Raw genomic sequence first — 144179 nt, 5'->3', positions numbered from 1 at the left:
AATCTTATGAAAATGAATGTTTGAAAACTACCCTAGGGGGCAGCTAGGTGGCACAGTGGATAGAGCACTGGCCCTGGATTCAGGAGGACCTGAGTTCAAATCCAGCCTCAGACACTTAACACTTACTAGCTGTGTGACCCTGGGCAAGTCACTTAACCCCAATTGCCTCACCAAAGAAAAGAAAAGAAAGAAAGAAAACTATGCTGGAGGAAAAGGTTTTTCTTGGATAGAGGGATGGCCAAAAAGCATCTCATAAGGTGCTATATATGTAGTGCCAAGGGTAGAATATCAGGCTACTTAAAATGAGTTTCAGTGCACTATTTTCCAATCATGCTCTTAAGCTCTTACTCATATGTTCCACCTGGCCTGAACTTTGTGGGTGGTAGGGTATATGGAATTTTGGAGTAACTCCCAAGAAAGAGCAAATTTGGGATAAAATAGAATCAGTAAAATGTATGCTTTTGTCAGAATCAGTGTGTGCTGGTGGGCCAAAGGGAGAGACTATTTCTTTAAGGAGGGTTTTGGCAACAAAGGCAGCTGTGGCTCAGGAACACGGAAAAGCTTCTACCCACCCAGTGAGTTGATCAACTATAACAAGACAAAACTTATAACATCCTGCCTTAGGCATTGAAATATAATCAATTTGTAGATGCCCAAAAGGTGTATATGCTAAAGGACACCCTCCATAAGCTTTAGCCCGAAAAGCATGTTGATTATAAGTCTGACAAACTGAACAAGAGGCACAAATCATATAGGCCACATTAGTAACTCCAGGGGCAATCCAAACCCTTTTTACTGAGTCCACAATTCCTTGTCTGACAAAATGGCCTTTTCTGTGAATAGTTAGGCATACCTGATGTTAGAAGCTCTGGGGGAGAAGTGGCTTCCCCTCTGGAGTCACCCAGACCCCATTGACTTCTTTAGCCTTGTATTTCTTTTTCCACTTCTCTACTTCAGACTTATCATAAGTAAGAGAAATGGAAATATCATCATCAGAAGAAAGATTAAATACATATTCAGGGGCTTCCAAACAGCAAGCTTAGCAGCAGTATCAGCTCATTCGTTCCCTTTTGAAACAGGGTCACTTTTTCCAGTACAAGCAGGACAATGAACAATAGTTAAGGCAGATGGGAATTTTAAAGCAGATAGGAGATCTTTAATAAATTCTCCATTAGCAATGGCTTTGCCAGCAAAGATTAAAAATCCCCTTTGCATCCACAGCATACCAACAGCATGGCACACACTAAATGCATATCTAGAATCAGTATAGATAGTAGCACTGTTTCCTCTGGCTAGAGAACAGGCTTGTGTGAGATCCACAAGTTCAGAAGCCTATGCACTAAGATGTGAAGGCAGAGAAGCTGCCCAGATAATATCATAATCAGAAACTACAGCATCCCCTGTATAACGGGTACCCTTACACATAAAAGATGAACTATCAGTATTGAAAATAAAATTAGGTTTCTCTAAGGGTGTGTCAAAAAGATCATCACAAAGTTTCTCAGTTATGTCAACTAGGGAGGTTGCTGGGTTAAGGACTGTACAACACTTTAAAGTGATTCTTTCATTTCCTAGTAGGGTTGCTTCATATCTAGTGATCCATTGATATTAAAAAGTCTGTGTCCTCTGATGTAGTAAAAGAGTCTCAACTTCATGAGGGCACTGCATGATTAGAGGGTTACCTAAGACCATATCAGAGATTTTTTTCTACCAAAAGAGCTGTAGCCACCACTGCCCAAAGGCAAGGTGGCACCACAGTAGCTACCAAATCAAGTTGGGTGGAATAATAAGCTATTGGGTGCTGGACAGGTCCTAATTTTTGAGTCAGGACCCCAGAAGCCACTCCCTTCTGTTCATGTACAAAAAGAGTAAAAGACTTACTGTAGTCTGGGAGTCCTAGTGCAGGTGCTGATAACAAGGCCCATTTAAATTCTGTTATAGCTGAAAGATGCTGGGAATCCAGCTTTAAGGGTACTGGGACAGATTTGGTTAGAGCTGTAAGAGGCTTAGTAATTTCACCAAAAGAGGGTATCCATTGTCTGCAATATTCAGATGCTTCCAGAATAGCCCTTAGCTGCTTCTTAGTAGAGGGAGCAAAAAGTTGTTGAATAGTCTGGACACACTTAGGAGAGATGGATCGAGTGGCAGCAGCCAAAACAAAAACCAAATATTCCACCTGAGGTAGACACCATTGTACTTTAGACTTAGAGACCTTATGGCCTTGTTTGTGCAGCTCTAATAACAGGTGTCAGCTGTCTTCCTGGCAAATCTCAGTATTAGGTGCAGCCAGGAGTAAGTCATCTACATATTGTACTAAGGTAGAAGCTTTAAAGGTAATGGAGGTTAAATCCTCATGCAAAATTTGAGAGAATAGTGTGGGACTGTCAACAAACCCCTGTGGGAGTCTGGTCCAAGTTCACTGTCTATTCTTCCAGGTAAAGGCAAACAAATATTGGGAGTCCTGATGTACTGGTATTGAAAAGAAAGCAGAGCAGAGATCTACCACTGTGAAGCATGTTGCTTCACATGGGATTGAGGAAATAATAATAGCAGGGTTTGGTAATATCAGATTCTAGGTATAACATAGGAATTAATTGCTCACAGATCTTGTACAAAATGGTAAACAGGCTTGCCATCTGGCCCACACTTGGGTTTTTTAGCTGTCAAAATAGGGCTATTGCATGAGGAATAAGGGCATCGGACAATTATACCTTGGCTTGTCAAATCCTCAATTATAGGAGAAATTCCCTCAATGGGTTCTCTAGATAAGGAATGGAATGGATGGTGCTAGGCCACCTTTGGTCTTAATGGTAACAGGCACAGAAGATTTAAGGAGACCTATGTCAGTAGAGGAGGAAGCCCATAGGGACTCAGGAATATCAGAAAGGATTTCAAATTCTCCCCTGTTTTTTGAGTGTCTGAGATCAAAATTGGCAGTAAGTGGACAGTATCCTCTGGCACTTCCAGGGAAATGCCACCAACTGGAGAACAAGATATGGTTGCTCTAAGTTTACTTTTTTTAATTTACTTTTTAATTTTTGTGAGGTAATTGGGGTTAAGTGACTTGCCCAGGGTCACACAGCTAGTAAGTGTCAAGTGTCTGAGGCTGGATTGGAACTCAAGTACTCGTGACTCCAGGACTGGTACTCTATCTACTGCACCACCTAGCTGCCCCCTGCTCTAAGTTTACAAAGGAGGTCATGACCTAATAGGTTTGCAGGAGAGTCAGACATAAGTAGAAATGAATGTTCTACTGTTAATGGGCCCAGATTCACTATGTGAGGGGTTAATTCTGCAATGGATTAGGCTTTTTCTGAAATGCCCACTACATTTATAGATCCAATAGGTGTACATTCAGGGTCAGGTTGGCTCACTAGGACTGATCTTGAGGCTCCTGTATCTAATAAACAATTATAATAAGTATCTCCAACCCTAAGGGTTACATGGGGTTCATTACTTTAGGGAGGGAAATGGACTGTCACAAGAAGCTTCAGGATCTGGAAAGGTAAAGTTTTCAGATTCCACTGTCCTTCCACAACCCCCGCCCCATACACCATGAATCCTCTATATCTCTCTGACCTGTACCCCTTTGAGAGAGCCTATAACTGCTTTCATTCTGCTCACCTATATCTCTCTGAAAGGGTCTGTTTTGCCTCCGTCTGTCTGTACCCCCCTGAAAAGATCTATCTCTATTTTGGTTCTGCCTCTCTGTTTCCTCTGAGAGAAATTGTATCTGTCTTGGTTCTGTTCTCTTTTCATAATCCTACAAAATCATATAAAGTGTTCTTGTTTATGGCAGTCATGGCAAAATTTAGGGGGCTGATAGTGATACTGGGGTTGGTAGTGATTCTAGGGTTGATAGTAATTCTCAATTGCCCAGCTTCACTGCCTCATTATTTCCTGTACTGGAGCTAAAATTCCTTGTCTGTTCCTTTCCTCCCTCTCATTTCCTTCATAAATATATGTTGCTATTTCTTTAAGTCTGTCGGGACTCAAACTACTCCAGCCTGGACACTGCCTTTCAAAATATTTCCAAATTTCTGGTAAAGACTGGTGTATAAAATGAGAACAGATAACATTGGCATCTCTAGCATCTAAGGCGTCTACTCTAGCATATTGCCTGGCATGCTTACACAACCTGTCGTAGAATCTATTAGGTCTCTCATTAGGTCCCTGAACTGTATCTATAAATTTTTGCCAGTTATCAGTCTTTCTAGGACAGGATGCCATTGCCTTCAACAATGTTTCCCTTGGATCCTTCAACATATCAAAATGCCCAGGGATATTGGGGTCCCAGTCAGGGTCTTGCACAGGCCCCCCAATATCAACTTTTCCCATGGCTTCCAAGGAATTTGCTGCAGCTATTATATCAGCAATTATATATTATAATATATAATATATGATATATTATCCCCTGGGGATAATATTGTTTCCATGAGATCATTAACATCATTCCAAGTGGGCTGATATCCTTTGAAAATTGCCCTAGACTGGCTTATAACTGCCGTAGGATCTTCATCAAATTTAGGAATTTCTAATTTCCATAAACTTAAATCTTTGGGGCCAAAAGGTATATACCACCTGAGCTTCACTACAATACCCCTTTTATCTTGGATGGGGATCTCTTGAAGGAGAAAGATTTTTATCCTCTATGTCTCCTCTACACATGAATTTTCTCTTTTTTTTTCTTTTTTTTATTTCCTTGGTTGATGTTTCAGTCTGAAAGACAGGCTTGCATTCAAGTTCAGATTCATATTCCTCCTGGTTTTTCCCCTTTTTGGTCAATTCCTTAGTTGCTACATTCCAGAGGTTCCAATAAGTTAAATCTTTGGGGGACTCAAAGTGCTGGATCATTTGTAGAGTTTTAAGTGTTAAGTGATTAAAAGATCCATTCTCTAACCATTTGTTTTCCAGTAAGCTAGAATATTTTTTATACCACACAAAACACAGTTTGATAAGCTTTGTTTTTGTCATGCCTGGCTGAATTGGTAGCTTATAAGAGTCCCATGCTGCGATTATTTTCTCAAGGGGGGAGCCCTGTATGATATGGTATGCATTAGCATCAGTTCCCTTCTTGCAATTCAAAAATTTCCCCACTATAACACACACAAAAAAAGTAAGAATAATGATAAAAATAGGAATAGAACATTTGAATTCATAAGGACCAAGCATAAACATGAGATCAATCCTGGCGTGGGTGAATAACTAGGAAAGGAAGCTTTAAACACTAAAACCCATGGATAGAGCACCAGCCCTGGAGTCAAGAGGACCTGAGTTAAAATGCGGCCTCAGACACTTAACACTTACTAGCTGCGTGACCCTGGGCAAGTCACTTAACCCCAATCGCCTCACTTAAAACAAACAAAAAAAAAACAAAACACTAAAACCCAGGAAGCTTTTTTGATACACCTTTAGAGAACCCTGATATTGTCCTATATATAGAAGGTTCTTTGTTTATGAAAGATGGGCCCCATTTCACTGAGGCCACTGTAGTTTCTGATTATGATACTGTCTGGGCAGCTTCTCTACCTTCCCATTTTAGTGCACAATCTGCTGCATTTGTGGCTCTCATGGAAGCTTGTAACATAGCCAAAGGGAAGAGTGCCACCATTTTTACTGACTCGAAATATTCTTATGGCATATGCCACACAGTGGGCATGCATTGGCTACAGAGAGGCTTTCTAACATCCTCTGGCAAAGCTATTGCTAATGGATACCTTATCAAGGACCTCCTATCTGCCCTGAAACTTCCCTTTGCTCTAGCCATTGTACACTGCCCTGCCCACACAGGGAATAATGATCCTGTTTCAAAGGGGAATGCACGAGCTGATTCTGCAGCCAAGCTCCCGGCTTTAGAAGCTCCTGAACATGTATTTAACCTCTCACCTTCTGAGGATGTTCCTCTCCACCTAACTTATGATGATTCAGAAGTGGAAAAATGGAGAAAGAAATTCAAGGCAAAACAGATCAGTTGTGTCTGGGTGTCTCTGGAAGGTAAGTCACTTCTCCCCCAGAAATTCTATCACCAGGTATGCCTCTCTGTTCACAAAAAAGGCCATTTTGGTACACAAGGCATTGTGGACTCTGTTAAGAGGAAATGGATGGCACCAGGTGTGACTAACACAGCATCTCGAATCTGCTCGGGCTGCTCCACATATCAATCTTATAATCAGCATGCTTTCAAGGCCAAAGCTTATGGAGGATGTCCTTTAGCATATACATTCTTTGAGCACTTGCAGATTGACTATATTACAATGCCAAAGTCAGGACATTATAAATTTTGCCTTGTTATAGTTGATCAACTCACTCAGTAGGTAGAGGCATTTCCCAGCCCCTGAGCCACAGCTGTGTTTGTTGCCAAGATTCTTCTTAAAGAGATAGTTCCTCGCTTTGGCTCACCAGCCCAAATTGATTCTGACAAAGGCACACATTTTACTGATTCAGTTTTATCCCAAATCTACTCTTTCTTGGGAGTAAGTCCAAAATTCCATATGCCCTACTACCCACAAAGTTCAGGCCAGGTTGAACATATGAATAAAGAGCTTAAGATCATGGTTGGGGGGGGGCAGCTAGGTGGCGCAGTGGATAAAACAATGGCCCTGGATTCAGGAGTAACTGAGTTCAAATTCGGCCTCAGACACTTGACACTTACTAGCGGTGTGACCCTGGGCAAGTCACTTAACCTCCATTGCCCCACAAAAAAAAAAAAAAGAAAAGAAAAAAAAAAAAAAGATTATGGTTGGCAAATTATGTACTGAAACCCATTTGAAATGGCCTGATGTTCAACCATTGGCATTATTCTATCTATGCAGTAGACCAAGAGGAGAACTTCATATATCTCCTTATGAGATGCTTTTTGGTCACCCTCCTATCCAGGCTAAAACTTTTTCTCCAGTTTATACATCACTGGTGGGAGGTGATACTTCTGTTGCTTCCCATATACAGGAATTACAGAAAAGGCTACGTGAACTCCATGAGGCAGGAGTTGCTGTACAAGCTGGTCCTTTAGATTTTTCCGTGCATGATTTAAGTCCTGGAGACAATGTATATATTAAGAATTTTCAGCAGACCAGTGGGACCCAGCCCACTTGGGAGGGACCTTTTCCAGTATTATTGACAACCCCCATTGCCATTAAAATTGGAGAAAAAGAATCTTGGATTCATTGTTCCCATGTAAAAGCCTGCACCATTTATAGGTAAAGAAATTTCAAATAAAACTCAAGCAGATGCTAAAGAGCAAAAAAACCTAACAATAGCAGCTACTAAAGAACAAAGAACCCTAACAAAAAAAGTGGCAGTTCCAATTGGAAAACCCTACGACTCAATTGTGATCTCTGGGACTCAGACTCCATAAGGTACAAGGAGATGGAAATTGTCTTTTTAGAGCCCTTGGAGACCAGTTAGAAGGTCATTCTAGAAACCATCTCAAACACAGACAAGAAACTGCTCATTATATGCTTAATCATAGAAAAGACTTTGAGCCTTTTAGAGAGGACAATATTCCCTTTGAAAACTACATTGCCAACTTTAAAAAAATGGGAACATTTGGAGACAATGATACAGTTGTAGCTTTTGCAAAACATAACCAGCTGAATGTAATCATTCATCAGTTGAATAAACCCCTATGTCAAATTCGTGGTACAGACAAAGCCAATGCTAAAGAACTCCACATTTTCTACCATAAAGAACATTATGACAGCATTAGAAAAATCAATGATAATTTGGAAACCCCTGCCACTTCGGCATTCAGAGAATTGGGGAACCAGTTAAAACAATGTGGTGTACCCCAGACTCTAGCAATATAATAACTTACCTTTAACAAGTTTTTCCTTCTACAGGTAAACCACTAAGAGCACTTGGCCTTGTTTTCTGGCCTACCTCAACCTCCCCCACCCCTTCCCCTTTCCCCTACTGAACCCTACTTCCTTAAAACCATCTCTTTTTTTGTTATTGTTTTTTGAAAGGCATTGAAAAGGCCTGGAATTCACCACATACTTAAGTTTCCTTATGAACACAAAAGGGTACTTAGCAAATCTTTTGATTTTTTGTTTTTGATTTTTATTTCTTTTGTTTTCTTTTTAACTCAATTTTGTAAACTGAGTGAATTTCAAAGACATTTTAAGTATATAACCATTCAGCTCTGATGACTTCAAAAATCTATTACTTTGACTGGGCTGAGGATATAGGTAGGGCCATTGGGCCTCAGAAGCTGAAGCTATCACAATTTTTTTTAATTTTTTAGTGAGGCAATTGGGGTTAAGTGACTTGCCCAGGGTCACACAGCTAGTAAGTGTCTGAGGCCGGATTTGAACTCAGGTACTCCTGACTCCAGGACCAGTTGTCTATCCACTGTGCCACCTAGCTGCCCCTATCACAATTTTTAAAAGAAAAAAAAAGAACCATGGGTTTAATAAGTTAGTTTATGGGATTATGTTTTGGGGGGGGAAGGGTTATTGAACCCTATTGCTTGGTTTATCAATGAACATATTGAATATTGAGTCTTGCTGATTGAGGTTTTATTTCTTTTTGATAAATTGATTACCACTTCAAGTATCTGTTATTGTCATACTAGAGAATTCATGTACAAGGTGATGTGGTCTATTTGCTCAAAGAAGATTATGTAATAATGTTTAATATCATCATCCATTTACATTCATTTATCATTTATATGTCATTGTGACTATGTATACTCTGGGTATGGTTTGGAATTATTGTATATATTACACTTATGTCCTGAGTTAACATACATTTTTACTACCATACTGTCTTTGGTGTAATTAATATGAGATTTATGAATTATGGAAACTTAACATTTCAGAGACTGATTGCTCTTACAATGAGCTTGATGGAGATGGTTCAACTCCACGATGCAGGCCCTGGAAAGAATATATGTACAACAGGAGGAGAGATAGGTACATATAAGATGCCCTGATGGAGGCTGAGAAAACAGCCAAATACATTCAGGTAGTCCATAGTTTTCTTATGATGGCGACTATGTAGACCAAAATTTGCTGGATATAGTCCAGTTTCTTCCTCTCTCCCTCCAAAATTAGCCTGGTGTCATGGAAGCTCCAACACATGCACCTCGTTTAACTTAATTTGTTTTCTTTTTCTTTCACTAAGTCTGATGGCATGGTCAGAATCCATCCACCTGCCACCTAACACAATTGCTGGATGTCTCAGAAACCACGAGATGTGGTATGGTAACCTTTTCATAAAATTTTCAGGTGTCATCATGGACACATTATTAAATTTGGCCTTGATCCAGACACATGATGGTAAGAAGTGTTATAGGATGCATAACTGCCTCAACTCTGTATTTTATATAAAGGGGGGGTGGATGTAATATTATATATATAAAGTTTGAGCATGAGTTATATTTTGAAGAACTCTCCCTGTTTAATTTGATCATTGACAATGCTATACTAAGGATTAATGAAAATCCAGCAGTTCAACAGCTAAAGAAGTAAAAGAGTCCAGAGGGAACCAGAGTCCAGACCAGAGTCCAGTTTTCCTGATAAGATCTCACCACTCCAAGAAGACAGGATCTCAAAGACTTTAAATGAGTGGTTTTGTTTTGTTGTTGTTTTTTCCCTTCTGTTATTATACACACCATTTGTAATATGTATTCTCTGCAGAGGCCCTCCTTCTGCAGACAGTGTCAAAGCACGGGTTCATGAGGGACCACCCCTCTGGACAAAATTTCCCCTTTCTCCCATTTCTATATTGTTATTAACATATTGTTCGTTAGCATAGGGTATTATATTCTGCTATTTTTTACTGTTTCATCAAGGAAAGACCCCATGTTCCTCAAAGAAACAAAGCAGGGGGAGGGGGGGAATATGGTAAGATTATTGGAATTTGGCAGACTGATTGGGATGGGCCACACCTGTCCTGTCCTGAGTGATGTGTGCTGCTGATGTCAGCAGTAGAAACCACTCTCCACAGGCAGTTTTGAAGGACATCCCCTTTTGGGGGAGGAAGAGTAAACGCTCACTAAGGGGAGCTCAGGCTCTTCCAGAGTGACTTCCTTTCTGGTGGTGTGAGCTGCAGCAGGAGATGAGAAAGAGGTTAAGAAAAAGAACTAAGAAAACTGCTAAGAAAAGCAGTTTTTGTCCTGTGGGCCCTGGCCATTTTCCATTGAAACTATGGACCCCAGGTGGTGAGTTAACATACAAGCCCTGATCTTTTGAATTAGCTGAACTGGAAGTGAGTTTGGGGATTGTATAGACTTACATTAGAGTTAGGAGGATTATCAGTATTTCTTTTTCCCTATTCCCTTGTCTTTGATTTTATTAATTTCACTTTTGCTATTTATTTTATTTATTCCAATTAATAAAACCTGATTCATTTGTGGAAAAGAGGCTGTTAGTCTCCTTTCTTATTGGCCTGGGAGAAATATCTAAAAAGGCAGTTCAAAGGGGAGGGAGCTTTGAACCTAGAGGTCCCTCATTATTTCTGGGACACCACTATTATGGTTAGCCAATCAATTAATGCTCCCTATATTAAATTTGGCTCTCACACAAGCCAGAGCTCACAATGTCCCTCCCAGCAGGGGGTGTCATTCCAATTCTCACACTATTCGCCCTGATGGAGCCACACTGATCAATGATGAGGACATGATCTTAGAGAGACTGGTTGAGCATTTCCTTGGTGTTCTCAGAAGATACAAGTTCAGCCTGGCCTGCTTCTTTCAAGAGTCCTCTACCACCAAGAGCCTGTTTAAGAGATGAACTCCAAGTGGAAGCTCCCTCTGCTTCCAGAGAAGAGGTCATCCTTCCACCCTACTTCAAGCTATTTGGCTAACATCACCCAAATTCATTGGTTCACTGGACTTAAGGGTGGTCCTGTATTGAAGTCAGAGTCCACAGCTTCTGAGAACATACCCTCTTGAGGGCCAAGCAGGTGTGGTTTAGCTGAATTAACTTTAAGTGAGTTAATAAGCAAAGTATGTATTCTCTGCAGAGGCAATCCAATCAATCCAAATCAATCTCCTGCTGAGCTGGGGCCTTTGGGCATTTGCAAGGCCCATTCTTTTCTCACAAAAGTAAAGTCAGACCAACATCTTATGCCATATGCCAATATAAGTTCCAAATGGATCATCCCAGCAAAAATTTCTTACTTGTTACTTCCATATACACAAACCAAACCAAGCTTATACTGTAGGACCCATTCAGGGAAGGTCTTATGCTTCAGTCTCTACCAGTACATCCCATCTCTGCCTTTCACACAGTATTCTGTTGCAACTAGCAAAGGATATTGACTCTCTCAAAGCATTATAAATGAAGGTAGGGGGGCAGCGAGGTGGCGCAGTGGATAAAGCACCAGCCCTGGAGTCAGGAGTACCTGAGTTCAAATCTGGTCTCAGACACTTGACACTTACTAGCTGTGTGACCCTGGGCAAGTCACTTAACCCCCATTGCCCCGCAAAACAAAAACAAAAACAAAAAACCAAACAAACAGAAATGAAAGTAGGGTTTGAGGTTGGGAAGTCAAGTTTCCTGCTTTGGGGGGTAGTCCCTAGGTTAGGGAATCATGAGGCAGAACACCTAATGGTTTTTTTTTAAATTATGATATTAATAAATATTTATTTTCTTTTTCTTCCACTGGCCCACTCAACAAAAAGGAAAAGGAAAAAAAGAGAAAAATCTCCAAAAAAATGCATGGTGGGTGAAAATAAATTATATTGGTCACATCCAAAAATATATGTCACATTCTAAAGATTTAGTCTTTCACCTCTTTGTCAGGAGATAGATAAGATTTTTCACCCTCAGTATATTGGGGTCATGGTTGGTCATTGGCAAGATGAAAATAATTAGGACTTTCTAAATTGTTATTTTAATGAGGTCATTAGAATATAAATTGTTTCCCTGGTTTTGTTCCACTAACTCTGAATCAGTTCATGATTCAGATGCATGATTCAGTCCAACTTCCAACAAAAATAGGAAGGATTGGGTAAGGAAGCCAGAGTGCATAGCTATCTCAAGCCTGAAGTAAAGGGAGCTAGAATTTCAAGTGTGTATTTGATAGAATTATCTTGTTCATCCTTCTACCGTTTTTCTTTTGTTTGGGAATTTCATTTATCAATTTATAGATTGCTAGAAGAATAGAAGTACAGCAATGTGTTCCAGAAGTGTTCAAGAGAAAGATTAAAAATTAATGATTGGGGTAGATAGAGCACTGGCCTGGAGTCAGGAGGGCCTGAGGTCAAATCCGGCCTCAGACACTTAACACTTACTAGCTGTGTGACCCTGGGCAAGTCACTTAACCCCAATTGCCTCACTAAAAAAAAATTAATGATTGGGGTAGATAGAGCACTGGCCTGGAGTCAGGAGGGCCTGAGGTCAAATCCGGCCTCAGACACTTAACACTTACTGTGTGCCCCTTGGGCAAGTCACTTAACCCCAACTGCCTCACCAAAAAAAAAATCCCCCAAAAAATGAATGATTGGGGGGGCTGCTAGGTGGTGCAGTGAATAAAGCACCAGCCCTGGATTCAGAAGGACCTGAGTTCAAATCCAACCTCAGACATTTGACACTTACTAGCTATGCGACCCTGGGCAAGGCACTTAACCCTCATTTCCCTGAAAAAAAACAAAAACAAAAACAAAGATGAATGATTGGTATAATTTATGGATTATAAAGGAAAAATTACTGGAATAGAAACACTTGAATCAAATTTCAAGATGCATAGGGGTTAAATCCCAAAATTTCAATGACAAAAAATAAATTCTGTAAGCAATCAAGAGAAAGATCTCCAAATATAAAGGAAAGGAAAGTCAAATAACATAAAGCTAATCTGCAACCATCAAAAACTGCAGAAGGGGAATAACATATTATTAAAAGGAAAGAAGTTCATAATAGAATGCAAAAGGACACATCATATAAATATAAGTCTAATCATCATTTAAACAAAAATGGATGCTCAATAAAGGAAAAACATTTGAAACATTCCAGGAAAAAAATAGATCAATCAACAACATTTATTAAGGGCCTACTGTGTGCCAGGCAGTGTACTAAATGATAAAGATACAAAGAGAGGTAAAAGATAGTCCCTAACATCAAAGAGCTTACATTCTAATGGAAGAGACAGCATAATAATAAATATACACAAAGCAAGCTATATGCAGAATGAATAGGAAATAATTAATAGAAGGAAGGCACTAGAATTAAAAGGGGTTGGGAAAGGCTTCCAGTTAAAGATAACATTTTAGTTTGGGACTTAAAAGACACCAGGGAGCTCAGTAGGTCAAGCAGATGAGGAATAGTATTCCAGACAGAGTAACAGTCAGAGAAAATGCCTGGAGCTGAGAGATGAAATGTCTTGCTTGTGGAACAACCAGGAGGCCAATGTCAATGGACTAAAGAGTATTTGTCAAGGAATAAGATAGAAGAGGAATGAAAAGGCAAGAGGGGACTAGGTTGTAAAGGGCTTTGAATACCAAACAGAGCACTTTATATTTGATCCTAAAAGCAATAGTAATTCAGTGTAGTTTATTAAGTAGCAGGGTGACACAATCAGACATGCACTTTAGGAAAATCACTTTAGTGGCTGAATGGAGAATGTATTGAGGTGGGTAGAGACCTGAGGCAGGCAGGCCTACCAGCAGACTATTGCAATAATCCAAGTATGAGGTAATGAGGGCCTACACTAGAGTAGTGGCAGGGTCAGAGGAAAGAAGGGGATATTTTCTAGAGATGATAGAAATGTAAAATTGATAGGCTTTGGGGGTGGAGCCAAGATGGTGGAGTCAGGCAGTGACTTGCCTGAGCTCTTCCCAAGACCACTCCAAATGCCTTCAAATAATGACATAAGACAATTTCTGGAGCAGTGGAACCCACAAAAGGATAGGGTGAAATACTTTTCCAGATAAAGACAACTTAGAAGGTCAGCAGGAAAGGTCTATTGTACCAGAGGGAGAGTATAGTCCAGCACAGGCCATGCCAGCACAAACCCAGCCCCAGTAAACCAAGAACAGGCCTCAGGAGCCAATGAATCAGCAGTAATAACAACTGCTTCTGGAACTCTTAGCCCACAGATGGTAAGGGTAGTAAACAGTTGGCCAGAAGGAGATTACAGGGGTTTCTTTGCACCTAAGCAGTATTCTGTTGTTGTGCCCATACTTGGATCCAGGTCACATTCTTTGGTGTCAGTCTCAGGTTTTGTTCATAGTTCCAGGGCACAAAAACAGGCTTCTTGTTGCTTGCAGAGCAGAGCACAGGCCAGGAGAGTAATAAGCATACCTCTCCTTAAATCATACCACCTTGGAAGAAATAAAAACTTACAAATTCCCAGAAGTAGCTCTGGAAACAGCTACACAAACCCCCTGAAGCTTGGGACAGTGTGCCCTATACCTGTAAGCAGTGCACTTTAAGCACTTTAACAAAGAGTTAAAAGTCAAGAACTAGACTGGGAAAATAAGCAAACAGAAAAAAATCCTCACCACAGAAAGTTTCTGTGTTGACAAAGAAGATCAAAATACACCTTCAGAAGGTAACAAAGTCAAAGCTCCTACATCCAGAGGTTCCAAGAAAAAATATGAATTGGTCTCAGGCCATAGAAGCACTCAAAAGGGATTTTGAAAATAAAGAAAGAGGCAGCTAGGTGGCACAGTGGATAGAGCACCAGCCCTGGAGTCAGGAGTACCTGAGTTCAAGTCCAGCCTCAGACACATAACACTTACTAGCTGTGTGACCCTGGGCAAGTCACTTAACCCTAATTGCCTCACTTAAAAAAAAAAGAAAAAGAAAATAAAGAAAGAGAGGTAGAGGAAAAAATGGAAAGAGAAATGAGAATGAAAATCATGGAGAAAAAAATCAATAGCTTGGTAAAGGAGACACAAAAAAATACTGAAGAAAATAACACCATAAAAGACAGACTAGAAGCCAAGATGGAGGAGGAATGGCAGTGAGATTGCAAACTCACTAAACGATCACTCAAAAAAACATCCAAATAATGCCATAGGACAATTCCTGGAGCAGCAAAATCCACAGAAGAATGTGCTGAGATCGTTTTCCAACCAAGGACAGCTTGGAAGGTCAGAAAGGAGGGAGGTGCTTTGCTGGGACAGTAGTGGAGCCCAACCCCACAGTCACAAAAACAAAAACCAGACTAGGCCAAATGATAAAAGAGGTACAAAAAGCCAATTAGAAAAGAATGCCTTGAAAAGTCAAATTGGCCAAATGGAAGAGAAGGTACAAAAGCTCTCTGAAGGAACTAAAATTAAAATCCTTAAAAATTAGGATTGAACAAAAGGAGGCTAATGACTTTATGAGAAATCAAGCAAAGCAAAGGAAGCTAATGCCTTTATGAAAAATCAATAACAAAGCAAAACCAAAAGAATTTTTAAGATAGAAGACAATGTGAAATATCTCATTGGAAAAACAACTGACCTGGAAAATAGAGCCAGGAGAGATCATTTGAAAAATTATTGGACTACCTAAAATCCATGATAAAAAAAAAGCCTAGATATTATCTTCCAAGAAATTGTCAGGGAAAACTACCCTGATATTCTAGAAGCAGAAGGTAAAATAGAAATTTAAAGAAACCACCAATCACCTCCTGAAAGAGATCCCAAAAGGAAAACTCCCAGGAATATTATAGCTAAATTCCAGAACTCCCAGGTCAAGGAGAAAAATATTGTAAGCAACCAAAAAGAAGTGATTCAAGTATGGTGGAGCCACAGTCAATATAACATAAGATCTAGCAGCTTCTACATTAAAGCATCTGAGGGCTTCGAATATGATATTCCAGAGGACAACAGAACTGGGATTACAACCAAGGATCACCTACCCAGCAAAACATTATAATCCTTCAGGGGGGAAATGGGAATTCAACAAAAGAGAGGACTTTGAGGCCTTCTTGATGAAAAGACCTGAGCTGAATAGAAAATTTAACTTTTAAATACAAGACTCTAGAGAAGCATAAACAGGGAAACAGAAAAAGAAATAAAAAGGAATATTAAAAGTTTAAACTGTTTATATCCCTACATGAGAGGATGATATTTGTAACTCATAAAAACTTTCTCATTATTTGGGCAGCTGGATACAGAGGGCACAGGTGTTAGTTGAATATAAAGAGATGATATCTTTAAAAAATAAAATTAAGAGGGGAGATAGGAATACACTGGGAGAAAGGGAAAGGGAGAAGTATAATGAGGTAAAGTACCTCACATAAATGAAGCAAGAAAAAGCTTATACAGAGGATGGGAAGAAGGGGACTGCTGGGGAGTGACTAAACTTTACTCTGATCAGAGTTGACTCAAAGAGGGAATAACATACACACTCAATTGGGTATAGAAATCTATCTTACCCTTCAGGAAAGCAGGAGGGGAAAGAGATAAGGGAGGGAGGGTGATAGAAGGGAGGGCAGATTGGGGAAGAAGAAAAACAATTTTGTGGAGGGACAGGGTGAAAGGATATAGAGAATAGAATAAATGTCATGTGGAGGGAATAGGAAGGAGAGAAATACAGTTAGCAATAGTAACTGAAAAATGTTTGAAAAAAGTTTGATAAAGGCCTCCTTTCTCAAAAACATAGAGAACTGAGTCAAATTTATTAAAATAAGAGCTGAACAATTACTGTAGGAAAGTTCCACCATTAGGAGAAGGCATCTGAGAGCAAGTCATGTGACTTGGAAGGTCAGTTCCTTGGCGTCAGGAAGTGACGTTTCCTTGTGGGTACTGTCTATCAAAGCTACTAGCCAATTAGCTTGGAGCTGTGGGGGGCAGGGGAGGACAGGCTGTTTCAGTTTTTGAGGAAAGGCTTCTGGAAGGAAGAAGGAAGCATTGGGGCCTTTTTGTTTCTGACTTTGCCATGACAGGTCGGATGATGGGGTCTCTTAGAAATAGTTAGATTTTTACCTTTCTCCCTGATCATTAGATCCTAATTCTCTTTAATGAATGCTTTAAAGTCTAAACTTTTGCTAAAGCTTCTAATTTATTGGCAACCACTCATTAGATATTTTAGACAATATACCTAGATGGCAACTTTACAGATGCAAGTCAAAACAATTCTGGGTTACTGCCTCATACCTATTGGATTGGATAATAGAACAGCAGAGGAAACTGGCAAATATTGTAGGGGATATGGGAGAAATGAGACATTAATGAACTATTGGTGGAATTATAAACTGATTCAAACATTTTGTAGAGCAATTTGGAACTACGGCCAAAGGGGTATAAAGCTATGCATATATTCTTTGACCTAGTAATACCACTACTAGGTCAGTATCCAAAAAGAGATAAAAAACAAAAAATTAAAGGACTTATATGTACAAAAATATTTATGCTCTTTTCTGCTGCAAAGAATTTAAAATTGAGGGGAAGTCCATCAATTGAGAAATGGCTGAACAAACTGTGGGATGTGATTATGATGGAACACTATTGTGCTATGAGAAATGATGATCAGGATGCTCTCAGAAAAACCTGGAAAGACTTACATGGCCTGATGCAAAGAGAAATGTACTGTATACAAAGTAACAGCAATTTTGGAAGATGATCAGCTGTGAATGACTTTGCTGTTCTCAGCAATACAATGATCCGACACAACTCTGAAGGACTTATGAAAATTTTCCATTTCCAGGGAAAGAATTGATGGTGTCTGAATACAGAGAGAAGCATAATATTTTAGTTTATTTTTTGTGAGATTTTTTTGTCTGTTTTCTGTCACAACCTGACTAATATGGAAATGTTTTGCATGACTACACATGTATAACATATTGAATAGCTCACATTCTTAAGGGGTTGAGGGAGGGAGGAAGGGAAAAAATTTGGAGCACAAAGTTTTAAAATTTTACATTAATATTTGTTTTTACATGTAATTGGAGGAAATTAAATTCTAATTTTTTTTAAAAAAAGAGAAGGGGAAAAAAGAATTGCTAGGCCTTGGCAATAGTTTGGATTGGGGGCAATATGAAAAAGAGTGAGGGATCCAGCATGACTCCTAGGTTGAAGGCCTGAGGGATTGGAAGAATGATGTTGCCCTCTACAACAATAGGCAAGGTAAGAGGGTGGAGAGATTAAACTCCACATGATCTTTAATTAATGCACAATCTTGATACACTGGGCACTTCTGCATGCCTAGGAATAGCTCAAGTTGTGTCACAAATAGCCAAAAATGAGTCACAACTATTTCCCTGATGCCTTCTACATGAAGTACATACCTATGTCTCAGAAGACCTAAACAGGAACTCAGCTTGTAAATAAAACTTAGAGCAATCATATAGGTCACACACAAAACAAACATATTCATACTATGAATTGCTGAGATTCAATATTGTCTGTCTGGTTCCCACATTCCTCATTATCTGCTGTTCAGAAAAGGTGAAGCCTCAGCTGCTCCAGTCACTTAATGTACACTGAATATTAATAATAATTGTGTTTGATAATTTACATCTGGGACAAAAGTTGACTCTTTCTTTGGAGATAATGTTCAACTCCCTCTGCAGACAGTGCCACTTTTCTCCCAGGTGATATGTTGATCACAGCTCGGGGAGAAGGACTCATATCCCTATAAATCAGGACCCAGCTTTCTTGCTGCACACAGAGATTGCTACAGCACTGGAGTTCACACTGACAGCAGAGACTGGTAAGAATCATTTCTGTTTCACCCCTGGAGATATGGCAGTGAGGAAGAGAGCTAAGTAGAGGGAAATGTACCTGGGGTAGAGAACTCCGAGTTTTCAAGATTAGAAAAGAACATACAAAAAGCAGTTAAAGCAGAGTTTATTCTGCCTTCTTGGCTTCTCTGTGCACTAGGGAAAGCGGTTTGAGAGGGAGCTCTCAGTAGGGAAATATTAATGCTGAGCATCGATTGCAAGAGTAACCCTAAGAATGTTGTTTGGACTGTGTCTGTCATTCAGTCAAATCTTTCAGATGGTGACACAGAAAGGGTCTGGGTCTGTCTCTTCTCCCAGGTCTAAGTTTTTCTCATCCCTGATCTCCTTTGCCTTACCTCTTTTTTTTTTCTTTCTTTCTTTTTTTTTTTTTGCAGGGCAATGGGGGTTAAGTGACTTGCCCAGGGTCACACAGGTAGTGTCAAATGTCTGAGGCTGGATTTGAACTCAGGTACTCCTGAATCCAGGGCCAGTGCTTTATCCACTGCACCACCTAGCTGCCCCCTGCCTTACCTCTTTTTAGCAAATATAATACATGCTCAGTGCTTTAAGTGATTTACAGTCACATTGAGGAAAATCTTTGTCCTTTCCATTTTTGCAGACATAAGCCACCATGAACACCACTGACTATGTACAAAATACCTTCTGACAGGCAGCAGGAGACCCCATCAGTGTGTCACTGGATGTCTCTATCTCTCACTTTAAGGACCTAAAAATTTGTGGGGGTTTTTCTTTGTTTGGTTTTGGTTTTGGTGAGGCTTAAGTGACTTGCCCAGGGTCACACAGCTAGTAAGTGTTAAGTGTATGAGGCCGGATTTGAACTCAGGTACTCCTGACTCCTGGGCCAGTGCTCTATCCACTGCGCCACCTAGCTGCCCCAATTTGTCTTTTTCCAAAGCATGCAACTCCATTTCTCCCTATCATCCTCTCCCTCTGAATGGGTGTCATGATACTGGCCACATTGTGGTATAAATTATTTACCTTTTGGGAGCCCTAGAGTCTTCATATCCCACTTTTCTTAATTAATGAAAAATCACCTTCTTGTATTCTGCCTGACTCCTAGTTTGAAATCATTGCCTCTGTATCTGTGTGTTCTTTATCTTTATCTGCCTCTTCCATTGCCTGTATTTATGACTCTCAAAACATTAGAGAGACTAATATGGTAATGTTTTACATACTTGCACATGTACAACCTATATCTGATTGCTTACCACTTCAGACAGGGGGGAGGGGAGAAAGGGAATTAGAGAGAGAATTTGGAACTAAAACCTTTAAATAAAAAGATTTATTATTTGAAAAACTTAGAGAAAATTATGAATCAAATATACAAAGAAAAGGTTTACTTAGAAATTACAAAATTAAAGGCATGAAGTATAGGAGAAAAGATGAAATAATAAATGAATTAATAAATATAATCAGGATCAGTCTTTTGAAAAGGCCAATAAGATTGATGTATTTGCCAAAATTTAAGAAGAAATAAAGAGGCCATTTCCATTAGGGAGCTGGCCCATTGTAAATGTAAATAAAGACCTTTGATTAAAAAAAAAAAGAAATAAACACAAATCAACCAAAATCACAAATGAAAGAGACAACTGAGAAACAGAAAATTAATAATGTAATTAACAAAAATAACTGTGACAACAAATCATAAAGAAATACCTAGTAAATGCCCCCATGTGACTATATGATAACAAAATTTAGAACAATAGATTATCTGCAAAGAGATAAATTACCACAAATGACATAGTAAGAAATGATTTATTTTAACAGAATTACCTGCAGAAAAAAATAATTATGCTAGAAGGATATGTCTCTCTCAAGTATTCACAGGTGAGTTCTTCAAAATATTCTAAAAATAATCTCTGTATTACATAAACTATATATAAAATTCAAGAATCATAATGCCTCAAAGTTTTTTATTTTCATTTTTTGATTATTAGAGAGGTTGATCAAGTGATAATTAACACTTTTTCATAACTAAAAAAAATGCTACTGCTGCAATTGTAAGAAAGAATAATTTTGAAGTATGAAGAAAAATGTACAAAAATTATAATACAACAAATACACCAAAATTCCATTTTTCTTACCATATGCTGAAACTATTGTCAAAAATTAATTTTAAAAAGCTCTTTAAATATTGTTTATAATTATGATTTCTAATTGCCCAAAGCTAGAAGAAACCTAAATGTTCAACAACATAGAATTCCTATAGAAACGTTAAAATTTCTGTTGTAGAGTACTAATTAATTAATGCAATGAAAATTAAAAAGTGCAAGGACCTTAATGAAGTCTCCAAAAAAAAAGCTATATGAAATAACACAAGTGGTCCAACAAATAGAATAATTATCAACTACAGCAATTTAATACATCAGTGAAAGGTATAAATAATGATAATGACTGGCATTAATTATAGTCATTTAAGATTTGAAAAGTTCTTGACACATTTTCTCATTTAAGCCTTGCAACAATCTGTGAGACCATTACTATAGATAACACTAACCCCATTTCCACATATGTGGAAACTAAGATTCTCAGAGTTTAAGGCAATTTTCCATGGTCAAACACATAGCAAGTGTTGAAGAGGATATGATAGATCTTTCTAATTCCTAGTGTAATACTCTATAACTATGTAATGGAAACAAATCCACAAATAAAGATTCCTGATGGAGGCTAAGATGAAGTGACTACAATATTTTGATGACATTGATTGAACTTCATTTATTTGATTACAAATATCCCTGGGTCCATTCTGTTTGGTTGATTTGGTGATAATATTGTTTATAACGGGTTTTTTATGGTGTTTATTTTTTTTAAATTTTAAAAATATTTTTACTTATAGTTTTGAGTTTCAAATTCTATTCCCTCCTCCCCTATCCCTCCTTGAAATGGTAAGCAATCAGATGTAGGTTATACAATGGCAATTATATGAAACACTTCCTTAACACTTATTTTAAACAAGAAGACTAGATTGAAAGAAAAAAATGAAAGTGGAAATAGCATGTTTCCTTCTGTATTCAATCAATATCAATTCTTCTTCTCGAGAAAAATAGTATACTTCATCATTAAACCTTTGGGATTATCTTGGAATGCTGTTTTGTTGAAAATAGCTAAGTCATTCACAGTTCTTCATTGGACAATATTGTTGTTACTGTGTACAACATACTCCTGGTTCTGTTTACTTCAATATGTATCACTTCATGCAAGATTTTCCAAGTTTTTCTAAAATCATCCTGCTTGTCATTTCTTATAGCACAATAATATTCCATTACAATTATATACCACAGCTTGTTTAGTCAATCTGAATTGATGGGCATCCCTTTATTGTCCAACTCTTAGCCACCACAAAAAGAGCTACTATAAGTACTTTTCTACAGACAGGTCCTTTTCCTTTTTTTTGCTTGTCTTTGGAATATAGACCTAGTAGTAGTATTGTACAATCAAAGGATGTGCACAGTTTTATAGCCCTTTCTACATTGTTGCAAATTGTTCTCCAGAGTGGCTAGATCAGTTCACAACACCATCAATGGTGCATTAGTATCCCAGTTTTCCCACATCCTCTCCAACATCCAACATTTTCCTTTTTGGTCATGTTAGCCAATTTGATAGGTGTGAAGTGTTACCTCAGAGTTGCTTTAAATTGCATTTCTCTAATCAATAGTGATTTAAAACATGTATAACTGTCAAAAACTTTGATTTCTTTGTCTGAAAACTGCCTCTTCATATCCCTTGAACATTGACAAATTGAGGAATGACTAGTATTTTTACAAATTTGACTCAGGTCAAATATATATTTGAGAAATGAAGCCTTTATCAGAAACACTTGTTGCAAAAATTTTCCCCAGTTTTCTGCAGTCCTTATAATTTTGGTTGCATTGGTTTTGTTTGTACAAAAACTTTTAAATTTTATATAATAAAAAGTATATATTTTACATTTTCTAATGTTCTCTATACCTTCTTTGGTCCTGAAGTCTTCCCTTATCCATAAATCTGATTGATAAACTATTACAAGGTCTCTTGATTTGCTTATTTTTATGTATCACCCTTTATGGGCAAATCATATGCCCATTTTGATCATATCTTGATATATGGTGTGAAATGTTGATCTGTACCTAGTTTCTGCCATACTGTTTTCCAGTTTTCCCTGTAGTTCTGTCAAATAATGAGCTTGGATCTTTGGGTTTATCATATATTCAATAACTGTAATCATTTGCTATAATGGAATTTGTACCTAATCTATTCTACTGATCCACTACTCTATTTCTTAGCCAGTACCAGACTATTTTTATAATTACTGCTTTAGTATACACTTTGAGATGTCATATGGCTAGACCAACTTTTTTCACATTTTTTCATTGATTCCCTTGATGTCCATAAGCTTTTCTTCTTCCAGATGAAGTTTTTGATTATTTTTCTAGCTCTATAAAATGATTTTTGATAGTTTGATTGGTGTGGCACTGAATAAATAGACTATTTGAGGTAAAATTGTCATTTTTGTTTTATTAGCTTGGCCTATGCCTGGGGAATTAATATGTTTCCAATTCTTTAGATATGGCTTTATTTGTGTGAAAATTACTTTATACTTGTGTTCACATAGTTCTGGAGTTCGTCTTCACAGGTAGACTCCTAAGTATTTTATATTGTCTACAGGTATTTTAAATGGAATTTTTCTTTCTATCTCTTACAGCTGGACCTTGTAATACATAGAAATACTGATGATTTGTGTGCATTCACTTTGTATCCTGAAGCTTTGCTAAAGTTGTTAATTATTTCAAGTAGTATTTTAAGTTGATTCTCTAGGATTTTCTAAAGTATACCATCATATCATCTGCAAAGAGGGATAGTTTTGTTCTATGCCTATCCTAATTCCTTCAATTATTATTTCTTCTCTTATTGCTATAGCTGACATTTCTAATACAATATTAAATAAAAGAGGTGATAATAGGCATCCTTACTTCAAGCCTGATTGTATTGGGAAGGCTTCTAGCTTATCCCCATTACAGATGATGTTTGCTGATGGTTTTAGATTAATATAACATCATTTTAAGGTAAGTTCCATTTATTCCTAAGCTCTCTAGTACTTTTAATAGGAATGGGTGCTGTATTTTATCAAAGGCTTTTTAGTATGTTCACATTGGTGTTATTTTCTTTAATGAAATCATCAATTTTTTCTATGATTTGTTCTTTGACCCACTTGATTTTTAGGATTATATTATTTAATTTCTAATTAATTTGTATCTCTTTCCATTGTCTATTATTGAATGTAGTTTTTGTTATATTATAATCTATATAAGGTTGTGAGGTTTTTGTGTCTGCAAAAATGGTCAATTTTGTGTAGAAGTTATGTACTGCTACTACTTCAATTTTCTCTAGAAATCTATCATATTTAACTTTTCCAGAATTTTATTCACCTCCTACACTTCTTTCCTTTTTTATTTTTTGGTTAGAGTTATCTAGTTCTGACTGGGGAAAGTTGAGGTCCCCCACTAGTACAGTTTCATTATTTATTTCCTCTGGTAATTCCTTCAAATTCTCCTTCAAAACTTTAGATGCTATACCATTTGGTGTATATATGTTTACTATTGATTTGACTTAATTGTCTATGGTACCTTTCAGCAAGACAAAGTTTCCTTCTTTATCTCTTTTAATTTGCTTTTTTCTTTGAGATTATGATTAATAACCCTGTTTTCTTTGCTTCGGCTGAGCATAACAATTTCTGCTCCAGCCCCTCACTTTACCCTATGTGTATCTCTCTGCTTCAAATGTGTTTCTCATAAACAACATACTGTAGGATTCTGGTTTTTAATCCATTCTGATATCCACTTCCACTTTATGAGTATGTTCATACCATTCATATTTATAATTATGATAACTGTATTTCCTTCCATGCTATTTTTCACTTGTTTATCCCCTTCTTACCACCCCCCCACCTTTCCCTCCTCACAAGTGTTTTACTTATGATCACTACCTTGCCCAATATGCCTTCCTTTTTATTAGTCCCTCCTCCCCCTTCTATTATCCTCATCCCTTTTTACTTCCTTAGAAGGTAAGATAGATTTATATATTTGAGGGTATAAGTTATTCCCCCTTTGAGCCAATTTTGATGAGAGTAAGGTTTAAGGTTTGCCCTCACACCCATAACACACCCACCTTTCTCTCCATTTTAATAGTTCTTTCCTGCTCCTTTTATGTGGAATATTCTACCCTATTCTATCTCTCCCTCCTTCTTCCAGTGCAATTTTATTTCTCACCCCTTTATTTTTTTTTTGGATTGTTATCCTATCAAAGTCACATTATATCCACACCCTCTGTCTATATATTCTCCTCATAATTGCTCTTAGAATAATAAAGTTGAATTACAAATACTCACTTGCCATAGAGAAATACAGTTTAGCCTTTTTGAGTTTCTTATGTTTTTTTTTTGTTTTGTTTTGTTTTTTACCTTTTTAATGTTTCCCGTGAGTCTGGTATTTGGAGGTCAGATTTGTTATTCAGTTCTGGCCTTTTAATTAGAATTGCTTGGGGCAGCTAGGTAGTGCAGTGGAAAGAGCACTGGCCCTGGATTCAGGAGGACCTGAATTCAAATCTGGCCTCAGTCACTTAACACTTACTAGCTGTGTGACCCTGGGTAAGTCACAACCCCAATTGCCTCACCAAAAAAAAAGATTTGCTTTAAAGACCTCTATTTAATTAATTTTCCATTTTTTCCCCAGGAAAAAAAAAACATTTTTAATTATACTGGGTAGGAGATTCTTGGTTGTAATCCTAACTCTGTTGCCATTAGGTAAATCTTATTCCAAGTCTTGTAATTCTTTAATGTGGAAGTTGCTGAATGCCATATAATCCTGAGTATAAGTCCACAATATTTGAATTGTTTCTTTTTGACTGCTTACAATACTTTCTCCTTGATCTATGAGCTCTAAAATTTGGCTATGGTGTTCCTGGGAGTTTTCTTTCAGATCACTTTCAGGAAATTATGAGTGGATTCTTTCAATTTCTATTTTTCCCTTTGGTTCTAGAATAACAGGGCAATCTCCTTTGATAATTTCTTAAATATGTTGTCCGGCCTTTTTTTTCTTTAATCATGGCTTTCAAGTAGTCTAATGATTCTTATATTATCTCTCCTGGCTCTATTTTCTAGGTCAGTTGTTTTTCCAATAAGAAATTTCACATTTTTCTTCTATTTTGCTACTTTTTAAATTTTGTTTTATCATATCTTGATGTCACATAGAGTCATTAGTTTCCACTTCTTCACTTCTAATTTTTAAGGAATTATTCTCCTTAGTGATATTTCATACTTCCTTTACCATTTGGCCAATTCTATTTTTAGGGAGTTATTTTCCTTTGTACAGTTTTGTATATCTTTTCCCATGCTGTTAAATCTTTTTTCATGATTCTCTTACATTGTTTTTCATTTGTTTCCAATTTTTTCTTCTTCTTTTCTAATTGGCTTTCTAAAATACTTTTTAAGCTTCCAGGAATTCTTTTGGGGGGCCTGAGACAAGATTACATTTTTCTTTGAGGCTTCACATGTAGCCATTCTGACACTATTCTCCTCTTCCAAGTTTATACCTTGATCCTCCCTGTCACTATAGTAACTTCCTACAGTCAAGGTTTTGGGGAATTTTGCTCATTTTTCTCCCTTTTTTTGTTTTTGACTTGGTGTTTTATGTGTGAGTTGGGCTCTGGTCCTGCACTGCCACAAACTTTTGTGCTAGGGCTCTGGGTCTTACTGCTGGATTTCACTGGGCTTCAGGGCTTAGCTGCTTGCTTTCTCTGGAGGGTAAGCTTCCTTTCTGCCTTATACTGGGGGTGGGACCTCCCCACTGGCCTTCCCTGGGTATGGAATTTAGTTACTGGCCTGCTCCAGGGGTAGGACCTTGCTGCTGGCTTGCTATGCAGAGTCTTTCTGAGGGCTGGCCCTAGAGGGGGGAATCTTGTTGCTGGTCTGGCCCAGGTGTGAAGCCCTGCTGCTATGGAAGCAGGGACTCTATTAGGAAAAAATTGGGAAATGAATGAGAAAGTAGTCTCCAGGGGCAGGGTCTTGTTGTTGGCCAGCCCCAAGGGGAGGGCTTCACTACTGGTCAGCAATGGAATCAACAAGCTGGTGGCTTGTGTTAGGGCTGGGGTCATTTGGTTGGGGCCTTGCTGAACTACACAGATTGCTTACTTGCCTAGTTGGCAACTGAGTGGGATAGTGAATCTCTTAGGAAGTTGTCATATGGAGAGCATCAATAGTGATTTTTTTTTTGGAGAGAGGGGTATAGGATATATCTACCACAAGCATTCTAAAAAATCAGAAACCACTGCAGGCCCATATGGGCAAATTTCCCAAATGTTCTTCTTGAGTGTGCCAAAGTGATAGCAAAAAGAGAAGGAAGTAAAGAATAGATGTCTCCCAATGGTGCCCTCTTATATCAATGGCAGTGCTGAAACAAATTAACTTAATATGATCCTTTAAGTTTATTCCATATTCTGACTAAGAATGTAGGAATAGTTCATTTTAATTTAAGGGCTTCACCCTTTGTCCTCTTTTCTAGCTAAGATGTGGAGGCTGGATTTGTTCCAAACATTATGTTCCTCCTGCTACTGATTTACTTTCTTATGCATATGCATGTATGAAAGACTACCCTGGCCCACCTCCACCATCTTACATTGGTTTTCACACCTTTATACAAAAACATGTACTTAATTTTCTTGAAAATATCTAGACTTATGCAACTGAAATACCTGCTGTCCTCCCAACCACATTAATCTCCTATGAGCACTTTCCTTATTAATCCTTACTTGCATTGTTTACTCCTTTAAACAAATGTTCCAAGCAAACAACATACCTTTCTGACCTCTCTTCCCATGTTCTACACTACTTTCCAACATGAAGCTATCTATGGCCCTGTTTTGAGTACTTGGTTCTACATGCTAGTAACCCTCACTGGGTTAATAGAAAGTCAGCCAAGGGGGATCTCAGAAACATCTGTCATAGGATCATAGATTTAGAGCTAGAATGGACCTCAGGAGCAATCCATTCCAATCCCTTCCTGGCCTTTCTCTTCTATGTCAAAATGGGTGAGTCCTTTTTCCTATCTCTATCTCTATCCATGCTAGGAAGGATTCCCACTAGGAAGATGCAATTTCAAATAGTTCAAAAAAATCCTCTTATGGAAGAAATGAAGAAATAGAAAAAATAGCCTTACTAGAGATGCACACAAAGGCAGAAGCCCTCTGGAAATATCTTCAATGAAGAAACAAAAGACAAAACTCTTCTACTTGGAAAGGGAAAGGGAAAAGGGAAAAGAGACCCACACAACCTGATTCATGAACATCAACTTCAGAAGACAACCAGAGAGTCAAAAGTATCTTCTTTTAGAGCTTTGGTGAAGATGGTCACATACAGGTTAGATTTCTCAGGAAGAAAATGAAGCTTTGGTGCTATAGAATCTGAGATTTAGTACAGAAACTAAGGTATATGAAACCAGAATTGGGAAGATGAGATAAACTTGAAGAAGAATGTTGCCTTTTAACTAATAATACACATAATTTCATCATCAATTCCTTATAAGTCTATTAATCTAGTGGACTAGAACCCTTCATAGATATAACAATCAAGGTTGTATGTTTGTAATATACTAGGGTACTAGCCAGTGGAGTATAAATCATCTTTCTGTTTCACTCCTTCTAGTTGGAACATTTAAGAAGAATGCCTTTGTAGTCCTTAAAACAACTTGGATTTGGAGAAATACATGACAGCAATTTCCCATATCTGGAATGCATCAGAATGACTTTTGAATGTACAAAGAAAAGTGTTGATGTGAACAGAACAGTAGACATTGTAGCTTTACCAAATCAGATCCACCATCTATCAATAGATTGTCAGCATAGATTGGAACTAACTCCTTTTTTACTATGATACTACATGAATATTGAAAAAATAAGTCAGAACTCTTCTACTTGTTCACTCTGACCACCCATGTAGTCTATGAAGAGGTCTATAGAGGAATAAAGCAAATAGTAACAGTAAACAATACCAGAGTACTGACTCTTCAATCTTAAAAGTTGATTCTTAGGGGCAGCTAGGTGGTTCAGTGGATAGAGTACCAGCCCTGGAGTCAGGAGTACCTGAGTTCAAATCTGGCCTCAGACACTTAACATTGACTAGCTATGTGACCCTGGGCAAGTCACTTAACCCCCATTGCCCTGAAAAAAAAAAGTTGATTCTTCAACATCTGGCTTGTCTAATTGTCTCATAGCAGAAATATTGAAATGTATGTTGAGAAACTTGGCAAGAGAACAAGTATAATCTTAGTTCATGAAAATATGTAGAATGTGCCTGTGGGGAAATCCACAGTTTGCAGCTCACAGATTCCTGACAATTACTGGAACAATCTAGAAAGCTTCCTTTACCTGTGATAGATGGTCACAGAGATCATCTCAATGACTGGCTGGTCAATGGCATCATCACAGTGTCCAGCAGCTCATAAGCATAACTATAGCAGTAGTACAGAAGAAGAGTGGAAGGATATAAATATTTCTATACTACTAGACTTTGAACAAAAGAAATACACTAAAACTCTTCATGACGAGAGTTGATGAATCCTTAGATTTTCTGTTAGTCTCATATTCATCATTATTATCAGATTCTTGCAATAACTACTACCAAATCCTACTGCAGAAAAAGGAAAGAAGACTACTTTCATCTACTATGCTATATTTTACCACCATGAGTGTATGCCCTAAGGCAGGGGGAGGGCACCTGCCACTTTACAACAAATGATGGAGAGGGTAAGTGGAGACAAGAACTACCCCCCATGTGTTCATGGACCTTTCTAGCATCAGTGTCTGCAAAGACTAGATGAGCATAAGGAAATACTGATGAAAATGTTAGATAAGCTAGACAATAATGGTCTGAAGGTTTCAAATAGAAGTGTCAGTCTTTCAAAGACTCTTGTCAAATATGTGGGTCATATTAAATCTCACAAGGCATGAACACTAAGTCATAGAAGACAGAAATGCCTTTAACTTAGCCTCATCCACAGAGCCTCCAAAATCTAAGGAGTCTGCCAAATTGTGATTATTATCAAAATTTTATTAAGAACTATATTCAGGGGGCAGCTAGGTGGTACAGTGGATAAAGCACTGACCTTGGATTCAGGAGGACCTGAGTTCAAATCCAGCCTCAGACACTTGACATTTAACTAGCTGTGTGACCCTAGGCAAGTCACTTAACCCTCATTGCTCTGCAAAAAAAAAAAAAAAAAAAAAAGAACTATGTTCATTGGGGGCAGCTAAGTGGCACAGTGGATAGAGTACCGGCCCTGGATTCAAGAGGACCTGAGTTCAAATCCAGTTTCAGACACTTGACACTTATTAGCTGTGCGACCCTGGGCAAGTCACTTAACCCCAATTGCCCAGCAAGGAGGAAAAAAAAGAATTATGTTCATTGAATGAGCTAACTTGGGCTTACATAATTGAAGAGAATCAAAAGGAAAAGGGCAATATTGATTTGTCTAACAATCAAGGAAGCCTATTAGAGATCAATGTATTGCAAATGTTAACAAGCTTTCAAACACCTAGTCAACTGCCTCACAGGTATACCAATGATTACCTGTGCATATATAAACAAGTCTTTTGTCCATGCAAATTACAACTTGGAAAGTTTTGAGGAAAAAGAACAATGGTCACAGAAACCAGTTGTATTTTCCAGCAAAGCACTGGGCAAAAATAAGAAACACTAGTATATCACTGAGACATTGTGCTGTCACCAAAAATAATATGCTGGAATATTTTTTGGGTGGGGCAATGAGGGTTAAGTGACTTGCCCAAGGTCACACAGCTAGGAAGTGTCAAGTGTCTGAGGTCGGATTTGAATTCAGGTCTTCCTGAATCCAGGGCTGGTGCTTTATCCACTGTGCTACCTAGCTGCCCTGGAATATTTTAAGTAGTTTGAAGTGGGATGCTGCATTCCAGAAATGGATAATGGAGGAGAATCAATGCCTCATAGCCTACCAACCATTTCACATAGAAAGAGAGGGTTTTGAAAACAGAGGGAACAACTTTCCTACTTAAAATTTCAGCTATAGAATTTCGGAGAGAACAGGGACTCCTCCCAACACACACACACACACACACACACACACACACACACACACACAGAAAAACAGAGGGAAGGAGAGAGAGAGACAGAGACAGAGACAGACAGAGAGAGAAACATAACAGCACCATTAAGCCAGCCTGAGGCCTCTAGAAGTTCAAATTTGTGAATGTAGGATTCTAGTTCTGATGAGATCTAAGATTAGGCTACACCATCATCTAACTCAGGTACAAAGACAGCTGATTAGGTAATAAGAGAGCTAAGGCTATTCATTATCTGAGTCTAACCTATGATAATATATGGAAAACTGCAGAAGTAGTTTAAAAAGGCATACTATAACTAAGTTGACCAATGAAAATTGAACCATGTAATTATGTGTGCCTTACCTATAATTGCATCTATTCACTGATGTACATATAAATTACTACATGTTTTGAGTATGCTTCTGTTTTATTTTCTTGTTCATATTGATTTGATTTGGTATCCCTAGCACATATATACTATAGGAACATTTGTCTGCTCTATTCAGTTTTATTTTTATGTATGTATATGTGTGTGTATGTGTGTGTGTGTGTGTGTGTGTGTATGCTGTTATTTATGGTATTGTTCTATTCCATGGGTGTACTGATAGGTTATTGCCTTTCTTCACTTTGCTGTTAAGTATACTCCATCCTGAGCCATCACCAGTTTTCTTAACTTTTGACTTGCCACTGGACCCTGATGACTCTAGAAGAGAAAGTGAGGCTGATGACTTCTAGCAACTCTGCCTCACTTAAATCCAGCTGACGCTCATGTCAAAAGACAGGATCCATACTATTTTACCATTTTAGCTACCTCAAAATCCTGTAGTGACAGACAATTGACAAAGCAGCTGGTGTGAATACACTAGGAACTATAGTCACAATCCAAGACTCAGATGACCCAAACCATAGGGTCATCTTACTGGACTGAAGCAGCTGTAGGATTCAGCAGCCCCCTGAGTGTCTAAGCAGCCCTTCTTAAGGACAACACTGCTCCCATCCTGGTGTGAGGAGGGGGCTAGAAAGAATACCCTTCAAATTGTCTTTTTCACATACCCTGGCCTGCTTGTCTCAACAGGCAAGGGCCCTACCTTGAAGTCACAAATTTGGAAACATCTCCCCTCCAGATGTTCATATGGACTATTTGTTCCCTATCTGTGGTAGAGCCTTCCAAGCTTATAATGGCTATGATCAGCCACAGTCAGATACATTGTTCCTTCACTCCAACATAATGATATCAATTTGGTCCTCTTCAAGAACAAGGGACAACAATCAACCAACCAATTATGTATCCATTAATCAGCTATTAGGGAAAAAAATGTTATTAACCACTGCATTGCTAGGCTATATGTCTTAGTGGATAAATGTAGCAGAAAAGATTGTGGAATGCCTGGGAGGGGTATGAAATAGGTTTTCTAATAGATATAGACTTTAGTAGAGCAGTTAGTCTTTCTGTAAGCTGAAAGTGGTATTAAGAGAATTATTTATTCTTTTTTGTACATGTTCCATAGCAGAGAGAAAAAAAATACTTTTCTTATGACCTTTAACATGAGACAATGACCCAAATGAGGTAGCAACTTGGCTAGGGTAAGCACTGACTACCTGGCTGGCACTGGGACACAAGACCATCACCAATTTTCTTCCCTTTGCTACAGCCCTGTTTCAAAGGAAAATCATTTATACAGAGGCAAGGAGCCAAATAAGTGACTAGAGAAAATATTATTCCTGAGGGGAGGAACCAATAGAGTGCCAGGAAAAGAGTAGTTCAGCCTTAACAAGGGCAGGGGCAGGTAAGATTTATATCCCGAAACCCTTTTTTTGACCAACATAGCCTATCAACACAACACCACTCTTCCACTATTAAACAGTTTTTCAGTGCTGAGTACCTGTCTACCATTTAAGCCTCTAAAAGATCCAAAGGATAGACTGTCCTTATTTCTTACAACTCCACTTAATGTACTCAATATTCTAGCCAAATTTAACTACTTACAATCTGCCAATCTCACCCTGCCTCTTCATATCATATCCCATTGCTAATACTATACATCATTCTTGGAATAAATTCTCTCTCTCCTCCTTCTCCCTTCCCCTCTCCCTCTTCCTCTTCCTCTCTCTCCTTCTCCCTGTACTTCTCTCTCTACATCTCCCTCTCTCTCAAGGAAAGGTGGGGATTTTTCTTTAGATAAGTGGGGAAGGGGGGGAATCATATTTTGACTTGCTTCATTCCTGAGGTCCTGAGCACCAACAAATATAGTAATGCTAAACTCAGTGTTTTGCTCTTCAAGTATGGACTTAGTTTGAAGGAAATATGAATACGTATCTGGTGAAGGAAAGTTCTTTATAGTATCCCTCAATAGTAATTTCAAGTGTCAGGCATGGGAAGGAGATAGGAATCAAGATATGAACTTTTCCCATGTGCTGCAATCTCACAATGTGATAGTCACACAGCTGCTGTTTCCCCCTAGGTCAGTCTGGCTCATCCTCTCTTCAAGAAATACAGAGAATGCTTGCTAGTGATGGCTGCATTGGGATCTTTTTGCTCTTACAAATTACAGTTGGGATCCTGGCAAACTTCTTCCTTCTTTCTCTTTATATTTTGAATCTCCAACTTGGCCATAAATTAAGGCCACTAAACTTGATACTGATCCAACTAATCTTGGCCAACATCACTATGCTGGTGAGCATAGGAAGCCCAGAAATACTGCAAGCTTTTGAGATAAGTAATTTCTTGGATGATGTTGGATGCAAAGTGATATTTTTCCTTTACAGAATTGCCCAGGGGCTTTCAATCTGTTTCACCTGCCTTCTGTGTAGCTTTCAGGCCATCACCATTAGTCCCAGTGGCTCCACACTGTCAGGAGTTAAATCCAGAATTCCAGAACAAATTTCTACCCTCTCTCTCTTCTGTTGGATCCTTAATACCTTGATAGAAATTCCTGTGCCAATATTTCTGAGAGGACCTAGGAGTACCACCAACAATACATATAAATCTAATATTATATATTGCTCAATGGGAATGTTTATAGATATTTACTTCATCATGACTACTCTGAGAAATGTGCTTTGTATGGGACTCATGTTTTGGACCAGTGGCTACATGGTGCTTCTCCTGAACAGACACCACCAGCAAGTCCAAAACATTCATAGTACCAGTTTCTCATTCAAAGGTTCCCCTGAGCTCAGAGCCACCCAAACAATCCTACTACTGATGGGCATTTTTGTCTCCTTTTACTTACTTCACTCCATCACTTTGATGTTTCTCACTTATTTAGGTCATAACCGAAACTGGTTGACCATCTCTATAATTCTGTCTCTTTGCTTCCCAACCCTTAGTCCTTTTATATTGCTGCCCCGAGCCCCCAAGCACAGCTGCATTCTTTGAACAAGAAAAAACACTGATTCTCAAATTGTCCTAAAGTTTGAATATTGGGTTGGTAGAGTGATTTCTCCTATTTGCACTCATGCTTCCAACCCTTGAAGGTCCTTGTCACAATGAATAAGAACTTGAACAACTTCTAGTTTGGAAATATCAGCTAGTCCTGGAACTCTTCTGTGGTGACATCAGAAGTTTAATGTCCACTGCACAGTAAAATACTTCACTCCTCACATCCTCTTCCAGATCATTTATGCAATGTTAAGCTCCTACGAACCTTCTCTCTCAAGAGAGGAGGTGGAGGTAGAGGACTGCCCCAAGAGCTTCCATTTAAGGAGAATGCCTAGGCCAAGCATCTCTTCATTTCCCACTCATCTGCATTCAATTGAACTTTGCCATCATGCCCCCAGGATACTCATCACACTGCAAGAACACTTCACAACAAGAATTCATACCTCTTCAGTACCCTGTTCCCCTGGAGGCCCCTCCCTCTGATTGGAGGGAGTGAAGATGAAGGACTCCTCCCAAAATTTTCATTTAAGGACTCCCAGGTGAGTAATATTTTCATTTTCCACCTGGCTGCACTACTCTGAACCTCACCATCATGCCCTGTGTGATGTATACCTTCCTTTCCATTACCTTTTCAGCTTCCTTTTGTGTGTTGTCTCCCACCATTATTCATCCACTCATTCAATAAACATTTATCAAATGCTTACTATGTGCCAGACACTACACTAAGATCTGAGGACACAAAAAGAATCATATGATAGCCCCTGCCCTCAAGAAGCTTACAATCTAATGGAGGAGATAACACACAAACAAAAATATACAAAGTAAGCTACATAAGGATGAATAGAAAATAATTAAAACAGGGAAAGCACTGGAATTAAAAAGGGTTAAGGAAGACTTCCAGTAGAGGGTGGGATTTTAGTTGGGATTTAAAGAAAGTTAGGAAGGTCAATAGTTGGAACAAAGGAAGGAGAGCATTTCAGGCTTGGGGGAGAGCCAACAAAAATGCCCAGAGCCAGAGATTGAGTGTCTTCTTTATGGAACAGCCAGGAGTCCAGTATCACTGGATAAAAGGGTACACCTAGCATGACCAGCTAGGTGGTGCAGGGAACAGAGTGCTTGGCTTGATGTCAGAAGGACCTGGGTATAAATTCTAGCCTCAAATACTAGTTTTTTGCCCCTGAGCCAGACACTTAACCTGTTTGTCACAGTTTCCTCAACTATAAATTGGGGTCTATGGAGAAGAAAATGGCAACCACTCCAGTATTTTTGCCAGGAAAACCCCAAATGGGGTCATGAAGAATTGGGCATAACTTTAACAACAACACGGCACAAGAAGACTGAAAAGGTAGGAAAAGACTATGTTATGAAAGGCTTTTAATGCCAAACAGAGCATTTTGTATTTGCTTCTGGAGGCAATTAAAATCCACTGGAATTTATTGAGTGGGGGGAGGAGGAGGTAGCATGATTCGACTTGAATTTTAGGGAAAATCGCTTTAGTCTTCATATGGAGAATGGATTGGAGTAAGGATAGTCTTCAATCAGGCATACCAACCAGCAGACTATTGCAGAAATCAAGGTGTGAGGTGTGAGGTGTCCTGGGCCTGCACTAGAGTGGTGCCAATGTCAGAGGAGAGAAGTGAATATAATCAAGAGAAGTTACAAAGGTGAAAATGGCAGGCCTTGGCAACAATGTGGATATGGAGGATAAGAGATAGTCCAGGATGAATCCTAGGTTGTAAGACTGAGAGTCTGGGAGAATGGTTTTGCCCTCTACAAAGGAAATAGGGAAGGTAGAAGAAGGAGGGGGCAGGGATCAAGAGGAAAGATAATGAGTCCTATTTTGGACATATTGAATTTAAGATGTCTACTAGGCATTCAACTCATGACATCATTTGAGACATGAGATTGAAGGTCAAGAGAGTAAATGGAACATGAAAAATAGATTTGAAAATTATCAGCATTAATATGGTTATTATATTCATGGGTGCTGATGAGATTGCCAAGTGAAGTAGTATAGAGGGGGAAGAGAAGAAGATCCAGAATAAAATGCTGAGGGACACTCACATTAAGGGGGAATGATCTAGAAGAGGATTCAACAAAGAAAACAGAGAAAAAGCAGTAAGGTGAATAGAAAACCAGGAGACAGTGATGTCCTGAAAATGTAGGTTTAAGAGAACTCTCAGGGTAGCTAGGTGGCACAGTGGATAAAGCAACAGTCCTGGATTCAGGAGGACCTAAGTTCAAATCCAGCCTCAGACACTTGACACTTACTAGCTGTGTGACCCTAAGCAAGTCATTTAACCCTAATCCTCCCCCCACCAAAAAAAAAGAGTACTCTCAAGCAGAAGAGACAACAGTGTCAAGGACTGCAGAGAATTAAAGGACAAGGAGAATGGAGAAAATGCCACTGGATTTTTCACTTTATGGCATTGAGTTATCAAATTTGTGGGTTTTTTTCTTTTGTTCATTTGGGCATATTATATTATTGTAGGTAATCCTCCATTTTCTTTTAAGTTCTCAGGTTTTATTATCTTATAATTGTGTAGAGTAGATTCTAATAATTCTTTTGTTTCCTCTGTACATTTAAATTACCTTGAAGTAATTCCCCTGGTAGGTTAATTTTCCTTTCACCCTTTGAAAAACAGTCAAATTATCTAATTATTTATTGATTTTCTAATTTTTTAAAAAGTTCAAGATTTTTGTGTTTTTTTTAGGTTGAAAACTCACTAACTTTCTAGCTTATTATTTCATGCTTGATTAAATTAAACTCTCTTTTATATATTAGGTATACTTTTCCTTTCCTCTTAGGAATGCCTCAGTGGCATCTCCAAAATGTTGATATATCAGGGGCAGCTAGATGACTCAGTGGATAGAGCACTGGCCCTGGATTCAGGAGTACCTGAGTTCAAATCCAGACACTTAACACTTACTAGCTGTGTGACCCTGGGCAAGTCACTTAACCCTCATTGCCCTGCAAATAAATAGATAGATAGATAGATAGATAGATAGATAGATAGATAGATAGATAGATAGATAGATAGATAGATAGATAGACAGATAAATAAAAATGTTGATATATCATTTCATTGTTGTCATTCTCTGTTATACAGTTGTTGATACACTTTGTTCATTGTGTAAGATGTTTATTTTCATTTAGATTTATGTATTTTATTTTTGTTACCTGCATTAATTAGGTTTTATCTAATTTAATATGTGAATGATATAGTCAACATTGCTGCCTATTCACATTTATATTAGTTCTTTGTACCCTAGCACATAATTGATTATTTCTAAAAGTATCATATACTGATGAAAACTGTATATGTTATTTAAAGGAGTAATTCAGAAAAAAGTCATAGGTCTTTAATTTTAAAATTTCCAAGTCTCTTTAGTGTATGATATTATATATATATATACATATATATATATGTTTTTCTGTTAAATTCATCTAGCTCTGGAAAGGGGACATTAAATATGAAAGTATCCTATACTTGTCATCTAACTTCCTATGTTTTGGAATTTGGTCACGTTTTCCTATGAATTATGATGTCATGAAATTTGACACATAACTTTAATAATAATATGATTTTGACAGTGTGACATAGTAGAGACAGAGCTGGTCTTTAAGACTATGAAGACTTGGGTTCAAATCTTACCTGTGACACATATTCATTATGTGACTCTGAGTAAGTAACAAATTTTTGGTACTCAAGTTGACTCTCTAAGACTATAAATTATAGAAGAGATGCTGATCTGAATTAGATGAGAGGGTTTCCTTATCTGGGAGTCCTTTATGCCAAAGAAATTGCAGGTCCAGTCTATAACTCTATTATTTCATTGTCCATGGTTCCATTAAATATAATGCAATTCTCCTTTTTGTGTCTAAGTGTCATGAATTTTTATTTCCGGTTCTAATGCCATAATTGTAACCCCTAGTTTCTTAAATTCATCTGATGCAGAGTCAGTTCTGTGCCAGCCATTCAGTTTCATTACATAAATTCTTAATTTCTAAAATGTTTCCTTTATTTAGTAAGTTGATGAATTTTTTATTGTATTTATTATATAATTTCAATTCAATTTATTCTGTAATTTCTATTTAATCTTGTTGGTGTGCTTAACACATTCACATTTAGGAGAATAATTATTTGCTTTGTGTTTGACAAAGTTTGATTATTTTACATTGATTTTCACCCTCCTCTTTTAAGACATCCTTTGGTCCCTGGGATTACCATTATTTATATTCATTGATCTGAGTTTTCTCCTACAGTCTTTCTTTCTCTTTTATTTCCATGTCCTATCTCAAATTTTCTGGCTTTGCTTCCATTATTATTTACTTATTTCTGATTTATTTTCTGATTTATTTTTATTCATTCATTTATTGGTTCATTTGTGTGTGCCTATATCTCTCTTTTTTTTGGCATTATTTGTTCTTTAGTTCATCTTTTTCCTCTTCCCCCATTCCTCTCAGGTTTCTAAATTCTCTAATTACATTTCTAATTACATTCTAAAAATTCTCTAAATACATTTCTTAATTAGCATTACCTCTCTTCTCCTCTACTGTCTCATCTTACTCAATGTTCATTCTCTCTTTATACTTTATATATGCAAGATTTATTTGGGGAAAGGAAAAACTATTTTCTCCTTTCTCTGTCCATAATGGCTAGAAAGCTGTACTTGGAGTCATGAAAGTCTGCGTTCAAATCCTGCCTCAAACACTTATTGGCTACGTAACAAGTCAGCAAGCTACTTAACCTCATGCTGCTTTAGTTTCCTTATCTGTAAAATGGGAATAATAAAAGCACCCACTTCACAGTTTTTATGAAGATCAAATATGAAAATATATGCAAAGTGTTTTGCAAACCTTGAATCACTATATAAATTCTAGCTATTATTGTTTCATTTCAATTTCAGGTCATGCTTTTACCTCCCTCTTTTATTGGGAGAGGAGAGGGAGGGGAGAAACATTGACAATACTTCAGTCTATTAATTTATTTACTTGTTTCTTTCTAATGGGTTTTTTCTAATGATTTTCACTCCCTGATATCTCAATTCATGGAGGAGATGATGTAGTGGAGTAAAAGAATTTCTGTTGCCCAAGTCAAAAGGCCTGATTATTCTGTTTTAATATAGTCAATGCTTGGTTGGTTGGTTGGTTGGTTGGTTGGTTGGTTGGTTGGTTGGTTGGTTGGTTGGTTGGTTGGTTGGTTATTGCCCTTTGTTCTCTAAGAGAACCAAAATGACATCACTATATTAAAGCCAAGTTACAGTGGGTCCAACTGTGGTTGATCAGATCAATATGAACTTGGAATGCTTTACCACAAGTCAGGCACAAATAATCCACATGAATATTTGGGGTGGATTCTCTAGATGCCTAACCTAAGGTCCAGATAACATATCTCTGGACTTTTGACACCTGTCCAACATAGATTACCCTGGGAGACCATCAACTGTCCCTCCTGTAAAGCTTTGCCTTTACTTAGAGAAAGCAGAGCAATCCTACAATGTCCATTCTTCCCTTCATAAAAGCCATAACAAATCTCTTATTACTCATCACCATCAATTGGATGTACTTCAGTATTCCCTCATCATTTTCTTAGCTTCATGCTTCCTGAGGCCTTTCTTCCTAATTCTCCTATCCTATCCCAAAGCCTCAGCTAAGTCAAGGGACCTAAGAAACATTTTCCCCATCTACTCTCAAAGACAGCCTGTGTGGAGTTTTTCTCTGGCTTCCCTCCGTCACTCACCAACTGCTCATTAAAGTGACTTCCCTATGAATTCCCCTCTCTCATCCCACATGCAAAGTTATCATTTCCTTATGGGGAATTAAGGTCTTAGTCCATGGAATATTTATTTAATTATTTCTCCTTTCCTTCTCCTGACTCTTTTATTCCCCATAGTTCTTTAAAACTTTACACTCTTTTGTCCATAAATAACTCCTATCTCTTCTCTTTTTTTAAGTTGTCAAAAAGCATTTATTAAGTAACAACTTTATACAAGATATTCTGCCAAGCACAGGCAATAAAAAGATATGAGAAGGGGGCGGCTCGGTGGCGCAGTGGATAAAGCACTGGCCCTGGATTCAGGAGTACCTGAGTTCAAATCCAGCCTCAGACGCTTGACACTTACTAGCTGTGTGACCCTGGGCAAGTCACTTAACCCTCATTTGTCCTGCCAAAAAAAAAAGAAAAAAAAAGATATGAGAATACTCCTGTTCTCAAGGAGCTCACAATATAATGGAGGAAACAATATGGAAATGACTACATACAAACAAGAAGCATTTATGATCAATTGAAAAGAGAATGGTCTAGCATTTAGGGGGCTCAGGAAAAGATTTCATGCAGAAAGTGGTATTCTACCTGGTACTTGAAAAAAAGTCAGGGAAGACAGAAGTCATGAAAACGTGAGAATTCCAGGCATGAACATATGGGACAGGGGATGATAATGCAGAAACAGGAAATGGAGTAAGGTGTTCAAAAATCAGCAAGGAGATTAATGTCACTGCAGTAAAATGTATAAATGGGTACAGTAAAGTAGAAGACTGGAAAGTTAGGAAGAAGCAAGTTTATAAAGGGCTTTGAATACCGAACAGAGGATTTTATATTTGATCCTGAAAGTGATAGGGAACAACTGGAGCTTATTAAATAAGATGGTAACATGGTAAGAACTTCAGAAACATCAACTTGACAGCTGAGTGGGAGATGGACTGAAGGAGGGAGAGAGAAATGAGTCACAAAGACCAATCAACAGGATATTGCAATAGTTCAGGCAAGGGTAATGAAGGCCTGCACTAAGATAGTGGCAGGATCAGTGGAGAGAAGGAGGTATATATGGTCAAAAGAGAAACTGAGAAGCCTCCTCATGAGGGTGAAAAAGGAAAGTGTAAAAGGTAGCTTGAAGCTTAACACCAAAAAAACTAAGATCTTGACAACTGGTCCCACCACTGCCTGGCAAATAGAATAAGAAATGGAAGCACTGTAAGTTTTTATATTCTTGGGCTCACAGCAAGAAGATCTAATCAGTCAATACTTAAAGAAATTAATTCAGGCTATTTGCTGGAATGGCAAATGCTGAAGATGAAGCTTAAATACTTTGACCACATAATGAGTTGAGACTCATTGGAAAAGAACCTGATTCTGGGAAAGATTGAAGGCAAAAGGAAGGCAGCAGAGGATGAGATGGATAGATAGTGTCATGGACCATGAACTTGAACAGACTTTGAGAAACAGTGGAGGGTAGAATGGCCTGTTATGCTGTGGTCATTGGGTCATGAAGAGTTGGAAATGACTGAACAACAATAAAAATGATCAGTATTATGAATGTAAAATCAACAGCACTTATCAGCTAATTGGATACTGAAGGGTTAGAGAGAGTGGAGAGTTGAGGATACCTGGGCTGTGAGCCTAGAAGATTGAGAGGATGGTAGTGCTCTCCATAGTAACAGGAAAGTTAGAAAGAGGGTGGGGAGCTTGGCGAGAGAAACAATCAGTTCAGTATGAAACCTGTTTAAGATAAAATCTATTGTTGTTGCTTTATTGATTAGTCAGGTTCAACTCTTTGCTATCTTATTTGTGGTTTTCTTGGCAAAGATACTGGAGGGGTTTGGCATTTCCTATTCCAGTTCATTTTACAGATAAGGAAACTGAGGCAACCAAAGTTAAGTTATTTGTTCAGGGTCACACAGCTAGTGTCTAAGGTCAGAAATGAACTCAGGTCTTCCTGATTCCAGGGTTGGCATTCTATCCACTGCATCACCTAACTACTTCTAAAATGTATAGATATATTCAGTTTAAGATGTCCAATAAACTATAGAAAACGCAAATTTGAAAGCTAAGGGATAAGTAAGGACTAGATAATTAGGTCTGGGAACATAAAGATGATAATTGAATTCATGATAACCTATAAGATCGTAAACTTAGTGTAAAAAAATTTTAAACAATAACTTTGTAATTTGATTTTTTTTTTGGTGAGGCAATTGGGGTTAAGTGACTCACTCAGGGTCACACAGCTAGTAAGTGTCAAGTGTCTGAGGCCAGATTTGAACTCAGGTCCTCCTGAATCTAGGGCTAGTGCTCTATCCACTGCAACACCTAGCTGCCCCATAATTTGATTTTAAAAAGAAAGAAAGAAAGAAGAAAACCTAATTTCTAGTATCAAAAATGAAAATGGTGAATTCACCACCAACAAAGAGAAAATTAAAACAATAATTAGGAGTTATTTTGCCCAACTATATGACAATAAATTTGACAAACTTACAAATGGAAATGGATAAATATTTACAAAAATATAAATTACCTAGATTAACAGAAGAGGAAATCAAATTCTTAAATAAGCCCATTTTAGAAAAAGAAATTGAACAAGCCATCAATGAACTCCCTAAAAAGAAATCTCTGGGGCGAGATGGATTTACATGTGAATTCTAACAGGGCAGCTAGGTGGCACAGTGGATAGAGCACTGGCCCTGGATTCATGAGGACCTGAGTTCAAATTCAGCCTCAGATACTTGACACTTAACAGCGGTATGACCCTGGGCAAGTCACTTAACCCCAATTGCCTCACCAAAAAAACAACAACAACAAAAAAGTGAATTCTATCAAGCATTTAAAGAACAATTCATTCTAATACTATATAAACTATTTGGAAAAATAGGTGAAGAAGGAATCCTACCAAATTCCTTCCATGAAACAAATATGGTTCTGATACCTAAACCAGGAAGAGCAAAAAAAAAAAGAGAAAGAAAAAAAAAGACCCATTTCCCTAATTAATATTTTTGTTTGTTTGTTTTTTGTGGGGGGCAATGAGGGTAAAGTGACTTGCCCAGAGTCACACAGCTAGTAAGTGTCAAGTGTCTGAGGCTGGATTTGAACTCAGGTTCTCCTGAATCGAGGGCCAGTGCTTTATCCACTGTGCCACCCAGCTGCCCCAGCTGCCCCCACTGCCTAGCTGCACCCCAGTGAATATTGATGCAAAAATTCTAAATAGAATATTAGCAAAGAGATTATAGCAATTTATCACCAGGATTATACATTGCAACCAGGTGGGATTTATACCAGGAATACAGGGCTGGTTCAATATTAGGAAAACTATCAAAATTATTGACTGCATCAATAACAAAACTAACCAAAATCATATGATTATTTCAATAGATGCAGAGAAAGCTTTTGACAAAATACACTACCCATTCCTATTAAAAACACTACAGCATAGGAATAGATGGAGCTTTCCTTAAGATGATAAAGAGTAGCTTAAACCATCAGCAAGCAATGGGGATAAGTTAGAGGCATTCCCAGTAAGATCATGGTTGAAACAACAATGTCCATTATCACCACTATTATTCAATATTGTACCAAGAAATGTTAGCCTTAGTAATAAGAGAAGAAAACTAAATTGAAGGAATTAGAATAGGCAAGGAGGAAACAAAACTTTTTGCAGATGATATGATAGTATACTTAGAGAATGCTAAAGAATAAACTAAAAAACTACTTGAAACAATTGACAACTTTAGCAAAGTTACAGGATATAAAATAAACCCACATAAATCATCAGCATTTCTACATATGACCAACACAGTCCAGCACCAATTAATAGAAAGATAAATTCCATTTAAAATAAACAGGAGACAATATAAAATACTTGGTAGTCTACCTGCCAAGGCAAACCCAGGAACTATATGAACACAATTACAAAACACTTTTGACACAACTAAAATCAGATAGAAACAAATGGGAAAATATCAGTTGCTCATGCATAGTTCAAGATAATATAAAAATGATGATTCTACCTAAATTAATTTACTTATTCAGTGCTATGCCAGTCAAACTACCAAAAAATTATTTCATAGAGCTAGAAAAAAACATAACAAAATTCATCTAGAAGAATAAAAGGTCAACAATATCAAGGGAATTAATGGAAAAAATGCAAAGGAAGGTAGCCTAGCTATACCAGATATAAAACTATATTATAAAGCATCAACCATCAAAACTATTTGGTACTGGCTAAGAAATATGAGTGGTAGATCAGAAGAATATGTTAGGCACACAAAACAAGCAGTAAATGAATATTGCAATCTCCTGTTTGATAAACCCAAAGATTCTAACCTCTGGGATAACCTCACTATCTGACAAAAACTACTGGGAAAACTGGAAAATAGTATGGCAGAAACTAGGCATAGACCAGCATCTTACACTATATACCAAAGTAAAGTCAAAATGAGTACATGATCTAGATATAAAGGGTGATATCAAAGGCAAATTAGAAAAGAAAGGAATAGTTTACTTGTCAGATCTATGGAGAGGGGAAGGATTTATGACCAAACCTGAGATAGAGAGCATTATTAAATGCAAAATGGATCAATTTGATTACATTAAATTTTTTAAGTTTTGCAGAAGCAAAACCAGCACAACTAAGATTAGAAGAAAAGCAGAAAGCTGGGAAATAATTTTTATAGCCAGTATTTCTGATAAAGTTCTAATTTCTAAAATATAGAGAGAACTGAATCAAACTTTAAGAATACAAGTCATTCTCCAATTGAGAAATGGTTAAATAATATGAATAGGCAGTTTTCAGATGAAGAAATTAAAGCTATCTACAGCCATTTTTAAAAATGTTCTTAATCACTACTGATTAAAGAAATGCACATTAAAATAAAACTACTCTGAAATACCACCTCACACCCATCCTAATTGTCTAATATGACAAAAAAAGGAAAATTATAAATGTTGGAGATGTGAGAATATTGTAACACTAATGCATTGCTGGTGGAGTTTTGAACTGATCCAACCATTTTTTTTTTAGTGAGGCAATTGGGATTAAGTGACTTGCCCAGGGTCACACAGCTAGTAAGTGTTAAGTGTCTGAATCCAGATTTGAACTCAGGTCCTCTTGACTCCAGGGCCAGTGCTCTATCCACTGCACCACCTAGCTGCCCCAATCCAACCATTCTTGAGAGCAATTTGGAACTATGCCTAAAAGGCTAAAAAATTGTACATACCTTCTGTCCCAGTAATACTACTCCTAGGTCTGTATCCCAAAGAGATCATTAAAAAAGGGGAAAATACCCATGTATACAAAAATATACCTGCTCTAGATGAATAAGTCAATCCAGAGAATGAGAATGGGGCCCACATTATACCCAGCCCACACTAAAGTCTCTCATCCAATCCAGATGGAATTCACTGGGGCATATGGTGCAAGAGTGACTTTAAATCTCTTTCCTCCCATGTTGAAAATTTCATAATATATTAAATAATAAATTCTTTCCAAAACTTTTATTTATATAGATATATTATATGTTTATATGTATAATAGTCCCTACCCATGTCTGTTATGTTAAATAATATGTGCAGGGGCAGCTAGGTGGTGCAGTGGATAGAACACAGGCCCTGGATTCAGGAGGACCTGAGTTCAAATCCGGCCTCAGACACTTAACACTAGCTGCGTGACCCTGGGCAAGTCACTTAACCCCAAATGCCTCACCAAAAAAAATAAAATAAAATAAAAAATAATATGTGCATAGTGCTTTGCAAACCTTAAAGCACTGTATAAATGCCAACTATCATTATTAGTAGTAGTTTATCAAAAACTAATCTTTGGTAAACATCTGATTTGATGCCTAATGTATTTATTGTATTCCGTTCAATATCTCTTTTTCTTAGGATCTGACAGTTTTGATAAACATTTTATAATTTAAAGTCTGATAACACAAGACCATATTCAATTAGCTTTTCTCTTCTATGTATCCCTTATTCTTGCCCATTATTTTTCCATATAAATTTCATTATGACTTTGTCTAATTCTATAAAGAAACCCTCTAGTGCTTTCATTGATATTGCATTAATTGTACAAATTAATTTGGGGGAGTTTATTAATTTTACCATATTAATACAACCAGTCCATGAACTCTTTTATTTTAGTTACTTATAATTTTATAGTTGTTTTCACAAAAATCCTGTTCAAAATTCATCCCTTTGGGGCAGCTAGGTGGCACAGTAGATAAAGCACTGGCCCTGGATTCAAGAGGACCTGAGTTCAAATCCAGCTTCAGCCACTTGACACATACTACTTCTGTAACCCTGAGCAAGTTACTTAACCCTCATTACTGTGAGATTTAAAATTGGATATTAGATCATAAATCTACCCTACTTAACCTTTCCCTTAATTTATCTCCCAGACTAGTAAATGGAAGAAGCTTCTGGTTTTCTAGATAGACCTTTTATTGTATGGTAGTCACAAGGTGATGTTGATTAGAAGGATAGGAAAGTAGAAACACAATACAAATCGTCTTAAGTCTAAGCTTAGTCTATATTCCGTATAAAACTCACCAAAAGAGAAGGCCACCTTTGGGGAGAGAGAGACCGTCTGTGCAGCGCAGCCAGGAGACCAGCAGAGCAGGAAAAAACTCCACTTCCGTTCTCTCCTTGCCTTTTAAGCTCTCACCCCGGAAGTCGAGTGCGTAGCAGGCAGTCTGACGTGCGCAGCAGGCGGACTGGCATGCGTAGCTCATGCCGTTGGTCTCCTCCCCAAAAGGGTGGTCCTTAAAAAAAAAAACTGGTGTCTTTCAGTTATCCTAACCGACTGTTAAAAAACTTTCATATTTTTTTTACCACATTACCCTGCAAAAAAAAAAAAGAAAAGAAATGTTGTAAAAACAAAATTCATCCCTCTTCCTAAGTTCATTATTTCGAGAGTGCCACTATATTTCTACTCCTTGAGTTTCAAAAGTTCACATAGTTGACTTTTTCTCCCTCTTTTTCAATATTTAATTAATTGTCCAGTCCTGTTGCTTCTATTTCCCAAATATACCTCTTCTCTCTAATTACATGGATACCAATCTAGTTCAGACATATGAACATCCTAAACAGAAATGGTGTTTATGATCTTAGGTGTTTATGTATCTTAGGAAAAACTGAAGTAATCAACTAGTGCAAATGTTTCTTTTATTTTTCTATTCTAAAGTATGATGTAAATTCAATTGTAAAGTATGTTTTTCTCTGCTTAGCTTTTTCTTTTTAAAAAAGGCTCAGAGTTTAGAAGCTATTATTTGGATTCCTGATGCCTGATGCCTGAAAGTTATTCTAGATTCTCAAAGGCTATGTCAATGGAATATAAGTTCTGGAAGATACTACTGAACTGGAAAGGTTTTGAATATAAGCCCAATGACAGACTATGTCCCAAGAATCAGAGAAAGTAAGATCATAAAGGTTCATCAGGTTGACTGCAAGGTGATGAATTTCTTTTGGGGGGGGGGAGTGTTGGGGAGCAGGGCAATGAAGGTTAAGTGACTTGCCCAGGGACACACAGCTATTAAGTGTCTGAGGACAGATTTGAACTCAGGTCCTCCTGAATCCAAGGCCAGTGCTTTATCCACCGCACCATCTAGCTGCCCCTAGGTGATGAATTTCTTAGCCACAGTCACTCTTGTAAAATCATAAATCCCCAAAACACTGAATCACTATTGGGCTTATAGCCCAAGGAGCTAAAAGACAGAGGGAACGTATGTATGAATTATGTATCTATGTATGTGTATGTATATGTGTGTATGTATACATATACACACACATATATATACATATATTTGTAGCAGCACTTTGGGTAGTCGAGAAATCTGGAAACAAAGTGGGTATTCATCAATTAGGAAATGGCTGAATAAACTGTGGTATCTCATATCATATATTTAGAGCTGGAAGGGACCTTAGATACCATTGAATCCAGCCTCTCTATTTTTATAGATGAGATAATCAATGAACATAGATGTTAAATGACACAACTAGTAAGGGGGTCACACAGCTAGTAAGTGTCTGAAGGATTTGAACCCAACTATTTCTGATTCTAAGCTCATTGTCTTATACCCTCAACAATATTGCCTATCCTATATGAATTTATGGAATATCGGGGCAGCTAGGTGGCACAATGGATGGAGCACTGGCCCTGGAGTCAGGAAAAATGGAGTTCAAATCCCGGCCTTAGACACTTGACACTACTAGCTGTGTGACTCTGGACAAGTCATTTAACCCCAATTGCCTTAAAACATCCAGAGCCATCTCCAGTCTTCCTGACATATATCCAGTCCACTGGACCCAGATGGCTCTGGAGGAAAGAGTAAGGCTGGTGACTTTGCACAGCCCTTCCTCACTTAAATCCAATTCAGTGCAAGTCATAACATCACCTCCTGATATCATGGTCCCCTTTGAGAATGAAGGACAAATAACAACAACAACAACAATGTAATCGTCTTGTGCAATAAGAAATTACAAATAATGAAGAAATTCAGAGAAACTTGGGGAAATTTGAATGAACAATGTAAAATAATCAGAAGCAAAGGAGCAATTACACAATGATTATAATAGTTCAAAGGAAAATAAAACTGAAAAAATCAGAATTCTGACCAATTCAACAGCTATTCTTGACTCCAAAAGACCTGTGATGAAATATACCTCCTTTCTCTTTGTAAAGAGGTGAGGCACTAGGTGTGGAATAAACAATTCATTGTCAAACAGTACTCTTTCTGTTGCTTGATTTGGTTAACTATTCTCTGTTACAAAGGAAGATTCTATTAGAGTAGAGTATGGGTACTGTGAAGTGATAACAATATAAAAACAAACTTCAAAAAAATATTTATTTTTAAAAGTATTTCCTATCTCACACTTGTGTACTTCCTGTTGGACCTTTTTTTTTTAAAAGAAATGTGCATTCAAAAGTAAGAGGAAAATAAAAAAATATCTTGTCCATCTTTCAACTTTACATGTGACTGAAAAACATTTAACTCTTAGGAATTTAATGAATAATAAATTTGATAAGATTTTACCATATTATTACATCCTGTGAATAAGACTAAGCCTCTCATTCTATTAATGACTGAACTACCTTAGAAGGCCTTCTCATATTCATTATATTAGTAGGGTTTCTTTCAGATATGACCTATAACATTTAATAAGACTGCCCATGAGGGCAGTTAGGTGGCGCAGTGGATAGAGCACTGGCCCTGGAGTCAGGAGTACCTGAGTTCAAATCCGGCCTCAGACACTTAACACACACTTACTAGCTGTGTGACCCTGGGCAAGTCACTTAACCCCAATTGCCTCACTTAAAAAAAAAATAAGACTGCCCTCCCAACTTACTGAAAGCTTGCTGTCATTCATGATAATTAGAGAGTTTCAAAGACCCACAATATTTAGAACTAGAAAGATCCCTACATACTATCTAATCAAATGCCCTCATTTTATAGATAAGTGACTTAGAATCAAGAAGGTGAAGTGAATTGTCAAAGATCATAGAGATACAGTAGATTATAGCACTGGGATTTATCTCCAAATGCAGGTTGTCTGATTCCAAATCCATTGCTTTAAATTATACCATTAGATTTCTCATAACAATGAATTCTCTGATGTTAAAAAAAAAAGTTTCTACATTCAATTATAATATACATACATTGCAGTGAGAATTCTGTGCTGCTGTGGAAGGTATTTGAATTGACCAAAGACCCCTTCATATCTATTATATTTCTAAGGTTTCTCTCCAGTATGTATTCTCTGGTGTAGAGTAAGGTATATGCTTTTCCACATTCAATACATTTAAAGGGATTACTTCTGCTATGAATTATCTGGCATTGAGTAAGGTGTATACTCTGGCTAAAGACTTTTCTACATTCATTACATATATATGGTTTCTCTCCTGTATGAATCTACTTATGTTGAGTAAGATTTATAATTTAACTAAAGACTTCCACATTCACTACATTTACAGGGTTTTTTCCCAGTATAAATTTTTTATGCAATGTGAGTAGAAGGCTTTACTACACTGATTAAACTTATAGGGTTTCTCTCTAGTACAAATTCTTTGATGTTGAATAAGGTATATGCTTTAACTGAGAGCTTTTCCACATTCACAACATTTATATGGTTTTTCTCCGATACAGATTCTCTGACATTGGGTAAGGCTTCCACTCTGACTGAAGGCTTACATTTATAGGGTTTCTCTGCAGTATGAATACTCCAGTGTTGAATAAGGCCTGTGCTTTGGCTGAAGGGCTTACCACATACAGTACACTTATAGGGTTTCTCTTCTTTATGAATTTCTGCTGTTGAGTAAAGCATCTACTATGGCTAAAGGCTTTTCTGCATTCATGACATTTACAGGGCTTCTCAGTATAAATTCACTCATGTTGAATAAGGTGGTATTTCTGACTGAGGGTTTTTAAACATTCAGTACACTTATAGGGCTTCTCTCCAGTGTGAACTCTTTGGTGTAGAGTAAGAGATGAGCTATCACTAAAGGCTTTATTACACACATCACATTTTAAATGCTTCTCCCCAGTATGAATTCTCTGATTACGTGGAAGGTGCATACTTCTGAACGTTTTTCCACATTCACTACATTTATATGGTTTTTCTCCAGTATGAATTCTCTGATGTTGAATAAGGCTTGTGCACTGCCTAAAGACTTTACCACATGTTTTACATTTATAAGGTTTTTCTCCAGTATGAATTCTCTGATGTTGAGTAAGGTGTATATTCTGGTTGAATGCTCTCCCACATTCATTACACTTATAGGGTTTCTCCCCGGTATGAATTCTTTGATGTTGAGTAAGGTGTGTATTCTGGTTGAATGCTTTCCCACACTCACTACACTTATATGGTTTCTCTCCAGTATGAATTCTCTGGTGTAGAACAAGGGATGAGCTGTCACTGAAGGCTTTACCACATTCCTTACATTTATAGGGTTTCTCCCCAGTATGGATTCTCCGATGTCGAGTAAGGTTCATGTTTTGGTTGAAGGCTTTTCCACATTCCTTACATTTATAGGGCTTCTCTCCAGTATGAATTCTCTGATGTTGAGTAAGATGTATACTCTGGCTGAAGGCTTTTTCACATTCACTACATTTGTATGGTTTTTCTCCAGAAAGAATTCTTTGATATCTAATGGGGCCTGAGAAGTAATTAAATGCTTTACTCTGTTCATTGTACATACAATCTTTCATTTCTGTGGAAATGTTAGTACATTTATTTAGGAATGAATACTGTTTGATGATATTTTCATGTGTATCATATTTATGGACATATTTCTGTGTAACAATATTTGGTTCATGCAATGTATTGTATTGCATCTTCTCAAGAATTTTCTTCTGCAAGATTGTTATATCTTGCTTCAAACATGTCTCCTGATTTCTCTGCGACATTTCAAATCTATTATCACATTCACGAAGTTCTCCCAACTCAAAGTCCCAGAAACCCTCCCTTGTGGCTCTTTCCTGGAGCGCTTCTTCAAAAGAAATATCCTGCTTTGGAATTGTCTTCTTGGTTTCAGACCTAGTCCTGGAACCTGAAAAAAAAATACAAGCGTGTAAATGTCTTTTTTCCCCCCTGTGCTAAAAGGAAATCGCTTGCTCTCTAGTTTACTGTTTCCTTACTGTTCATCAAGGTTACATTTCCAAAAACCTTAAGAAAAATAAAGATGCTAAGCTTATGCTGTTTTTCCCCTAAGTAGAGCTACTTGTACTTTTCCCACTACTCAACTGGACACTTTATTAAAGACCTTATTGCAACAGTTGGTCCTTGTTTTCTCCAATGTCGGTATGTGCATTTGGGAGGGAGGAAAGGGAAAAGAGTATATATTATAGTCACCCTTCCCCTAATTAAATGATACAAAATGTGATCCGTCCTTCCCAGTTCATTAGGGAACTCCCTTTTCTGTGTAAGAAATAACTATGTATTAACAAAAGTGACTGCATGATATATCCCCAGCATCCTGATCAGTTTTTTCTATTAAGTAGAAAAAACAAATACATAAACATATAGTAGCAACTCCTTGCCAGGAATGGGGCACTATGGATATGGAACATTGTATATACTCTAAGATGTGCTCAATGCATTAGTTGCTTTGGCTGAACTATTTTTCTTCTTTCTTTTAAAATATTTGTTACAAGGGATAGCTCACTGAGTGGGAGAGAAGGTATATATTTGGTAAAAATAAAGGTTTAGAGAAAGTCATCAATAATTTAATTAACTGGGCACCTTTATTCACTCCTGCTGAAATAACCAATATCTTACCTAATACAGAATTTTTCTCTCGCCCTCCAATGCTCTCTCTTACTGGAATCATTATACAGTTCTTTTCCAATGTGAGGAATGAGGAAAAGGCCTCTTTTCTGACCCAAATCTGATCAGTTTGGAATTCTTGAAATTCTACAAAAATGTCATATGAACAAACTTCTGCATTTCTTTAATATGAAATTATTTTTCAATAGAACTAGAAGCATTTTGTTGAACACTTGTTTCTATTCAATGTTTCAATAATTCCTTTGTTTTTACTAGAAACTAGTATTTGCTGTTAAATGGAAAGTAAAGTGGGCAGGGGAGTCATATTACCTCTCCTAGCTCCATAGCATCTATTTAGCACCTACTATGTTTCAGACACTGTGCTATGTGGTAAAATGATGGAATTGAGCAGATGCCTAGGGGTCTCACCTGAATGACCCAGTACTATTTGGGAAACCAAGTAGGGATGATTGGAGATGGGCCACACCTGGCCTGCCCTGAGTGATGTATGCTGCTGATGTCAGCAGGGGAACCACTCTCCACAAGCAATTTTGAAGGACCTCCCTTTTGAGGGAGGGAGAGTAAATGCTCACTGAGGGGAGCTCAGTGCTTTCTAGTCGGTGACCTTCCGGGACCCGATGAGAGAGAGTAAGAGAAAGGGAGAGGGAGGGAGGGAGAGAGAGAGAGGGGTGTTTGTTTGTTTTTTTCCTGACGGTTTTGTCCTGTGGGCCTTGGCTGCATAGCTGTTTCCTATAGAAGCTATGGACCCCAGGTGGTAAGTTAATAAAATGAGCCCGGCTCTTTGAATTAGCTGAGCTGGAAGTGAGTTTGGGGATTGTATAAGCTTTTGTTAGAGTTAGGGAGATTATGCATTTTCCTCTTTCCCTATTCCCTTGTCCTTGACTTTATTAATTTCACCTTTGCTGTGTATTTTATTCTCATTAATAAAATCTGATTTGTTTGTGGAAAAGAGGTTGTTAAGCTCCTTTCTTATTGGCCTGGGAGAAATATCTAAAAAGGAAGTTTGGAGGGGAGGAAGTTTTGGACCTACAGGTCCCTCATTATTTTCTGAACCACAATATTACGGTGAGCCACCCAATTAATTCTCCACATATTAAATTTGGCCTCTACAGTTATAACAATAAATATATGTATAAATATAGGTCATATAGGCTATAAATAATGCTGGGGTTCAGGGAAGGGAAAAATCAAAAGCAATTATAGTATCATCAGAGATGGTCATGGAAAGGGGAAGGTAGAGCTAAGTCCTGAGGAGATGTAAGGGGAATGGACAGGACTTTCTAAGAAAGGAATAAGCTTGATGAAAGATATGAATAAAGGAAAATATTATAAGAGCTATAAAGACTATTTGACTGCTACAAACAAAAATACAGTTTGTGGGATAAGGTGATGAAAATTAAGGCACAGTTTGGGGAGAGGGGAGAGGGGAGAGGGGAGAGTTTGAAGGATCCAAAAAGCCAGAAAGCTGAGGTTAGTCTTTATGGAGTAATCAATGAGGAGTCATTTAAAGTTCCTGAGCAAGAGTCAAGCAGATTGAATAAGAGGGGTGAGAAATTAGATATAGGAAGCAGTCAATGGTATAAGCATAAAGGAACATGTTATCATGGTAAAAGCACTGGACTTATAATCAAAGGACCTGATTTTGAATATTAGCTCTGTTACTTACTATCTGTGCAACTGTGGGAGACATATAATTATTTTGTCTATAATTTCTTCAATTGTAAAATCAGCAAGTTATATGTAATAGGCACTGAAATCCATTTCACCTCTCAATCCTAAATTCCTATTCTGAGTCTAGAATGGATGGTTGCAGTGGGAAAAATTAATAAAGAAAAATTACCAAGAGTTGTCAACTACTCCCTTTAGAGGATGAATATGGTTCTTATGGGGTAGTGGGAAGCCATACTTGATCCAAGACTTCACTTTTAATAAGCCAAGAGCTCAGGGAGCAGCTAGATAATGCACTGTCCTTGGATTCAGGATGACCTGAGTTCAAATCCAGCCTCAGACACTTGACACTTATTAGCTGTGTGACCCTGGGCAAGTCACTTAACCTTTATTGTCCCGCAAAAACAAACAAACAAACAAACAAAAAAATAAGGCAAGAGCTCTTCACTTATTTTAGGTCCTAGAACCCTTTGGTCATTAATGTAGTAAAACCTAAGGACTCCTTTTAAGAGTATTATTTTTAAGTGAATAAAATAAAATGTATAGGAACACAAAAGATGCCAATTGTACTGAAATAATTATTATTTTTTAAATAATTCTTTATTTATTTTTTTCCATTACATGTAAAGCTAGTTCTTGACTTGAAATAACTATAATATTTAAGAAGACAAGTTCACAGACCCTAGGTCAAGAATCCCCAAAATAAAGCAATAAGCTATGATGATAAACAATTAAGCCCCCATTGAAAAGGGGTTAAATCAATACTAAACTAGTTAGTATTGATTACTTTGATTTATTGCAGGATTAAGTTTCCCTTCCTTAGGAAGAGTGAATTCTTTTTTTGTTTAATTTAATTTTTTTTTTATTTTGTTTTTGCTGAGGCAGTTGGGGTTAAGTGACTTGCCCAGAGTCACACAGCTAGTAAGTGTCAAGTATCTGAGGTCACATTTGAACTCAGGTCCTCCTGAATCCAGGGCCGGTGCTTTATCTACTGCGCCATCTAGCTGCCCTGGAAGAGTGAATTCTAACAGCTAAACTAGCATAAATATTCCCTTAAATCTAAATTCCCTATAGATCTAGTGAATAGATATATTGATAAGATTTGAAAGCAGATAAGTTAGAATAGGGAATATATCCCTGAAGCAATAAAATAATCATAGGTTTAAATTAGATATTATAAAACTCTTTTAGGGCAGCTAGGTGGTACAGTAGATAAAACACTGGCCCTGGATTCAGGAGGACCTGAGTTTAAATCTAGCCTCAGACACTTGGCACTAGCTGTGTGAGTCTGGGCAAATCACTTAACCCTCATTGCCCTGGAAAAATAAAAATAAAACTCTTTACTAAAGATTAAGTTCCCCTTTCTGACAGCTGGAGGCAGGGAGGAGACTTCAAGCTTACTGACTATAAGTTCTTTTTTTTAGTTAGTTCTTTTCAGTAAGCTACATAGACCCATACCCTTGAGAGACCACTTAAAGGTACTTCCCCCCAAAAAAGTTCACAAAATGATAGACATTAATTCTAATCCAATAGAACATTAAATCTAGCAAATGTCCCTCCCTAGGAAAGCCCTATTACACCCTTGACACACCAGCACTCCAAATCTTGGCAATAACTCTAATTTAGCTTAGGAAAGTCCACTAGTAAACTAGTCAAATGGCCTGCCTTTCTAATTCAATTATGTTCAAAACAAGTTTCCTAAGATTGCTACAATTTTTAATTCTTTTTTTCTGTTATAAAAATAAGCTCTATAAATCACTCCTTTGTCTGACTACTGAGGAGTCAAATGACCTAATTTGATTGCAAACACTAGCTTTGCAAATAAATCATTATACTTTAGACTTTTCTGTTTTAGATTTTAAAAATCAACACCATTATAATAACAGCTCAAGTCTACTGGAATAAACAAGTCTTATCAGATATACCAAAAGAAATCCATATCAGAAAAAAATATGTCCCAAACACTTTTGTCCCTAATAAGTTTCTGGTAGCAAAGCACTAAATCAGCTCATCAGCAACTGAGCATATCAGAACTATAATGCATGAAGGGTAAGAATAGTACAGAGAAAGAATCACTGAACTTGGAGTGAGGTGAGATCTTCATTTAAGTCATGGCTCTGCCAATTCCTAGATATTATTTACCTCTTTGGATCTCAGTTTCCTTCTCTATGAAAGGAATAAAAATATTTGCCCTACAAATCTCAGGGATGAAAGTGTTTTGTAAACCCTCAAATAAGAGTAAAGTGTAAGTTATTGCCATAAAGGAGAAGATCTTCACCTGAAGGCTCCATGTGAGATTGTCCTTAGACTTAAACTTAGCATGAATGGGTAAGATTGTAAGAAGAGTGAAAATTGACTGAATGAAGTAAAGATAACATGCTGAGACCTGTGGTCATGGAAAAAGAAAAAGGAGAGTGTCCAAAGTATGGAAACACCTAAAAATGCATGCCAGGCAGCCTCAAGGACTCAAAGGCTTGAGATTTTGCTGTCCAACATCACAAAGGTATTTCTGTCTGAATGACCATCTCAGTTGTTTTCTTCAAAATAACTTCAGTCTATCTGGTTTTCACTCACTCACCTGGATGTGTGCCCCTTGGAAATTCTTTTTCCAGCATCCATAGTGCTTCTCCTCTCTCCAACTTAGAAATTATCTCTGGTTTGGGAACCTGAAGCCCTGGTCATGGGCAAGAAAGAGAAAATGTTGAAAACAGAGTCATTGGAGAACTTAATTCCAGTTCCTTTTTCTTCAGCAAAGAGACCATGATGAGAAAACCCAGAGGGTAGTATAAATGCCTTCTGAAAGAGGCTCTGCATAGTGTTCTCCAAGTATAGTTAGATGGGTCATTGAGTTGATTTGAATCACAAAGAGTTAATTTATTGGTTCCTTCCTGTTGATAGGAAGATTAAAATATTTAATATTTCCAACCAACTTCACAAAGTACATAAGGGAAAAGTAGGAAGCAGGAAGTATATAGCAGTACCTTGATGCTGTCAATTTCTTTTTTTCCTAAATAGTATTATATTTTTCCAAATTACATGTAAAGATAGTTTTCTTTCTTTCTTTTGTTTGGTTTTTGTTGGTTTGGGGTTTTGGGTTTTGGTTTTTTTGGTTTGGTTTGGTTTTGTGGTGCAGTGAGGGTTAAGTGATTTACCCAGGGTCACACAGCTACTAAGTATCAAGTGTCTGGGCCCACATTTGAACTCAGGTCCTCAGGACCTGAATCCAAGGCTGGTTCTTTATCCACTGTGCCACCTAGCTGCCCCTAAAGATAGTTTTCAACATTCATTTTAATGAGATTTTGAGTTCCAAATCCCTCTCCTTCCTTCCTTCCTTCCTTCCCCTCCCTCCCTCCCCAAGTAGGCAAACAATCTGATATGTTAAACATATTTCCACATTAGTCATGTTGTGAAAGAAGAAACAGAACAAAAGGGGAAAATCACACACGCAAAAAGTAAAAATAGTATGCCTCAATCTGCCTTCATACTCCACAGGTTTTTGGAGGGTTTGGGGGTTTTTTTTCTGGATATGGATAGCATTTTTTCATCATGTGTCTTTTGGAATTGTCTTGGATCATTGTATTGCTGAGAAGAACTAAGTCAATCATAGTTGATCATCACACAATGTTGCTGTTACTGTGTAAAATGTTCTCCTGGTTCTGATCATTTCACTTTGTATCAGTTCATGTAAGTCTTTCCAGGTTTTTCTGAAATCTGCCTGCTCATCATTGCTTATAGCCCAATAGTGTTTCATTACACTCATATACCACAACTTCTCCAGCCATTCACCAACTGATAGGCATTCTTTTAATTTCCAATTCTTTGCCACCACAAAAAGAGCTGCTATAAATATTTTTACATGTGGGTCCTTTCCCATTTTTATGATGTCCTTGGGATACAGACCTAGTACTGGTTTTGCTGGATCAAATGGTATGCACAGTTAGATTGTCCTTTGGACATACTTCCAAATTGTTCTCCAGAATGATTGGATCAGTTCATGACTCCACCAACAATGCATTGGTGTCCCAATTTTCCCACATATTCTCCAACATTTATCATTTTTCTTTTCTGTCATATTAGCCAATCTGAAAGGTGTGGGGTGGTACTTAAGAGTTGTTTTAATTTGCATTTCTCTAATCAATAGCGATTCAGAGCATTTTTTCATATACTATAGATAGCTTTAATTTCTTCACCTGAAAACTTCCTGTTCATATCCTTTGACCATTTATCAATTGGGGAATGATTTGTATTCTTATAAAATTAACTGTTCTCTATATATTTCTGAAATGAGGCCTTTATCAGAAACACTTGCTGTAAAAATTGTTTCCCAGCTTTCTGTTTTCCTTTTAATCTTGGTTTTGTTGGGTTTGTTTGTGCAAAAACTTTTAAATTTAATGTAATAAAAATTATACATTTTGTATTTCATAATGCTCACTGTTTCATGTTTGGTCATAAATTCTTCCCCTCTCCATAGATCTGACAGGTAAACTATTTCTTGTTCTTCTAATTTCCTTATGGCATCATCCTTTATGTCTAAATCCTGTTCCCATTTTTACCTTATCTTGAAGGTGTATGGTGTGAGATGTTGGTCTATGCCTAGTTTCTGCTACACTATTTTCTAGTTTTCCCAACAGATTTTGTCAAACAGTGAGTTTTTATCCCAAAAGCTGGAATTTTGGGGTTTGTTAAACAGTAGATTGCTATAGTCATTTACTTCTGTGTCTTGTATACCTTATCTATTCCACTGATCCACCACTCATTCTTAGCCAGTAACAGATAGTTTCAACAATTGCCTCTTTATAATATAGCTTTAGATCTAGTACGACTAGGCCACCTTCCTTTGCATTTTTTTATTAATGCCCTTGATATTCTTGACCTTTTTTTCTTCCAGATTAATTTTATTATTTTTGCTACTGCTCTAACATATTTTTGGTAGTATGATTGGCATGGCACTGAATAAGCAAATTAATTTAGATAAAATTGTTATATTGATTATATTAGCTCAGCCTACCCATGAACAATTGATATTTTCCCCATTGTTTGGATCTGAATTTATTTGTGTAAAAAGTGTTTTGTAGGGGGCGCCTAGATAGCACAGTGGATAAAGCACCGGCCCTGGATTCAGGAGTACCTGAGTTCAAATCCAGCCTCAGACACTTGACACTTACTAGCTGTGTGACCCTGGGCAAGTCACTTAACCCCCATTGCCCCGAAAAAAAAAAGTGTTTTGTAATTGTGTTTGTATGGTTTCTGGGTTTGTTTTGGCAGGTAGACTCTCAAATATTTTATATTGTCTACAGTTATTTCAAATGGAATTTCTCTATCTCTTGCTACTGGGCTTTATTGATAATATATAAAAATGCTGATTATTTATGTGAGTTTATTTTATATCCTACAACTTTGCTAAAGTTGTTCATTATTTCAAGTAGTTTTTTAGTTGATTCTCTAAGTATACCATCATATCATCAGCAAAGAGTGATAGTTTTGTTTCCTCATTACCTATTCTAATTCCTTCATTTTTTTTCTTGTCTTATTGCTAAAGGTAACATTTCTAGTACCATATTCAATAATAGTGGTGATAATGGTCATTCTTTTTTCACCCCTGATCTTATTGAGAAGGCTTCTTTCTATCTTATCCCCATTACAGTTGATGTTTGCTGATCATTTTAGATAGATACTACTTATCATTTTAAGGAAAGTTCCATTTATTCCTATGTTTGCTAATGTTTTTAATATGAATGGGTGCTATTTTGTCAAAAGCTTTTTATGCACCTGTTGAGATAATAGGGGGCAGCTAGGTGGCACAGTGGATAAAGCACCGGCCCTGGATTCAGGAGGACCTGAGTTCAAATCTGGCCTCAGACACTTGACACTTACTGGCTGTGTGACCCTAGGCAAGTCACTTAATTCTCATTGCCCCACCAAAAAAGGGGGGGGGGAAGAAAGAGATAATAATATTATTTCTGTTGGTTTTGTTGTTGATATGGTCAATGCTGCTGAAAGTATTCCTAATAATGAACCAGTCCTGCATTCCTGGTAGAAATTCTACGTAGTCATACTGAATTATCTTGGGGATAAATTGCTGTAAACTCTTTGTTGATATCTTATTTGAAACTTTTGCACCAATATTCATTAGGGAAATTGGTCAATCATTTTCTTTCCCTGTTTTGGTTCTTCCTGATTTAGGTATCAGCATCATATCTGTGTCATAAAAAGAATTTGGTAAGACTGCTTCTTCACCTATTTTTCCAAAGAGTTTATATAGTATCTGAATTAGTTGTTCTTTAAATGATTGGTAGAATTCACTTATAAATCCATCTGGCCCTGGAGATTTTTTCTTAGGAATAATGTCAATTTCTAATTGTACAAAACAAGCAAAAAAGTGTTTTACCTTGGGAATAGTAAAGTCTGCATGATCTCTGGCTCTAAGAACTGCTGGGACCAAAGCAAAGCTAGGCACTCCAGATGGTGGATAGCCTTTACCAGTCATGATCACAGACACCCAAACGAACAGATGTTAAGTAACAGGAGAAAGCTGTGCTTACCCAGGAAGACCAAGTTCCGATAGTTCTCCAGCATCACATTCCTATACAGGTCTCTCTGAGTAAGGTCCAGTTGCCACCACTCCTCCCAGGTAAAGTCCACAGCCACATCCTTGAATGTCACTGATTCCTGTAATAACATACATTTATACTCACCCAAGTATAATCTCTTCATGTTACCCTGAGGAGAATAGCAAAATGCCTAGTGGCCATCACAATTATTCTCCTGTTCCCTCCCCATCTACTACTCCAATCCTGCTAATCTCCAATTCTTGGCAACCCCTCCTATCCACCTGCCTCATGCCCCTTCCCAAACTGCAGAACAAGCTAAAGGAAATCCCAAACTCATGATAACTGGGTTTATTATCAGTAGATGATATCTAACTTCAACTGAGAATTGACTACTGTAAGTCAAATCTTTTTTTTTTAATTTTTAGTGAGGCAATTGGGGTTAAGTGACTTGCCCAGGGTCACACAGCTAGTAAGTGTTAAGTGTCTGAGGCTGGATTGAACTCAGGTACTTCTGACTCCAGGGCCGGTACTCTATCCAATGCACCACCTAGCTGCCCCTGTAAGTCAAATCTTTTACTTATTTCTTATTGATTCTCCTATCACACTGCTCATACTGGTTGTTCCAAATCTTTTTGTTTCTTATGAAGCCCTCAAAATCTCCTCACTACTCCTCCCTCCTTCTCAAAAAATACCCTCTCTCCTACTTCACTGAGAAAATGGAAGCTATCTAACCATAACTCCTTTAATATCCTTCCTCCATTGCCCTTAAACTCTCAATGTTTCCCCCTTCCTGTGTTCCTTCTTCTAGAGTCAAAGGATGAAGTAGTCTTTTTCCTCACTAAAACTAATCCCTCCCCATGTACTTTTGATCCCATTGAGATGCAAGATAGAATGATGGATAGTATAGAAGCCATTGGGTCAGAAAGACCTAGATATGAACCTTACATCACACAGTTGCTCTGTAGGTCTCAGTTTCCTCATCTATAAAGTAAAGAGGTTGGACCAGATAACATCTGAGGTCCCTTCCAGATATATAGCTCCTATTCCATGGCCCCATTTTCATGATCCAAGACAATTCATTAATCCCCTCTGAATCCCAACAAATCTTACACATTTCTCATTTGTAAAATAGGGATAATAATGCCATTACTTCATAGAGCTGTAGAGAAGAGTAAAGTAGGTATATAAAGTGCAAGTCACTTAACCTCTGTTTGCCTCAGCTAACTCTGTAGCAAAATAGGGAATAATAGCTCCTATGACAGTTATTCTAAGGATCAAATGAAATCATATTTTTAAGTGCTTAGCAGTGCCTGGCACATAGTAAATGCTATATAAATGCTTTTTATTAATATTAGTGTGTTCCCCATCACCAGAGGTCCTCACTCAGTGGTTGGATGATGTAGTAGGGATTTCTGTTCAAGTACAATTTGGACTACATTCAATTCACTTCCATTTCACTAACATTTTAACACCTACTATTTGCCAAGACACCATTCTAGGTCGTAGAAATACAAAGACATTCTTCTGGAATGATACAACATGAACACTGGTAAGTAGATACAAAGTAACTTAAAAAGAGAACAAACTCTAACTACAAGATTCACAAAAGTATTGTGAGATTTAAAATTGGATATTAGATCATAAATCTCCCCTCTTTAACCTTTCCCTAATTTATCTCCCAGACTAGTAAATGGAAGAAGCTTCTGGTTTTCTAGTTAGAGCTTTTATTGTATGGTAGTCACAAGGTGATGTTGATTAGAAGGATAGGAAAGTAGAAATACAATACAAATCGTCTTAAGTCTAAGCTTAGTCTATATTCCGTATAAAACTCACCAAAAGCCAAGGCCACCTTTGGGGAGAGAGAGAGACCGTGTTAAGTGCGTGCTGCTGCTAACCGCGAGCTGGGCCGAGTCGAACTCCAGTCAGCATCTGTCTGTGCAGCTCAGTCAGGAGACCAACAGAGCAGGAAAAAGCTCCCACTTCCGTTCTCTCCTTGCCTTTTAAGCTCGCACCCCGGAAGTCGAGTGCGTAGCAGGCAGTCTGACGTGTGCAGCAGGCAGACTGGCGTGCATAGCTCATGCCATTGGTCTCCTCCCCAAAAGGGTGGTCCTTAAAAAACTGGCGTCTTTCAGTTATCCTAACCGACTGTTAAAAAACTTTCATTTTTTTTTTTACCACAGTATCTTAGAAGAAAGAGGTGGCACCTATTCCAAGTCTGAGAGGATACAATGATTATAAAAGACAGTATTGAGAAAGAAAAATGTCCCAGGCTTGGGGGACAGCACAGACCAATGGAAGAATGTTGAGTTAGGGGAACAGTAAATTGTCTGATTTGGATAGAACATAAAATTAGAAAAGAGCATAGTATGAAATGAGGCTGGAAAAGTAGGTTAGAGACAGACTATAGAGGACCTTAAATACCAGACGGAGAATACTATGTTCTATTCTAGACAAGTGGGAGCCATTGAAGATTTTTTTTTGGCAGGGCAATAGGGGTTAAGTGACTTGCCCAGGGTCACACAGCTAGTAAGTGTCAAGTGTCTGAGGCTGGATTTGAACTCAGTACTCCTGAATCCAAGGCCGGTGCTTTATCCACTGCACCACCTAGCTGCCCCGCCATTGAAGATTTTTGAGAAAAGGAGTCACATGGTCAAATTTATTCATTTGGAAGATTATTTGGGTCACAACCACGTGTAGGATAGTTTGGAATGGATAGGAGAGACTGGAATAAGGGAGACCAATTAGCAATCTATTATAATAGTACAATTCAACAAATATTTTTTAAATGCCTACAATGCACCAACCAGGTACTATGCAAGGTGATGGATATGTAAACAAAAAAAGAAAATAATCCCTGCCCTCAATTATTTCATATTCTATGATTGTGTTATAAGAAATTATGAGGGGAGGTTTCAGAAAAGCCTAGGAAGAGTTGTATGAAATGATACAAAGTGAAGTGAGCAGAATCAGTGGAACAATTTACACAATCACAATATTGTAAAGATAAACAACTTTGAAAGACTTTGGAACTCTGATCAACACAATGACCAAACACAAATCCAAAGGACTCATAAAGAAATATGCTATATAGTTCCATATAGAGAGCTGATGGATCAGAGTGCAAGCTGGAGAAATTTTTCTTTTCCTTTTTTTCTTTTCTTTTCCTTTTTTGGTCTGCTGGAAGTCTCAGGGAATTTACATTTTGATGGGGGAATTAAATGTGGAGGAGGGAAAGTTGGCTGAGGGTAAACACATATAACATAGTTTAGAGCTAGCCAAGAGGTGACATCATAGACTGGTTCTAGATAATATAAGAGCTCATCTATCAGAGCCCAAGGTCTCAGGTGAGAAGTCCAAATTCCAGTGGGAAACAGAAGAGGGTCAGAATTGCTACATATAGAGTTCTCAAGTCCATGGTGGGAAGTACCCACAAAAATAGTGAGATAGTAAGGATGCTAGAAAAAAACAACACTTTCTTGGGGCAGCTAGGTGGTGCAGTAAATAAAGCACTAGCCCTGGATTCAGGAGGACCTGAGTTCAAATTCATCCTCAGACACTTGACACTTCCTAGCTGTGTGACCCTGCACAAGTCACTTAACCCTCATTGCAAAACAAACCAAAAAAAAAGCTTTTTTTTTTTATCAGTGTCAAAAAAAAGTTCATCCTTATTGGCCTGGCATTGTGATACTCCATAATATTTGCCATTACCACAAGTCAACAGAGCTTTTAATCAAGGCATTTCCAGATGTTGATTAAGGAGATTACCAAGAACCTTAAAAGATAGAAGTTACATACTGTATTTGGTACATAGTGGGCATTTAATAATTGTTTACTGATTGACTGAATTACCTGAGATCTGGCTACTGTGAACCCAGAAGTCATTCCTTCCTCTTCTTCAGTACTCCTGTCTCTTATAACCTCAATCTTCATCCTACAAAGCTGATGGAGAAGAAAAAAGTCATGAAGGAAGTGAGTCTAAATCCCATATCCCATGCTATCTCTATAGAGTAAAGGGTTAAAAAGAAGACCAGGATCAGTCCCATCCCTTGCTACAATCAAAGAGAGGGGCCATGAATGTTAGTGCCCAGCAGTTTAATTTATGCCTTGCTCATAGTACATTTTAATAAATATTCATCAAATTGAACTGTTGAATCATTTCCTGGGACTAGGATCCTGCCCCTAGATTCCAAAGATCAAGTTCTGTACTGAGTACTAGAACACATGGACTGAATTCATTGTTCTGCCACCCATGTGCAGAGTTTATAAAGAATATGTGACCAAACTCTGTGAGCTCCAATCACTTCCACTTTTTCAACATACAAAAATATTCCCTTCCCCCTTATTGGCTAAAGGCTAGTGAGGAAATCAATTTTCTGACATGTCATTAGTTTAACCACTGGAGAAGCTAGGCGGTCCGGCAGAAAGAATACAGAGCTAAGGGACAGAGAATTTGGATTCAAGTCCAAGTTCTTCTATCACCCACCTGAGAGACCTTATCCCCATGTATTGTGACTCTAATTTTTCCTCCACCAATGGAATTCTATAATACATTAGCAATAGAGCCAAACATAAGATCCTTGAGAGAAGAGACTTCCATTTTTGTCTCATTTCCCCCCACCCCCCAATGCCTAGAACAGTGCCTTACATATACTTGGAATTCAGTAAATGTTAATTGTTGCGTCTCAGTACTTGTTGAGTTACTATAGAACAGTATTGTTTCCCCAACCTGTTATTTGGGAAGGGGATCATCCCAAATGCCTATTCCACATGCATTATTTTATTGCCTATCTCTTTGTCTCTCTGCCTCCCTCCTTCCCCCCTCCCTCCTTTTTGTCTTCTAGCAATACCATTCAATTTCAATGCTTGAAGTATCACCATTACATCTATGACTTACAAACCTTTTCTACAGTTTGACTTCCATGTCAGATGCCAAACCCACATTTCCCAATGCCTAGAACTCCAAAATGGAATTTCCATTCACATGAAATGAACCCAAAGGATACATGACCAAACAACTAGAGAATGGTAAGATGGGTAGCATTCCACCTTCCCCTTGATAACCAGGTCTCCACATCACTTCCTAGTCATTTTCAAACCATACTGTCAAGTATATAAGCTGCCCCATCTTTCAGCTCACTTTTATGTGATTTCTTCCCACCCCACCCCCATTAGAGCGCTTTAGGGCAGGAACTGTTTTACTAGCATTTAGTACAATGCCTGACATATACTAAGTGCTTAATAAATACTTTTCATTCATTCTTCCTTCTGTTATTCTTCTCATCACTGCATATAAGTCATGTATACAAGAAACTAAATCTTCCTTAATTATTGAATGGGACCCAGTAGCTATGTTGCTCATATTTCTTCCTCCTCTCTCCTTCATCTATTTTCCCTCTCATATACCTCTCTTACCTCACCTTTCAAGAAACCCTCCTACATCTCATATTCATCCCTCTCTCTTTTGTCTCTAATCCGCTGTCTTCTCTCTCATCTCTATCTCATTCATGAGAAACGTGTGAACATTCTCATTCATCTCTCCCTTGCTCTGGCTCTCTCAGTCTCCACCCCTTTCTCATCTCTCATTCATTCTTCTGTGATCCCTCTCTTCCTCTGCCATTCCTAGTCCATCATTGCCCCTTTCTCTCATGTCCATCTTCCTCTATTCATCTCTCTCACCTTACTTATCACTCATCTCATACATCCCTCATCATTCATCTTTTTCAATTCACTCTTAATTCACACACCTCACCTTTTCAAACACCTTTCCCCATCATCCCTCTCTTCCCTCTTTCCTCCAACACTCATTTTATTTATCTCCCTATTCTCTAAGATTTCTCCCTCCCTATTTCCCTCCTCACCAACTCATCCCTCCCTCTTCCTATCCCTCCTCTGTCTGTCTCTCTCACACACACATAAATATAACATATATGTATATGTGTGTATGTATGTGTATGTATTTGTAGAGAAATAGATATCTACAGAAGATCTCTATACTCTGTGTGTATATGCATCCTGTCTCTCTCCCCTGAACCCATTTACTCACATTAGCCCCAAGGCACCTGTGTCCAGTTGCTCTGGGACTGGATCCTCCCTGGCAGAGACACCTGAAGAACAAAGGGGACAACCCGGCCCAAGAACTGCGCGTGTGCGATGCGTACAAAAAAAAAAACTACGATTCCCAGAATCCATTGCGCTCCAGCGAAGATTGACGCAAGGCTGTTTCAAGCACCACCACCCACGACCAGAGGAGTGATGATGTGTGGCAGGGTTCTGGGGAGTCCGATCGACTTACTAATAACATTCGACTGCAAAAAATTCAAGGATGTAGACTCCGCCCAAAATGCTTAAGAAAAAAAAGTCTACAGAGGTGATCGCCATCCAAGAGAAGCAGAAAAAGAGCAAGAAGGAAGGAAGGCAAGAGGTTGGTTACCAATTGGACTCTTAGAGTAAAAAGAGTGGAATCCTAACCCCAGACACTTAATGGTCATGTGATCCTCTTGACAACTCGTGATACCTCAGAGCCTTAGTTCTCTCCTCTGTAAAATAGGAATAATCATGCAACAAACTTGCGCATGCTTATCACAGGATTGTGGAGAGGTAAGTACTTTGCAAACCCTAAAGTGATATTTAAATGGAAGTTGGTGCCATTCCTACCCTTTCTCAAGGAGTTCAGGACCTGCTTCAACTCTTCCTCTCCAACCTAAACCCTGCCTTCATACTTAGAGATATGAACATTCATGGTAATGTCCCCCTTTGATGGTCAACCAATTCATCAACCTCAGTAGGTCCTATGACCTTCATCCCCATTCTATCTTAGCAACTCACACTTCTTATACCTCATAGTCACACACAAACTGTTCTTCCTTTATGATTTTTAAATTCTGAAATTTCCCTCTCTAATGGTAGTTGTTTCTCTTTCTCTCTCTGTAGGCCTCACTCCTAAACTTGTTCTTCACTCTCACTATGGCTACCCAACCTTCCATCTCTACTTGTTCACCAAAATGATGATGATGGTGGTGATGGTAATGGTGATAAATGACATCTCATCTGAATACAACAGCAACCCCTTTGAGGTAGGGTTCTATAGGTTTATCTCCACTTTAGAAAGTAAGAAAACTGAGGCAAATAGAGGTTAAGCAACTTTCCTATAGTCATACAAATACTGAGTACTAAAGCAGAATATGAACACAGGTCTCTGTGACTCCAAGTCCCATACTACCTAGGATCTCCAGGTCTGGTCTCACTTTCCTTCCTGTCCAGTATGGACTCTTTTGTTGGCCAGTAATGCACCATTCCCCACCCCCCTGAATCCTTCATCCTTGTCCTTTTGCCATTGACAGCCTACCCTAAATCCTCTGTCACTCTGTACCATCTGTCTTCTTTAACCCTGCTCAAAAGTTGCAAATAGAAGTGATACAACTGTGCTGAATCCAGTGCAGATTCATGTTACTTCATTTCAAATGGGCTCTCAATTCCATACAGCAACTTTCCATTCTTCCCTAATTGACCCCACTGTCATACTAACTCAGGGGGCCTATGCCAAAATCTTCTCCTCTGTCCTCAAGACTCCCACTTCACTCTCTCTCAAATAACTTTACGAAGACCATCTAATCCAACCTAGGCCCATAATGGTTAAATTACTTGCCTGTGAGAAACAAGTGCAGACCCCTCCTCAAAATAAGTCTTTCAGAGGAAGCTTTGGTATGTCAAAAGCTTTTATTGCATTCTCATGAGAGTGGGGCACCCACAGTAAAGCCAATCATTGAGTGTCAATGCTAAAAGCAAGCATCTCCTATTTAATCCTACACCTGCAAAAATCAGTCCCTCCCCTGAGCCACCATAGGTTTCTAGGTACAGAATCACAATCTTCCCAGAAGAGTTCTAGCTAAATTCACCTTGATATGTTACCCCTCCCATATACATATACCTTCATTCGACCCATTATCGAAAATGGGGTGGGAGATTTTAGACGGGGAGGAGAAGTTAATATTAATAAGTCTATTAATCAAGAGCAATAGGGACTAGGGTTAACCTTTTACCTACTTTCCTCTAGTACACCAGTGAGAGCCAGCTCAATTTGGTTTCTATCTCTAGCCCTGAAAACTTACTTTTCTCTTTCTTGAGTTGATGTTATTCACTAGATAATATTGTCTGCTGTTCTCTATATAGGCATGGTTCCCTTGAGAAAATTTCCCTATGTATCAATCTATCTGAGAAGATTCCACCAGTATCAAACCATCACCTTTCTCACATAACCCAAAGTTACACAGATGGTTGGGAAGAGATAGGTTTTGAAACCATGTCATCTGATTCCAGAAGGAAGCATCAATCGTATAGTGGAAAGAACACTAAACTTGGTATCCTGGAATCATTTCCTTTATTACCTGTATCTCTGAATCCCTGATTTTCTTCAAGACTCAGCTCATGTTATCCCAGGTCCCATGGCTGCTGAAATCTATCTACTCTAAAAGTATCCATATATGCCTATTTATTTACATGTTATCTTCCCCCGTTAGAATATAAGTTCTGGGCAGCTAGTGGCACAGGTGGATAGAGCACCGGCCCTGGAGTCAGGAGGAACCTGAGTTCAAATCCGGTCTCAGCCACTTAAATACTTACTAGCTGTGTGACCCTGGGCAAGTCACTTAACTCCCAATTGCCTCACTAAAAAAAAAAAAAAGATTATAAGTTTCTTAAGGCAGGGATTATTTTCCCTTATATACCCAGATTGCAGCATAGTCTCTATCGCAAACTAAGTGCCTAATAAATGCTTTGTTAACTGATTGACTTGATGGCCTGAGTTACAAAGTCAAGCACTGTCCACCTAACTGTGTGACCTCAGGCAAGTCAGTTAACCACTCTAGCCCTCATTACCTCAAGTCTGGATTCTTCTATTAGCCCGAGTTCCTTCCCACTCCAAGCCATCATCCACTCAACCATCAAAAAAAACTTCTAAAACTCAGGTCTGACTATATCATCCCAACACACACACTCAATAAACACCACTGGCTCTCTATTGCCTCCAGGGTCAAATTCAAAATCCTCTTTTATAAAGACCTTCATTACATGGCTTCTTCCTATGTTCAGTCATGCCTTACTCTTCATGGACCCTATTTGGGGTTTTCTTGACAAAGATACTGGAGTGGTTTGCCATTTCCTTCTTCAGCTCATTATACAGGTGGAGAAACTTAGGCAAACAGGATTAAGTGACTTGCCCAGGGTCACACAGCTGAGAAGTTTCTGAGACTAGATTTGAATTTAGGAAGATGAGTCTTCCTGATTCCTGGCCTGGCACTCTATCAACTACACTGCCTAGCTTCCCCTCTTACACATTTCTCTCCTCCATAAACTTTGTAATTCAGTCATGCCGGCCTACTTGCTGTTCCTCAGATAAGACTTCCAATCTCCAGACTTCCAGCATTTTCTTTTTTTTTTCTTTCCTTTCTTTTTTTTCTTTCCTTTCTTTTTTTTGGTGAGGCAATTGGGGTTAAGTGACTTGTGCAGGGTCACACAGCTAGGAAGTGTCAAGTGTCTGAGGTGGATTTGAACTCAGGTTCCTCCTGACTCCAGGGCCAGTGCTCTATCCACTGCACACCTAGCTGCCGCCAACTTCCAGCATTTTCCAATGGATGTCTTTCATGCCTAGAACTCTCTCCCTCTTCATCTCTGCCTCTGGCTTCTCTAGCTTCGTTCAAGTCTCAACTACAGTCCTACCTTCTGCAAGAAGCCTTTCCCGAGTCCTCCTTAATCTTTGTGCCTTCCTCTCTGAAACCATCTCCAATTTTCTTGTATTATCTTGTTTGAACGTTGCTGTAGGATATTGTTGCTTTTCATGAGATGTGAGCTCCTTGAAAGTGGAGGCTAAATTTTTTTTTTTTGGCCTTTCTTTGCATCGCCAGCACTAAGCACAGTAACTGATACATAAGTGCTTGATAAATACTAGTTAACTGAATGACTGAAATGATTATTGAGGAACTGTCCAGAGATATTTTAAAGAAAAATGTAAAAGCTAAGGGAAAGTGGCCCATTTTTTCCAAAAAAGGAAAAAACCTGAATCTGAAAACTATAGACTAATGAGATTGGTTTTGATTCTGGGGAACTTCTAGAATGGATTAAAGAGGTAGTTGACAAAATTTAGAAAGGAAAGCATTGATTACCAAAAACTGAGATTATTTCATCAAGAAAGATGCATGCAGGGCAGCTAGGTGGCACAGTGGATAAATCACGGGCCCTGGATTTAGGAGGACTGGAGTTCAAATCCAGCCTCAGACATCTGACACTTACTAGCTGTGTGACCCTGGGGCACAGTCACTTAACTCTTATTGCCCTGCAAAAAAAAAAAAAAGAAAGAAAGAAAGAAAAGAAAAAAGAACAGATCGTGCCAACTAGATGTGAAGAATGAAGAATGCTGCATTTTAAATAACCTAGATTTTGGCAACATTTTGATAAAATAGCTTATACTTTTCTGGAGAAGATAGAGAAATATGGATTAAATTAGATGGACTTCCCTAGGTATCAGTACCAAGCTTTGTGCAATTTAACATTGTTATGATTTGTAAATAATGTATAGAAGACATGTTCATCAAATTTTTGATGACCCAGTTCTGGGAGAAATATCTAACACAATAAATGATGAAATCAAATTTCAAAAGGCACTTGACAGGCTACATCATTGGGCTAAATCTAATAAATGAAATTCAATAGGGATATAGGTAAAGTCTTACCCTTTGGTAGAATCAACTTAATAAGTACAAGATGAAGGAGGCATGGCTAGACAGAAAATTATCTGTAAAAGACCTCAGAGTTTACAGAGAGTGCATGCTTAGTTTTAAATTATGTGTGACACAGCAGTCAAAAACAAAACAAAACAAAAAAAGCTAAAATAATCTTGGGCTGTAATGAGAGAGGCATAGCTTTCGGAAATCAGGAGTTAATTGTCTCATTAATCCTGCCCTCCTCTGACTTCATTTGGTGTATTGTGTTGAGGGTGAGCACCACAGTTTAACAAAAATATTGATAATCTTTGAGATTGTGTGCAAAGCAGGGCACCCGAAACTGGTGAATGGCCTTGAGTCATGTCATAGGAGAATTTATTGAAGGAATTTGGGAATGTTTATCCAGGAAAGAGAAGACTAATGTTGGGGTGGAAAAGGATAGAGAGAGAAGATTAACTGACTTCAAGTGTTTGAAAGGCTGCCATATGGAAAAGGGTTAGACTAGTTCTGTTTTGCCTTAGAAGGTTGAAGTGTAAAGCAACATTTTCAGTCTTGATGTCAGGAAAAGCCTCCAAAAGATTGGAAGGAATCCAAAAGTGGAATGGACTGCTACAAGCAGTGAATTGGTCTCCCTCTTAGTAACCTTCAAACAAACTGGGTGACCATTTGTCCAATGACTCCTGAGGTCCAGTATAGTGATCAAAATTATATTGTTCTCTGACTAGAAGTATGAGATCCCCTTCTTCTCTAAACATGTGATCCTATGATTTTTGAAAGAGCAAACGTAAGACTTACATTATCTCTAGCATCTATATGTTGGCCATGATAATAGAGAAATTACTAAAATTGCTCATGATAGCATGTAGCTAAGGTTCTGGAGCCGATTGGATAAGAAGAGAGACTGGGGGAGTGATGAGTAGTCACATGCATACCCCAAATGTGTCAGTGCATGCAGTCTACGCATTAGCTGTTTGGGCCAACATCAAAGAATATGAAAGAAGAGCACAGCATGAGATCTGTCACAACCTGGATGTAACAGCCCATCAGAACCAGAGCTAAGGTTGATGCTAACTTGGAATTTATTCACCAGAAGCTAGCAAAACCAGAACTGAAATGAACGAATGAATAAAACACTTATTGAGGTACTAGATACATGCATGCAGCTTGTGAACAATAGAAAGACAATTGTGAGAAAGCAGGATAGTATTTGCCTTCAAGGAATTTGCATTCTAGTAAGGAAGATAGAACATATAGGACCTCATATGACCAAGAAGAAATTTTTGGAAAGGGGACATTAGAGGGAATGATAACTGACACCATGGGGACAATTTGTTAAATCCTTTTCAGAAATAGTAATGTTGAGTTTAATTACTGTTCTCAGAGCTAGAGTTAGGAAGGAATGCCTAAATCCCTAAGAGATATACTAACAATGTCTTCATCAATTTTACCAACTCTCCCATCGATGGTATGCCTCCTATCAGTGTTAAACTTTTGATACCCATTATTAGATTTAAAGTTTAGGTTCAATTTATATTCTTATCTGCTTAGTAATGAATAAGTTTTATATTCAAAATATGTATTGATTGCTTTAGATGCTAATAGGTAAGTTAGCTAAATAGCCTATAATTGACCATTTAGATGTTTTACAAAAATTATCAAGTTTGGGACAAAGGTTCCCCAATAGAAAAGTAGGAAAGGATATAAACAAACAGTTCTTAAAAGAATTGCAAAATATTAGCAACCACATGAAAGAAAGCTCCAAATCACCAATAATAAGAGAGCTACAAATCAAAATAATCCTGAAGTTTCATCTCAAAGCAAATATCAAAAATTACAAAAGAATGAAATAGTGAAAGATTGAGAAGTTGTAGAAAGATAAGCACAGTAATGTATGCAGTTGTAAATTAATCCACATATTCTGGAAAACCATTTGCAATTTTACTAATAATACTTTCTGATCCAGAACTTTCACTGCTAGAATTATATACCAAGGAAATAAGTGAGATAGATGTGAGATAGATAGATAGATAGATAGATAGATAGATAGATAGATAGATAGATAGATAGATAGATAGATAGATAGATAGATGGATGGATGAATGGATAGATAGATGAATAAAGGTCCTTCATAAAGCAAAATATTTATAGCAGTGCTTTTTATGGTAGCAAAAAACTGGAAACACTAGAAACTCATCAATTGTGAATGACTATCTGGTACATGAATGTAGTGAGGTGGGATGAATGAAGAGAAAGATGAATGAACAGCAGGAGGTAGAACCAAATAGAATTTATGGCCTCAGTGTTAATTGCAGACAATCAAATCCAAATCTTATTTCAGAATTTTGCTAGGAAAGGGCCCAAAGTCCTAAACAAGCATTGTTCCACCCATCAGATAAAAATCCTATTGAGAATTCAATGTTTGGTTCATCCAGGAATATCCCAGGCATGTCCCACTGTCACAGTTATTTAGCATCCTCTACTTCTTGCTAGCTTTGTGACCTCAAACCACTCAATTAATCTCTCAGGTACATTGTATTATTAAAATGAGTAGTTTAGGCAAGATGATCCTTTACTTTTTTTATCCTGTAAAATGAATAGTATAAATTTTAGAACAGAAAATTCCACTCCAAGGGCTTTATTTTGTGACAAATCCAATTATTTTTGTCACAATAAAGTAAGAAAAGTCCCAACCTGTATGGACATTGAAGACTTTGAAGAAAAGTGAAATAAGCAAAGGATTGCAGTCATGTTCTCAACTTTCTGCTATTCCTCAGGCCTTCTCTTCCTCTCTTCCTTCCTTCTTTCCTTCCCTTTGTGAGAATTGGTATGGCACCCCTGCTGGACAGATACTGTAGGGAAGCTCTGCCATGAGGAGAAGGCATGTGATTGAAGACATGTGACTTTAGCATCCGTAAACTGGCCAGCCGGCATCTAGGAACTTGCATCAGTAGAGCCGCTGTTAGACTTGTCAATCAGAGTTGCCAGCCAATTAGCTTGGTGTGTGTGTGTGTGTGTGTGTGTGTGTGTGTGTGTGTGTGTGTGTGTGTGTGGACAGCCCTGTTTCCAGTTTCACAGGAGGTTTTGGAAGGAAGCCTGGGAGGAGGGCCCTCTCTTTCACCCAGGACCTCGTATAGAGTGGAGCAGAGATGTTGGATCCTTTAGACAGATAGATGAAGGCATCTTGGCCTCTTTCTCTCTCCTCAGTAAATTATTATGCTCTTTAATAAATTCTCAAAAGTATAAACTCTTGCTAAAGCTTCTAATTTTGGGTGACCACTCATTAGATTTTAGACATTCTAGCTAGAATTTTAGCCCCTTACAGATGGCAACGATACACCTTCTCTTTCCTTTGTTGCGAAATTTTCTAAGTCACAATGTTAGGTGAAGAAAAAAACAAAGTCTCCAGCCAAAAGAAAATAGTTTATTGAGAGAGGGATCCTGGTCTCACAATAAAGGCGAGTCTCAGGTCTAGGACCCAAGGACCCCCCAGCCTCAGGAACCATGGATATTTATAGACAATGACTCCTCCCACGATTTAACACAATCCAAGTGGTATAAATACAATAAGTATCAAATAAGAAGAAAAAACTGATATGGGGTTGGACATATCAAGGAAATTGGGACTATTAAAGTTTAAACTGGCCTACTAGCTAAAGGACAGTACACCTTGAGAAATAAGGGAGTAAGCCCATTAGGTGTGGCAGCTGCCTGGTCTTCACCAGGGGGACAGAGATAACTCCAGAAGTCAGGACCATCAACCCTCACTCAAGCTTACCCCACCCCCAAAAGGAACGTTCCATCATCAAGTGGTCACCCTATCCATCTGGCCACCATCCAGCCCTCTATAAAGGCTTTGCCTCCTTCTGGTGGAGGAGAAATGTAATTCAGAGAATCTTGTCTCTAAATCATTTTCTCCCCTCAAGAGTCTCTCTGGTTCCTTTCTCTAATACCTAAATAAAAGACTATTTTATTCTAATTGGAATTGTGTTCAAGAGGGTGTAATTCTTAAAGAAGAATACCTAAGGACCCCCACCAACCTATTTTCCCCCCATGACAGAAACTATCAGATACCAGCATGGTCACTTGCCATTCTATATACCCTACTTAAAATAGCCCTATTACTAAGTAACAGGCTCATAAACATAGGAAGCCATCTATTGAATGTGTCTTGCCATTTCAGATGAGCCTCTCTTGCCTCTATTCCTTTGGGTATTTCCTACTATCAAAGATTCCCACCATATTGCTTTAAAACATGACTTTTCAACTTCTCAACAGCTCTGATTGGGACCTTTCAGCTCAGAAGTTACTATTTTAGGTATCTGATCTTTAAGCTGATTGGTAGTCATACTTAACCACAATTGGAAGTCAGATAGTTGAATTTTAGCTTAAGTTGTAGAGTAACAAGTTGATAACCTATAGCGTTTGCATTAGCCCCTTTCAATATCTAGCTTACTTATTTCATTATAATTTTCTTAAGCTACTAGTGAATATCTAAATATTTTAAATCACAGTTTATAGTCTATAAACAGATTAGTGCTACTGTTAAATCACTTGTATCTAAGGGTTGGGGAAACTTTCACTCATACCTTCCTATTTTTTTGCTTCCTTCCTTCCTCCCTCCAGGCTCTCTGGACTTTCCTCTAAGCTGCCCTTGAGCCAAGAACTCCTTTCTTATGGTCTCAAAGGTGAATCCTCTACAATGCCTTCACTCTCAGTCTTTACATATCTGAGGAAAAAGCCTTGATCCTGCGAAGCAATGGAATTAGAGCAGAGAGAGTACTGGCTCTGCCATCAAATCCTTCAAATACTGGTTCTGACCCATCTACCTAAGTTACCATAAAAGAGGGAACCCCTTTGCCTCTTAGGCATTGTTATGGGGTAGGACACAGGGTCTGAAGTAACTTTCTTGAGAACATAGACATGCCTTGAAGAGATAAGCCTATAAGGCATGGCTGCTGTCCGAGTGGCACCAGGGAGATAGAGATGTCTGGGAACTGCCTCTCACCCAACTTCTCCATGTCCCACACCAGTGGGGGATGTTTCCCCAATAAAGGAACTTTCCACAGTCGGATGATCACTTGCATCTGTCCCTCCACCATTCTCCTCTATAAAAGCTATGCCCCTTCTCCTATTCAGGAAGATAGGTATCCAGAGAATCATCTCTGTGCTATCTTCCCCTTGAGAGAAGTATGACTTCTTCTAGGTTCCTTTCTCTAGTGCTTGAATAAAAAATTTTATTCTAATTGGATTTGTGTGTGAGAAGGTGTAATTCTTTAAAGAGGAATTCCTAAGGACCCCCACACCAACCATTTCCCCTGTGATAGGCATCAATTTCCTTATCTGGAAAATGAGTAAAGTAGACCAGGTGCCCTCAAGGGTTTCTCCCTCCAGTTCTGGCCTATGATCTGTGAGAAAATAATGGGATTTGGGCAGATACTCAAAGGCTCCCCTGGAGATTATTGTTCTATAAAAGCTAAGGACTTTGAACTCAACAAGAGACCACCTTTAAGTCCAGTGAACCAATGGATTTGGATGATGCCTACCAATCAGCTTAAAGCAGCGTGTAAGGACCGCCTCTACTCCAGACCTATAAAAATCTTCCACACTCAGTTTGAGGGAGTTTGTGGTTGAAGGAGGCTTGTGGCGGAGGACTTAAGGAAGAACCAGATCAGGCTGGAACTCTAGGCTAGATAGGCCTTTTCTTAACTCCAAGTGTTCTCTTTTTTCTAATACCTGGTGTGCTTTAATAAATGCTTAACGCCCAAAGACTGGTGCTAAAGCTTCTAATTTAAGGTGACCGCACATTAGATTTTTTAGACAACACATTTAGATTTTAAAGATCACAGATCCCAAGCCACTGAGGAGCACTTTCTTTGAGGAAGTTTAGACAATGGGACCTGTCTTCCTTTAGCTCTCAAACAATCATCAAAAGTTCATCATGACAAAAAGTAGCAGCCAGCATAGCCCTCAGAAAATGTTTTGTTTGTTTGTTTGTCCTCCCAGAGGGCAGAAGCTGCTCCAATGGTGGAGTAGTAGCAAAGGAGCTGAAAAAGTTTTAGCCAGAAAAAAAAAAACAACCTTGAGACCAAGAAGAGAATTATCATCTGAGAACTTGACATCAGTGTGAATCCCAAGGTGCAGGAGTGTTCTGGGCTGCTCTTGCCCAAGGAGGTCTTTGGGCCTTGGGGAAAGCACCCCAAGTGAGTAGGCATACATACATACATGCATACATACATACATGCATATATAATACATATATACATGCATATGTATATATACTTATTCGAAAAACCTTTTTTTCCTCTGGCAGTACCCTAAATGTTTCCTGTCCAAAGGAGGAACAAAAAGGAAATATAGTTAGTTAAAGAATAGACATCTCTTTAGATCTTAAAAGCTAGACTTCAGTATGTTAAAGACACTGCTACCTCTGGAAAGTCTTGGTCATGGGGCAGAGGCACAGCCCTACCCAATGGATAACAGACACCAAGTGTTCACTATTGCTTGCTATCCGCACCACAGCTTAATTATGGTGACACTCAAAAATATAAAAAATAAGCATATTAGAGTGAAAATATAAAGCAAATTAAGGAGTGAGCACTAACAAAGGGGATGTGAAGATGAGGAAGGGTTTCAGGTAGGAAAGCTTAGAGAATAGAGCTGAGGCTAAGGCAATGAGGGAGGTTGTTCTGGGCCTACAGTGAAATGAAGAGGGAGAGGGCCAGTCTATAGAAAGGCATGGAAAAAAGGCAGGTCAACTTGGGGAACAGAGAGTAGGCCTGTTTGCAGAAACTTAGAGTATATGAAGAAGTTTACTAGGAAATAAATCTACAAAGGTAGGCAGAGACACAAGAATGCAGGTGGTTTAAATAGTCAATTTTTTAAAATCTCCTTTTGACACTTACTAGCTATGTGACCCTGGACAAGTCATTTAACCCTCATTGCCCCGTAAAAAAAAACAAAAACAAAAACAAAAACCTTTTATCCTAGAGTCACACTGTCTCACACACACACACTCAAGCTGTTTCCCACCCTAACATCCTCAACTTGTTCAATAGATCTTTTCCTGGTCTGGGCTTCATCTTCACTGCATTCCCCACCCTCTTTACTTGAGCTCCAGCTTCTCAGCATTCTCCTTAATCAATCCTTTGGATCAGAGCCATAATTATCTATTTTATCAAGCCAGATTAAAGCCTAGGAGGAGCTGCAGAAAAGGGCATGAAGAGGCTACTGACTAGAGGTACTAGCCCCCATGGGCATAGACTCAAGTAAATTATGGAGGCCGAAAAGATGGGTATAGAATGGCTTTCTATTTTAACGTATCTTTATTCTCACTGGAAAGGTGCTAAGATAATTTTTTTCAATGATATTGAAAAGTTAAAGTTCTTAAAGTATCAATGCACAAAGTGAGTTACTTTCTTTTATTAGGAAACCATGTAAACTCCTGACTTGTCTTTGTATTCCCAGCCTAGCAAAGGCCTTTCTTCAGCCACTAATTAATGCTTTCAGAATTGACTTAGTCACCCACAAAGAGTAGAGGGGACTTAACATCTCCTTTGTTCCAGTCACAATGCCTCTCTGAATAGTGACTAAGAAATCTTTAGTCTGCTCTTTCCACTTCCCTCCCTACCTGTGACTAGACACTGAACAAGAGTTAGCAGCTGGAAAATGTGATAAATTACTTACTTGGCTTTCAATTGCAACCTGTGGAAAACCAGAAGGGTTCAAAAGAGAAATATAAATGACCACTTCCTGCCATGCCTGAAGTTAAGGAGAAATTGCTGCAACCAAAATCCAGATTATTAAAGTTTATACTATCAAGGCCCACCACTTAATCCCTTTCTTACTCTTACTTTCTTAGCTCTTACTTTCATTCAGCTCTTCTCAATAAACCTTCCTAAGGACTGCAAAATCCTACAGAATTTCTTTGTCTAAATTCAACATTTTGTCTATCAACATATGTGCTGACACTGTCAATGGCTTTGCCAACACACACACACACACACACACACACACACACACATTGTGGAACCTGCCTGAATATCCCCTGCAATCTATCTACCAAGTCAAAGAAGACGTAGGCACCCAAGTAAACAGCATAGAAACAAACAGTGGACACCATTGCATAAGGACACAGAAAAAAATGCAACTTTTCTCCTGCTGCTGACAAATAGAGTGGACTTCCTGAAGAGAGGGAAATGCCATCATCTGAACCACTATCACATTTAACTTTCTCTTTTTCTCTTGATGCCTTGCATCTCTCTCTGGTATCCGTGGATTGGTGACAAGTCAACCAAGATCCAACACTTTCAGTGAGGTAAAGGTGGAAAGAAAGTGTTTGCTGCAGTGCAACAAAGGAGGAAAGAACAATCTCAAATTTAAACCTGAAAGGAACTTTAAAGGCTATTGAGACCACCCACCTCTTTGGCAAATTTTTTTTATTATATAAAATCTTAAAGGTTTTGAATAAATAAATCTAATGTAGTCAAAATTAGAAGGAAAATGGGTAAATGGGAATAAATCTTCATGGCAAGTTTCTCTGATAAATGTCTCATGACTAAGATATATAAGGAACTGATTCAAATTTATAAGACTAAAAATCATTTCCCATAGATAAATGGTCAAAGGATTAAAAAAACAGGGAATTTTCCAAGGTAAAAATTTAAGTTATCAGCAACCACATGAGAAAATGCCCTTATACACTAATAATTAGAGAATTGCAAATTAAAACTTTGAAATTCCACTTCACATCCACCAAATTGACAAAGATGACAAAAGAGTTGACAAATAATAGAGGGGATGTGGAAAAACAGAAATCCTGCTGACCTGTTGTAGAGCTGTGTCCCACATTCTGGAAAGCATTTGGAACCATGCCCCAAAAGTTACTAAACTATGCATCAAAGAAGGAAGAAAAGAATCCATATGTACAATAAATGGTAAGAGGAGGCTCTTTTCAAGGTAATTAAAAATTAGAAACTAAGGGGTGTCCTATTGTCTAAACAAATTATGGCATGTGAATCCAGTAGAATCTATACTATCCTATACGAAATGATGAAATGGATAGTTTCAGAGGAGACTAGGAAGAGAATTATGAACTGATGCAGATTGAAGGAGAACAAAAACAATTTCTATAATGATAACAAATTTTAGAAGAAAACAACTGTGAAAGACTTTAAAAATCTGATCAATACAATGCTACACCACACAGATCAAAAGAACAAAGATGAATCACCACTCCATCTCCTATCCAAAAAAAAGTAAAATACAGTAAGAAATATATATGTCCGGGGCCATGATATGGATAATGATCTAGTGAAAGAGACTGAGGAGGAGTGCTCAGAAAGGAGGAGAACCAAAAGAGAGTATTGTCACTAGAACTCAGTGGAGATGTTATCTGGGAGGAGACGGTGGTCAACAGTATCATATGCAATGAGAGGTTAAGAAGGATTGAGGACTAAGAAAAGACCATCAAGTTTTCCCACTAGAAGATCATTTATTTAAATCTTCGGAGAGAGCAATTTAAGTTGAGTGATGACATAGGAAGCCAGCTCACAAAGGGTTAAGTAACAAGAGGAAAGGAACTAGATTTTATGAATGGTAGATACAGTTTTTCCTTGGAGTTCAGCTGAGGAAGGAAAAATGCATTTCTGATCAGGTGGAAAGAGCTAAAATCTCTCAAGCTTTCTACCCCAACCACTCTGTTGGATAGCACCCTTCCTTTGTTACCCACACACTACTCCATTATCCATGGTAATATGCCATCTTCCACATCCACTGGAGGAGGGGAATGACCTTTATTTTTCCCTAATTATCTCCATTTGAGTCCTTATAACACAAACACCTAGATGCCTTAAAGAAATTGACTTTCTGGAATTGAAAATACTTGGTTTGTAAAGGGGTGTGTGTGTGTGTGTGTGTGTGTGTGTGTGTGTGTGTGTGTGTGTGTGCGTGCGTGCGTAAAGGTATTTGTTGATGTATGTCCTAGGAGGCAGCCTACCTGGCCTACAATTCCTACATTCTCTGCTCTGCCCTAATGTTTCTATTAGGTGGGATTGACCCCTGCTGAAGAAACTAGGTTCATCAGAGGGAGACTTATTCTTTGGCCAATCTCCTTCCAAGCAGATCTACGAACCAACGTGCACCTACTTCACCATCCTCGAATGGAAAGAGTCTATCCCTAGATGGGAAAGTCTATCACACCCTCTCTCGTGTTCGCTTAAGATTTGAACATATGCTGTAGAATACTCCATTTGATTTTTCACAAAATAAACACCCTATGCATGCAAAGGAGAATAGGATTTTCAAGAATTTTAAATAGTTTACAAAAATGCAATTCAAACTTCTCCCTTGGTGCACTATCCCCTACATCCACTGAGATAATATATGAAAATATGCAAAGCACATTACAAACCTTAAAATGGCATGTCCTTATGAGCTTAATGATTACCTATTCATTATACTCACGTCGACTTACCTTGAACTCGCCGGTGCCAACTCCACTCAGCACCGACTTCCACGAAGTGTCATCTGAGACAGACCAGAAAGCCAAGCATCGCTCACGCCTTCAGGAAGACTTGGAGAGTGACAAAGCCGCAACCCCCCTTCCCCCCCCCCCACCCCCCGCACACCCGAAGGCTTCGGAGTTGCCATTCCAGAGAAAAAGAGATCTAATTTGAAGTGAAAGAAGGAGAGAGAAGGGGCGGCAAACATCCCGCGCATTTGTTACCCTCTTAGGATACAGGTACCTGAGGGGCGAAATCCCAAAATGTTTCACGTACCAGTCAAATCTTCCTTCCTCATTTTCCTCCAGTCCAGGCAAGGGTCCAAAGTCGGCATGGACTCCACCAACGTAAAAAATACAAGGAAAATGAAAAAAAAAATGGGGGGCGTCGGGCGGGGGGCGGGGGCCAGCTAGTTGGCGCAGTGAATAAAGCACCGGCCCTGGATTCAGGAGGAGCTGAGTTTAAATACGACCTCAGACACTTGACACTTACTAGCTGTGTGACCCTGGGCAAGTCACTTAACCCTCGTTGCCCCGCAAAAAAAAAAAAGGCGTTAGGGAATGGAGCGGGGCTGGGAGAGAGAAAAGGAAAATGCGAACTGGGTCTGTGATGCAGCGGAGGAGAGGGGGCCTCCGTGGCTCCTGTGAGTGGCAGGAAGAAGGTGTGTTCTTTTGTGCGCTCTAGAGTAATGGTTCACTGTGCACGGACAATTAATTGTTCACGTGTTACCTGTATTCTGGGGCCAGGTGCCTATTTTCGGGTCTTTACGATGTCAGGTAGTCTGTGGGAAATGTTTGTGTGTAGCCTAGCAATTTCAATATATCTGTTATCTGAAGTAATGGTGATTTGAAACAAAGGATTTGGGTCCAAGCTTAGAGAAGTTAAATTGACAACCTTCTTTCGCAGCTGGCTTGGTGGCGTGCCGTGATCGTATAGTGGTTAGTACTCTGCGTTGTGGCCGCAGCAACCTCGGTTCGACTCCGAGTCACGGCAAGATGCTAGTATCTTTTCACTCATCTGGTTTTCCATAGGTAACAAGTTGAAGGCTATCCAGGCAATAGCATAATTTTTCGACTTCCCATCCCTCCACCCCTCTCCCAGGCTTTTTGAGAAGCTGCATAATGATTCCGTAATCAAAAGATAATAATTATTATGACGACAAAGACGTATTATCTCCCTGAGAAGGGAGGTAAGAAGGCGATTAGGGTTTTTTTAATTAATTTTATTGATATCTTTCATTTTTAAATATACAGCCTAATTTTCCCTACATCTCTTCTCCTCGCAGCGAGTTAACCCATACAGTAAATATTTTAAAGAAAAAGAAAAAAACAACAAAACATACATATGTATGCATACCTGTACATATACATACATACGTTTATTTATTTGTTTGTTTATTTAGTGTGCAATGTTCCAGAGCCCTAAACTCCATCGCACCTATGCAAAGTAGTGAGGGGAAGTGGAATCTCATCTCTTCTTTGAGGCTGTTTGTTCTTTGTAATTTCGCAATATTCCTTTTCGATTAGTCTGTGGTGATTGCGCTTCTATTTTCATTGTTACAGTAGATTAAATTTTAAAAGAGTTGGCTCCTTGGTCCCGGGAAGTAAGATCACCCTAGAGGTCCATGGTTCAAATCCAATCCAACCACTACATATTGATGTTCTTTTTCCTCTCATATATATACACCTGAGTCCCAGAGTTATTCTGACAAAGCAGAATATAGACGTCTCTCCTATCACCACCTGCCCTCCAACTTCCTTATTAAACCCCTCTTACAATTACTGTAAAGTGAGTTATTTTGTTTTTCACAAAATAAACACTAATTTACTCTAGTAATAATATATTACCAGACACTTACTAGATGTGTGACCCTGGGCAAGTCACTTAACCCTCATTGCTATCATCATCATCCTAAATTACTGAAATACCTCTATTTATATGTAAAAAGTAGCATTGAAATATCTCCCAGTGGACACATAGGCTGAGTTTGGAGCCAATAAGATCTGAGTTCAAAGCCTTCTTGCCTCATACATTTACTAGTCATGTGACTAAGTCATTTAACCTCTCAGCCTCAGTTTCCTCAGGGACAAAATTGGGTAGGCGGTGGCTATACAGGTCTTCTTGTGGGACAACCTCTTTTAATCCCCATTTGACAATCCCGGAAGCATTTTATTTTACTCGTATGTCTTTAAATGCTTTCATGAAGTCTTCACATTCCTCACACTAATCCATTTCATTCCTGTACCTATTTCTTTAGTCTTTCCCTCAAATCCAGGAGCACTTTCTCCAGTTCTATACTTTCACAAAACATGCTGGTATGACTATTTTGATAAATATGGAAACTTTCTGTCTTTGACAACCATGGAATACAAGCTTAATTCTGGGATCTCTTGTTTAAAGAGTTTGGACATTTTAGCAATTCTCTTTTTAAAAGCATACTCCCCTTAAAAGTCTACTTTTACTATTCAGAAGACAGTGCTGGCATTGTTGGTTTCATGCTTATTGTGCATGTTCAACCTGGTATCTCTATTGATACAAGCCATTTTAAAAGGTACCTTTGACATTTTTGTTACTATTTTGCTACTGAGCTGATCTACAAATACAGATATTTTCTTTGGTGGCCTTTCAGGGACCTGGAAAACTGTTTGAATAAGAGAAAATTGACAATTTATGGAAGACCAAAGGTGGAAGTTTATAAGGCCAGTTTTCAACATTCTTAAGTGTTACATCAACATGCTACAAACCACAAAGGAGGAGCAGAAGGGGTAAAAAGCCTAACTACAGGGTGTGTAAATACATCAGATCATCCTAACAAGTATGCTGAAGCAAGCTATACTGTAATTTAAACATATTAATGTTTCAAGCTGGATAGAGAATGGAGAAAGACAAGACAGCTTGGGGGGGAAAGCAAGAGCCATCAAAGCACACTGTCAATCTAAAATGCCATCCATGTTCCAGATTCTTTTGAGAGGTAATTTTAAAAATTTATCGGTTCCTATTTTTCTAGTGAAATTGATAAGAAGTTTCAATAAAACAGATTTTGACATAAAAGGCCTACTTTTAAACAAATTTCCTTTGATTTCCAGGATCGTTGTTTTTCATCTAATTAAGCTAAGAGTTAATAGTGTGAATTACAGTTGGGTACATTTGTTTTTGAAATTTTTATTGATGTCTCACTTTTTTAACCTCATTTACACCTTCCCCACATACACCTTCCCCCTCATTCCTACATTCCCCTGTAACAGAGAGAGACACAGACACAGGCAGACACACACACACACACACACACACACACACACACACTAGAATCCAACGGGAAAACTCCCTAACTAGCAAGTGCAACATAATGCCCTGCCCCTGCTCCCCTGCCTTGGCTTCCTAGGGGAGGGAGGTGTGTTTCCCCAATCATGAACTAACACTGGTCGTCCTGGATTTGCATCTTGAGAAGTATTTTTCTTCATAATGACGCTATGAGATAAGTAGTGCATGTATCATTGCCCCATCTTACAGATGAGTAAACTGAGAATCTCTTTAACGGTTAACTGGCTTACCCATAAGGACACGGAAAAAATACTAATGTCCTTCTTTGAGCCCATGTTTACTGACTTAGTCCTGCATTTTTCTGCTTTGCCCCTCTGACTCCAGAAGTAACATTTACTGGAGCCTAGAGAAACAGGGGGTAAAGACGGAGGGCAAATGTTGAAATCGAAAGGTGGGGAGGGGGAGAAGTTGGATTGAAAATGAAATGTTGGGGCAGCTAGATGGCGTAGTGGTTAAAGCGTTGGCCCTGGATTCAGGAGTACCTGAGTTCAAATCCAGTCTCAGACACTTAACATTTACTAGCTGTGTGACCCTGGGCAAGTCGCTTAACCCCCATTGCCTCACTTAAAAAAAAACTTTAAAAAAGAAAGAAAAGAAAATGAAATGTGTTGTAGCAATCAAATTTCAAGTTTTTTTTTTTTAAAGGCATCAGCAGAGGCCTGCACGACTCGAGCATGACTTAGACAGATGGGCGGTGCATTCCTGTAGGTTTGGACTGTGGAAGCCAAGTCCTTCCCAATTTGTGCTGTTGAGTGGATTACCGGAGGGGGGCGCCAGAAAAAGACAGTTATAGCAACGAAAGCAGCAAGGATCTGAGGGACCAGACGAGCCCGAAAATAGGAGCTGACCTCTAATACGGAGAGAGCAGCAGCCCCCAAGTTTGAGGTTCCAGGGAGATTTCTGTCAGATGCTCTGGAGGAAGTATTTCTCTACTACCCGGTTAGTATCAAAGGTCTGCTGTCTGATCCAAGACAATCCCAAAGGACTATTGATGAAACACACTATCCGCCTCTAAAGAAAGAACTGATATGGATGCTATTTTTCACTTCATTTCATTTTTTAAATTTTATTCAAGTTATCTTATACAAAATGACTAATATGGTAATGTTTTACACAATCGTACATATATAACCTATATCTGATTGCTTACCGCCTCAGGGAGAAAGAAGGGGAGGGAGGGATAAAAATTGGAACCCAAAATTATAAATAAAAATGTTTATTACTTTATTTAAAAAGCGGGGGGGGGGAGGGCAGCTAGGTGGCTCAATGGATAAAACACCAGCCCTGGATTCAGGAGGACCTGAGACATTTGACATTTACTAGCGGTGTGATCCTGGGCAAGTCACTTAACCCGCATTGCCCTGCAAAAATTTTTGAAGGGGGGGAGGAGGGGCGTCTGTTGTCTGTGACTAGGATGCCAGTGAAAGTAGAGTTCGTAGGTAATTAAGTAGGTACGACTGTGACAGTTCCCCAGAACCCAGGTCCAGTGACAAGAATTAATTGAAGGGTCTTGGAGAAAAGACGTTTGACTTGAAGTAGGTGAATATTGCCTAGATTTCATGCACATTTAGTTTGGTTTCTGTAGTGTAGTGGTTATCACGTTCGCCTAACACGCGAAAGGTCCCCGGTTCGAAACCGGGCAGAAACAACATACGCTGATTCTTTTGGGTAAAATGTCATTAAAGAATTCTCTAGGGATTCCTGGCACTGGGCCAAAAACATCGTGGGAGTTTACAAATATTGCACTTTACATGTGCGTATGTATATGTATATATACACTAAACTATTCATATGATACATGAAGAACCTCCTATGTTCAAAGCACTATTTTACTGGTCCATAAATATCAACATTCTAAAATTATTCATTCTTTACCTTCAATGAGCATTCTTTTTTTTATGTTTGGGTTTGGGTTTTTTTTGCGGGGCAATGAGGGTTAAGTGACTTGCCTAGGGTCATATAGCTAGTAAGTGTCGAGTGTCTAAGGTCGGATTTGAGCTCAGGTCCTACTGAATGCAGGGGCTGGTGCTTTATCCACTGCACCACCTAGCTGCCCTTCAATAAGCATTCTTAGATTTTTTTTTTAAACTGGGTAATTGAGGACATGAACTTCTAAGTAGAAGACCAGGTGGCAAGCTATACTAAGACAAGGGAGACATTTAAAGCTCTCCTGTATAATTTAAGGTAACTTTTTGCTAGGGAGATCAGGGAAGCATTCAGGAAGCTGAAGTCTCCTGCAAGGTAGAGAAAGTCACTGAAAAGCAGTTGCAGGGGTAATACATCAGACTCCTCTAAACCAGATTCACTGCTTTGCAGTCCACCCATTCTGTTCAATAACATAGCCTTACCCTTTTTCCTGGAAAGCAATTCCTTCTCATCTGTGTTTTCTGTGAGCCAACCCAGCAAAGTGTGGAATGCCTCACGTTCTGGCCTCTGTTGTAGATGATGGATGAATTCTTTGACCTAAAAAGTCTCCCAAAAGACCAAAAAAGTATCCAAAAATGAGAATTGGGAACTGGGATTTTCGTTAGGAACCCTTATAAGAAGCCCTTGACCCACAGTTTGCATGATGACCAAGTGTCCAAATTCCTCAAATTTTATTAAGTGTCTCTAGAAAGACTGGGTGCTACTAGGATCAGGATCCCCTGAACTGAGAAAAATCAGTGATTAGTAACAGTTGCAATTGTGAAGTCAAGCTAAGAGTTTGCACTTTAATACTTTAATCAGGAGAGCTCCTTGAACAGATTCTCCTTGTGGAGATCAGAAGTGGTTCAACAGATCCTTACAGGCACTACTAAGGATGTAAAGGCCCCAAGTTCAAGTCTGGACCACTCCTTTAAACTGGATATGGCCAGTTGAGATTGTGGATGTTTTTATCTTAATAAATTCCATTGAATTCTCCTAATACAAGTCCTTAATTGCCTTAAAGAAATGGACTTTTTTACACTAAAAGCTCACTAATAAAAATACTAATGATTGTAGGGGTGGCTAGGTGGCGCAGTGGATAAAGCATCGGCCCTGGAGTCAGGAGTACCTGAGTTCAAATCCAGCCTCACACACTTAACTCTTACTAGCTGTGTGACCCTGGACAAGTCACTTAACCCCAATTGCCTCACTAAAAAACAAACAAACAAACAAAAATACTAATGATTTGTGTCCTAGAAGGCTGATTAGCTGGCCCCCCTTAGCTGCTCAACCCAACTGTTTCCACCAGGTGGGGTTTATTGGAGGGGAAACAAGTTTATTGGGCAATCTCTGAACTGAGACAAGTGGAAGCTGAAGAGGGATGCCACCACCCAAGGCCTGAGAACTCCAAATGTTTATAATACCAGCCACTATCCAAGATAGGAGTCCAATGGGAGAGAGAGAGAGAGAGAGAGAGAGAGAGAGAGAGAGAGAGAGAGAGAGAGACTGAATCCTAGTTCCTGGGCCAGGTGGAAAGTGAAAAACATAACTTGGATTGACAGAATCCATGCTTCCTTCTCACTGGATCCAAAATTATAAATTTCAGAGGCAAGTCTTTTTTTTTTCCTTTTTCCTTTCTGAATCCTTCCTTTCTTTCCTCCTTTTTTCCTCTCTTTTCCCCTCCATCCCTATCCCCACCCCAATCCACTGTCCCTTACACAATGTCACAATACAGGATATACTGGAAGACAATAACTCACAATAACCTTTAGGTATCATTGTGTGTACATCTTTTGTCCCCAGGTATTTATTTTAAGCACTTAGTAAATAGACTCTGCCTGTTGGTCATTTTTATCTCTTCCAGCAGTTAATAACAGTGCTTTGCAATGTGTTATACAGCTTCATAAATACCTGCTCTTTTTTTTAATTAATAAAGTATTTTTTCCCATTACATGTAAAGATAGTTCTCAACTTTTGTTTATATAAGCTTTCCAATTTCAGATTTTTCTCCCTCCCCTCCCTCCCCCCCTCCCCTAGACAGCAGGTAATCTGATATAGGTTTTATATATATATATATATGTATATATATATATATATATATACACACACACATAATAACATTAATCCTATTTCTGCATTAGTCATGCTATAAGAGAAAAATCAGAGCAATGATGAAAAACCTCAAAATAGAAAAAACAACAGCACCCAAAACAAAAGAAATAGTATGGTTCATTCAGCATCTATACTCCACAGTTGTTTTTTTTTACCCTTGAATTTGGAGATCCTCTTCTATCATGAGTTCCCTGGAACTCTTCCGTACCATTGCATTGGTGAGATGAATATAGTCCATCACAGTAGATCAACACTCAATGTTGATGATACTGTGTACAATGTTCTTCTGGTTCTGCTCATCTCACTCATCATCAGCCCATGCAAGACCCTCCAAGTTTCTCTGAACTCCTCCTGCTCATCATTTCTTACAGCACAATAGTATTCCATTGTATTCTTATACCACAACTTGTCCAAGCATTCCCCAATTGATGGGCATCCCCTCAACTTCCAATTCCTTGCCACCACATAAAGAGCAGCTATAAATATTTTTGTACATGAGGGTCCCTTTCCCCTTTCCATGATTTCTTTGGGAAAAGACCCAAAAGTGAATACCTGCTCTTTTAATAAGTTAATGAATTAAACTAGAGAAGTTTGAGGCCAGGCCACTGATGTTCCAGTAAGTACTGTCCCAAAGCAGACTTACAAACCCCTAACACAGGTAGTGACCACTGATCTTGTTCACTTCTCTCCTCCCTTCCCCATCAATCTTTGCTCAAATCCAAGTCACAGCACTGGGTCCAGAGCCCTTTTCCTTCACCCTTCCCCTTTTCCCACTCCTGTTTTCCATGAGTAGCTTTTGAATGCCAAGGAAAAGTAATCACTGAGAGACTCTGAGGAAAAAGTAAGTTTGGAACAAGAGCAGAGTTGATGAGAAAACTGGAATCCAGTGGACAGTCCCTTTAAAGCTTGTCTACCTCCCCTCCCCAGCCCAAGCTCCTCTACTTTGCTTAATATTTGTCTCTATCTTTAAGGTATGAGTTTTTTTTTTAATTTTTTTAAAATTTTTTAGTGAGGCAATTGGGGTTAAGTGACTTGCCCAGGGTCACACAAAGGTATGAGTTTTTGCTCTTTAAATGTGTGTCAATCAACTATGACTTCTGTCCCTGTCAATAAGTGAGGAATTTGGGACAGAGAATGGGCAAGAGAAATAAAGAGTGATTAGAGATTTCCCAGCTCAGACTGAGTAGAGGCAAAAGAAGTCTACAATGTGCTAGAATTTCTGACAACTATTATACTGAGATCATTCCCCCTGCCTTCTTGAAATAACTGAGAAATTGTTGGCAGAACTGTGAAATGATCCAACCATTTTGGAGAGCCTATTTGGAGTCATGCCCAAAGAGTTATTAAACTGCCAGTATCCTGTGACCCAGCAACACCCCTACTAGGTCTCCTTCTAAAGATGATTAGGGGAAAAGGAAAGGAACTTATATGTTCTAAAATATTTATAGCAGCTCTCATTGTAAAGGCAAAGAACAGGAAATTGAGGGGAGACCCGTCAATTGGGGAATGACTAAAGAAGTTGTGGCATATGATTGTGATGGACTGTTTGAATTTAGAAAAACATGGAAAGACTTGCATGAAACAATAAAGAGTGAAATAAGCAGAACCAAGAGAATGCTGTACACAGTAAAAACAATTTTGTCCTAAGAACAACTTTGAATGACTAAGTCATTTGGAGTATTATAAATATTCACATCAACTAGAAAAGAACCTATGAAGAAAGATGCTATCCACATCCAGAGAAAGAACTAATAAATAGAAGTGTGTATAGTATGGTTTTACATACATACATGTCTAATGATAGCCTTTTCTAGGGCTGGGTGAGGAGTGAGGGAGAACAAAAACAAAAAGTGCACAGCAGATAACATAAGAAAACTAAGAAGAAAGAACAGAAAAGCAGGATAGCTTTGAAAATGATATGTGGTATTTAATATATGGGATTTTTTAAAGTAAACAGTGTGAAATGGAAATTCATTGTTTTATATTAAATCCTCTTTTATGTTGTGCTGTGTACATGGGAATGTTCTCCTTTTTGTATTTCAATTCAAAATGAAAAAAATTTAGAAAAAGAAAAGAAGAATCTCTATATTCTAAAATTTTAAAGCAGTTCTTTTTGTGGTGGCAAAGAACTGAAAATTGAAGGGATTCCCATTAATTGGGGAATGGCTAAGTAAATTGTGGTGGAATACTACTGAGCTGTAAGAAATTATGAGTAGATTCTTAGCACTACTATCCAAGACAATCCCAAAGGACTAGTGATGAAGCATACTATCCACCTCCAGAGAAAGAACTGATATTGATTGAACACAAACTGAAGCATGCTACTTTTCACTTTCTTTCTTTTATTCGAGTCTTCTTATAAAATATTAATATGGAAATGTTTTGCATAATTGCACATTTATAACCTATATCTGCTTACCATCTCAGGGAGGGGGTAGAGAAGGGACGGACAGAGAAAGAATTTGGAACTGAAAACTTCAAATAAAAATGTTTATTTAAAAAAGAAATGATGAGCAGGTCGACTTTCGAAAAGCATGGAGGGTCAGCTAGGTGGCGCAGTGGATAGAGCACTGGCCCTGGAGTCAGGAGAACCTGAGTTCAAATCCAACCTCAGACACTTAACACTTACTAGCTGTGTGACCCTGGGCAAGTCACTTAACCCCAATTGCTCACTAAAAAAAAAAAAAGAAAGAAAGAAAAGCATGGAAAGACTTGCATAAAATAATAAAGAGTTTAATGAGTAGAACCAAGAGTACGCTGTACATAGTAACAGCAATATTTTTCGAAAAATAACTGTGAACAATTAAGTTATTCTAAGTATAATAAATATTCAAATATCACCTGCAAAGGACCTATGAAGGAACGTGCTATACACCTCCAAAGAAAGAGCAAATAAGTAGAAGTATGCATAGTTTAGTTTTACATAATGTTCTAGATAGAGATATCTGTGTCAGCTGGTGGTCTTCTCTATGCCCAGTGGGGAGGGAAGGGAGGGAGACAGTTTAGAACTTAAAATGTAACAAAAATTAAATTAATTTAATTTTTAAAAGGAATAATCAGTCAATGCAACGAGCTAGTAGTAAGCAGCTGTGGAGTGGGGGGGGGGGGGGGTCAGGAAATCCCAAATCTGACTCCCTGAGCAGCCAACACATTCGAGTGGCCAAAATCCGTGTACCTACCTCCGCACAGACATCTCCCATTTCCTCAAAATTGAAAACATTCCCGAGATTTTCCAGTCTAACGATACAAGAATTTAGTCTGTCCTGACCTAGTCTTGATGAAAACATCCTGGCTGACTCTTTTCGCTTTCCTCTCGTTTTCTAAATGTTCGCTGTGTCCATTTAACAAACCATTAAAGCTATTTCTCAGCAAAAGAAAACTAGCTCACTGATATGCTATTTTTCGGCCAAGTGGAAACATCGTTTGCAGAAGTCCTGTGGAACTTGCTGCAAAAAGCTAATTCTGCAAAGCATTAGATGGCAAAGCCTCAGGATAGGGAAGAGAGCGGATTCAGTTTGGCTTATTTTATTTTTCTCAATCGACTCACTGGACAACTGTGCTTTGAAAAGGGGGGTGTCTCTTATTGTAAAAGTAATCCCATTTCCCTACTTGAGAAAGGTGACTTTTAGAAAACTAGGAAGAGAGAACAGTGGCCAGGAATATTGAGATGACTTTTTGCCATAGGTTTAAAATGTTTATCCATCAAGTCAAACTTCAAATTTTTCTGAATGGTTTTAGACATTTTTCCAGTATTTTTTTTCACATTCATAGAGGGCACACACTTGGTGGGGGAGGGGAGTTGTGGCAGGGGAAGGGGGGTGGAGGTGATAGAAGGGGGAGTGAATCAATCCTCTCTTCACATATCATACCTCAACAACAAAAAGCTGAATATGACGTTGAAATTAGGTGAGAAAAGGAGAAATACACGGGAATCAGTTTAATTCACAGGGTATTATTTGCTAAAAATAGCATATCTACCAAATATAAAGCCGAGAATATCTCAAATTCCCTGTTCTTTTTTAAAACACAGTAAAAATTTCTTTAAAACTATCTCTAAGATATTCTCTTCTGTATTGTCAAACTAATTACCATGCATGAATTGTGCAGCGAATACCGTGTGATAGCGTACATTTGGTTGTATAAGTGCTGTTAGAAGGAGAATTGGGCTGGACCAAGCCCAGAAGTTCCCAGAGGCAATGGTCTTAAAATACGAAAATCTAGCCTGTGAGAACCAAGGGAACTTCCAATCTTAAACTGACTAACTTAACTTGCTCTGCTTCCTCCTCCCCCATTCTCCTCTCTCCCCCCACCCAAACCAATGGACAAGAAACAGGGAGAAAACATTTTTTTTTAATTGAGATCGTGTGATTAAGTGTATGTTGTATGCTCCAAGGGTATTTTATCGATGTCGAGAGAAAGTGAGGAAGTGGCCTAGTAAATTGTGTTGATCTTTGTCGAATTCATGAAATTGGGCGGGGGGGGGGGGGGGGGGAATGAAATCTCCTTTTACAGAAGGAAATTCGTTAACAATTGATTGTTAAAGAATTTAAGGAAAAGCCCTGGCAGGTAGCCCGGCTAGCTCAGTCGGTAGAGCATGAGACTCTTAATCTCAGGGTCGTGGGTTCGAGCCCCACGTTGGGCGGCGTTTTTGTTGTCACAGAACAATCTTAAATGTATCCCAAGGATTATTGGTGGATTTCCTCTCTAACCTGGCCTCTCGTATATCCCACAAGTACTCGTAGGCCAAAGATTATTGGCGGTTTTCTTTTCTAGTATGTGTTTACGGACATACAAATGTTTGTTAAATCAGTTTTCCATATTTTTCCATTAGCTCACACGTTCAATCACTACAACATTCAGCAAAATTCACTGAGCTTGAATCACTCCAAAAAAAACTCCAAATAATGCCATAAAACAATTCCTGGAGCAGCAGAACCCAAAAAAGGATGGCTGAGACCATTTTCCAGCCAAAGACGGCTTAGAAGTTCAGCAGGAGGGGTCTGCTATATCTCAGTGGGAATGGAATCCAACCCCGCAGTAACGCAGACACAGATCTAGCACCTGGCTGGCTACACCAGAAAAATTTACCCCCGGAGCCTCTGAATCAGTTGCAGCACCGGAGTATGCTGGAACTAAGCTCACTGTCTGGTTAGAGGGTCCACAGGTTAAGGGGTGTGGGGGGGGGGACACTACAGAGGTCTCTGCTGGAGCTGAGGTGAATTCTGTTGTTCTACCCCAGCTGGGAACCAAGAAGCAATCTTGAGTACTGTGGAGTCACAGTGAGGATAGCTCAAGATCTAGCAGGTTCTTCATTAAAGGATCAGAGGGAATGGAATATGATATTCTGAAGGGCAAAGGAATTGAGATTTTGAAATTCACCAAGCTCTTAGTTTGTGCATAACACTGTGCTGTGATGGAAGTGATACAATGTTTAGGGAACACATCCTTCCTACTCTAAATGTACTTGGGAAATAAGACACAAATACATAGTCATCAAAATATGAAATATTACAGAATATTATGTGGTAAAAAGTTTTAACAGTCGGTTAGATAATAGAGAGACGCCAGTTTTGGGGTTTTTTTAGGACCACCCTTTTGGGGAGGAGACCAACAGCATTGCCTGCTGAGCACTCGACTTCTGACTTCCGGGGTGCGAGCTTAAAAGGCAAGGAGAGAATGGAAGTGGGGGCTTTTTCCTGCTCCGCTGGTCTCCTGGCTGTGATGCACAGACAGATGTGGACTGGAGTTTGACTCGGCCCGGCTCTCAGTTAACAGCACGCGCTTGACTCGGTCTCTCTCCCCAAAAGTGGCCTTGGGTTTTGGTGAGTTTTATACAGAATTATAGACTAAGCCTAGACTTAAGATGATTTGTATTGTATTTCTACTTTCCTATCCTTCTAATCAACATCACCTTGTGACTACCATACAATAAAGGCTCTATCTAGAAAACCAGAAGCTTCTTCCATTTACTAGTCTGGGAGATAAATTAAGGGAAAGGTTAAGTAGGGGAGATTTATGATCTAATATCCAATTTTAATCTCACAATTGGAAAGGTCCAAAGCCAAGTGAGGTTAGAGTATTGGGGAGGTCTTCTTAAAAAAGGTAGATTTGGGGCAGCTAAGTGGTGCAGTGGATAAAGCCCTAGATTTAGGAGGACCTGAGTTCAATTCCCACTTTAGACGCTTGATACTTACTAGCTGTGGGACCCTGGGCAAGTCACTTAACCCTCAATGCTCCACAAAAAACAAACAAAAAAAGGTAGATTGAACCTTGACCTTTTGTGTGTGCCCAAGTAGGAATTTAAGAAGATGAGGGACCACATTCCAAGCCCAAGGGTCAGCAAGAATGCAACATGCAAGGACTGTTACTGGATTCATTCATATTTTTTTTAGTGAAGCAATTGGGGTTAAGTGACTTGCCCAGGGTCACACAGCTAGTAAGTGTTAAGTGTCTGAGACCGGATTTGAACTCAGGTACTCCTGACTCCAGGGCCGGTGCTCTATCCACTGTGTCACTTAGCTGCCCCTGGATTCATTCATTTTGGCTGAAGCTCAGTGCAAAAAAGGGCCCCATACTCCATCTGTCTGCAGATTCACACTCTTTAAGCTTCTGCACTGAAATTCTCTTCCCTGCTCCCTCAGTTGCTGCAGCTGCCAAGGAAAAGGAGAATAACCAAAAACATTCATTGGGGACTGTGTCGTTTGCTGTTTTGTGGCTAGTGGGAAGTTTATCTTAGAGAACTCAAGGATTTGGGTCCCAGCTTCCTCAAGGAAAGTGTCCCTGAACAGGCAGGAATCTGATACCAAAACCTGGACAGCACCTTTGAGGTCACCTAGTTCAACTCCCTTATTTTGCAGATAGGGAAACTGAAGCTCAGGAGGGAAAGGTAACACAGGTAATATAAAATGTCAGAGGTAGAATTTATGAGGTAGGTTTCTGAGAACCAGCACTCTTTCCACTGTATCCCACTGCCTGCTAATAAACTTTTACTTACAATCCACATGAAAAGTAACTCAAAGCCTGAGGGTGATGCAGGACTGGTTCAGAAGAGCTGGAAGTGGGGCAGCTAGGTGGCGCAGTGGATAAAGCACTGGCTCTTGAGTCAGGAGGACCTGAGGATTTGAAACAAATCCTCAAACACTTAACACTTACTAGCTGTGTGACCCTGGGCAAGTCACTTAACTCCAATTGCCTCACTTAAAAAAAAAACAGAAGAGCTGGAAGAGGTGGGGAGACTCTGTCCTGGCCTCTTCAGCAGCCTTCCATTAGTTCTTGGCAGAAGCTGATACTTAAAGGAAAAAACAACCACGCACCCTCCCTAGGCCCCAATACACACCAGCTGGCATCTCAGGATCTAGCACTCTTAACTCACCCTGTATCAGTTGGGAAGTGGGGAGATAGAAAGGGAGGAAAAGGAGAAAGGAGTAGAGCAGAACCAGCAAGAGAATCTGGTGAATTGAGAGACAGCTGGTCTTGAGAAAAGAGGATAGGATCCCCTCTGATTCCCGGTTTCTAGACAAAGATCAGTAGACCAGAATCCCCCATCAGCCCCATAGGCACTGTTTGAAATTATGTAGTTGAGCTAGGCCTGTGGGATAATCAGCTAATACCCTGGAGAACCAGTTAGGCCCTAGGGTTATGAAGGAAGGGGCAGAGGGTGGAGGGCTAGGGGTGTAGATAAGCAAAGACCCACACTGAGAGAATGTGGTGTGATCTTTACTCAGTCAGTCAGTCAACAAGCAATTGATATTCTCTGGGGCACATCAAGGAACCTTCTTCTGGAGAAACTAAACCAGAGGACAGATAACGCCTAGAGAGATAAACTGAACCAAATTGGACTGAGCTAGCTTCTGATTCCTACCCTTCATTCTGGTCTCCCTTACCCTGGGGAGATAAATTTGGGTGTGGCTTTGGCCTTTGTGTTCTGAAGAGGGATCTGTAGCCACCCCTCACCCAATTCCCCCAGCTACCACCAGTGGGGGATGGTCCTCCCTCACTAAAGGAACTTTTCACAGGCAGATGGTCCACCCCCATCAGTCCTCTATAAAAGTACCTTCCAGTCTCCTGTTGGAGGAGATTTGGTACCTCTGAGCCATGTGCTTTATGTCAATCTCCCCATGAAAGTCCAAGGATTTCTTTCATGGTTTCCTTCCCCCCACCCTTCCCTTGCTCCTAAATAAACTATCACCTTATTCTAACTACTTTTGTGTGCAAGAGGGTGTAATTCTTTAAAGAGGAATTCCCAAGAACCCCAACCCCTGATCTAACCCATACCCCATTTCCCACCATTACAAGCACCTGCCAAATACCAGACACTGTACTAAGCAATGAGGGCACAAAGAAAGGCAAAAAAATACATAGTCCCCATTCTCAATATGCTTACGTTATCAAAGATATACATATAAAACATGGATATTAATAAATATAAAAAGATAGATACAAGATAATTTGGAGATAGTCATCAGAAGTGATATGGTGGGAAATGGGGTACGGGTTGGGTTAGGGGTTGGGGTTCTTGGGAATTCCTCTTTAAAGAATTACACCCTCTTGCACACAAAACGCAGTTAGAATAAGGTGATAGTTTATTGAGGAACAAGGGAAGGGAAGGGTGGGGGGAGGGAAACCATGAAAGAAATCCTTGGACTTTTCATGGGGAGATTTGGCATAAAGCACATGGCTCAGAGGTACCAAATCTCCTCCAACAGGAGACTGGAAGGTACTTTTATAGAGGACTGATGGGGGTGGACCATCTGCCTGTGGAAAGTTCCTTTAGTGAGGGAGGACCATCCCCCATTGGTGGTAGCTGGGGGAATTGGGTGAGCAGTGGAGGACCATCCCCCACTGGTAGTGACTAAAGGAATTGGGTGAGGGGTGGCTATGGATCCCTCTTCAGAACACAAAGGCCAAAGCCACACCCAAACTTATCTCCCCAGGGTAAGGGAGACCAGAATGAAGGGTAGGAATCCCAAACTAGCTCAGTCCGATTTGGTTCAGTTTATCTCTCTAGGCATTATCTGTCCTCTGGTTTAGTTTCTCAAGGAGAAGATTCCTCAGTGTGCCCCAGAGAAATTCTGGGGTGCTCTGCGCCCCATGACAGAAGGAAGGTACTAGCTTTGGGAAAGGCTTCTGGTAAAATGTGGTACAATTAAAGCGAAGCAATAGCATTTGCTAAGATGGTATAATAAGAGCAGTAGCTAAAAAACATTCCCCAATAAACCTGGAGCATAATATTTCACAAATACACACAATGCCTTTTTTTTCTGTTCCTAAACCATGTTTTCTGGCCTATTTTTCATTATTCTCCCCTATGTTCATCCTTGCATTGACATCTCTAAGCAGTAAATTGTACATTGATTTAGATTGAAAGATCAAAATTCTTTCTCTACCTCTGTAACAACATCAGAAAAAAATAGATAAGGAAATAAGCATTATTATAGTACTTATGCTAAGCACCTTACACATTTTATCACACTTATTCCCCACAACAGGCTTGTGCGGTAAGGGGTATTATTACCCCCATTTTATAGTTAAGGAAATTGAGACATGGACTTCCAGGTTGGAGCCAAGATGTCAGAGGAAAGGCAGTGAGCTCCCAAACTCATGACACAATCGCTCCAAAAAACATCCAAATAACCTCATAGGAAAATGCCCAGAACAGCAAAACTCACTGAAGAATGTGCTGAAATAATCTTCTAACCAAGAACAGCTTGGAAGGTCAGAAGGAGGGAGCTGCTGTGTTGATACAGGAGTTGAGCCCAATCCCACAGTCACCCTGACACAGATCCAGTCCCAGGAAGGCCTCACCAGAGAAGGAGACCCCCAGAGCCTCTGAATCAGCTGAAGTGCCAGTGTCATCTGGAACTAAGCTCACAGTCTGGTGAGTGGGCTGAGCCCTGGGCAGGGGTCTATGCTGGTGCTGCGGCAGAACTTGGATTTTACACCCCTGCTGAGAACCAGGAGGTAGGCTCAAGTAGCAGTGGCCCAGGTCGGGGAGGGGCACAGGCTTGTCAGAGCTAACAACCACAACACACAAAGCTGGTTGATTAGCAAGTTGGTCTGGGGTCATCTAGGACCAGGAAACAGGCCGGGTGAATGAAGAACTTGATTCTCCTTAAATCATACCACCTGGGACTTCTTAAACTTGGGATAGTGCAACCTGGAAACAGTGCCCCACTTTAAGGAGCTAAAAGTCAAGTAAAAGAAAGGCAAGATGAGCCAATAGAGAAATATGAGGACCATAGAAAGTTTCTTCAGTAACAAGGAAGACCAAGGGGCACCCTCAGAGGAAGATGTCAACATCAGGGCCCCTATATCTAAAGATTTCAAGAAAAATATGAATTGGTCTCAGGCCATAGAGGCACTCAAAAAGGACTTTAAAGATAAAGTTAGAGAGGTAGAGGAAAAAATGGAAAGAGAAATGAGGGTGATGCAGGAAAGACATGAGAAAAAAGTCAACAGCTTGAAAAAATTTGGCCAAATGGAAAAGGAGGTACAAAAGCTCTCTGATGAAAATAATTGTCTAAAAATTATTACCTTGGTTAATCTATTTTGCTTAACTAATCTTAGCACGTAGCCCAGACCTCTGAGCTTCTCTCCCTCAATAATTTTTCAATGAATGATGAATGAATTTCCGAGAGTTCGGTCAGAAGCTATTCAAAATGGATAGGCATAAGGTGGGAGGGATTGCAAGAAGGAGTGGGAGATGGGAGACTCGGAGAGGAAGTTGTGTCAGTTACTGGGAAACTGGACAGCGTGGTTGCAGGGGTCGATCAGTGGAATATCTGTGCTTTACGGGAGAGGTACGAAGGTGGCTTAGTTAGAGAAAACTTTTGGCCATAGAAAGTCTAGATCAGAGGATGTGGTCAATGATAGAAGGACTGAGGTTTGCTTGTGTAGATCCACACAGAATCACTACACCTTAAAAAGTTGCGGTAAAGACATTATCTCTGGTAACTTCGGTTTAGTGCTTAAGGAGATGGACTGGACATCCGGGTTTGCTCGCACAAATTCGAATCCTACCCAACTTTTCAACCTTTATGAAGCTTGAAGTAAGGCATTCACTTTGTTTCTTTACTTTAAGTGGTACTTCTAATTTTTGTGGGTAATTGATCCGGTACGGTTTAACTCTAATCGAGACAAAGAAGCAACTAGGTGTTGTAGTGAGCAGAACTCTGGACTTAGAGTCAGCAAGAACAACTGAAGCTTTTCTGATTCCAGTCTCAGCTTTCTGATTCCAGTCTAGGCTAAGAAAACTGGACTAGTTTGCCTAATAGTGATAGTGATACGGGTAAAAATGTAGCATTTTATAGAGTTCCTAAAGGTTTGCAGAATACTTTACAAAGATTATCCATGTTATGACCACAGTAATTGGCCCGTGGTTATAGTTCTAGTGTCTACGGCCTCATTTGAACTGGAGCTTTTCTGATTTCAGGCTCAGCTTTCCATCCTTTGCACCATCCCCGAGGGGAGACTATCTGCTTGTTCAGGGGACAACCTTATCTAGTGGGAAAATCGGGGCTGTGAATAATTGGAAGGGTCGGTCAGATAGGCAAGCCTCCGAGGACGCACAAGGGTGGGGAGGAAGGACCTTCCTTCAAAAACGAACGTATTTTTACTGCCAAAAGAGCATTTCCTCAAGGCCCATAAGTGGGTGTTGGCCCGTGAAGTCAAATGGACACTCCTTTAGAGTCTCTGGTGGACACAGAGCAGGGGTCTAGTGAGCCAGGTAGGGAAGAGGAGGTGCGGTGTGGTGGGCTTGTGAAGGTCTGGAAATTCCAAACTTGTCAAGTACTCACTTCACAAAGGTCTCCCAAATGTCAGACCTTGAGTCGTTCTGTGGAGGCCAAAATTCAAAGGGCTCGTCCGGGATTTGAACCCGGGACCTCTCGCACCCTAAGCGAGAATCATACCCCTAGACCAACGAGCCGACACACTCACGGTCAAGAAACTCTCCTCTTCCCTCCCAATCGCTCCACCTACTCCAAATTCCGAAACAACAGTCTTCTCAGTTAACAACTCATAGTCTCTCCCTATTAACCAAGCACGACTCACGGATCCAACATTCACTGACTACACTACACCACCAAGTACTTACTTCTTCTCTATCCAGGGGACCCTTAGCCTAAAAGCACCTACTTAGTCTAGAGCCACCAAACACACGACGCCTAATGTGGGTTAACCATACCCAACCGGGGTGGCGGGGAGGGGAGGGGAGGGGAGGGGAGAAGGGGGGCGGGGAAGGCTTGACCTTAAGGGTTTCTACCTGTAATCCCAGCTACCCAGGAAACTAGGAAGGAGAATTAATTACAAGATTTCATCTTGACCGTGTTATCTATCCCATGCCTCTCCAACTTTCCCCAGGGATTCGAGTGCTTGCTCACGTTGTTTTCTACCCCAGATTTCACCCCTTCATTGGCAACAGACGCCAGACCGTTGCCCATTCTGAGGCGTCCAACCATTAGTTAGACTGACCCTCAGAAAAACACAGATGAGGGCGGATGGCATTGCAGGAACAGGGAACAGACAGCCTGTGCTATTGCGCCCGGTCGGAGGACAGTAAGGCCGTGGCTGCCCGCTTACAGAAGCTTGGAGGCAAGATGCGGCCAGCGTCCTTTGCTGAACTCATTACTTTTCCCAAAAAACTTCCTCCCTCTTCTTAACTTCTCTAGTTATCGCCGAGGGAACCACCATCCTTCCAGTCACCCAGGCTCATAACCTCACACCCTCGACTCCACAGTCTCTCCGTCTTTCTGTGTGTGTCTGTCTCTGTCTTTCTCAGTCTCTCACTCTGCCTGTCTCTTCCTCTGACTCTGTCTCTCTATCTCTCTCTTTCTCTGACCCTGTCTCTCCATAGGCAATTAATTCCCAAGTCCTGTCGATTTTACGTCTGTAACATATCTCTTACGTGACCACTTCTTTCTTCTAAAGCTTCCATCACTCTGTTGCTGGTCTTCATCACCTCACCCACCCCCTGACTCTCTAGCCTTTCTACACCTCGGTACGTCCACGTACTCTGAGATTCAATGGCCTCCTTGACAGCCTTTCCCGATTCCCCGTAATGCTGCTAATGCCTTCCCTCAATCGATTGTCTCCTTGATTCATCCTGTGTATGTGGTGTTTGTACACAGTTGTCTGCATATTGTCTCTTCCATACGAAAGTGAGCTTCTTGAGATCAGGTACTTTTAATTTTTTTTATATATTTGGCGGGGCAATGAGGGTTAAGTGACTTGCCCAGGGTCACACAGCTAGTACGTGTCAAGTGTCTGAGGCTGGATTTGAACTAAGGTCTTCCTGAATCCAAGACCAGTGCTCTATCTACTGCGCCACCTAGCTGCCCCGAGATCAGGTACTTTAAAAAAAAAATTGTTTTTTATTGGGGGGGGGGGTGTCTTTCTTTGTCTCCCTAGCACTCAGAACAGTGGATGGCACGTAGTAGGCGCTTGTTTGTTAACTGGGCTTCCCTTACCTCCTAGGCTCTACTCAGGAGCCTTTTCTTCCCTGAAAGAGTTCCAGAAATCTGGAACTAAAAAGGATTCTGTTGACTCCTGAAATGATCCATCTTCTCTGCCATTTGTCTGTTCGTGTCCTCTACCACTCAGTATAATGTAAGTAATCCCCTTGTGGTCAGATAATTCGTCATTTTGATCTGCTGTTTGGTGTTGAGGGTTCAACACAGTAGTGCCTCGTACATTGCTGGCCCTTACTAAAAACCTATTGAATCCAACTGTTCCTCTTTCCTTGTTTCCCACGGGACTCTCCCTTTTAATGTATTCATGGTATAGAAAGCGAGAGGGTCTGTCCTTCTATTGTGAAAAGTCGGCCCATTCGTTCTGGCTTATCCAAAAGGAATCTTGTTTCCGCCCGGTTTCGAACCGGGGACCTTTCGCGTGTTAGGCGAACGTGATAACCACTACACTACGGAAACCCATCTAACAAAGCACCTACGCAAGTAAAACCTCTTGAAGAAATCTGGACTGTTCATATTTAAAAACCTCGTTCCTAGTATTGGGTACAATAACTTAATGGCAACACCCATTGAGGACAAGCCATTTGAGTTGGGATTAAGTAAAGGGAAGGACATTCAACGGGTTTGAGGGAGAGAGCTTTCTTCATGCCTTTTAAAGCTTGCAGAGACGGGCCTTCAGGGCAGCAAAGCTAGTCAAGAATGACCTTGGTAAATTATGGAGACTGTGAAGGAGGCTGGTCTGGGTGGGAAAGAAGATCAAGTTAGGGCAGCGCTTGCTACCGGGCTCTAGCTCCAAAGTAACGGGAGCTTGTGTCTTTATTTAAGAGTTGTGTTATTAATTTTTTTTTAAAGAGTTGGGGATCTCCTGTAGCGTCCAGGACAGTACTCGTTAGAGAGCAGACTGTCCTTTCTCAGGGATTTGCTTCATAAACCTCTTCCTGCTCAGGACTCTGTCTAGTCACCAGAACTTCCGATATATCTGAGAAATGGTTAGAGAAAAATTAAGATGGTCTGCTTCCAAGGTTATACTGACAGGAGAGTAAAGGAAGTCCCCACACCCTGCGAGATCCGGGCAAAACATCACCCTACTACTGCCTCTCCATCATGGTGAAGCTCTTAGATGGGGATGTCTCACAATCTTCTCGTTTCCTGCTTTTAGGTGTAGTTACTGGTTCCAAATAACCAACGAGACTGAGATATCTCAGGCCTTGGGAGAGAATAATTTCTATCTGAAACTGAGACTTCTACCCTTTAACACTCCTGAATTTACCTACCTTAGTACTTCATCCGGTCGTTTATTGAATGCCTCCTTATATCCTTTCTTTTTTTTTCCTTTTTTGTTTTGGTAATGAGGGTTAAGTGACTTGCCCAGGGTCACACAGCTAGTATCAAGTATCTGAGGTCGAATTTGAACTCAGGTCCTCCCGAATCCAGGGCCGGTGCTTTATCCACCGTACCACCGTACCAACTAGCCGCCCTCTCCTATATCCTTTCAAGCCGGACTCAAGTGAAACTTTCGGTGGAGGTGTTCCTAACCCACGGTGCCCAGTACAAGCCTGTGCTAGGAGCGAAGTTTTTAATATGCTATGTCTCAATTCCTTTAAGAGTCTTCACTTGGGCACCCGGTTTGTGAGATGGGTTTCCGTAGTGTAGTGGTTATCACGTTCGCCTAACACGCGAAAGGTCCCCGGTTCGAAACCGGGCGGAAACAATATTTTTTTCGGATAAGAGAACGAGCGAGCTGACTTTTCAGTACAGAAGGGCAGAGACTCTCTCGCTTTCTATACTGGGAATATTTTGAAAGGGAGCATCCCATGGGAAGCAAGGAAAGGGGAACAGTCGAATTCAATTAGGTATTTAGTAAGGGCCAGAGAGGCTCTACTACGCCAACAGCAGATCAAGATGATGAATTATCTGCCCACAAGGGGATTACCTACATTACACTGAGTGGTAGAGGACACGAACAGACAAACGGTAGAGAAATGGAGAGTCACTGGAGAAAAAGGAAATCTTCGAAGGATCATTTCAGGAGTTAACAGAATCCTTTTTAGTTCCAGAGATCTGGAACTCTTTCAGGGAAGAATAGGCTCCTGAGTAGAGTCTAGAAGGTAGGGGAAACCCAGTTAACAAACAAGCACCTACTACATGCCAACCACCCCCAATAAAAAACAAATTATTTTAAAGTCCCTGATCTCAAGAAGCTCACTGTCTTATGGAAGAGACAACATGCAGACAACTATGTACAAACATCACATACAAGGGTTGAATCGAGGAGACGATCAATTGAGGGAAGGCATTAGCAGCATTAAGGGGAATCCGGAAAAGCTGCCAAGGAGGCCACGGTCCGATGTGTACGAAGACTAGAAAAGCAGGCGGTGAGACGATGAAGACCAGCATCAGAATGATGGAAGTTTATGTAAGAGAGATGTTACAAAGGTATAAAAGCAGAAATAATAAACACACCCTTTTCAGATCATAATGCAATAAAAATTACATTCAATAATGGACAATTGAAAAAAAGATTAAAAATCAATTGGAGATTAAATAATCTGATCCTAAAAAACAAGTGGGTCAAAGAACAAATCAAAGAAACAATCGATAATTTCATTAAAGAAAATGACAATGATGAGAAATCAGGTCAAAATTTATGGGATGCGGTCAAAATGGTACTCAGGGAAAATTTTATATCTCTAACTGCTTACATCAATAAAATAGAAAAAAAGCAGACCAATGAATTGGACATGCAACAACAACAACAACAACAACAACAGCAACAAAAAAAACCTAGAAAATGAACAAATTAAAAATCCTCAACTAAACACTAAATTGGAAATCCCGAAAATCAAAGGAGAGATTAATAAAATTGAAAGTAAGAAAACCATTGATAAAATTAGAAACTGGTTTTATGAAAAAAAAAGCATAGATAAACCATTGGTTAATTTGATTTTTAAAAAAGGAAAGGAGAAAACCAAATTACTAGTTTCAAAAATGAAAGGAATGAACTCACCACTAATGAAGAAGAAATTAAGACAATTGTTAGCAACTATTTTGCCCAGTTATATGCCAATAAACTTGACAATCTAAATTAAATGGATGAATATCTACAAAAATATAAATTACCCAGATTAACAGAAGAAACGAAATACTTAACCCAATTTTAGAAAAGAAATTGAACAAGCCACCAATGAACTTCCTAAGAAAAAGTCCCCAGGACCAAATGGATTCACAAGTGAATTCTACCAAACATTTAAAGAACAATTAATCCCAATACTATATAAATTATTTGAGACTTGGAGAATCGAGGATGTGAGGTTGTGACCCTGGGTGACTGGAAGAATGGGAGAAGAGGGAGGAAGTTTTTTGGGAAAAGTAATGAGTTCAGCAAAGGACGCTGGCCGCATCTTGCCTCCAAGCTTCTGTAAGCGGGCAGCCACGGCCTTACTGTCCTCCGACCGGGCGCAATAGCACAGGCTGTCTGTTCCCTGTTCCTGCAATGCCATCCGCCCTCATCTGTGTTTTTCTGAGGGTCAGTCTAACTAATGGTTGGACGCCTCAGAATGGGCAACGGTCTGGCGTCTGTTGCCAATGAAATGGTGAAATCTGGGGTAGAAAACAACGTGAGCAAGCACTCGAATCCCTGGGGAAAGTTGGAGAGGCATGGGATAGATAACACGGTCAAGATGAAATCTTGTAATTAATTCTCCTTCCTAGTTTCCTGGGTAGCTGGGATTACAGGTAGAAACCCTTAAGGTCAAGCCTTCCCCGCCCCCCTTCTCCCCTCCCCTCCCCTCCCCTCCCCGCCACCCCGGTTGGGTATGGTTAACCCACATTAGGCGTCGTGTGTTTGGTGGCTCTAGACTAAGTAGGTGCTTTTAGGCTAAGGGTCCCCTGGATAGAGAAGAAGTAAGTACTTGGTGGTGTAGTGTAGTCAGTGAATGTTGGATCCGTGAGTCGTGCTTGGTTAATAGGGAGAGACTATGAGTTGTTAACTGAGAAGACTGTTGTTTCGGAATTTGGAGTAGGTGGAGCGATTGGGAGGGAAGAGGAGAGTTTCTTGACCGTGAGTGTGTCGGCTCGTTGGTCTAGGGGTATGATTCTCGCTTAGGGTGCGAGAGGTCCCGGGTTCAAATCCCGGACGAGCCCTTTGAATTTTGGCCTCCACAGAACGACTCAAGGTCTGACATTTGGGAGACCTTTGTGAAGTGAGTACTTGACAAGTTTGGAATTTCCAGACCTTCACAAGCCCACCACACCGCACCTCCTCTTCCCTACCTGGCTCACTAGACCCCTGCTCTGTGTCCACCAGAGACTCTAAAGGAGTGTCCATTTGACTTCACGGGCCAACACCCACTTACGGGCCTTGAGGAAATGCTCTTTTGGCAGTAAAAATACGTTCGTTTTTGAAGGAAGGTCCTTCCTCCCCACCCTTGTGCGTCCTCGGAGGCTTGCCTATCTGACCGACCCTTCCAATTATTCACAGCCCCGATTTTCCCACTAGATAAGGTTGTCCCCTGAACAAGCAGATAGTCTCCCCTCGGGGATGGTGCAAAGGATGGAAAGCTGAGCCTGAAATCAGAAAAGCTCCAGTTCAAATGAGGCCGTAGACACTAGAACTATAACCACGGGCCAATTACTGTGGTCATAACATGGATAATCTTTGTAAAGTATTCTGCAAACCTTTAGGAACTCTATAAAATGCTACATTTTTACCCGTATCACTATCACTATTAGGCAAACTAGTCCAGTTTTCTTAGCCTAGACCCACTAGGGGACACCAAGAGAAACTGTTGGGAAATGAAGAAGAATGAAGTTCGGCAGAGAACGTGCTTCCCTTTTAGTGCATTAACTAAAGCCACAGAGGCGGGGGAAACAGTCCCTCCTGCCTGCCCGCCTGCCTGCTTTCCTTCCTTTCATTTCCTCAACCTTATCCAAGACACATTGAAGGACACTCTTCTCATTAACCCTTAGGTGTCAGTGTGTGCACAACTTATGGTTCCAAGTATATCATAACTGCTCAGTTAACAGACTCCGTGTCTTTTAGGTTTGTTTCGGGTTTTTTGCTTGTTTTTTTGTCTCGCCCAGCGCTTAATAACAGTACCCTAGATTTGCAATAAGTAGCATTTTCATTAATACTCGTCCTTAGATATGTTAATGAACTAAAGTGGAGGGGTTTCGAGCTAGGCCGCTGACGTTGCAATGAGTGTAGAGTCCCGAAACAAAGATGACATAGGTGGGAAGCCGAAATCTTGGCCACTTTTCTTCATCCTCTCCGCAACACCGTCCAAGCAATTCCAAGTCACAGCACTGGATCCAAAATCTCTTTCCTTTTTTCTTCAAGGGCTCAATGAAGACCACGAAGAAACACTTAGTAGAAAACCCGGAGGAAAAGTTGAGCAAGAGGACAGAGAGGAGGAGCTTAGAGATGAGAGTGAGCCAGCTGCTGCAGGTGAGAAGAGAAGCCTGTAGTCCAGGTGACCTGTCCAAACACCCTCCCTTGGCTGGGAGTCCGAGTGCACCCTGGGCTGCTTTGCTGAACAGTGGTCTATGCTTTTAAACTATTTGTTATTGTTATTAAACTATATGTCTACTTTCTATGACTTCCGTCTATGCCATTAAGTGAGGGCGTTGTGATAGAAGACAAGCAAAACGTAAAAAAGGAAAAGAATCCGCAGCTCAGGTTGGATGCAAAGAGGCTACTATGGGAGAGAATTTCTGCCATCTATGAATACTGAGATCACCCCGACCACTGTAATATTGTAATATTCAGTACTACCAAGCCGGTACTAGCAGGAGGTGGAGTGTATGAATTGTGTGTAACTTTTCAGAGGATCCTACAATTAGAACAAAGAACCCAGTCACAACACCTTCCTAGAGTATATGTGAACATGAACCTATATATGCTCATTTCCTGATTACACATATTAGGGCATTCTCCTGATTTTCTAAATTACCCACTTTTTGTGGCCTGGGTAACTGAATTTTTCAGAAAACCATAACATATTTTCCTCATAGAGTGGGATATCTTTCAATTACAACATATTTGGACATTTTGTAAAATGTTAGAGCTGGATCTTAGAGATGATACATGCTTACCCCACTTATTTTACACAGAATTATTCCCTACCAATATCAGCTGTTTTAATTCAATTCCATTTCTTTCCTACCCCTTTGCCCTGTGGTTTTCTCTTGCTGAACTCAGTCAGTGGTTGGTACCCTTTGTTCAAAACTTCCAAGAAGGAGCCCAGACTAATTAGCTTTAGCTAGGTGGAGCATTATGGGGGGGAGGGTGTATTATTTTTATATACGTTTTCCTAAAGAAATGTTTTTAAACAAAACGGCACACTAAAATCCTGGGGGTTTAAGATCTACCTGTGTATAAATATAGTGAATGAATCTGCTGTAGGGACATGATTCTCATTTAGAATTCTCACTGCACATCTGACTGTCAAAGAGGGGGCAACCTATTTTATTTTCATACTTTTTTCATCTACAATTTAACTGATCCCCAGAATCTGGATAAAGACCTTGTACTATTTAGGAGATTATTGAAATTTCTCTCTCCTCATTGCCCACCCTCTGGGCAATCAGTCCCCTCCTATCCCCACAGAAGACTTTGAGCATTTGCTATAAAGAAAAAAGTCCATCTGATTTCTCCTCATAAAATAAACACCCACGTGCTTTGTAAAATAGTGTTTTCTCCCACTGCAAATACTTGCAAGCCTTAAAGTGTTATATAAATATTAATTTTTATCATTAATTAGACCTGCCTTGCCCTATTATTCAGCACTGATTTTCCCACAAATGGTCATCTGAGACAGAATGAGAAGTTAGGTGTCACTCATATAATCAATAAGGATTAGAGAGGAACACTTTTCCAGCAACCTGACTGCTCCCCTTCCCCAAAGGGTCCTGGATTTACAATAAAAGGAAAGATATGGAATTTGGATTGAGGGAGAAAGAGAGATTGACTGGTAAACTGCAGGGGCACATCTGTTGGCCACTTAGAATAGGGGAGAGATCCCAAATCCCTAAATGTTTCAGGTGTCAGTTAAGAGAGGTTGCATCAGTGAGCAAGCCAATTTTGTTTACACATACAGCAGATCTGGCTACTAATTTATGGGGTACAAAGAAGAATGGTTGTTTTGGGGTAAGAGCTGGCAAAAACTAATAGAGAGGCTTTTTGATTCAACAATTAACAGGAAATTATGTAAAGTGCCCACATATGCCAAATACTAGGCTGGGTACTGAGGATATGAAAATGAAATAGTTCCTGACCTAGAGGAGCTGATATCCTACTAGAAGAATAAATCAATCAATCAATTAATAAGTCAATCAAACAAACAAACATTTATGAAGCACTTACTATTTGCAAAGCACTGGAGACACAAATAAATAAGACAGTTCCAGTTCTCAAAGAACTTTTACATTCTAATGGGGGAGACAACACACCAGACAGTTTTCAATTAAGTTAAATGGGAAAAGTCCATGGTTCTTAGGGTTCAGCATCAAAGCAGATGTTAATCAATCCTCTTCTTTAATGTCACTTCCACTGATGAAACATAAATTTCTGATGTTGAACCATTTGAAAGTGCCAAAGATTCTGGGGGCAAGAACTTTCTCCAGTAGCTGTAGTAGCACCTTCATGATCAGTTGCCAGGTTCATCTCTACAGGGATTGCTTCCCAGAATTGTAGCTGAGGTCACTGGGATGGAAGCATTGTTATTTCCAAGGCTTTGGGGTACAGGGTTCTGGGCTGTCTCCATCAGAATCTGAGCGGAGGTGAGATGATCAAGGTGGTGGTGATGATTTGTGTGTCATATGCTTCCTCTTTTCTCTCCCTTAGGGTGCCTTGCTGCTTCAGATAGGCTGGTTTATATAGTTATTGATGGGAAGTTGGTGGGGATAACTGGCTCTGCCTCCACAGGAATTGTTTCCCCATATAATGGCTGTAAGTACTGAACTGAAAGCAAGGTGGTGTGGAAATCGCTTCACGCCCAGGATTATTGTGCCTTTGATTCTCAGATTATTTCAATTTATTTATTTTTTATTTTTGGTGAGGCAGTTGGGGTTAAGTGACTTGCCGCCCAGGGTCACACAGCTAGTAATTGTTAAGTGTCTGAGGTCGGATTTGAACTCGGGTCCTCCTGAATCCAGGGACGGTGCTTTATTCACTGTGCTACCTAGCTGTCCCAGATTATTTCAATTTAAATTCAATCCAACCGAAAATCAACAAGTACAAGGATAAATAAATACAGAATGTATGCAAATTAATTTCGTAGGGTGGGGGGAATTCAAAACTGTGAAAGATGGGGAGGGTGGGACCAGGAAAGCCTTCTTGTATGAAGGGGCACTTCACCTCCGTCTTCAAGAAAATTAGACATTCCAAAATCAGATGTGAAAATAGAGAGCATTCTAGGTGTGGGTACTGGGGCAGAGAGGAGGATTTAAGTAGTCAACGTCTTAATGTGAGGAAAGAAGAAAGGAGGGAGTATACCAAAAGACAAAGGATTGCTGGGATATACTCCGCCACTTACCTCCCTATAAAAGCATAAAAGGACACCTTTAAGGACGGCAAAGGGAAAAGGATTTTGCACCCCGCCCCCATATGACAGATCTCCATTTTCAATTACAAAAAAAAAGGTTTAATTTAATTTCACTATTTGAACTATATTGAAAAATGTTATTACATAGCCAATCATACTGTCATGGGGTGCAAAGCACCCCAGAACTTCTCTTGGGCACATCAAGGAATCTTCTCCTTGAGAAACCTAAACCAGAGGACAGATACCCTAGAGAGATAAGCAGAACCAGTTTGGACTGAGCTAGCTTTGGGCCCTCCACCCTTCATTCTGGTCTCCCTTACCCCGGGGAGATAAATTTGGGTGTGGCTGCGGCCTTTGTGTCCTGAAGAGAGATCTGTGGCCACCCCACACCCAATTCCCCCAGCTACCACCAGTGGGGGATGGTCCTCCCTCACTAAAGGAACTTTCCACAGGCAGATGGTCCACCCCCATCAGTCCTCTATAAAAGTACCTGCCAGCGTCCTGTTCGAGGAGATTGGTACCTCTGAGCCACGTGCTTTGTGCCTATCTCCCCATGAGAAGTCCAAGGATTTCTTTCATGGTTTCCTTCCCACCCACCCCCTTCCCTTGCCCCTAAATAAACTACCACCTTATTCTAACTACTTTTGTGTGCAAGAGAGTGTAATTCTTTAAAGAGGAATTCCTAAGAACCCAACCCCTAACCAAACCCTGTACCCCATTTCCCCCATTACAATACTGATATGCCTTTTTTGCCATAGGATTTAAAGTGTTCACTTCTGTCATTGAAGTTTTTTCTTCCCAAGTTTAAGACTTTACCTTTAAACCAGTTGAATTTCATCTTACTCGATTCATCTCAGTGTTCTAGTATATTGCGTTAGCTATAGAGTTCCCAGTGAATTGTCTTTGGCAAATTTGATGATAATTCCATCTGTGTCTTTGTAGTAACTAAGATTTATACAGTATAAAATGTTAAGTATTGCAAACTGCTTTACCAATATTTCTCTTCATGCCAACCCCGGAAGCTGGGTGTTTTTACCTATCCCCATTTTCCATATCAGGAAAGCGAGACACAGAAAGGTGACTTGCTCAGAATCAATAGACAGAGCTCGCACGTGCTGTCTCTCAGACTTGAAACTGACTTCTTACTTCAGTAGTCTTTGACTACTGCGCCACCTAGTTGCCACTTTATTTAAAGAACTGATGAAAATGCAGCAATGCGGGGAACCAATTTACCCACACAAATATTAGAACAGGTGCCTTATTACCTAGTAAGTAAATAGATCAAACTCCTTAAATTCCCACGGAAGCGTCAACAAACGTAGCCAGGAGGATTCGAACCTACGCGGGGAGACCCTAATGGATTTCTAGTCCATCGCCTTAACCACTCGGCCACGACTACATTCAAAAAAAGCAACCTTTTACTATCATTTTTCAAAGCCTAGTGATTCTGTGCCTGTGCTTATTCTCTAAACATAAGTAAATCAAAGTAGTCCTTCTATCATTTACCACATGCTCCAGGTGAGGAGACTTGCTTTGGTTTAAAAAAAAAACACTCAACTCCAATTAATCTTCCTTCATTGTTGTTTGTCCTTCTTTTTGGAAGAGGACCGTGACTTCATCACTTGCCACTGAATTGGATTTAAGTGAGAGAGGGCTGTGCAAGGTCACCAGTCTCACTCTCTCCTGCAGAGCCATCTGGGTCCAGTGGCAAGATATACAGCAGAAAGACTTGAGATGGCCCCGGATGTTAAGGCAATTGGGGTTAAGTGACTTGCCCAGGGTCACAGAACTGGTAACTGTACCTTCGTACCTCTCCCGTAAATCACAAATACGCTACTGACGGACTCCTACACCTACGTTTTCCAGCTTCCCAGTATCTGACACACCTTCTTCCCCTTGGGCATAGCATTCGAAAACGGCGGTCCCCAGTCTCCCACGCCTTCCCTCAGTCCTCTCTCCAACCTTATGCCTATCTACTTTTGAATACCTTCTGACTAAAGGCTATTGAAAAAATAATTGAGCAGCACAGAGGTCTGGGATATGTACTGAGAACAAACCAAAGAAATCGAAGACAAGAGCTCTTGGAAGGATCTTTTGGGGCGGGGGGGTGGGGGGAACAGGAAGGGAATCCCTTAGATATCCTCTTGCACTGATTCTGAGAATGGAAGAATCTGATAAGTACCAGACATCAAAAATCCCAGCAATGAAAGAAACCCGACGAGGATGGGATTCGAACCCACGCGTGCAGAGCACAATGGATTAGCAGTCCATCGCCTTAACCACTCGGCCACCTCGTCTGCCCCAAGATACGTCCTCTTTTTTATTTTCTTTTTTGGTTTCGTTGAGAAGTTCTTTCAGTAGTAAAGTTTTTGTAAATTCTTCTCTTTGAGAGTGGGGATTGAGGGACTAAGTCTTATTTGGAACATCAAAAGCCTTCGAAACACAAGGATTAAAGCTGCAAAGTCTTCCCTTTGGGCTCTTTACCTCCCTCCTACCCGATTCTCTCTAAATTGTAAAGATTATTTTCCCTCTCTTTCAAGCATAGCATACTCTCTGGGAGCTACCCCCCTCACTCACACGAGACCTGGAAGGTTGGGTCCCTGGTGAAGTAACTACTGTGCCAAGCAATTGAGAATATTCCGTGTATCCGAACTCATCAAACTATAGTTCAGGACCCCTTCACCTGGTCGGGGGAACGGGGAAAAGGAGGACGGGAGAGAGAGCAGCAGACAAACCCAGACTTTCCTCGGAAGGGGAAGAGGGAACAGTAGCCGCCAAGACTGGGGTTCCTTACGGCTACACAAAAGTGTTCGTGGACCCGGCGGTTAAACTCAAAGAGCTGAGCCTCGGACCGGGGAGAAAGAGAGAGACAGAGCCTGCCTCGCAGATGTAGTGTAATAGAGATCTTCGATGTCTGATGTTTGTCTGTCGGACAATGCGATTTGAGACTGATGAGGAAAAGACTAGTGAGGAAGGGCGTTAGAACAAGTATAAGAGTTACCCAAAACTCGACCCTGGGAACAAGGTATTTTGATCAAAGGGACAAGAGGAAAATACTTTAACTTGTCTCAGCTGAATTTTTTTCCCACGAATTTCCTTTAATGAAACATGCTTGTCGTGTTAGTTTCCGTAGTGTAGTGGTTATCACGTTCGCCTAACACGCGAAAGGTCCCCGGTTCGAAACCGGGCGGAAACATTAGGTGAGTTCTTTTAATACAGTCTCTAATATGCAAAGCACTATTGCTTTGGGCCTAACATCTATCAGCATTTAAAAATGAGACACTTTGGGGCAGCTAGGTGGCGCAGTGGATAAAGCACCGGCCCTGGAGTCAACACTTACTAGCTGTGTGACCTTGGGCAAGTCACCAATTGCCTCACTTTAAAAAAATGACACATCTTCTGCTCTCCAAGAGCTAATTTAAACTATCCTTAATAATTTAGGATAGTGCTTCTTGAACTTTTCCCCTGGCGATCCCCTTTCGTCAGAGAAATTTTTATGCGATCCCGGATATATAGGTATATAAAATAGGCATCCAAATCAAACATTTACTGTCAGATTTTTCAAGGGAATGCCCATCATTTGGGGAATGGCTGAACAAGTCGTGATATATGAAGGTAACGGAATACTATTGTGCAGTAAGAAATTATAAGCAGACAGATTTCAGAAAAACCTGGAAAGACTTAAGTGGACTGATGCTGAGTGAAGTAAGCAGAACCAGGAGAACATGGTACAGAGTAACAGCAACATTGTGTGATGTTCAACTGTAATAGACTTGGCTTTTCTCAGCAATGCAATGATCCAAGACAATTCCAAAGAACTCATGATAGAAAATATTCTCTACATCCAGAAAAAAAAAAGAACTGTGGATTCTGAATGCAGATTGAACCATATTGTTTCTACTTTTTGTTGGGTTTTTTGGTTGTTTGTTTTGGGGGGGTTTTCTGGGCAATGGGGGTCAAGTGACTTTCCCAGGGTCACACAACCAGTGTCAAGTGTCTGAGGTCGGATTTGAACTCATGTCTTCCTGAATCCAGGGCCGGTGCTTTATCCACTGCGCCACCTAGCTGTCCCCTTATGGGTTGGGGGTTTTTTTGTTTTTTGTTTTTGTTTTTTTAGTTTTTTCCCTTGTGTTCTGATTCTTCTTTCACAACATGACCAAGGAAGAAATATGTGCGTCTCAAATAGCCTCTGACAACCGAAGCCTAACTCCTGGCCTTTTCGTGGCGGAACTGTTTCCACTAACAGGAGAAGGGGCGAAGACGAGTCACTGGCTCCTTAAAAACCAGTCGCTTTGGGCAGGTGGGGCTCATTAGCCTTGGCAGGCAACCCGCCTAGGGGAAGGAAACCCTGATTTTAAACCTCCGATGCCTTGCCACTATACCCATATATGGGAAAGGCTTCGGGAGTTAACCCTGAGGAAACTCAGGAGCCAGAGTTCCTAAGGCAGTTGAATGTTGCACATCACATCCCTCTGGCAACTCCTTCGGAGGCACTGGTGCCAAACTGTATTGGCTCTGCCTCTCCTTTGGATCCACCAATGTCTAGGAGAGGGAAAACCTGCTGCATGGGCAATAGCTTGTTTTCCATATTGATCCGCCCAGGCCTGCGCCCTGGAGAGGACACTCCAGCTACTCCTCATGGGGTAGATACAACACAGGATGCGGCAGTTACCAGTTATAAGTCACTCAGGAACTGTGGCTCCCATATGGGACTACACAGCCACACTGTGGCACCGATCCATGGTCGTCAGCGACTGGTGGAGGCCTACTAGGGAATTTTCTCATGTAGTTATTGATAGCTTGAATTTCTTCTTTTGAAAACTACTTGTTCATAACATTTGAGCATTTGTCTATTGAGGAATGACTTTTAGTCTTCTAATTTTGAATTCATTCCCAATATATCCTGAATGTGACACAATTTTTTTAATGCTGCAAAGATTTTTCCCCTGTTATTATTTCCTTTCTAATTTTTATTACTTTCATCTCAGGCAAAAGACTTTTTTAAAAAATTATGTAATCAAAATTGTTGGGGCAGCTAGGTGGCGCAGTGGATAGAGCACTGGCCCTGGAGTCAGGAGTACCTGAGTTCAAATCCGGCCTCAGACACTTAACACTTACTAGCTGTGTGACCCTGGGCAAGTCACTTAACCCCAATTGCCTCACTAAGGGAAAAAAAAATTGTTCATTTTACTTGTATGATCCTCCCTACCACTTGCATAGTGATGAATTCTTCCATGGATAGACTTGAAAAGTTGATTTCCTTCCTTTTTCCTATAATTTGTTTACAATGTGACCTCTTATATTTGGGTCATGTGTCATTTGGAACTTATCTTGGTTATGTCATGAGATGTTGGTCTAAATCTAATTTCTTCCAGATGCATTCCAGTTTTCCCAGCATTTTTTGTCCAGTTTTAATCTGTCTTCAGGGAGCTAGACATTCCAAAGTTGTATGTGAGGAGGAAAAAGCATTCTAGCATGAGGTATCTAAGAATCTAAATAAACAGGTATCATAATTTCAGAACACAGGACAGGGTGATTTTAACTAAAACGTAAGTCCAATCATGTCACCTGTCCCTATTCAGTAAAACTCCATTGGCTTCCTATTGCTCCAGCAAAAACTACAAAATGCATTATTTAGCATTCAAACCCCTTCATCACCTACTTACACACACACACACACACACTTCATATCTTTCTAGTCTTACACCTTTGACACCAATGCATTGGCACAGGCCTCCTGGCTGTTCCATGAATAAGACACTACATCTTTCAGCTCCAGACATTCTTTCTGGCTGTCCTCCATGCCTGGAATGATCTCTCTCCTAATTAACTAACCTCCAAGTTTCCTTTAAATTTCAAACTTAAAGGGGGCAGGTAGGTGGCGCAGTGGATAGAGCACAGGCTCTGGATTCAGGAGGACCTGAGTTCAAATTTGACCTCAGACAGTTGACACTAGCTGTGTGACCCTGGGCAAGGTCACTTAAGCCCAATTGCCTCACTTAAAAAAAAAATTCAACTTAAATCTCACCTTCTATAGGAAAACTTTCCCAAGCTATCTTAATCTAAGTGCTTCCCTATTATTATTATTATTTATTATAATTATTTCCTATTCATCCTCTGTTTAGCTTGATATATGTGTACATTTATCTATACATATAGATACATATTTGGTTTGCATGTTGTCTCCCCCATTAGACTTGTAAGCTCCTTGAAAGCAGGGACTCTGTTTGGGGTTTTTTGTGTTGTTTTTTTTTTTTTGCCAGTTTCTTGTATCCCCAGTGCTTACACAGTGCCTGGGCACATAGGTGTTAAATAAATGTCTGTGTTGATTGATAAAATGGCCGCTTTAGAATAGGCAAAAAGAGATAGTTCTTCACATGCCCCCCCCCGAAAATGTTAGTAAGTCAGTCAGTTAACATTTATTAATCATCTACTATGTAGTAGTCAAATGGCAAGTAGTAAGCAAACACTCTATTTTAAATTACAAAGACAGTTTTATTTATTTACTTTGTTTGAACTATACTAAAAAAATAATCCTACAGGCCAATCGTTAATGAAATGCCTTTTTGCCATTGGTTTCAAATGTTTGTCCATCAAGTTCAAATGTTTCTGCCCGGTTTTAGAGATCTTTTCAGAAAGCGATATTCCTAGCACTCACACCACAGAGGAAAGATGATAGAAGAAAAAGAAACGCATTCCCTCATAAAATACTGCATCTCAACAAAAATGGATCATTGGAAGTGGCAATTATATAGGAGAGGAAAAGGTAATCAGTTCAAAGAACGGAGAAATCGCTTTAACTTCTAGAGCTTTATTTACCAAAGACAGCAGGTGTCACTGCATGAAACCAAGAACAACGGTCTCCAATCGCCTAGAACCTTTGTCACGGATTTGAAACAAAGTAAAAAAACAAGCAAAAGCCTCCTTTAATATAATCTCTAAGATGTTCACCTTTATATCGTCAAACAATGACCTTACATGAGCTGTGATAGAACATTTGTAGGAACCTCGGCGGTTTTGGGGTTACTGGGCTATCTATACCAGGAATTTGGGAGGTAGTAGTCTCAAAACTGTAACTGTAGCCTTTCAAAAAATAAAAGGGGTCTCTAGTCTGAACTACCCAATATGTCTTTTTCTGGTACTTTGGAAAGTAAACATGGTTGGGGTAATGATGGGGGTGGAGGTGAGGGTATGGCAAGACAATAAACATTAGATAGTTTGAATAAGCATAAGTTCTGTGCTCGATTAATATTCTAGTGATATCAAGAAAAGGCGAGGAAGCCCTTAACACGCTGGGTCGATCTTTGTTGAATTTATGAAAGGAAAAGAGTGACACAAAACGGTCATTCAGAATGTATTGAACCTACATTACTGAAGTTTGTACACAGGTGACTCTTTAATAATTAAGAATTTCTACAAAAAGCAGAAGCCATCAGCCCGGCTAGCTCAGTCGGTAGAGCATGAGACTCTTAATCTCAGGCGCTCGTGGGTTCGAGCCCCACGTTGGGCGAACTTTTTCTTCCACAAAAAGACAACTGTTAGATATGCTTGAACAAAAATATGAAGACGACTTTCTCCTCTCGTACTCAGCTCTATATAGATCCAACTCTGAACGCCCAACCATGATGTAATTATATAAGATATAAGCCTTTTTCTCAGCTTTGGAACTTCTATTTTTTGTTCCTCCGTTCACTCCAGACTTAGACTCTCACTACCTCACTCTTAATCACAGTTTAGTCAGTAAATCTCTGCGTTGGTGTGTGACAGACGCAGAGACAGAGACTATATTGTCAGTATGATTCCTCTGCTACCCTCAATGGACATTATAATCCCCGAGGAAAAGAAGACGCACTTAAATTTTACAGGATGAGTATATTTCATTCATAGCCATGGGCTATGTACGGCCAGAGAGGACAAAGGTTATTACAGATTACAGAGTAATAGGAAAAAGCCTCTATTAGAGGAGATAAATTTAGCCTTGTTCTCTAGGGACCAGGCAGGAATTCAAGAACACAAGAGACCACAAATCAAGCCTGGGAGTCTGCAAAAGCAAAACCTCGCCCGCGGCAAAGGTACAGGGAGTGTTGCTGAATAGGGATGAATCTATCAATCTGGAGCACAAAAGGACAAGCCGTATGATTGGTGAGTAATAGAACATGCATCCGCCGCTGGCCTTCAGGGACTCAACTCGCCTTTAAGCCTGAAAAGCCACAGAAAAATTGGAACCCAAAAACTATAAATAAAAAATGTTTATTACATTAAAAAAAAAAGAATATGGGCAAGATGCCACTACCTGTTTTTTTCATGGAATGCGTACCAAGCCCCCAGTCTTCGGAGCTTGTTACATCCACAGTCAGCAGTACCAGCTTTCAGCTGCCTTGAATGTAACCCGGCGCCACTGAGCTTGCAGTTGCCAAAGTTGCTATTCACTTGAGAATTCCGCAGAACCTAGTACCACTCTTGTAACCAGAACAGCCCAAGCAGCCCAGACCACTGCCCTCTTTATTACTTTTCCCCCTCCCTCTAATCCCATCCAATAAACATTTATTAATCACCTACTCTCTATACCAAGCACTGTGCTAAGTGCTGGAAATACAATTTAATAAAAAGAGTTCTCAAGTAGCTTGCAATCTAATAGGGGAGTGGATAGAGCTCGTCCCCTGGAGTCAGGAGGACCTGAGCTCAAATCCTGGCCTCAGACACTTGAAACTTACTAGCTGTGTGACCCTAGGCAAGTCACTTAACCCCCAATTGCCTCACAAAACAAAACAAAACAAAACAAAACAAAATCTAATAGGGGGAGCAGGCATAGCACACAAAAGAAGGCAAGAAGGGGGCAGCTAGGTGGCACAAGCCCCTGGATTCATGAGGACCTGCGTTCTGTTAGGGCTAAAATTCTAGCTAGTCTGTCTAAAATATCTAATGAGTGGTCGCCAATAAATTATACGCTTTAGGCAAGAGTTAGACTTTTAAGCATTTATTAAGGAGAATAAGAATTTGGTAAAGAGAGAGAAAGGCCTAGATTCCTATCTATTAAAGGGAGAGCACATTTCTAGCTCCCTTCCTCCACAGAGTCCAGAGGAAAGAGCGTCAGACTGAGCACCGGGCTCTTCCTTCCTCCTCCCACTAGCCCGTGTCACTTCCTGACGCCAAAGAAAAGACTCCTGGTCTTGCCCTCAAAGACCTTCGCTTCATGGGTGGAACTCTTCTACAGTAAGTCTCCAGCAGGTGGCATCATTCCAATCGTTACAGTTCAAATATGACCTCAGACACTTGACACTAGCTGTGTGACCCTGGGCAAGTCACTTAACCCTCATTGCCCCACCAAAAAAAAAAAACTATTAAAAAAAAAAAAAGAAGGCAAGAAAATGAGGGAAGGAGTCAGGGGCACCCCGCGAGGACATCTTATTCCGTGGAGTTGAAAACAGGCAGAGCAAGGCACAATGTAGTGGAAGGAACCAAAAGTCCAAGGCATTGGGGAGGAGTTTGGTGCTCTACCCTCCAGCCTTCTAACCAGAGGAGAGAGGAAAGCCTGAGGGAGGTGGTGGTGTCAGTCAACCCGTGAGATAGCAGCATGATGACAGAGTTGAAACCAGGCAAAGCAACAGATGCGAATGGAGTAAGCCAGCACTGGTCAAGGTCGAGCCTGCTGCTCTTTTGCTCCATTCCTTCCTCTCCTTTGGTTCCTCTGATACTACACCACCTAAACCAGTCGCTACTGCCCCTCTAGGGAAAACCCCCAAAAACTTTATCTGTGGATGCATTGGTTTCGATTTTTGTCTGGGTTTGTTTTGTTTTGCCGTGTTAGGGGCCCCAACGGAGTCCAAACTTTCTCAAGTAAAGCATTCCTGAATGCCTTGGGGTCAGAGCTGGAATGCTGGCGGGGACCTTGGAGGGCAATTAGTTCACTCTGTTCATTTTCCAAATGAGGAAACTGAGGCCTAATGGGCAAAGGGACCATCCTTATGGTACAGCTAGCTAAAGGCAGGATTTGAACGCAGCTTTTCTGATGCCAGAATTAGTGCTCTTTCCATAGTATCCCATTGCATCCCTGTATTATTCCTTTTCCTCGAAGGCCTCAGTGAAAGATTTATAAAGAATGTGAACGGGGGCATTGTAGAGGCTTCACCATTGTGAGGGCCAAAATTTGATGTACGGAGCGTTAATTAGGTGACTCGCCTAAATATTGGGGTCCCGGTACCACACCATCGAACCCATCAGTAGGGACTCATCTAAAGCTGGCTCAGAAAGACTTCAAATGATTCGGAGGGAGTCCAGGCTGAACCAGCAGTCATCCACTAGCTCATCGAAGAAGCAGGGCTTTAAAAGACAGAACACCTGCATGCCTCCCCAGGGCCCAAACAGACAGGAAGATGACACTTCAGGCTCTAACACCAATTCACCGTTTTGCAGGTAAGGAAGTGAGGCACTCTGGGGGGAAGGAAAGCCAGAGGGAGCTAAAAGAAGGAGTGCACACAGGTTCTGCTATAAATCCTGAATTGTGGGTCATCAAAGGACTCTGGAAGGACAGAATCCTTTGGTGAGTCCCATAAGAGCTGTTTTACCTTTCTTAAAACGAATTAGTCCTGTGACAGTATGAGCTAAGCCTCTAGAGAGGCTCCAGCTGAGTCTTGGTTTAGGCTAGGTTTCTGAGGCAAGGAGCCTAGGGCATATTGAGTTTAAAGGAGGAGTGGGACTTTTATTTATTCCCATTGTTATCAACTCAATTTCTCTGTTTCCGGGGTTCTCATCTCAGGTGACTGTTTTTAGTTTTCTAGGACAGTCTATCACTTCTACATAAGAAAAAAAGACCTTTTGCTCCTATTGGGCCTGGAGAAATCTCCCCAAACCCCAGCTCTACCCAGACTGTTATCCAATTCCCAATGAATAGGTTCCAAACTACCTTAGTGGTTATTTGCTGTTGCTGCCTGCTGCTGCTGCGGCTGTTCTTCAGTTGTGTCTGGCTCTTTGTGAGTCCATTTAAGGTTTTCTGGGCAAAGATTCTGAGTGGTTGGCCATTTCCTTCTTCAGCTCATTTTACAGAGGAAGAAACTGAGGCAAGCAGAGTTAAATGAATTGCCCAGGGTCACAATGAGTAAGTGTCTGAGGTAAAATTTGGAACTTAGGTCTTCCTGACTCCAGGCCCAGTACTCTATCCATTGCATCCCCAGCTGCTCTAGTCATTATGCTAGGGAAGTAGGAAATAATGTTTCTCTCTTTGAATCTCAGGAGCTTCCTTTAAACTAAAGACCTACTGAATGCCCCTGTAAGCTGCAAGTAACTTGTATGGCTGCAGATCAAAAAAACCTTCAAACATTAGAATCATTCTTAGGAACCACCTAACCTAACCCTTCTGGAAAAGTTTCCCCTCTACAACATAAACTCCTCTAAGTAATGGTCATTGCCAGCCTTTGCTAGAAGTCCTCTAGCCATAGTGTGGAGCAGAGAAAGGACCATAATCTCACACAGGCAGTTCATGTTGGGTAGTCCTACTAGTTAGTGATGTAGGAGGCAAAAAGGGGTCAATAGAAAAACCTAAGACCCAAGCTCTAATTCAGATATGGTTTCTAAGAGGGATTCAGATCCAGTTAATGTATAATTTATGTCAGGATGCTAGGTTCTTGTACCCACAGTAATCAGTACCCATAAAGGGAACATAAAGGGGGCAGGGTCATATAACAATGAGACACAGACAGGGTATGGAAATTCTAATGAAAATGAAGATGTTTTGAAACTAGCCATAGGAATCAGAAAGAGACAATGCACAGAAAAGGCCCAAATTTGTCCCCCAGATTCACCTTATGACATGTAACCCCCCCAAAACACACCTCTACTGAAAATGGTACCTGCCTCAGGGGTCGGTTTTAGGACCCCAGGAACTCCAAATTAGCGATAAAGCCCCTCCCTGTACCTCCCAAAGGTGGAGATTATTATAATGAGACTGATAAATCAATTTATCTATACTATAACTATAACTCTTTCCTTTCCTTATTTGAAAGATACCTTTCCACTATTCTGATTCTCTCTCTGTAGTCACCCACAATATTGCAATAAAACTTGGGAAACTGAGTCACTGAGTCTTGTAATTCTTTTGGGATGACTCACAATCAATTTGACCCTAATTCTAGCCCACATCATTAGGACATTTTCCCTCACTTTGCCCCAATCTAACCCAATAAATTTATCAAGTGCCTACTATGTGACAGACAAGGTACTAAGTACTGGGGGTACAATTAATAAAAAGATAATCTCTGCCCTCAGGGAGTTTACAATCTAATTGCCTCCTTTGTAATTTCCACCCATTGCTCTTGGTTCTATCTTCTGGAGCAAAAAAAAAAAGAATTTAGTCTTCTACATGACTGTTCTTCAAATATTGGAGAACAGCTCTCATGTTTCTCTCAAGTCTCTTCTTCCCCAGAGGAGACATCCACTTCTTTCAACTGATCATCACACAGAATGGATCGTATGCTTTTCCACAATCCTAATTATGTCTTCTGGACATATTCCAGCTCATTTGTACTCTTGTTTAAATATGTACTCAAAACTAATACAATACTCTAGATGTGTACTGAGAAGGAAGCTCTGCATAGAGCCAAAAAAATTAATCAGAATGCCAAGGGCCTTCAGTCTTTCTGCTGTCTAAGATAGTTAAGTTAGATACACCCACCAATTTGTGATCCTGATAAACTTTCCCCTGGCCAACGTCACGACTTAAGCCTTGTACGGATAGGTGATCTGGAGAACTTTTCCACCACATCTAGGTCTGATTAGGAATGCTCCCTCCAACATCTGGCACCAATTTCCTCTTCTCAACCAAGCCTATTTAAAAGGTATGTAATTTTGTCTCCTGAGCCCCAACTTTAAGCGGTGTTCTCTCCTCATCCCCCTAAATATCTCCCTCCCCTCAGACTGTGATGAGTTTTCTGCAAGTGGGCACAGACTTCTGTTTATATTTCCACGGTGATTAATATGCTTTTGTTTTTGCCTGCTTGACATTGTATCATCTTCCTGAGAACCAATTTCCTAGAAATTCCCCTGAACCCCCGGTTATTTGCTTTAACCCGAGCCATGAGGTGAAATAATAGCACTTTTCATTGATAAATAACCTCAGCGTCCTGGAAAATCCCATCAGTTTTGGTTCTCCACCCTCTGTCCTTCTGATTAGAGGGTGGAGCCATGCATTCCAAAACCTCCACTTAAGCACGGAGTTTAGCACAGGATATAGTCTACCCTTAGCTCCCGATACTGTCAGCTGGCTAGGAATGAAGCTAGTATAGCGATAGGGAAAATGAGAAGTTGGGGAGGGGATGGGGGGGAAGGAAAGAAGACAGTTACTGACTTGACATTGCAATGAATTATCATCCTAGCTTTCAAATATGTGACTGGAAACCGATAGTAGAAAACCAAAAAACTGCCGTGACTCGGATTCGAGCCGAGGTTGCTGCGGCCCAAACGCCCAGAGTACTAACCACTATACGATCACGGCACACCCACCAAGCAGATGCTGATAATTGTCACTTCTACTTCATCTAATTAAACTTAAGTAAGCTAATTTCTAATTCTTTTATTTCAGTTCTTGATTTTCTCCATCTGTAGGTGTATCAAAGTACGCTTAGTTGCTAGGTCATACACGATTCCCACAGTCCACCCTACTTCGTAAAGAACCGATAATAAACGCCTAGGCGCAGAAGATAATAGGCACCTGGGCAAAGGTGCAATCAACTGGCTAGTCATGGCGGACACTATTACTCCCCCGAAGTCCACCAACTTTAGATACTTGCCGATACTTCAGGAGAATTGGGAAGGAAATAGTTGACTTACATAGGAAAACTTTGGGGATTTAGACCACTCGGATGCATCCTAAGAGGCTACCAAACCTTGAGTGACGTTTGCCAGCCCCTCTTTCTCCCCTCAACTTCAAATTCTATCTCTTCTCTTCTAGGATTGTACATCAAGGTATCCCTTGTGGGCAAACTCTTAGTTCCTTCTCAGACCATTCCTGATTTCGAGGGTGATCACTGGCTTCCCAATCTGTCTCAAATGACCCTCCATAGAAAAGTCCGTGCTGAGCAGAAATGACACTCACCTGGCTGAGGGCAAGGCAGCGAATGTGTAAAGATGATAGACTATTAATGTCATAGCATTTTAAGGTTTGGAACTTCAATGGATGCCTGTATCAGTTTTCATACTATTTTTATAAACTCGAGTCTCTGCATTGCAAAAATCCTGTTCTCCATGGCACGTACTTTATTTTGAGAAAGCTTAAAAAACTGTGTATTTAAACTGTATATGTTCAGATCCTCAGTGAACATGGGAGGAAGAGGCTGACAAAAAGCCATTTCCAGCACATCTCTTCCCATCCTAGGATAATGACGTATGTACCAGTGTGTTGTGAGACTGCTCGAAAGACGTTTCTTTCAGCTCTTACTGACTTGCCTCATTGTCCAATGTACCAGTCTTCTGATAAACCTAGCTTTCTCTGCAGGGGCCAACCCTACCTGATGGGAAATGTTGATGCTTTGGAGATAAAGTACTGGAGACCACCACCCTTCAGGCTTACCCCAAGAGCTCGGAGGGGAGTAGTCAGAAGTCCTCTGGATACCCAACCTGCCATTTTGAACAGGAGTTGGGGGGAATTATCTCAGAGGAGAACCCTACATTGTAACAAAGCATTCTCTTCCTCCCCCAAAACCATCCATATAACAAATAGTATTTTATGAGAGGGAAAAAAAGGCAACCCTCTTTTGTTTCTTGTTCTTTTGCTCCTTTTAATTTAAATTTTTTATTTTCTGTTACTTGTTTATCAGAAACTTGATTTCTAAAGGTATGTTTTCCTTATCCAGTGAGTCATCTCTTGTAACAATAAAATATATATATAGAGAGAAAAAAGTTCAGCAAAACTAATAAACATATCATTTTCATTTGACAGCACATGAATGTTGCACAATCATAGATCCCTACCTTTCCAATTGAAGGAAGGAAGGCAGATTTTCTTATCTCATCTTTCAGGGCAAGTTTGGCCATTTGTGAAATTATTTTTATTCTGAACTTATATACAAAAAATAAGCAAGAAGAGAATTGTATGTGAAACTATGAATCTCCACTTCACACCTCTTGCTTAAAAAACAAACTAATAAATTCGACACTTATTTCCAACCCTATCTGACTTCTTTGTGCATCACTCCAAACTTGCTTCTAGTTTTTACCCTTTGGCCCACAGGCAATACTACTACTAGGCCTGTATCCCAAAGAGATCATCCAAAAGGGAAAAGGGACACACATGTACAAAAATATTTATGCAGCTCTCTTTGTGTGGCAAAGAATTGGAAATCAAGGGAATACCCATCAGTTGGGGAATGGCTGAACAGTTGTGGTCATGAATGTAACTGAATACTATTGTGCTGTCAGAAATTATGAGCAAACAAGATTTCAGAAAAACCTGGAAAGGACTTATGTGGACTGATGCCTGAGTGAACTGAGCAGAACCAGGAGAACATTGTACACAGTAACAGCAGCATTGTGTGATGATCAACTCTGATAGACTTAGCTCTTCTCAGCAATACAATGATCCAAGACAATTCCAAGAACTCATGATGGAAAATGTTCTCCACATGCAGAAAAAAAAGAATTTGTGGATTATGAATTCACATTGAACCATACTGTTTCTACTTTTATTTTTGTTTTTTTGTTCTGATTCTTCTTTCACAACATGACTAATGCAGAAATATGTTTAATGTGATTGTATATTGTAGGGGCCAAATTTAATATGTAGAGAGTTAATTGGGTGGCTCATTGTAATACTGGGGTTCAGAAAATGATGAGGGACTTCTAGTCCAATACTTCCTCCCCTCCGAACTGCCTTTTTTAGATTTTCTACCAGCCAATAAGAAAGGAGCTTAACAGCCTCTTTTCCACAAACTGAATCAGGTTTTATAATGGGAATAAAATACACAGGAAAGGTGAATTAATAAAATCAAAGACAAGGGAATAGGAAAAAGAAAAATGGATAATCCCTCTAACTCTAAGAAAGCCTATACAATCACCCAAACTCGCTTTCAGCTCAGCTAATTTCAAAGAGCTGGGCTCATTATTAACTCACCACCTGGAATCCCTAGCTTCCATAGGAAAACAGCCATGCAGCCAAGGCCCACAGGACAAAACTGCCAGCAAAAAAATCTCTCTCTCGTCCACATCACGCAGCTCACCCACCCGGAAAGGAGACAGCTCCTCTCATCGAGGGCTTACTCTCCCTCCCCAAAAGGGGAGGTCCTTCAAACTCAATCTTCTCCTGCTGATACCAGCAGCATAGGACAGGTGTGGCCCATTCCAATCAGTCTGCCAAATTCCATATATATATTGTATGTGTATATATATATATAAATATATATATATATATACACACACTATATCAGATTGCTTTCTGTTTTGGGAGGGGTGAAGGAAGGGAGGGAGGGAGAAAAAATTTGGAACTAAAAATCTTATGAAAACAAATGTTGAAAACTATCTTTACATGCTACTGGAAAATATAAAGTGCTTTTATGATTAAAAAAATTAAATGTCTTTGTTTTTTCCATCATGGTTTGTTATCTCCTGTGTCCTGTCCCCAAACAAATCCACACATTAACCCTAGTGTTTGTGTGTGGTTTTGTGTATACATACACATATATATGAGATGTATATGCTTATATATGTGAACATATATACACACATATGTGTATGTGTGTATATATGTATGTATTATATGTATATACACATACACACTCATCCCTTGAGTTCATCACTTCTCAGTCAGGAAATGAGTAATATGCTTCATCCCAGATTCTCTGGAGGCATGATTTGTTCTAGCTTTGATCAGAGTTCAAGACTTGGTCTTAAACATTTGGGCAATTTTTTTTTTAGGTTTTTTGTGGGGCAATGAGGGTTAAATGACTTGCCCAGGGTCACAGTGCTCAGGGCCAGTGTTTTATCCACTATGCCACCTAGCTGCCCCTGAGCAAAACCTATACCAAGGGGAACATGTTTTCACTTGAGGGTTTCCCGTTATCATCCCAAAGTCCCTAGGAAACAAACCAGGCCTGAGAATTATATTATAGTTAATGTTATAAAGTGAGATTGTCCTTGGATGCCACTTCTCTCCCTCCCTGGGGGGGGGGGGTGGGGTTGGGATGGAGGGTTGGGGGAGAAAGCCCAAGGGAATTAAGCTTGTGTCAAACTGTTTCTAGGCCAAAGAATTCGTCTTTCATCTACAATTACTGTTCAGACCATTGGTTAAGTTAATGTCTATTCCAAGCTCACTCAGGAGCTTCTTCCTGTAAGTTTCCTTGATCTACCTAGCAAAAATAGTATTCTCTACCTCAACAAATGACCTGGCATCAGAATAGGGACCTCACCAGAAACAGTCTTTTATAATCCTGTGCCTATTCCAAGGTAAGAAAGTAACTGATCATGTTCTTAAATAGATAGTGACTGATCTTATTCTTAAAAACATTAAACTGTTTCGGCCGGTTTCGAACCGGGGACCTTTCGCGTGTGAAGCGAACGTGATAAACCACTACACTACGGAAACAAACCTAAGGCTAAATGGCCTCAAATTGAAAATTAAAAAAATAAAAACAGCTTACCTTCCAATTCTGTTTAAATGCCTTACTTACCTGCATTCCTTTTAGGTCATTGCTACTCTGGTACTTATCTGTGTAACTCTTGGGACCTTTTCACATTCACTGCAGTTGCAGGGAACAAAGAAACTCAAACAGCAAAGTCTCTACGGAAAAATCCCTCTGGACCAAGACTTCTGCTCTTTCTTTCCCTAGCCTTTGAAGCAGCTCTTTGATGCTAACCCAAGGATGGAGAAACTCCCAACCAGCTGGCAGAAATCTCTCTGGAACCTCAACCTTAAGGGTCTGATGTGGCTCTCAACTCTGCAGAGGCTAGCCAAAGTTTGCACAGCACTCCAGAGCCTTGCTGCTCTCCTTCTGCCAACCAACACCTTTTCCTTCCATTGGCCCCAGCCTTGTCTTGGAAGCTATCAGAAGAACCCAGAACCAGCCGTGAACAAGATTTTGGCCTCTACCCTCTCTCTAGACATGCTGGTATCTGCAGGACCATCATACTTGGAAGAGAGGGATATCCAACTTGGATTCCTTCCTGGTCCCTATCTTCTTCCAGTGTTGCTCCCAGAGAACCTTTCCCTTGCAGCTGGGTAACCTGAAGTGCTGAATGCTAGCCACCACTCCCTCTTCACATTTACTAATCCCTTCTTTGATCCCATTTCCCAATTTCACTCGCTCAGACCTAACAACCTGCTTTAGTGTTGTGAGGTTCTCTTGATGACTCTCCATGTTGGGAAACCATTTAATTTTGAAAATAATTTGCCATCCTAACACAGGAGTCTCCTTCATCTTCCTAATGTCGGACTACTGGATTGGATTCCCACCTTCCCTCCCCCCACCCCCCCACCCCCCGCCGCCGCCACCACCACCACCACCACCTTGTCTCCTTGGGAGTGAAGGAAAGGTGCTCAATGACTAAAGGATTCCCCTCCTCCCATAAGAATGGATTAAAACACAAAATAGTCATCAACCCAGCCTGAAACACATCTCTGGTAAGGTATATTTTGAGAAAGTACCTGAAATAGATTTTGAGGATGCAAAATCACAGGTAGGAACTAAATAGGAGTTTAAAAAAAACTTTAAATCAGATACGTATCTTTAAATCATCACTAGATACTGTTAGTACAAGAGGGAGAAAACTGGCAGATTTCTACCCAGACCTGTAGGCATCTATCTCTATTATCCTGATATCTTTGGTGATACTTGAGGGAGGGTAGCTAAGACAGTCTCCATATAGCATAATTCCAAACTGCTTTCCAGAATGCTTGGTCAAATTACAGCTACACCACGGAGTGCATTGGTTTAAGGCCCTGAATAGCAATATCCACCTGATGACCTTGGACATGTAGCGATGATGGGTCATATGCTAAGCAGGGTCATTCAACTCTTCCTATTTTGCTTCCTTCACTGTATCATTGGCATTGTCTAGATGAGTTTCCTTCCTCTGCTCTGGAAAATTTGATTTGTCACAATGTGCTCCTTTATTTATAGTCCTTGAAAAAAATGGATTTTTTTTTAACCTTGTTGTTTCCACCAGATAGGTCTGGCCCTTTTGAAGGATAAATGCTTTAAGGGAGGGAAACTATTCATTAGGAGGAATCTTTTTTTGTTTGTTTGTTTTGGTTTTGGTTTTTTTGCAGGGCAATGGGGGTTAAGTGACTTGCCCAGGGTCACACAGCTAGTAAGTGTCAAGTGTCTGAGGCCGGATTTTGTCAGGTACTAGGAGGAAATCTGACCCAAGTCATTGGGGCCGAAGTGGAACACCCTTCAAACACTCCCAAAAACCTACACATACCTGCTTCAACATCCTAGGAAGGGGAGAAATGTTTCAGGAAAGGTTGTAATGAGAGCATCTGAGACTCAAGTCCCAAATATTCCATCACCCAATGCTGGCATATCCATGAACTTGGTCAATGCAGGTCACCTCAAAAGACCTTCTACTGGCACCTGGGCCTAGAGGGACATGAAGAAGATAAAGTGAACTGTTCCGGTTCCACAGAGGACATACTTTCCTCTCACTACATGGAACAAGACCTCAGAGCCAGAAGAGAAAAACAAAGCCTCCCCCATCCTTTCCTTCCTTCCTTCCTTCCTTCCTTTCTCTTTCCTCCTTTCTTCCCTTCCTTTGTCTTTTTTTCATTCCTTCCCTCCTTTCTTTCCTTTCTTTTCCATCCCCATTGAAAACTGCTGCCCTTCACACAATATCACAACTCAAACTCACTGAAAGATCATCCACCTCATGAACCCTTGGGCATCAGTGTAAGCACATTTTGTGTCCTCAAGTGCCTATTCCAAAGCTCAGTGAATAGAAACTGTGCTATTAGTTGTTCATTTCTCTCCCTATGCTTAATAACAGTGTCTTATATTTGCAATGAGTAAAATTTCCATAAATACCTTTCCTTAGTTGGACTAATGAACTGAAGAGGAGAAGCTACAGAAGGGAGTGGCACTCCAAAGCAAAGATGATGCATACAGGTGGTGCCGTGATTTGGGCCACTTCTCTTTATTCTGTACTCAGCAACCTTCACTTAAATCCAAGTCACAGCACTGGAGTCAAAGCCCCCTTTCTTGTCCCTTTCCCTTTTATCTCTTAGTTTTCCACAAGTGGCCCATGAGGCCTCTACTGAGGAAACTACTGAGGAAGACGTGAACTAGACAGGTGTAACGATTGGAATGACGCCACCTGCTGGATACTTACTGTAGAAGAGTTCTGCCCATGAAGCGAAGGTCTTTGAGGGCAAGACCAGGAGTCTTTTCTTTGGCGGGGAGGAAGTGACGGGAACTAGGGGGAGGAGGAAGGAAGAGACTGGCGCTGACTCTGGGGCTCTTTCCTGAGGACGCTGGCGGAGAAGGGAGCTAGAAATGTGCTCTCCCTTTAATAGATAGGAATCTAGGCCTTTCTCTCTCTCTTTACCAAATTCTTATTCTCCTTAATAAATGCTTAAAAGTCTAACTCTTGCTAAAGCTTATAATTTATTGGCGACCACTCATTGGATATTTTAGACAGACTAGCTAGAATTTTAGCCCTTAACACAGGAGAGCTCAGGAGCAGAGAGCTGAATGAGACTGAGTTGCTGCAGGGGATGGCAGGAGCCAGGATAAATTTTTAATGATAGCTTAAACAACTTTTGCGTAGAACTTTGGTACCTTCCCCACCAAATTTCTGACATAAAATTTCAATTGGGTTGCCTCCAAATCCCATTCACAGTGGCCATAATCTCATTACCTATTTCTTTCTTTTTTCCCTCCTTTTCTTTCTTTCATTTCTGCCTTCCTTCCTTCTTGCCCAAGCCTGCTTTGTATAGAAGCAGAAAAGCCTGTTTATCCTTTCTTTTGGGGACTCAAAATAAAGCATTTAAAAAACTATCCTGTTTAAAGCATTTAAATTAATCTGATAAGGATTTTTTTTTAATTTTTAATCCAGCAATTCTGCAACTAAGTCCTGCTTCTCTCTCTTTAGATTAACCCAGAAAGGACTCCTCCTTCCTGAAATTAAGGTAATAGCCAGGATTATGGCCCTATATCAAGCCACCTAAGAGAAGGGGATGGGAGGAGGTAGTTCCTGTCACTCATTCAGCTCAGATCTGGTCCGGCCCTGTTTTTGGCACCTACGGTGCAAGTCAGGATCCACCCCAGCTCTCATTATCCTACTTCATTCTCCAGCTGCAGACAAGATATCATAGTTCTCATGTTGAGCTCACTTTAGGTACTCTTTTTCTCTGTTAAAAGAGCTAATAGCTAATGCCCTCCTTGTATCAACTGTCATCTTCTTTATAGGCATGATGGTTAGGACAGTGTCTTTTAAAATTTTCTAGAAACCTCGCAAACAGAAACGTAGTCGGTAGGATTCGAACCTACGCGGGGAAACCCCAATGGATTTCTAGTCCATCGCCTTAACCACTCGGCCACGACTACATGAGAAAAAAAGATTATTAATTCGATTATTCAAAGTGTTGTCATTCTTTCTTCTGCATACTCTTTCTGTAAAATCAAGTTACTGTCTTTCTAGCATTCAACAGGATCTCTAGGAGAATTGTTGTACCTGAGAATTTCCTCACTAGAGCAAATGAGAGAGCGAGGGTTTTCTAACTGATCCAACTTCGTACCCCTTTCATAAAGTACTAACAACCCCCCACCTGATTCATTCAGCAACGCTTCCCAGCTTCTGAATACCTGACAGAACTTCCACTCCGCGGGCATAGCTATCGTAAACCTCAGCCCAATGTCCTTTTTCTCTCTCCCCACTTCCTGTACCCACGATCAAGTTTCGAATAACATTTTTTACTCAACGTTCAGAAATTGTCGAGCAGGTTTCAGGAGCTGCAGGAGTGGCACGAAAACCCGGCTGGCCTTCTAGGAGTAGTTCGGCTGACATTTCTGCTGTCTGGTCGGTAGTTTTTCTCCACTGCCCAATTAGCGACAAAGGGCTGCTCCAAGAGCTGGAGTCTGGGTCCCAGAGGCCTTTGCTTTCTGGCGTTTGGCTGTCAGGAAAAGTGGCTTGGGGTCCACGAAAAAAGGCTCGTAAGTAAGCAGCTAGGTACAGTAATGGCAGTAACTTCAGAAATTCAGGGACAGAATAAGAAACTTAAGAAAAAAGGGAGAGGAGTTGATTTGAATTAACAAAACTTTTAAGGTTTCATTTAAAGGAAACTCTTCATCTCCTTGTTTCCGTAGTGTAGTGGTTATCACGTTCGCCTAACACGCGAAAGGTCCCCCGGTTCGAAACCGGGCGGAAACAAAGTTGGGATACGTTTATTTTCTACTCTACTGCTAAAAAGACGGATTTTGTGGTACTTTTTCGTGGGCTAATTATACAAGTGTTTAGTAATAGAGCCTGCTATGTGCAAGCCGTAATTCCAAACGCCAATGGACTTCAACAATGTTTAAAAATTAATTACTCCTTTCTGCCTTCAGCAGAAATCAGTAAGATATCAGTAAAATAGATGGTTATGAGATATAAAGAGATAAAAACAATACAATCTGGGGACTCGTGGGACAAAGAAGACCTTCGAAACACGTTTATATTTCAGGAGGCAGGGAACACATTTTGTTAGATAGATCGGGGAAGTTTTAGGGAAGATGCTCTTGAATGGATTCTGGTAGAAAAGGATGCTTCACTGTCAACTGGGAACAAGTGATGAGAAAGGGGGAGGAGTTGATTTGAATTAACAAAACTTTTAAAAGTTTCATTTGAATGCAACCCTTTATCTCCTTGTTTCCGTAGTGCAGTGGTTATCATGTTCGCCTAACACATAAAAGGCCCCCGATTCGAAACGGGGCGGAAACAAGTTTGGGATACGTTTGTTTTCTACTCTACTGCTAAAAAGACGGATTTTGTGATTATCGTGGGATTGAGTCTGCACTGTTATTCCCTAATCAGGAGAGACTATTGCCTTCCCGATCACATTATCCTTCCCCGGATTTTCAAAATAAATGGATTGAGAGGTGATGTGAGGCAGCTTTGGTGGGAGTGATTCCAGACAAGTCAGATGTCCTCTTGATTTGGCTGCCCCATGGCCACTCTCCTCCATCCTACTCTCCCATGTCCTCCGGAGATCTGGAACTTTAATAAAACACATTTGAGAGCTGCTAGGTGGCACAGTGGATAAAACACGGGTCTTGAATTCAGGAGGACGTGAGTTCAAATTTGACCTCAGCCTCTTGACACTAGCTGTGTGACCCTGGGCAAGGCCCTTAACCCTCATTGCTCCGCAAAACAATAAAAATTAAACAACACAAATACTTATGAGTCTTGAAGATAAGGACTTTCTGACATTAAAAAGATTTTCATTTGTTTTATTTCACTTCCAATGGTGCTTAAGGTTGATTACCTGGGACACCAGGAAAATCCCCTTCCACAGTGCCTTCTGGAAATTCTGTTCCATAGGGAACAAACTTCCCTTGATCCTAAGTCTTTTCTTCTCCTACCCCTTACATCTTCTACCTATTATTGAAACCTAGCTCCCCCACCCCATGACAGCATTCCTAGCTATCCTTTTCAGTATTAGCTATGCTTTCACTCAAACCCTTTGGTTCACTGGTTGAAGAGGGAGAGTTGGAATATTCCTTGCTCCCCATTGCTACTTCCATTTTCTCTCCCTACCCCTATCACTTAGTAACCTCTCCTTTGAGATTCATACTAGTCATCATTACAACTCAATCAAAATTCTGATAGTTATTGTCTACAGACTTCCAGGTTACTCCCTTTCCTTCTTCAATGAGTTTGGTACCCTGCTCACAGTTTTTCTCTCCGCCCCAACTCCTGATTGCATACTAAGGAACTTCAACATACAGACTGACTTACCTTCAAATGCCACTCAGTTCCTCAATCTACTCGCTTACACTGACCAAATCTTCCAATCCATTTCAGCCACATACGAAGATGATTTTATGTTTGATCTTTCTGTCACAAATATGCCACTTCCATGCTCAATAATTCAGAAGTCCCCTTATTTTACCTTCTGCCTTCTCTTAACAAATACCATTTTTCATCTACACCAGGGACTGGTGGGCAACACTATGACCACTGGTCCCTTGGTTCTTCAATTATCTTCTAGGCCACTGCAATTGCACTAACTACTCTTTCCCTACCTTGACCCTTTGGTGAACCAAGTCTATTCTACACTGTTCTCATCTCTTGATATTTTACTGATTATACTATGCCATGCCTCAGTTTAGGGTCACTCCCACCATCCACCACGTTTGCTCCTAGACACATTCTGTTGAACAAAGGTAGAGAAAATCACACAATCACTGATTGGATTCACTAAAAATTTTTGAGACACAACTTCAATTGGGCTCTCACTCCTACTTCACATGATAAGGTAGCTGTGCTCCTTACTGAGGCTAACCTTTCTACCTGCTCAAGAGAGCCCATTCCATCCTGTCTCCTCCAATAGATTACTCCCTTTCACTCCCACTCAATCATTTATTTTCAATCTTTCTCTGTGTACTGCCTTCTTCCTTACTGAATAGAAACATGCCCACATCTCTTCAAGCTTCAAAAAACTCTTGCTTTATCATTTCATCCCTACTATCATCCTCTTAGGCCTTTTGTGGCTAAATTCCCTGAAAAGGTCATCTACAATAGGTGCCTCCATTTTCTCTTCTCTCACTCTCTTCTTAACCTCTTGCAATACAGCTTGTAACCTCATTGTTCCACTGAAATTGCTCTCTCCAAAATTACCAGTTATCTTTTAATTGAATAATCCAATGGCTTTTTATCAGTCCTCAATCTCCTCAACCACTCTGTGGCTTTTGATGCTGTTGATCACCCTCTCACTGATATTTCTTTCTAGATTCTTTGGACATCACTCTCTCCTGGTTCTCCTATCTCTCAGAATGACCCTTATCGGGGCAGCTAGATGGTGAAGTGGATAGAGCACCGGCCCTGGAGTCAGGAGTACCTGAGTTCAAATCCGGCCTCAGACACTTAACACTTACTAGCTGCGTGACCCTGAGCAAGTCACTTAACCCCAATTGCCTCGCTAAAAAAAAAAAAAGAATGACCCTTATCAGTCTCTCTCTTTTTCCACATGTATATGTGTTCCAGGAACAAGGCGGAAAAGGGGAGGGGGAACAAGGTCAAACCGAAGGAAGAGCGAAGGGGAGGTGGGTAACGAGTCTGAGGAATGTCAAAGAAAAGGGGAGGCAGAAATCATTTCCCTGATTGCAATTAATCCATGACAGGGACTGGGGTTCTGACATATGATGGATTCCAAATAGGCCAAAGACATGATTTTTATTACAGGCCATAAAACTAAGATGTAGCTGACAAGTGGGGAGACTAAGCATAAGTAAAGTAAATACTGTTAATTGGCAATAAAACTTAAAGGAGACAGTGAGAACTTGACAAGCAATAAACTTTAAGCAGAGACAGAGAAACTAACTATACTGAAGGGGGGGGGCGGGGACTGGGTATCTTCCAGACCTCATCCTCAGAGTTTAATCTGACTCAAATCCATAATCATCTCATACACACCCTCTAACTTGTGTTCCACAGGTTTCTGTCCTGAGTTCTTTTCTCTTCTCCTCTATACTCCTTCATCAGCTCTCATGGATTTAATTACTATTTCTATGCTGTTGATTCTCAGATATACCTATCTTGTCCTAACCTCTCTGTTGACCTCAAATCTCACATCAACTTATCACGTATCTCAATGTCTCCAACTGGATGTCCAATGGATATCTTAAAATCCATGTCTAAAATGGAACACATCTTTCTTCCTGAGTCCTCTCCTCTTCCTACCTTCCCTATTATAGAGTGACAGCAGAAGATGCAACATCACCCTCTGTCTCTCAAGCTAGCAACCTGGGTGTTATCCTTGACTCCTCACTATCTCTTACTTCCCCTATCCCAACTGCTGCCAATGCCTATCTATTTGCAGCATCTTTGCAGTATCTCTCAAATATCCTTCCTTCTCTTCTCTGACACCACTGGGGTAGGATCTCATCATCTCACTCCTGGACTACTACAATAGCCTAATGGTGGGTCTGCTTGCCTCAAATATCTTCCCACTCCAATACATCCACCATTGAGAACTCCAGGAAAATTGGCATGGGATGGGATCCAAGCTTCCTCAAGCATTTATACAGTGCTCTAAAATTTGCAAAACCCTTTACCCATACAACAATCCTGGCAAGTAGGTGCTATTATTATCTCCACTTCCACATGAGGTAAGTGAGGTAGAGGTTAAGTGATTTGCCCAGGGTCACATAGCTTATGCCTGAGGCTGAATTTGATCTTGGCTCTTCCTGCCTGTGTCCAATCCTCTATTTACTGCACCAACCTAGATGAGCCAAAATTCCTTAAGTTAATTGATTTGCGGGTGTAAGGGTTTCTCTCATTTTCCAGATGAGGGAAGTCTTGTAGACGATAATACTAGAAGGAGCAGGAAACATTGCGTGACACCAGAGCCAGGCTCCTCCTGCCCCCCTCTGCCTCCTAGGGCATGGCGTGGGGAAACAGAGACATAAAGCGTGCTCATTTCAGAGACTTTTCCATCCAGGACACAAGAAGGGAGAGCCTTATCTCCGTCATTGAGCTAGCTGAGAAAGGCTCGAGGAAACCTCGAGGTGGCCGTGGCTCCACCAGCGGCCGAGAACACCGAACATCCACCTAAGCTCCCCTTAGACCCAAAAGCAATTGGGGGGGGGGGGTGTCGTAAGGCCCATCAATCCCAGAACGCATCGCGGCGGATGTTTTGAAACCGAGGCTCCCGGAAAGTGAGCCGTGCGTGAAGGAGCCTGGGATTAATTCGAGGAGGCTTCTGGGAGGAGCAGGACGGGCGAGAAGCGAAGCAGCGCCTAGTTCGAGTTCGCTGCTGGCGTCTTAGCCTCAGGGAGATAAGAGTCGGGGGAGATGTTGATCGTACAGACCCTCCATCTCCTTTGGCTCCCAGCGCTGCCATTGTTGAGGTGATGATGAAAGTTCGGTGAGACTGAGCTGATCAGGGACGGGTCAAGACCCTCTCCCTCCTTCTCCAGGCCTCCCCCTGCCCGGGCCTGGCCGGGGGGAGCCGCCTGTGCGGGAGCCAGCTCCAGCAGATTGTTAAAAGTGTCATTATAAGCGTCTGCCCCTCAGGAATCGGCAGGTGCCGCCATTCAGGGCTCGAGTTATTGTCTTGTTGATTGTCTAGACTTAAGAAAACGACTCAGAAAATGCTAATGCAGCCTAAATTTTAAACCGTCTCATACATGGGGACTTTTTTTCTTCTTCCGAAAGTCAGTTATGAAGTATTCACCGGCACAGTAGCTGCTTACAGCTTCTCATCCCTCCCCCACATGCACACAACCCAGACCTTGTGATGCAGTGACTGGCTTCCCGAGAAGACCCTCTTATCTTCCCACTCTGCACTTTTCACTGACTGTCCCTCATTCCTTGGAACCCCTAACTTCCTCAGTCTCTTCTCGTCTTCCTGGCTTCCTTCAGGTCTCAGCTGAACTCCCACCTTTTCCAGCTCCGTAATCTTAGTGCCTTCCCTTTAAGATTACCTCAAATTTATCCTGCTTAAGTCATTTTCTGCATATAATTGTTTGCATGTTGTCTCCCCATTAGACTTTGAGTTCCTTTAGAAGAGGGACTGATTTTGGTTTTTGGTTTTTTCTTTATATCCCCGTGGCTTAGCACAGTGTTTGGCACATAGTAGGTGCTTTAATAAATGTTTGGTGGCATGACTTGCCCCACCCTTCCCCCGGGTGTGCAGGCAGGGAGGAGCTCTTCTCTGCTCCTGTGGTCGATGGCCTGGTGCTAACTGTGGTAGCTTCCAAGCCCAGAGATTGCAAGAACTTCCCCTTTCTTTTCTCCTCCTACTTCATGTTACACATGGATAACAAACATTACATGTGGGGAAGCCCTCTCCCCCACGCTCCCTAAACAATGCTAAAAGGGTTGGGGAGGGAGGCTTTGCAATTTTTTTAAATTAACACTTAAATATTGGATTAGATAGATCAGAGTAGATACAGACTTTCTCTTTCTCGTTCCATATAATAGGCTTTGGTAAAGCCATCTAAATTACATCTTCTTTTCCTTTTTTCTTCTTAAACATTTCCACGTTAGTCAAGTTGTGAAAGAAAAATCAGAGAAAAAAGGAAAACCCATGAAAATGAACAAAAAAACAAAAAGTGAAAATAGCATACCTCCATCTGCATTCAGATTCCATAATTCTTTCTCTGGATATGGATAGCATTTTCTATCATTGGTCTTTTGGAATTGTCTTGAATCAATGTATCGCTGAGACGAGCTAAGTCATTCATAGTTGATCATGGCACAATGTTGCTGTCAGTGTATATAACGTTCTGGTTCTGCCCACCACTCAGCATCAGTTCATGTAAATCCAGGTTTTTCTAAAATCCTGCTCATCGTTTCTTACAGCACAATAGTATTCCATTACATTCATATACCACAACTTGTTCAGCCATTCCCCAATTGATGGGCATCCCCTCAATTTCCAATTCTTTGATACCACAAAAAGAACAGCTATAAATACATTTGTACATGTGGGTCCTTTTCCTTTTTTTAATGATCTCTTTGGGATACAGACCTAGTAGAGGCTTTGTAATCTTTACACATGGGGGCATCTCCATTGGGAATTAATTTTTTCCACTTTTCTCTTTTTCTCTATTTTTTTTTTTTAGCCTTGGAATCTTATTGGTGACTTTGAATTTGAACTGGTCACTGCATCAAGCTCTTTTTTTTTTCTGGGAGATAGGATTGCTCTGGTGATGATACATCAGAATAATGTTAACTTATCTCCCAAGAGAATGATTTGTTATTGCTTATTTCTTGGTTTTATATGTTGTGCTTTAGTTATTTTGCCTTAGAAGATTCATTCCCCATCTCCAAATCACTTTTTGTTGCTTTTCTGTACTTAGAGTGAGCAATCATTTTTCCTGATTTTTCTTTTCTTTCTTATTTTACACATGAGTAACATTGTTTCATCTCCTGGTTATATGTTAAAATTGTTTTCCCAGGGAATATTTCAGGAAAATGTCTGTCATTTTCAGTTTTGTTGTTTTATTTAACTAAATATTTCTGTCTTTTCCAGACTAGCCTGCACTCCTATACTTTACCTACTGCTAAAGTGAAAATATTTTTGTTCAGTATGCCTATTGCTCAATTTTATTGATGGGCTGTGTTTACAAGGAAATTCTGAGGGCCTGTTGTATGCTTAATTATATGATATATGTTAGTACTTGAAAAAGTTGATAATCTTTCATGAGTTTGAATTCATGCCTTTTGTTTTGATATTTCTCACATAGTTATTAAATTGTATAGAGTTTTGCTTGCTGTAATAGAGTTTATTTGTTGTTTGAATGAATATGAATTTGTCACACATGGAGCACTCTTTTACAAGATGGGACCTAAAGCAATTGAATTGTATTGTCTTGTGTTTGTCTAATACTAAACACAGATTCAGGATATAAGGATAAAAACATTTTTAAGAATACTGCCACAGGGGGCAGCTAGGTGGTGCAGTGGATAAAGCACCGGCCCTGGATTCAGGAGTACCTGAGTTCAAATCTGGCCTCAGACACTTGACACTTACTAGCTGCGTGACCCTGGGCAAGTCACTTAACCCCCATTGCCCCGCAAAAAAAAAAAAAAAAAGAATACTGCCACAGGATACAAAGAGGTTAGAATATTGTACAGTTAAGACAGTTAAGGCTATTAACATAAAAGCAAGTGAGACAACTGGGCAAGTTTTCTTTGTATTACCTGAGTCATTTGAACATAGCTGCTTTCTGTAGCAATTGGCATTAGTAAATAATACACAGAGCTATGTTACAGTCCAGCCTCCTTCTAAAACAATCTGAGCATTAACAATTAAGCAAAGAAGGTTTGCCTGCAAAGAAATTAAATGTTATAATTAAGTTCAGAAATGTAAGGCTGAGGCTATACTTTCTGTGTTAGATAATATAGGCCAAAATTTGCCATTTCTATAGACAGGAACCATGTCATCCAGGAGAACAGCAATGTGGGACTTAGTTTAAGCCAGCCATCAGAGTCATGAAAACAGAATGCAACCAAGTCAGTAAAGGTAATGAGATTGACAGAGTCTCAGAGGGCCAGCTTCTGATGTTGTATATAACCTTATGGCCAGGCAATATGTAATTCACACCTGACAAACTTCTTGGGAAAAGATGGAGATTGAGTATTATGGTTGTGAAACATTATAAGATGTTTATGACTAATGCAGAAATATATTTGATGTGATTGTACATATATAACCTATATCAGATTGCTTTCTGTATTAAGGAGGGAGAAGGGAAGGAGGGGGGAAAAATTTGGAACTAAAAATCTTATGAAAACAAATTTTGAAAACTATCTTTACATGTAACTGGAAAACAATAAAATACTTTTATGATTAAAAAAAAAATAAAGTTGGGGCAGCTAGGTGGCACAGTGGATAGAGCACTGGCCCTGGAGTCAGGAATACCTGAGTTCAAATCCAGCCTCAGACACTTAACACTTACTAGCTGTATGATCCTGGGCAAGTCACTTAACCCCAAGTGCCTCACTAAAAAAATAAATAAATAAAATAAAAAGGTTGTTTAAATTTTATCCAATCTACTGGTTTTGCTCAGCAAAAAGGAAAAAAAAATCTGTTGACTCCATAGGCAGAGTAGACAATGAATAGACTGCAGATCCTAGTCCAGAGAGGTATAATAGAACTTGATTCAAACTACAACAAATATGGAATGATCCGATATTTCCATCTGCAAGTCAGATGGGAAGGTACCATGGTCCTTATGCTAGCAACATAGGAGATGGTAATGTATCATCACTAACATAATTTCCATTGATAAAATCATATCACTTTCTGATGTTAAATCACTTGACAGTTCTGAGGTCTTTGATAGCAAGAACTTTCTTTTCTGGATATTCAAAAGCTATGGTAGCATCACTCATAGAAGCAGTTTCCATGGTGTTTTCTTCCCAGGATGATTCTTACAAGGGCAGGGCTGGTAGTAGTACCACTGTGGGGGTGGGGGTACACCTGCCCTAAACCTTTTGGGATAGGCAATGACAAGTTGGTCAAGAGTCATTGTTGGGGGGAAAAGTCATAGTTGGGGGGCAGGGGGGATGGGAGCAAGGAAAGTTGGCCCCTTCTCCACAGTGATTTTTCCCCTCAGTGGAGGCTATAGGGCCAGGCTGGAAATCAGACTAGTGGTTTGAAGGGCATTGTTATTTTTAAGGCTCTTGGATTCAGGGTCCTGAACTATCTTAATCAGAGTTTAAGAGGAGGTGGTGGTGGCGGTTTGACTTGCTTGGCATACTCTGTCTCTCCCTTATCTAGGGTGCTGTGGTCATCACATACCATCTTCTAGCTCAGGTATAGGACCAGAGAGGTCAACATGTGGCAGAAGAATTAGATCAGTCCAAGCAGTCACTAGACCAAGTTATATTACAGGTGTGGGGGCCAAATTTAATATATGGAGGGGGCAGCTAGGTGGCACAGTGGATAAAGCACCAGTCCTGGATTCAGGAGGACCTGAGTTCAAATGTGGCCTCAGACACTTGACAATTACTAGCTGTGTGACCTTGGGCAAGTCACTTAACCCTCATTGCCCCACAAAAAAAAACAAAACAAAATTTAATATATGGAGAGTTAATTGGGTGACTTGCCAAACATTGGGGTCCCAGAAATAATGAGGGAGGGACCTCTAGGTTCAAAGCTCCCTCCCCTCCAAACTGCCCTTTTAGATATTTCTCCCAGGCCAATAAGAAAGGAGCCTTACAGCTTCTTTTCCACAAAAGGATCAGATTTTATTACTTGGGAATCACTTTAAACAACAAAGGTGAAATTAATGAAAATCAAAGATAAGGAAGTAGGGAAAAAGAAATACAGATAAATTCTCCTAGCTTTAACCTAAGTCTATACAATCCCCAGCTCATTTCCAATTAATCTAATTCAAGGGAATGCAGGGCTAGGGTCACTCACCACACCTGGGAAGTCTGTTAGTTGCTTACGAATGACGTGCTATGCCTCCCCCATGCCCTTCTTCACATCACCCCATGCCTAGAGCAACAACCATGCTCACTTCTGCCTCAGCTATCTTCCTTCAAGTTTCAGCTCTACTGTAACTTGCTAAGGGAAGCCCTTCCTCATTTTCCCCAGTGGTTAGTGTTCATTGGATTCCAAAATTACTCTATATTTGCTTATCTGTGTACACCGCATGACCTTATAATACAACATAAGCTCCTTGAGTTCAGAGACTTTTTCTACTGGAAAATGTGAATCCATCAACTCTGAGCCGTATCTTCTCCCTTTACTCCACACATTAAAATTCCTCTTCATCATCTACCATCGCCTCCTTTACTCTTGTCTTTTTTTTTAATGATCCGTTTCCTTGACAAGTCTAACCTACTAACTTTACCCTTGATCCAACCCTTCCTCTCTCTCTTCTGGCAGCTTGCTCTCTTAATCTCTTTCCCCTTATCTTCTGGCTCCCTACATACAGTTCACAAACATGTTCAGCTTCAGCCATCCCTTCCTTTCACTCTGGTTTTCATCCAATAGCTTAGCTCCCTTTCACAGGCAACTTCCTAGAAACATTCTACACTTCAACCATACCTCTATTTCCTCTCTTGCCATTCATTTCCCAACCTTTTACCATCTAGGTCTGTCCACACTGATCAACCGGAATTGCTATCAGACAAGGATCTCTGACATGCTAAATCTAATGGTCTTTTGTTAGTTCTCTTGACATGCCTGTATCAATTGAAATGAATCATGTTTTCTTCTTTTATACATTCTATTCATTGGACTTCCATAACACTGTTCCCTCCTAATTCTCCTTCTGCCTGTTTGACCAGTCTTTCTTTTTTCCTTTGATCTACTCTTGTCCCTATGCATGTGCCCAGCCCCATTCTAGGCTAGAAGGGCAAATTCCCCAGCAGTTAGCAGTGAATGCTAAATAGATAGATAAGTGTACCAAAGGGATGCAGTATCACTAAATAATGAAAGTGAAACCCAACACACAACTGGGCTTAAGATCAGTAATATGTAAACTGGTCAATTAGTGTTCCCAAACTTCAGTGCCTAAGCAGAATGCATATGGGAGGTGTTTAATATGCTTGTTGACTTGGTGACCAGAATCTTTTTTTTTTCTCGAGTAGAAGACTGGACAAA

The 144179-nt window shown here is 39.9% G+C and overlaps 2 protein-coding genes, 1 long non-coding RNA gene and 14 other non-coding genes across 17 annotated transcripts; 10 read left to right on the top strand and 7 right to left on the bottom strand.

Moving 5' to 3' along the window:
- Positions 1–33223: 33223 nt before the first annotated feature.
- LOC122742389 (vomeronasal type-1 receptor 1-like) lies at positions 33224–34102 on the top strand. The gene has a single exon (XM_043986622.1). It carries the CDS (start codon positions 33224–33226, stop codon positions 34100–34102), a length of 879 nt encoding a protein of 292 aa, XP_043842557.1.
- Positions 34103–49866: 15764 nt separating this feature from the next.
- On the bottom strand, positions 49867–66509 carry LOC122745315 (zinc finger protein 184-like). Its single transcript, XM_043990536.1, has 7 exons — positions 66434–66509; positions 64224–64313; positions 60366–60492; positions 56402–56497; positions 50948–51418; positions 50633–50875; positions 49867–50177 (listed from the first exon to the last, which is right to left on the bottom strand). The coding sequence occupies exons 2-7, from the start codon at positions 64302–64304 to the stop codon at positions 49867–49869; spliced, it is 1329 nt and encodes a 442-aa protein (XP_043846471.1). The 5' UTR covers positions 64305–64313; positions 66434–66509.
- A 93-nt stretch (positions 66510–66602) lies between these two features.
- LOC122737028 lies at positions 66603–76228 on the top strand. The gene is made up of 3 exons (XR_006354229.1): positions 66603–66971; positions 67305–67447; positions 75713–76228. It is a non-coding gene; the product is annotated as an uncharacterized LOC122737028 (long non-coding RNA).
- Positions 76229–82509: 6281 nt separating this feature from the next.
- Positions 82510–82581, top strand: TRNAH-GUG. The gene has a single exon. It is a non-coding gene; the product is annotated as a tRNA-His (tRNA).
- Positions 82582–86484: 3903 nt separating this feature from the next.
- On the top strand, positions 86485–86557 carry TRNAV-AAC. Its single transcript has one exon. It is a non-coding gene; the product is annotated as a tRNA-Val (tRNA).
- Positions 86558–93495: 6938 nt separating this feature from the next.
- On the top strand, positions 93496–93568 carry TRNAK-CUU. The gene has a single exon. It is a non-coding gene; the product is annotated as a tRNA-Lys (tRNA).
- Positions 93569–100780: 7212 nt separating this feature from the next.
- TRNAP-AGG lies at positions 100781–100852 on the bottom strand. Its single transcript has one exon. It is a non-coding gene; the product is annotated as a tRNA-Pro (tRNA).
- Positions 100853–102778: 1926 nt separating this feature from the next.
- TRNAV-AAC lies at positions 102779–102851 on the bottom strand. Its single transcript has one exon. It is a non-coding gene; the product is annotated as a tRNA-Val (tRNA).
- A 1179-nt stretch (positions 102852–104030) lies between these two features.
- Positions 104031–104103, top strand: TRNAV-AAC. Its single transcript has one exon. It is a non-coding gene; the product is annotated as a tRNA-Val (tRNA).
- A 2360-nt stretch (positions 104104–106463) lies between these two features.
- On the top strand, positions 106464–106535 carry TRNAP-AGG. Its single transcript has one exon. It is a non-coding gene; the product is annotated as a tRNA-Pro (tRNA).
- A 5717-nt stretch (positions 106536–112252) lies between these two features.
- Positions 112253–112334, bottom strand: TRNAS-AGA. Its single transcript has one exon. It is a non-coding gene; the product is annotated as a tRNA-Ser (tRNA).
- An 816-nt stretch (positions 112335–113150) lies between these two features.
- TRNAS-GCU lies at positions 113151–113232 on the bottom strand. The gene has a single exon. It is a non-coding gene; the product is annotated as a tRNA-Ser (tRNA).
- Positions 113233–114058: 826 nt separating this feature from the next.
- Positions 114059–114131, top strand: TRNAV-AAC. The gene has a single exon. It is a non-coding gene; the product is annotated as a tRNA-Val (tRNA).
- A 4239-nt stretch (positions 114132–118370) lies between these two features.
- On the top strand, positions 118371–118445 carry TRNAK-CUU. Its single transcript has one exon. It is a non-coding gene; the product is annotated as a tRNA-Lys (tRNA).
- A 9982-nt stretch (positions 118446–128427) lies between these two features.
- On the bottom strand, positions 128428–128502 carry TRNAV-CAC. The gene has a single exon. It is a non-coding gene; the product is annotated as a tRNA-Val (tRNA).
- Positions 128503–132377: 3875 nt separating this feature from the next.
- TRNAS-AGA lies at positions 132378–132459 on the bottom strand. The gene has a single exon. It is a non-coding gene; the product is annotated as a tRNA-Ser (tRNA).
- Positions 132460–133208: 749 nt separating this feature from the next.
- On the top strand, positions 133209–133282 carry TRNAV-AAC. Its single transcript has one exon. It is a non-coding gene; the product is annotated as a tRNA-Val (tRNA).
- Positions 133283–144179: the final 10897 nt, after the last annotated feature.

Source organism: Dromiciops gliroides, chromosome 1 (genome assembly GCF_019393635.1).
Source record: "Dromiciops gliroides isolate mDroGli1 chromosome 1, mDroGli1.pri, whole genome shotgun sequence".
Taxonomy (NCBI): domain Eukaryota; kingdom Metazoa; phylum Chordata; class Mammalia; order Microbiotheria; family Microbiotheriidae; genus Dromiciops; species Dromiciops gliroides.
This window is presented reverse-complemented; position numbering and strand designations above follow the sequence as displayed.

Bases quoted from the DNA above. Each gene is read 5' to 3' on its own strand.
- LOC122742389 (XM_043986622.1), top strand. From the start codon at position 33,224: ATGCTTGCTAGTGATGGCTGCATTGGGATCTTTTTGCTCTTACAAATT.
- LOC122745315 (XM_043990536.1), bottom strand. From the start codon at position 64,304: ATGAAGATTGAGGTTATAAGAGACAGGAGTACTGAAGAAGAGGAAGGA. The intron at 60,493-64,223 runs GTAATTCAGTCA...ATGTTATTACAG, and splicing joins TCACAGTAGCCAGATCTCAG to GAATCAGTGACATTCAAGGA. The intron at 50,178-50,632 runs GTGGGAGAGCAT...TTTACTCAACAG, and splicing joins ACCCTATAAGTGTAATGAAT to CAGAAATTCATAAAGAAGAG.